This window comes from Phyllobates terribilis, unplaced genomic scaffold (assembly GCF_046119375.1).
Source record: "Phyllobates terribilis strain yellow unplaced genomic scaffold, ASM4611937v1 Scaffold_4__5_contigs__length_816908805, whole genome shotgun sequence".
NCBI classification, from domain to species: Eukaryota; Metazoa; Chordata; class Amphibia; order Anura; family Dendrobatidae; genus Phyllobates; species Phyllobates terribilis.
In genome coordinates this window covers 132,757,938-132,902,116 of record NW_027362764.1, presented here as the reverse complement: position 1 = coordinate 132,902,116, position 144,179 = coordinate 132,757,938, and the positions used below count along the sequence as shown (strand labels likewise).

The 144,179-nt window shown below is 45.4% G+C and overlaps 1 long non-coding RNA gene across 1 annotated transcript; it reads right to left on the bottom strand.

Annotated features, from left to right (window-relative positions):
- Nucleotides 1–38,536: 38,536 nt before the first annotated feature.
- On the bottom strand, nucleotides 38,537–132,228 carry LOC141264243 (uncharacterized). Its single transcript, XR_012319851.1, has 4 exons — nucleotides 132,129–132,228; nucleotides 82,068–82,323; nucleotides 81,717–81,890; nucleotides 38,537–39,071 (listed from the first exon to the last, which is right to left on the bottom strand). It is a non-coding gene; the product is annotated as an uncharacterized lncRNA (long non-coding RNA).
- Between the last annotated feature and the right edge of the window lie 11,951 nt (nucleotides 132,229–144,179).

The following is a 144,179-nucleotide window of genomic DNA, read 5'->3' as shown; positions in this document are numbered from 1 at the left end:
TTACTGTTATGTTCTGCTACCAGAGCTAAGGAAAGAGAGGAGATCTGTCCCTACGATAGAACTCAGCTGAATCCCTATGATGTAACAGGGAACCTGATCCTGCGATCAGACCTGCTAAAGTCCTAAGCTAGTCTGTACGGAGACCTATAGATGTGGGGAAGGAATCCCTACAAGTACTAAGGACTGGGAGGAAAATGGGACACCTCCTAACAGAAATAGTAGCAGACAGACGAACAAACAAAATATATAGAACATAGAGGTCCGTAGACCAAGCAAACTAACAGAGTTAGATACAGAGCACAGGCTAGCTAGAAAGTAGTTATACAATGAAGTCCAGCAAAGCCAGAAGGGCGGAGCAGGATTAAATAGGCCAACAAGGTCATGTGACCAGCAAAGGAAAAAACCTAAGAGCAAGTGTGGCACCCCAGGGGTCTGGTTTCCACAGTAACAGCAGTGTTATGTCTGAGAGCAGGTGGGAGGTCTCTTGGTCAGGAATCCTATGCATGCCACACCTCCTGCCCAGTCCTGGGAGGGGAAGGACTTCCCCTATATAAACCTGGGGCTGAGGCAGGGTTAGAGAAGAAGAGTAGAGAGAAGAAGAGAAGCAGTGATAGGAAAGAAAGATCGGGAGCTCTGTGGGAGTCGTGCTAAGAGGAGATCAGGGCTGGAAGCTGTAGAGCTCGCCCTGATTGAAGATTTCTTACCGGACCCGGAGTCCGAGGCTGTGGGGACTAACTCCTACCCAGCAGCAGAAACCGACCGGCAGGGGATTTCAGGTCCTCTGGCCCAGAAACCCGAAGGCTCGGTCACACGTGTGGGACCAGCACCGCCGTCGTGGAGCGGAAGCTACTAGAAGGCCCCGAGTCACCGGCCATACGGGTGAGCACCACACGGTACACTCAGGGACGTGGGCTACCTTTACCCGCCTCTAGCAAGGTAGCCAGAAGAGTACAATTAGTTGGGGAGGCCTACAACTCCGCCTGGCCAAGGGGGATCCCATCTGCTCAAGGACTGACCAGGCCCCGACCGCTAGCCAGTACTCCGGGAGGGTCTATCTTTGTCACCAGTAAAGACCCTGAACTACACCGTATCGTCTCTGAGTGATTCCTGCTACCCCCATCATCCACGTCGGCTGCCCTGAGGCCATACCCCTCCCGTTGGGGGTTATACCATCCACGCTGCACCATCCTCCCACCGGCCTCAGCGGTTTGCCCTGCAGCGGCAGCTCCATAGCTGCATTCAACGGGTGACGTAGTCGTTCTACATCTACTGCTAATATACCGCCACTTAGTCTGACTCCCTGGGCACGGACCGGGTCACCGCCACGAGACTACTACCCCTATCAGATCCGGCTCCGGGTAGTCCCTGCATGCACAACGCTGCATCACATAGGCCCAGGGCGCGTCAACTTTTGGCGTAGTCGGCAGGATTTCGTGCCCGCAACCACCGGGTACTGCGTGCCTGAAAAAGACTGTTCAAACTTACCAGTGGTGAAGATTCCCGCCATCCGGCGCCATCTTCTGCCTTCTTCCCGCCATCCGTGGAGTTTTCCCGCCGTTGGACGCCATCTTGAAGACGCCGCGCGGGAAGAAGAGGGGCGTGGACTCCGAAAGCGCGCGAGAACTGAAGCCCCGCCTCATGTCCGGACGTTGCGTAAGGTCCTGGAAGGAGCCCAGCAGACGCCGACGTCACAGGAGCACGACGGAAGGTCCTCAACCCTGACGATCCACTGCGGAGCCGCAGCCTACGGAAGAGGATCATCGCAAGGTAGGCCACGGTCCACTAGGGGGGAGGAAGATGTCGGATACGGAGGAGAGCTTCACTGCCTCAACCCCCGCCAGCGCCACCGCTGCTGCAGTCATGCCTTTCACCATGCCCTATATCCCGGGAGCGGCCTGGCTACCCCAGTACTCAGGGGAGTCACATACTCTGCATGACTTTAGAGAAAAGCTGGATAGCCTCTTCCAGGTGTACCCCCTCACAGAAGAGCAAAAAGTGAGCATCTTGGTGGCCCAATTAACTGGGGCAGCCCAAAGGGAGGTAAAGTCCTGGCCACCTGGGGGAAGGACTGTCGCAGGGATACTAACCCGACTGAAGGATACCTTTGATACCCGCACCTCAGCCGAGATCAAGCTTAGATTCTACGGGTGCAAGCAGCGAGCACAAGAGAGTATAAGGGACTATGCACTAAACCTACAAGAGGCCCTGAGAGCCATTAAGCAGACCGACCCTGACGGCGTGGGAGACGAGGACCGGCTGTTGACTGAACAATTTATAGAGGGTTTATATTGCAATGCCCACCGAACCCAGTTGCGGGCAATGGCCTTACAGGACCCTCATCTGGGATTTGCACAGTTCAAGGACAGAGCCATCCGGGTGCTCCGAGAACCGGCACCAGGTGGCGTTGTGACCCACAGACGCCCCACTACCACTTACCACCAAGAGGCGGCGCCCTTGTCGGCAGGGCCTGTGGGAGCTGATGCGCAGGCTTTGAACAATGACCCGGCTCCCGACCTGCACCATCAGGTCCAAGAGCTAGCTAAAAGCGTTGCTGCGCTAACCCGAACTGTGCAGTCTTTACAGGTTTCTACTCCAGGGAAGATCCAGCTGGCATCCGGACCGGAGGACATCCCGTGGCGCCGACCAAGGAGGACCCCACCGGCCAGAGGAAGACCCAGCGACCGATACAACGAGGACGGACAACCTATCTGCCGCCGCTGCAATCAACCCGGACATATGGCAAGGTACTGTCCTTTAAACTGGCACAACCTAGGGTAGAGGGCCAACCCCTAGGAAAAAGATCATCAGGCCCATCAAACTGGCGTGACAAATATGTGGGAGGACGTCCAGTCTTGCCTGTGGTACTGGATGGCATTCCTATGAGTGCCCTACTGGACACCGGGTCACAGGTCACCACCATCCCGTACGTGCTCTTCAAGCAGTACTGGAATGACTCGGATATAACCCGCTACCCTGACGACGACTTGAGTATCATCGCCAGCAATGGTCAGCCCGTGCCACAGATCGGATTTAAAGAGGTGACCATTAAAATCGGTAGAGTCGAGCTGGCAGCCCAGGGACTGATCATTGTGGACATTGATAAGCGCGAGAGTCACCCTAAGATAACTCTAGGAACTAATGTAATTGAAAATTGTCTTGCAGAGGTGATTTTTATTTTACAGCAGGTTGCCAAGAACGCCAGCTCCGGCCAGCAGCGAGTGCTCCAAAAAGAGATCCGGGCACTGATGCGACGGCAACAGGTGGAACTCTCCGGCGGTGAGATTGGTAGCGTGAGAATGTGTGACCCTTTCCCTATTGCCATGCCCCCAAAAAGTGAAATGATGATTTGGTGCCGGGCGGCTATTGGTCTGAGAGGTAGAGATTACCAGGCAATGGTAGAACCAGTTTACTCAGACAGTAGGCCCACCATTTTGACAGCACGGGGGGTGGTCAATGTACGCCATGGGAGGGTGCCCGTTCGCATAACAAATATCGGGAAGAGGGAAGTGTACCTGCCCCGGTATGCCACGCTAGCCAAATTGTATACCATCAATCAGAATTCTATACAGTCCGTAGAACCCTTGCCTCCATCTTCTCCGGAGGAAGGTAACGGCTCTAAACAACAAATGGAGGATTGGTGTCAGCAACTACATTTGGGTACTGACTCCACTCCCTCCCACCAGAAACAGGGAGTCTACCGGGTGGTTCAAGAGTACGAGAGAGTGTTTAGTAAACACCCGTTAGACTTCGGGCGAGTCAAGGGGGTAGAACATCACATCCCCACGGGAAGCCATCCTCCCATAAAAGAGAGGTATCGACCCGTACCCCCTGCACACTACCAACACGCCAAGGGGATGTTTAGAGGCATGAAGGAGGCTGGGGTAATCAGGGAAAGCTGTAGCCCCTGGGCAGCTCCACTAGTCTTGGTCAAAAAGAAAGACAACACCATGAGAATGTGTGTAGATTACCGGAAAATAAACCGTATCACACACAAAGATGCGTACCCCTTACCAAGAATAGAGGAGTCTTTGGCTGCTTTAAAATCTGCTAACTTCTTCTCCACCTTGGATCTCACTAGCGGGTACTGGCAGGTTCCTGTAGCAGAGGCGGATCGGGAAAAGACCGCATTCACCACCCCGATGGGACTTAGTGAGTTTACCTGCATGCCGTTTGGACTCTGCAACGCACCAGGAACCTTCCAGCGATTGATGGAGTGCTGTCTGGGACACCGGAACTTTGAGACGGTCCTGTTATACCTGGACGATGTCATCGTCTACTCCAAAACCTACGAGGACCACCTGAAGCACCTGGCGGAAGTGTTTGAAGCTCTGGCAAGTTACGGCCTAAAGGTGAAACCCTCCAAGTGTCACCTCCTGAAGCCAAAGGTGCAGTACCTGGGACACGTGGTGAGTGCTGACGGAGTGGCTCCCGACCCTGATAAGATCACCGCAATTAAGGAATGGCCAAGCCCCTCCAGTGTAAAGGAAGTGAGGCAGTTCCTCGGGTTGGTAGGCTACTACCGAAGGTTCATACCCGGTTTCACCAAAAAGGCAGCTCCTATGCAGGACCTCCTGATAGGCCAGTCCAGGAAGGCCAAGAACCAGAAGCCGCCCTTCAGATGGGAGAAGTTGGAAGAAGAGTCCTTCCGCCAGCTGAAGATGGCCCTCACGGGGGATGAAATCCTGGCGTACCCTGATTATAGCCAACCCTTTATCCTCTACACCGACGCCAGTAACATCGGGCTAGGAGCCGTACTATCCCAGATCCAGCAGGGGAAAGAACGGGTAATTGCTTACGCCAGCCGAAAACTGCGACCCACCGAAAGAAATCCTGAGAATTACAGCTCATTTAAGCTAGAGTTCCTGGCAGTGGTGTGGGCAGTCACCGAACGCTTTAAGCACTACCTCGCTTCTTCCCGGTTCACCGTGTACACGGATAACAACCCGTTGACACACCTGGACACTGCAAGACTCGGTGCCCTAGAGCAGAGATGGATGGCCCGCTTGTCCAACTATGAGTTTACAATCAAATACCGGGCAGGACGCTCCAATACCAACGCGGACGCCCTGTCCAGGATGCCAAACCTACCGGACGAGGGTGAGGATTCAGAAGATTTGGAAGAGGTCGAACTCCCTGCGTTCCACCGTCATGGGACTATCCAGTATTCCCACCGTGTAAGGGGTAAGCAAGCCGCTACGTTCAACCCCTTACCTCACTACAACTGGGCGGAAACGCAAGACAGTGACCCTGCCGTCCGGCTGGTGAAGGAGATGCTGACTCAGCCAGAAGCTCGCCTTGACCCAGACGCTCCGGAGGAGGCCAAGCAACTGTGGGCAGAGAAGAGTCGACTGTTCCTTTACAAGGGGAAGTTGTGCCGCAGAATGGTTAACTCCCGGACGCATGAACTGATCTGGCAAGTAGTGGTGCCAAGAAGGGACGCAGCTATGGTGATGGAGGCATACCACGACGGGGCTGGGCACTTCGGAAGAAGCTGGAGTTCCTGCTGCGCGGGCGGTTCCATTGGGTAGGCATGAGAGGAACCATCGAGAGGTGGTGCAGAGACTGTGGCCCATGCAACCTAAGAAGGAAGGACCGTGCCAGCCAGAAGACCCCCCTTCAGTCCATCGTCACCCGGCAGCCGTTGGAACTGGTAGCCTTGGATCATGTAAAACTGACCCCAAGCAGAAGTGGCTACGTCTACGCATTAACCATCGTGGATCACTACTCCCGGTTCTTGGTTGTCGTCCCCGTCAAGGACTTAACGGCTCAAACAGCAGCTAGAGCCTTCCAGCAGCACTTCTGCCGTCCACACGGCTACCCAGAGCAGGTGCTGACGGACCAGGGACCTGCCTTTGAAGCAGAGGTCTTCCAAGAGTTCTGTACTCTGTATGGCTGCCGGAAGATCAGGACGACACCCTATCATCCGCAAACTAATGGACTTTGTGAGAAAATGAACCAGGTGGTGATAGATCTTCTAAAAACATTGCCCCTGGAAGAACGCAGTCTGTGGCCTGAGAAGCTGCCCGACCTGGTGGACCTATACAACTACATCCCTGTAGGTTCCACCAACTGTACCCCGGCTTACCTAATGAGGGCAAGACCCGGTAAGCTACCTGTTGACCTGGAGATGGGAGTCCTGACACCCGAGGACACTTCACCGGAAGCAGACTGGGACACAGAGAGGCAGCAGCAGTACCGGAAAGTACAGGAGAGCGTGGAGCGAAGTCTCTGTCTAGCTAGGGAAAGACAAGAGAAAACTTACAACCAGTATGCTCCCGCTGTTCCCTTGGTACCCGGAGAGCAGGTCTTGAAGAGGAAAAGACGGCTCCACAAGTTGGACGACCAGTGGGAGAAGGACCCGTACATCGTACTGCCCTCAAGCCACGACAACCCGAAGGTCTGTACCATCAGTAAAGACGGAGGGGAAACCACAACCATTGTATCCCAGGATCACCTGAAGAAGTGTCCCGAACAGCTACGGAATCCTGAAGAGGAACAAGAAGACCCTCGACCCGTAGAGGAAAGGGAAGATGTGGTTAGTACTGTGCTCGGAGACTTCCCTCGGTCCTGGACTCAAGTCAATGGTGCAGTTGTGGTACCCGTCCTCACGTTCCTCCAACCAGCATCCCAAGTACTCACGGAGCAACCGGTAGAGCTGGAAGAACAGCCGGTCCAGGAGGCAGAAGACTCCACACAAGCAGATCAGGAGGATCAACCCTCTGCTTATAGTGAGCCTGCCATACCCCTAGTGAGCCAAAGAGCCTGTAGACAGCTGCCCAGTTTACCCTTGACAGCTCCTACACCCTGTAGTTCAGGGCCAGACAGTCAGCTCCGTAGGTCTACTAGGGCCACTAAAGGCCAGTTACCCGCACGTTGGAGAATTTGAAGTGTTTAAATTGTTTTATTTGTGGTCACCTGTCTGTTACTTGTAAATAATTATGTGTTTCTAGTTATTTTTAGGAGTCCTTGGTGGATTTACCGGGAATCCTTGTACAATTGGTTGGAGCGTAACTTAGGAATGGACTAAAGACTGTTAAGGACTCGGGGCAGGACAGACCCCTACCTGGTTACGTCTCCCTGTTTTGGTGAAATGGACACCTTGCTTTTCTTCAAAAACTGCACCCGGTTGCGGACACGCCGTGACCATTCTAATATGTTTTTTTTCTATTGTACCGTTTCTGTTTGTATTGGTTATGTTTTTCTAAAATATGTTTAGTCCCGGAGTACTAAATTTCACTAGGGGGGAATGTGGCACCCCAGGGGTCTGGTTTCCACAGTAACAGCAGTGTTATGTCTGAGAGCAGGTGGGAGGTCTCTTGGTCAGGAATCCTATGCATGCCACACCTCCTGCCCAGTCCTGGGAGGGGAAGGACTTCCCCTATATAAACCTGGGGCTGAGGCAGGGTTAGAGAAGAAGAGTAGAGAGAAGAAGAGAAGCAGTGATAGGAAAGAAAGATCGGGAGCTCTGTGGGAGTCGTGCTAAGAGGAGATCAGGGCTGGAAGCTGTAGAGCTCGCCCTGATTGAAGATTTCTTACCGGACCCGGAGTCCGAGGCTGTGGGGACTAACTCCTACCCAGCAGCAGAAACCGACCGGCAGGGGATTTCAGGTCCTCTGGCCCAGAAACCCGAAGGCTCGGTCACACGTGTGGGACCAGCACCGCCGTCGTGGAGCGGAAGCTACTAGAAGGCCCCGAGTCACCGGCCATACGGGTGAGCACCACACGGTACACTCAGGGACGTGGGCTACCTTTACCCGCCTCTAGCAAGGTAGCCAGAAGAGTACAATTAGTTGGGGAGGCCTACAACTCCGCCTGGCCAAGGGGGATCCCATCTGCTCAAGGACTGACCAGGCCCCGACCGCTAGCCAGTACTCCGGGAGGGTCTATCTTTGTCACCAGTAAAGACCCTGAACTACACCGTATCGTCTCTGAGTGATTCCTGCTACCCCCATCATCCACGTCGGCTGCCCTGAGGCCATACCCCTCCCGTTGGGGGTTATAACATCCACGCTGCACCATCCTCCCACCGGCCTCAGCGGTTTGCCCTGCAGCGGCAGCTCCATAGCTGCATTCAACGGGTGGCGTAGTCGTTCTACATCTACTGCTAATATACCGCCACTTAGTCTGACTCCCTGGGCACGGACCGGGTCACCGCCACGAGACTACTACCCCTATTAGATCCGGCTCCGGGTAGTCCCTGCGTGCGCAACGCTGCATCACATAGGCCCAGGGCGCGTCACAAGGTTCTAACAAGTGGTACCCGTCCTGCATTTCCTGCAACCGGCTCAGCAACAACCTACACCAGAGCCGGAAGGTGAAGAAGAGCAAGCAGTTCCAGAGGCAGAAGAGCCTGTACCAGCAGCCCAGGAGAGTCAACCCTCTGCTGACAGTGAGCCTGCCATGCCTGCGGTAAGCCAAAGGACCCGCAGACAGCTACCTGCCCTACCTGTAAGTCCAGCTGGTAGTTGTACCCCTTACGGTAGTGGGGAAAGCCAGGTCGATCCACCACCAGACAGTGGGTTAAGGAGGTCAACCAGGAGCACAAAGGGGTAGATACCCGCTCGCTGGAGAATATAGGGTGCACTAAAATTGTAAATAACCATGTTGCCAAATATTGAAATGTTTGCCAAGTTACCTGCATGATACCGTACGGACTCAAAGGTTATTGACTTTTAATAACCGGGACTTTGTATGGACTGCGTTCGGAGCCTAACCAAGGAATGAACTAAGACTGTGAAGGACTTGGGGTAGGACAGACCCCCACCTGGTTAAGGCTCCTCGTTGTGTTGGTGATATGGACACCCGGTCACAGACCACACTGTGACCTTAAGAACTCAATCTGTGCGTCGTTTGTCTACTAATGTTTTATAGTCATGTATATTATCTTTGTTTACTGTTTAGTCCCGGAGTACTAAATTCTACTAGGGGGGAATGTGTCACCCTGGCCTGGATGCCACAAATATAATAAAGCTGTGTCTGAGAGCAAGGGGGAGGTTCTTTGGTCAGGGGAACATTAGCATGCAATACTTCCTGTCTCAGGCCAGTAGGGGGAGCAGGCTGCCCCTATAAAAGCTGGAACTGGGGGCAGGGTTAGGGAGAACTGGACAACCTGTCTCAGGACTGAGAGGTGTCCCAGAGCAGAGAGGGACAGTTGTATTGCACCCTAAGAGGAAGTGTGGCAGTAGGAGAGCCACAAGCCAGAGACAAGAGGCGAAGTGAGCCTGTTTTGGCAGACAAAGAACTCCATTTTACCAGACTTTGGTGTCTGAGGCTGTGAGGATTCCACGTCCTGCAGCAGATAACCAGTCTGCAGGGGACTGTATGTTCCTTGGCCTAAGAAGCCCGGAGGCTCTGCCACAACAGAAGGGACCAGCAAAGCCGTACCAGGCCGGGAGTAGAAAGGAACCCACATTGCAAACCATGCGGGCGAGAAGACACGGTGAGCTCGGGACCGTGGGCTGTTATCCTACCAGGAGGAGATAGCCAGAAGGAGCGCAGAGAGCACGGTAGGCCTACACCCTCACCCTGACCAGGGCCAATTTCCCAATTGCTCTCAGACATCCAGGTCCCCTCCTAGCTGGGACTGTTTGTGGGTCAGTTCACCTGTTCTAGTAAAGACCCTGGACTGCAACCTGTTGTCTGTGTGCTCCTTGCTCCTCCAGCACTAACGGTACTGGGACGCCCTACACCATCACCCCCATCTTCCATTATACTGCCCTGGGGCCGCACTCTTCCCGTGGGGAGTCACACTATCCCAGCAGCATACATCATCAGCCCCAGCGGTCTACCTGGCAGCGGCGGTCCGCACTGACCGCAATCCACGGGTGGCGTAGTCGGAAACATCAACAGCGTGTCGCAGACTACCAATGGTCTGACCACCCTGAGCCACGGAACCGGGTTGCCACTACTACCCCCATCGTTTCCCGATTGCCCGGCTCCGAGTGCCCCACGGCCCAGGGGGCGAGTCATAATACTTAAAAAAAAAACTCAATTGTTGCAAATCATGTGAATGGAGTTTGCAGAAAGCTTGCCAACTTTTCAATCCCATTCAGGTGTAGGAAACTGATTTTCAGTCACAGAAACAAATCTGCAGAGTGAGAATATACCCTTGGGGGGGAGAGAGCTACTCCTTACTTGCATAGTTGTGCTATTTTTGATAAATGAACCCATGCAAAGTGCGAATGAGGAATAAAAGTGAGGAAAGCTTGTAAGTTGTATTTGTAATATGTTGAGTTGCCAGAAGCTGCTGGGGGAAGCAAACATCACACATCTGTATGAGTGCTGTGCCATGCTGTGAAAGCTGTAACCAATCATTATGGCACAGGGGTGATGCCCGCTGGTGATAGGCTGCCGCCTGGGAAAGGAATCACATATGAATGGATCATATTGAAACACTTCTGTAGCTGGGAGTGCCCAGGATGGTACAAGGACTCAGCTTCTGCTGTTAACCCTATATTTCCCAAGAATAGAACATAGCTTACGCCTTGTCAGAGCATGCAATCCAACAAAGACATGAAAGGGAGTCAGCAACTGGAGAAAACGAATCTCTGATTTACGAACCATGTAAACGCTAAGTACTGTCGTGTGTGTGTGTGTGTGTGTGTGTGTGTGTGTACACTTGAGAGCAGAAGTTTACATACACTATATAAAAAGACACATATGCATGTTTTTCTCAATATCTGACATAAAATCAGAATAAACTTTTCCCGTTTTAGGTCAATTAGGAATACCATCATTTTTAATATTTGCCAAATGCCAGAATAATGAGAGAGAATGTTTTAAGGCATTTTTATTACTTACTGCAAAGTCAAAAGTTTACATACACTAAGATTACTATGCCTTTAAACAGTTCTGGACTGCCCATATGATTATGTCATGTGTTTGGAAGCTTCTGAGCCATTACTCCAAAAGAAACATATAAAAGCCAGATTAATGTTTGCAAATGCACACAGGAACGAAGACCTTAATTTTTGGAGACATGTCCTATGGTCTCATGAAAGTAAAATTTAACTTTTTGGGCATAATGACCATCGTTACGTTTGGAGGAAAAAGGGAGAAGCTTGTAAGTCTAAAAACACCATCCCAACTGTTAAACACGGGGGTGGCAGCATTATGTTGTGGGGTTGTTTTGCTGCAGGAGGGACTGGTGCACTTCACAAAATAGATGGCATTATGAGAAAAGAAGATTATGCGGCAATACTGAAGCAACATCTCAAGACATCAGCCAGGAAGTTAAAGCTTGGGCTGAAATGGGTCTTCCAAATGGACAATGACCCGAAGCATACTGCCAAAATGGTAACAAAATGGCTTAAGGATAACAAAGTCAATGTTTTGGAGTGGCCATCGCAAAGCCCTGGTCTCAGTCCTATTGAAAATTTATGGGCAAAGCTGAAAAGACAGGTGTGAGCAAGGCGACCTACAAACCTGGATCAGTTACACCAGTTTTGTCAGGAGGAATGGGCCCAAACTCCAACCAACTATTGTGAGAAGCTTGTGGAAGGATATCCCAAACGTTTGACCCAAGTCATTCAGTTTACGGGTAATGGTACCAAATACTAATGAAATGTATGTAAACTTTTGACTTTGCAGTAAGTAATAAAAATGCCTTAAAACATTCTCTCTCTCATTCTGGCATTTGGCAAATATTAAAAATTATTGCAATTCTAATTGACCTAATCAAAATCGGACATGTCTCAGATTTTTTACTCAGACCGAGTGGAAAAATCAAACATTTGCACAGCCCTATAGAACATCATAGGTATGAATGCAATCAGTGAAAATCACGGACAGTACTGAAGAAATTTGGTTGTCTGCATGTTGAGCCCTTTCTTGTGAGGTAAAACATTTCCCTGCCTGTTTTTAAACATGTTTTACCTCACAAAAGGAATCATCTGTGATCCCCTGCTGTAATGTCTGTATACTCTTTATCTCCCCTCCCCTGCCCAGGAGATGTGGTATGATCAGACCATGTTCCTGTACGGTCAGACACAGCCATTACACAGTACACAGCAGGGGCACATTTATAAGATTATCTCAGCACAGGAACATTTTATTTAAACACATCCAATTGTGGAACTTATTATTATTCCAAGATCTATTGATTAAAATGTAGCTTGTTTGTGAGAAAACCCCTTTAAGGGGCCCAAAAGGTCTTTTAGCCCATATGAGAAACCAATACTATTAAAGATGTGTGATAGTTGGGGGCCTTGTTGGATATTTTGTATTAGGGACCATGAGCTTCAAGTTTTACCATTGTTCAGTAGCTCTGCACATAACGCAACGGTGACTAGTTTTTGACTAGCAAATTCCCACAGTGTTTAGGTTTAGTACAGGCCACAGCGGTTGTACTGTGATCAGATTGTGAACACACATGGAAGGATAGCTTGCAAATGGAATATGGAAAAAAAAGGATTCCTCTTTCACAGCAAAACCATTTCACCAGGAAAAGAATCTGAATAGGGCAGAAAGTGTGAAAAGCTGTACTATAGAAAGAAGCCTTTGTGGTCGCAGCTGATTATAGGGCTGGAGGCGCCTATAATGCTTGATGTTCTCTATAATGAAAGGGTTGGTGCATCTTTTAATACAGATGTACTCAAAAGCCATATTTAGATATTTTTATCATTTCATTTAGACTCTAAATACATGCCAAAAGTTATATGAGTTGCCAAAAAATCTGAATATTTTAGTTTTTTTTTGCAGGTAGAGCATAGCTTAGGGGAGAAGATAATGTTTGCTGTCTCGTAGAGGCAGAGTAGATTGCACATGATGATGATTTATTGGCAGTGTGTGGCATTCTACGGGCACTTTGTGCAATATCTGAACTGCTTGACTCAGTCTAGAAAGAATTTTGTTTGCTCAGCTTTCCTTGCCATGATATGGGTTATCATTTCAATGTGTAGAACAGAGTGGACATGGGCTCTAACTGTGCAAATTATGGCACTAAAAACATTGTTTGGAACTATGGGTCCACAATATAGCACTATTTGCGAATTATATGGCTCTAGGTTGGCAAAGTATGAGATTATGGGCATTGTATAGCTCTATGTTGGTGAAGTATGGCGCCCTGAACAATGTATTATCCACTTGAGAGTATGGCTTGTTTCTATACATTGTCTGTGCATTGTGCGTAGTAAACGGTAATGTGTGGCACAGTATGGCTCTCTGTGGGCAATGTATTCAATATTTATTCAGGGACTATATGGGAATATAGCAGTATATTTTATATACATTCTGTTACGCACCTGTCTCGGCTTGGCAGGGTTCCACCTCCTTCCCCTATGGCTGCTGCTCTCTGTTGTGCTCCACATCGGTTTTCACAAGTGACCCGACCAGGCATGCCTTCATGACATCATCTCCCTCGGCCTTTTAAGGCACATTTGAACAAACCACTGTGCCAGAACTTTAAACAAGAACAGACTTTATCCAAGTCCTTGGTTCCTGTTGTCTCCTCAAGACTTCTGTGTACTCATCATCATTCCAGCAGGTTAATTCATCCTTTGCCGTCTGCTTCTTGAACTGTTAGGCTACATTCCCACAATGAGCTTTTGGAGAGACTTTGATGTTGCAGATTTTCTGCATCATTTCTGCACCCATTAAGTAAAATAAGTTATTTGCAAAATACGCAATGTAAAAAACTCACCAAAAACTCATTGTGGGAACTAGGCCTTATTGAAGTCTTATTTAACCCACTCCCTGTTGTGAACATCCTGAATTGTTCTTGGAGACTGTTCATATTGCCAATTATATGAGTCCTCATCTTACCACTTGCCTGACGGCCTGCTGTGCGAATGCCCAGGGTCCGTGTGTCCACCCTGACCTGCTCCTTCATGGATCTACTTCCCAGGTGAGCCTAACACACTCTATCGGGGCTTCTCTTTAAAACCCTAAAAAATGAGTTTTGGACATGCCCCCGAGAGCACCTTTTACTATATTAGGCAGACGGTGTAATTTCTTACCTTGACCTCTGTTCTTTCTGTGTCTGTTTTTTTTAGGTGATCACAATAACTTTACAGACTATGCCTTTATGTCCACCTAAAAAAGATGTACACCACAGGGACTGAGGTCAAACAGGGAACAAAGTGGCTCCATTATAGTCAAGAGCTGCATCGGGGCACTTCGGGGGCACATCCAAATCCCATTTTCCAGAGTTTCAGAAGGAACACTCGAAAGAGTCATGAATGTGTGGCCAGAATGTGATGTGAAACAGGGCTTTTTAGGGGCAGCGCTAACATTTAATAACGTTGTGGCCCTCTTTTTATAAGAATCTTGGGTGGTTTGAGCATAAACAGCAATGTGAATGACTTGGACCATCAGAAAAGTCAACTGTGTTGTTTATTGACTACGGAATTTAGCCACTTCTTCTAGTTAATGGGGAAAATGAGCAAATAATCAGCATTATTTACAAAAGTGAAATCAACAATTGAAAGATCAACAAAGCGGGTCAATTTCTGGCCTGAAAATAACAGCAACGTGCTTAGAAGACTACTATATTACATTGTAGATTTTCCATCCAAAACTTTGGATGAAAAATCTGCGAAAAGTAAGTTGTCTGAACATGCGCTAATGCTACGTGTTTTACACTTTTTACATAGAGATTAGTGATGAGCGCAAGTGCTCGTACTCAAGTTTGCCTAGGGTGCTCGGGTATGCACCGAGTATCACGGGTGCTCGAGTGACATTTTTCGAGTTTCCGCGTCCACATGTTTCGTGGTTGTTAGACAGTCACAAAACTTTGGGAATTGCTCGTGTTTGTCAGGCAATCCTTGCATGTTTTGTGACAGTCTAACAGCCGCAAAACAAGACTCGAACATGTCACTCGAGCACCCGCGATACTCGGTGCATACCCGAGCACCCTAGGCAAACTCGAGTCAAGAGCACTTGCACTCATCACTAATAGGGATTTGTATATGGAAAATGGAACCCTTTCGTATACAAAAACTGTGTATATTTTCCATAGAAAACAAGAAAGTTGCAATATGTTATAAAGGGGTGAACCAATGACAGGTCCACATAATGAAATAAATTAAGGATATGTAAAGTTCCATGTAAATCCAAGGCTACAGCAGAACTCATGGGTTTGCAGTTGTAGCTGACATTTTACATAAATAATCTGACCGGTATATTTACCAAGGGTGTGATCTATAGTTCTGACTAGGCTCTAGCTGGGAGGTTAAAAGAAATGTGATCATGGAAAGACGTACATATCAGATATGAGTAAATCTGTTTTCTAACATTCAATTCTTTAGTATTATGTTTATTTTTTTTTTTTTTTACTTTTTCTGTTTTTAGTTCTATTACTGAAAGAACGATGTGGGAAATTAACATGGCAGCCAGAAACCTATAAACACATGTCAAGTGCATAAATTAGCCAGAATTTGACTAGACTCGACAGTCGGCATATGATTGCATTTTCTCTACATATAAATAGTAAGAGCAATTTGAGGCAAATACTTTATATTCCCAGTTCTTGCATCATCTGTATGCAATGTTAGACATCTGGTGTGGATTGGGTGATGATAACATTTTCTGTTCTCATGTCGCAACTGTACTGGGGAAATTTAAAGAAGGTATGTTAGCCATTTTAAGGTAGCTCAAGATGCTAAATAAAAAGGATTCATCAAATCTTTTTTTTTTTCATTTTTTTCTTTAGGAACAACATTGTTCCTGCAAATTTCTTACTAAATCATAAGGAAAAGGACAAGGAGGAAGCAGAGTGTGAATAGATATAAAATATAACTTTTAATATGAATTACATTAAAATACTAGTGTGTAATTATAAAATCAAGTTAATTTCATACATCCAGTTGGATGCATATGGGGTCGATATTAATTTATCAATTCTGACCCTATAAGTCCTGTATGTCACAGCCAGATAAATTATACAAATCCACCACCTATGTCCCTCAAAATTGGAGGTGGGGAATTATATTGTGCTATCCCTTTTAAATGTATGTATCCCTATTAATTCTGCACAAGTAACTAAGAGAAATCATGGTGGGTCACCGCTACACTTAATTAGAATAATAAATCATACAGTGTTCTTTATAAATGACAGTAGATGTGACAGATAAGGTTATATTATGGTACCCCACTGTCACGTATTAATATGGGTCACTCTTATATCACAAGTAGTGTTGAGCATTCCGATACTGAAATATCGGGTATCGGCCGATATTCGCGGTATCGGAATTCCGATACTTAATTCCGATACTATTGCAATATCGTATACCGGAATCGGAAGTTCCCATAATGCAATGAGACATTTTCATTTTATTCAGCCAATGAGGATCCTAAGAAGTGTGGGCACATCCTGTTAGGCATGTAGGCATCTTAACTAATGGCATGGCTGTGATTGGCTGCTGAAATGATGTCATGATGCACTATAAAAGCCACCGCCGCCATTTTGAGCTCACTCTGCTGTGAATTCAGTTAGGGATAGGACGCTGTTGTTCTGAGGGACAGTTTTAGCTACCTATTTGCTCTATACTGCTTTACCCAAGCTACTTTCTAAATCACTGTGCCTTGCAGTGCTAGTGCACAGTTCCCTGTGCTGTTCACCGCTATCTGCAAGGTCTGTGTGTGTGAGTGCAGCTCACCCTGTAGTGTGTGCTTCAGCCAAGTCTGGTTGTAGTGCACTCAGTGTGTGTCACTGCCTCATACATTGTCCTTTTTTGCCAATTCATAATTTTTCCTGATATCTCCTATTAGTGTGGTGGTTCCATCTGTATTCAGCTAAATTGGTTCCAAACACACTATATAGGAGTAGATAGAGAAATTTTTTTCCGTCTTGCAGCACTAGTGCACAGTGCTCTGCATCTGTACTGTTCACCGCTGTCTGCAAGGTCTGGTGTGTGAGTGCAGCTCACCCTGTAGTGTGTGCTTCAACCCCGTCTGGTTGTAGTGCACTCAGTGTGTGTCACTGCCTCATACATTGTCCTTTATTGCCAATTCATAATTTTTCCTGATATCTCCTATTAGTGTGGTGGTTCCATCTGTATTCAGCTAAATTGGTTCCAAACACACTATATAGGAGTAGATAGAGAAATTTTTTTCCGTCTTGCAGCACTAGTGCACAGTGCTCTGCATCTGTACTGTTCACCGCTGTCTGCAAGGTCTGGTGTGTGAGTGCAGCTCACCCTGTAGTGTGTGCTTCAACCACGTCTGGTTGTAGTGCACTCAGTGTGTGTCACTGCCTCATACATTGTCCTTTATTGCCAATTCATAATTTTTCCTGATATCTCCTATTAGTGTGGTGGTTCCATCTGTATTCAGCTAAATTGGTTCCAAACACACTATATAGGAGTAGATAGAGAATTTTTTTTCCGTCTTGCAGCGCTAGTGCACAGTGCTCTGCATCTGTACTGTTCACCGCTGTCTGCAAGGTCTGGTGTGTGAGTGCAGCTCACCCTGTAGTGTGTGCTTCAACCCCGTCTGGTTGTAGTGCACTCAGTGTGTGTCACTGCCTCATACATTGTCCTTTATTGCCAATTCATAATTTTTCCTGATATCTCCTATTAGTGTGGTGGTTCCATCCATATTCAGCTAAATTGATTCCAAACACACTATATAGGAGTAGATAGAGGAGCCTTTCTGCAGCATTGGGCCCTGCAGCCCCAGCCAGATTAGTATTAGCCTATTTTTTGCAGCCTCATCTATTGCATTGTAGGTTACCTTCCTACATTGTAATAGCTACAAAAAGTTTGTGATACTATCGTTATTACATCTTTAGGCACATCCAGTGTCTTTTTGTGACAAAAAAAACCTAAATAAAGTTCACCAAACACTCCACTTTACAGTTGTGTAGGCCACATTAGCTCATATTAAAGTCTAGTCCACACTTTATAAAATTAGTGTTTCTTATACCTGTTAGCAGCTGTTCAGGAATAAGCACACTAAGCCCTTAGTACTTTTCTGCCTATCTTTATCAGTCTACCAAGATGAAGAAGGCAGGGAGTAAGGCATGTGGTCGTGGTCGTGGGCGTGGGCGTGGAGTTTCTGCAGGGAGAGGACGTGAGGATTCTGTGCCTGCAGGGAGAGGACGTGGGGATTCTGTGCCTGCTGCGGGCACCAGTGACTCAGCATCCCCCAGTTTTACCAGGGAACAGTCCTTTATGCGCAGCTTTGTAGGAGCTAGCCGTACCCCACTGCTGCGCGAGGACCAAATTGAAGCCGTTGTCGGATGGATGGCAGCTAACGCATCGACTTCAATTAGTTCCAGATCCTCTCAGGTCCTGAGCACTGAAGAGCACCCATCTGTCTCTTCACCACCTGCCAAATTGCCCAGGCAGTCAGAGAGCCCTGGACAGGAGCCATCTCTACTTCTGTTCTCTGAATCTCTTGGCTTGGAAAGAGGGGGCCAGCCAAGCAGAATTCGAGAATTTGAAGAAGAGGTAGTATGCAGTGATGCGCAACCGTTTTGTCTCTCTGAATCTGAAGAGGCGGGTGGGCCAGTGCCTATGGTCAGCAGCACACCTCAGTACGCATCTGATGATGAGACTCAGGTGCCACTTTCTGGTGCGTACTGTGCTGTCGAGACTACCCAGGAGAAGCAGTTGTTTGAAGAGGGTGGTGTAGATGATGAGGTCCTTGACCCATCATGGCGTGAGGGACAGGAAGGTGGTGGGAGCAGCTCTGAGGAAGAGATTCCCCGAACGGCCCAAAAAGGAGGGAGAGGGAGGGGGCAGACTTGGTTGCCTGTAGCCTCCACTTCGGCACCCATTAGGAGCATGGCTCTTCCAAAATCCAAAGCGGGCGCTCCCAAGACTTGCAGTGCCTGGTCCTTTTTTGACACAGTTGCAGATGACATTTGCTTTGTCAAATGCAAGCTGTGTAATCAGAAGGTGAAAAGAGGGAAAAGTGTCAGCAACCTCAATACCACAAATATGTGGAAACATGTGCGGACCAAGCACGTGGTGGAGTTACACAAACACACTGAAGACCTAGGCCAACCTACAGCGCCACCTACCACCTCTTCAGCTCGTGTTGTAGCCTCTTCCTCCAGCTCACACACAGCTGGTTCGGCTTCCTCACAGGATCGCCATGGAAGAATCTCTGGCACTGTTGTACAGAGACACAGTGTAATTCCACCCACAGCACCACTTTCCCAGTCATCCTCACACTCCCAGGCCAGTCTACAGCCATCGTTAGCACAGGCATGGGAGAAAAGGCGCCCATACTCGGCAAACCACCCCCGAGCACAGGCTCTGAATGCTGGCATTGCTAAACTACTGGCCCTTGAAATGCTATCATTCAGGCTGGTGGAGACTGACACATTCCGTAACTTTATGGCATTGGCAGTCCCACAATACAACGTGCCCAGCCGCTTTTATTTCAGCAGGCAAGCCGTCCCTGCCCTGCAACATCATGTGGAGGGAAAAATTAAACATGCGCTACAAAACGCCGTCAGTAGCAAGGTCCACCTGACCACTGATGCGTGGACCAGTAAGCATGGACAGGGACGATACCTTTCCCTCACTGCCCATTGGGTAAATGTTGTGGAGCCGGGTACAGATCTTGAGAGTGGCGCTGTACGTGTTCTGCCAACTCCAAGGATTGCAGGAATCCAGTCTGTACACATTGACTCCTCCTCATACTCCAGTTCCTCTGAATCAGCGCTGCAGGAGCCGTCACGGTCTACCTCCACATCGACCCGTGAACGGTTACCTGTTATGATGACCGATATGAGCACAGCCGTGGCCAAACGTCAACAGGCCGTATTAAAATTAATTTCTTTGGGGAATCGAAGCCACACAGCGCAGGAGCTCTGGAATGCCATCAAGCAGCAGAGTGACGTGTGGTTTGTGCCAGCGAATCTCCAGCCAGGCATGGTAGTGTGTGACAATGGCTGAAATCTGGTGGCAGCTCTGGGCCTAGGCAACCTCACTCACATCCCATGTCTGGCACATGTGCTCAACTTGGTCGTGCAGAGTTTTTTGAGGGACTATCCGGATCTTGATGCACTGCTTCACAAGGTCCGCATAGAGTGCGCTCACTTGCGGCGTTCCAGCAATGCAAGATCACGCATTGCAGCTCTGCAGCGCCGATTATGTCTTCCGGAACATCGCATCATATGTGACCTACCCACCAGGTGGAATTCAACGTTACATATGTTGGAGAGGTTGTGTGAGCAGCAGGCAGCAGTAATGGAGTACCAGCTGCAGCAGGCGCAAACAAGTCGCAGTGCGCGCCGTTCACACTTCACCACCACTGAGTGGGCCTCTATGAAGGACATTTGCCACGTTTTGCGTGCCTTCGATTATTCCACGCGGATGGCGAGTGCAGATGATGCACTAGTCAGCATGACTATCCCCCTTATCTGCCTGCTTGAAAAAACACTGCAAGCACTAAGGGACGAGGTTTTGGAAGAGGTGGAGGATGAGGAGTCACAAATGCCATCTGCTTCTCTACAGTCTGCGCAACGTGGTTCCTCACAAAGGCCTAGGCAGGGGACACTTTGTGAGGAGGATGAGGAGGAGTCAATGGATGAGGAAGACATCTGTCCAGAGGAGGGAGGTACACAATGCTCTAGTAGTCAGTATCTAGAGCGAGGGTGGGGTGATGCAGAGCAGGCAGAGATCACGCCTCAAGCAGGGGACAGCGTTTCTTGGCCAGTTGGCAGTCTGCAGCACATGGTTGATTTCATGCTGCAGTGCCTCAGAAACGACCGCCGCATCGCCCACATTCTCAACACGGCTGATTATTGGGTGTCCACCCTCCTAGATCCTCGCTACCGGGACAACTTACAAAGCCTCATAACACCATTGAACCGGGAGCGTAAAATGCGGGAGTACCAAGACGCACTGGTGCATTCCATCATGTTCTCCATTCCAACCGAGAGCAGTGCTGCTAGTGCTTTACAAAGCAGCTCAGTGCGTCGAGGCAGTGGAGGAAGCTCTGCACAAAGAGGGAGCAGAAGCAGCGCCTCAGCACAAGGCAAGACCAGTATGGCCGAAATGTGGCAAAGTTTTGTGTCCCCGCCGCCACAAATGTCTACACCATCACAGACAGCTCCAGTCAGCAGGAGGCAACGTTTCCGTCAGATGGTGACAGACTACATGTCTTGCCCTCTTAGTGTACTCCCAGACGGCTCTTCTCCCTTCAAGTTTTGGGTCTGTAAGCTGGATACATGGCCAGAGCTTAGTCAGTATGCACTGGAGGTGCTAGCTTGCCCTGCTGCTAGTGTATTATCGGAACGCGTCTTTAGTGCCGCAGGTGGTGTACTAACAGACCGTCGCATGCGACTATCCTCCGATAACGTTGACCGGCTTACTTTTCTCAAAATGAACAAGGCCTGGATCTCTCATGAATTTGCCAGTCCTCTTCCAGAATAAATAATTGGTTGGCAACAGTATCCAGGTCTCCTGTTCTGTTCATGTTTCTACCACCTGAACTGTAATCCCTGAGCTCCAACACCGCCAGTTGGCGCTCGGAAGTGCCGTCTGCACAGTCAACACTTGCTGCCGTGTTATTGGGGTTCAGTAACGTCAGCTGTTCTCCTGCTGTGCGGACGGCAATTTCTCCTGATTTGTCCACATCCACTGTACTACACATTTTAAAGTTGCTCCAATTACTCCTCTGGCTCCTCTGTTTTCATTCTTATCCCTGGGCTCCAGCACCGCCAGTTGGCGCTCGGAAGTGCTGTCTGCACAGTCAACACTTGCTACCATGTTATTGGGGTTCAGTAACGTCAGCTGTTCCCCTGCTGTGCGGACGGCAATTTCTCCTGCTCTGTCCACATTCTCACTACTACAGATTTTAAAGTTGCTCCAATTACACCTCTGGCTCCTCTGTTTTCAGTATTATCCCTGAGCTCCAACACCGCCAGTTGGCGCACGGAAGTGCCGTCTGCACAGTCAACACTTGCTGCCGTGTTATTGGGGTTCAGTAACGTCAGCTGTTCTCCTGCTGTGCGGACGGCAATTTCTCCTGCTTTGTCCAAATCCACTGTACTACACATTTTAAAGTTGCTCGAATTACACCTCTGGCTCCTCTGTTTTCATTCTTATCCCTGGGCTCCAGCACCGCCAGTTGGCGCTCGGAAGTGCCGTCTGCACAGTCAACACTTGCTGCCGTGTTATTGGGGTTCAGTAACGTCAGCTGTTCTCCTGCTGTGCGGACGGCAATTTCTCCTGCTTTGTCCACATCCACTGTACTACACATTTTAAAGTTGCTCGAATTACACCTCTGGCTCCTCTGTTTTCATTCTTATCCCTGGGCTCCAGCACCGCCAGTTGGCGCTCGGAAGTGCCGTCTGCACAGTCAACACTTGCTACCATGTTATTGGGGTTCAGTAACGTCAGCTGTTCCCCTGCTGTGTTCACGGCAATTTCTCCTGCTCTGTCCATATTCACTGTGCTACTTATTTAAAACTTGCTCCAATTACACCTCTGGCTCCTCCGTTTTTAGTATTTACCCTGGGCTCCAACACCGCCAGTTGGCGCTCGGAAGTGCTGTCTGCACAGTCAACACTTGCTGCCGTGTTATTGGGGTTCAGTAACGTCAGCTGTTCCCCTGCTGTGCGGACGGCAATTTCTCCTGCTCTGTCCACATTCTCACTACTACAGATTTTAAAGTTGCTCCAATTACACCTCTGGCTCCTCTGTTTTCATTCTTATCCCTGGGCTCCAGCACCGCCAGTTGGCGCTCGGAAGTGCTGTCTGCACAGTCAACACTTGCTACCATGTTATTGGGGTTCAGTAACGTCAGCTGTTCCCCTGCTGTGCGGACGGCAATTTCTCCTGCTCTGTCCACATTCTCACTACTACAGATTTTAAAGTTGCTCCAATTACACCTCTGGCTCCTCTGTTTTCATTCTTATCCCTGGGCTCCAGCACCGCCAGTTGGCGCTCGGAAGTGCCGTCTGCACAGTCAACACTTGCTGCCGTGTTATTGGGGTTCAGTAACGTCAGCTGTTCTCCTGCTGTGCGGACGGCAATTTCTCCTGATTTGTCCACATCCACTGTACTACACATTTTAAAGTTGCTCCAATTACTCCTCTGGCTCCTCTGTTTTCATTCTTATCCCTGGGCTCCAGCACCGCCAGTTGGCGCTCGGAAGTGCTGTCTGCACAGTCAACACTTGCTACCATGTTATTGGGGTTCAGTAACGTCAGCTGTTCCCCTGCTGTGCGGACGGCAATTTCTCCTGCTCTGTCCACATTCTCACTACTACAGATTTTAAAGTTGCTCCAATTACACCTCTGGCTCCTCTGTTTTCAGTATTATCCCTGAGCTCCAACACCGCCAGTTGGCGCACGGAAGTGCCGTCTGCACAGTCAACACTTGCTGCCGTGTTATTGGGGTTCAGTAACGTCAGCTGTTCTCCTGCTGTGCGGACGGCAATTTCTCCTGCTTTGTCCAAATCCACTGTACTACACATTTTAAAGTTGCTCGAATTACACCTCTGGCTCCTCTGTTTTCATTCTTATCCCTGGGCTCCAGCACCGCCAGTTGGCGCTCGGAAGTGCCGTCTGCACAGTCAACACTTGCTACCATGTTATTGGGGTTCAGTAATGTCAGCTGTTCCCCTGCTGTGCGGACGGCAATTTCTCCTGCTCTGTCCACATTCTCACTACTACAGATTTTAAAGTTGCTCCAATTACACCTCTGGCTCCTCTGTTTTCAGTATTATCCCTGAGCTCCAACACCGCCAGTTGGCGCACGGAAGTGCCGTCTGCACAGTCAACACTTGCTGCCGTGTTATTGGGGTTCAGTAACGTCAGCTGTTCTCCTGCTGTGCGGACGGCAATTTCTCCTGCTTTGTCCAAATCCACTGTACTACACATTTTAAAGTTGCTCGAATTACACCTCTGGCTCCTCTGTTTTCATTCTTATCCCTGGGCTCCAGCACCGCCAGTTGGCGCTCGGAAGTGCCGTCTGCACAGTCAACACTTGCTGCCGTGTTATTGGGGTTCAGTAACGTCAGCTGTTCTCCTGCTGTGCGGACGGCAATTTCTCCTGCTTTGTCCACATCCACTGTACTACACATTTTAAAGTTGCTCGAATTACACCTCTGGCTCCTCTGTTTTCATTCTTATCCCTGGGCTCCAGCACCGCCAGTTGGCGCTCGGAAGTGCCGTCTGCACAGTCAACACTTGCTACCATGTTATTGGGGTTCAGTAACGTCAGCTGTTCCCCTGCTGTGTTCACGGCAATTTCTCCTGCTCTGTCCATATTCACTGTGCTACTTATTTAAAACTTGCTCCAATTACACCTCTGGCTCCTCCGTTTTTAGTATTTACCCTGGGCTCCAATACCGCTAGTTGCTGCTCAGAAGTGCCGTCTGCACAGTCAACGATTGCTCCAGTGTTATTGGGATTCAGTAACGTCAGCTGATCCCCAGCTGTGTGTCCGGCAAATTCTCCTGCTTTGTCCACATCCACTGTAGTACGGATTTAAAACCTCCTCCAAATACACCTCTGGCTCTTCTGTTTTTAGTATTTACCCTGGGCTCCAGCACCGCCAGCTGGTTCTCGGCAGTTCCATTGGCTCTTGTACCTTCTGCTACCCATCCGGGTTCCAGTACCGTCAGCTGGTTCTCGGCAGTGTCTTTGGCACGGGTACTCCCTCCTGCCCAGCCTGGTTCCAGCACGCCAGCTGTTTCCGGGTAGTGTCAACGTCACTTTGCCTCCAATGCGTTGTCCTGTCGTGTTGCGGTCGGGTTAGCCGACTCTATGGTGCCTGCAGTTTAGGTGACTCCTATGTGGGCTGCGGGATCTGGCAATGAAGGCTGGTTCCATAGTGCCAATAGGACAAGCACCCTCTGTAGGACTGTGGGTTTTGGTAACTGCGGCCGGCTCGCGGCCTTGAACTTTTTTTTTACATGGGTACCTTCTGCTACCCATCCGGGTTCCAGTACCGTCAGCTGGTTCTCGGCAGTGCCTTTGGATTAGGTGCCTCCTTCTCGGTATCCAAGTTCCACCAACGTCTGCTGGTCCTTGGTAGTGCTTTCTGGCACAGGTACCTCCTGCTTAGTAACCGAGTTCCAGTAACATCAGCTGGTCCTCGGTAGTTCCATTGGCTCTTGTACCTTCTGCTACCCATCCGGGTTCCAGTACCGTCAGCTGGTCCTCGGTAGTTCCATTTGCTCTTGTATCTTCTGCTACCCATCCGGGTTCCAGTACCGTCAGCTGGTTCTCGGCAGTGTCTTTGGCACGGGTACTCCCTCCTGCCCAGCCTGGTTCCAGCACGCCAGCTGTTTCCGGGTAGTGTCAACGTCACTTTGCCTCCAATGCGTTGTCCTGTCGTGTTGCGGTCGGGTTAGCCGACTCTATGGTGCCTGCAGTTTAGGTGACTCCTATGTGGGCTGCGGGATCTGGCAATGAAGGCTGGTTCCATAGTGCCAATAGGACAAGCACCCTCTGTAGGACTGTGGGTTTTGGTAACTGCGGCCGGCTCGCGGCCTTGAACTTTTTTTTTACATGGGTACCTTCTGCTACCCATCCGGGTTCCAGTACCGTCAGCTGGTTCTCGGCAGTGCCTTTGGATTAGGTGCCTCCTTCTCGGTATCCAAGTTCCACCAACGTCTGCTGGTCCTTGGTAGTGCTTTCTGGCACAGGTACCTCCTGCTTAGTAACCGAGTTCCAGTAACATCAGCTGGTCCTCGGTAGTTCCATTGGCTCTTGTACCTTCTGCTACCCACCCGGGTTCCAGTAACATCAGCTGGTCCTCGGTAGTTCCATTGGCTCTTGTACCTTCTGCTACCCATCCGGGTTCCAGTACCGTCAGCTGGTTCTCGGCAGTGCCTTTGGATTAGGTGCCTCCTTCTCGGTATCCAAGTTCCACCAACGTCTGCTGGTCCTTGGTAGTGCTTTCTGGCACAGGTACCTCCTGCTTAGTAACCGAGTTCCAGTAACATCAGCTGGTCCTCGGTAGTTCCATTGGCTCTTGTACCTTCTGCTATCCATCCGGGTTCCAGTACCGTCAGCTGGTCCTCGGTAGTTCCTCAGCTTTCTTGTACCTTCTGCTACATTTCCAAGTTCAAGCTTTTTGAAATGGTTCTTGGTAATCACTCTGGATCTCCCTGACGAGGACCCTGAAGACGAGGACCCTGAAGACCAACCCTAAGAAGACGAGGACCCCGAAGACAATGACCCTGAAGACGAGGACCCTGAAGACCACCCCGAAGAAGACGAGGACCCTGAAGACCACCCCGAAGAAGACGAGGACCCTGAAGACCACCCCGAAGAAGACGAGGACCCCGAAGACGAGGACCCAGAAGACCAACCCGAAGAAGACGAGGACCCCGAAGACGAGGACCCCCGAAGACGACGACCCTGAAGACCACCCCGAAGAAGACCAAGAAGATGACCCTGAAGAAGTTGACCAAGAAGACAAAGAAGAGAAGACAAGCACCAAGATACAGAAAAACAAGAGACAGAAAACCAAGAAGCAGAAATACAAGAAGCTGCAGAACAAAAAGCGGAAGAACATTAAGCATAAGACTAAAAATCAGAGCAAAAGATAATATCTAAATTATAAGCAGAAGATGACTAAGCAGTGTATGGGGGTGAGTCCGTTCCTCCTCGTGGTGCCCCTGGAAAAGACCTGCTGCTGCAGGCCAAACTGAACGCGGACAAATCCTGTTGTAAATCTTTTGTGACGGGCAGAACGAAAGGTGTAATGTCCAACCTTTTATAGATAACAACTACAGGAATGCCTGTCACAAATAAGAATATGATGAAGAAGAAGAATATGAAGAAGATGAAGAAGTAGAATATGAAGAATGTAAAAAAAAGAATAATACGAAGAAGGTGAAGAAGAAGAAGGTGAAGAAGAAGTGGATGAAAAAGATGCTGAGGATGATGAAGGAGAAAGTGTGGGAGAAGTAAAAAAGAAGGTGAAGAGCATGGAAGTAGTGAAACATAAATATCTGACAAAATATAAAAATACTTAACATAGTTAATATTTCCGTAACTCAGAACATAATAAAAAAATATTAATTCCTGCTATTCCATTTGACTGGGCTAAACCTCTATGCCTTTATTGTCTCCCCCACCTCCCCCAATACATTCTACATTATTCTTAGTTGTTTTCCTTCATGTAGAAATAACCTACAAGGAAAGAAAGGGTTTATTTTAATTCCGATATTTGTGTCCCATTGACTTGCATTGGTTTCCGGTATCGGAATCGGCGATATCCGATACTTTTTCGGTATCGGTCCGATCCAATCCGATCCGATATTTCCCGATATCGGAAGGTATCGCTCAACACTAATCACAAGTGATCCCACAAATGAGCAAAGCGGAATCCCCACGAGATTAAGCTCAAAGTGTATAGTGGGGGTGTAAAGTCCCCATAATAAACAATATACTACATCCCTGATATTAAGCCCCGCAACGATATGAGGAGCAGACAGTCTGCAGTGAGCAATGGTCTATCGAAGCAGCTATGTGCAAAGCTGCACTGTCACTTCTCAATCTATCGTGTTAGGAGTGGACAAGGTTGTACCAGCGGCAGCTGAAATCGTTGCTGCACGCTCACTCCTAACACCGGCTAGCAGTCTCACACGCTGGCCGCGTACACATGGTATGCACGCGGTCAGTGTAAAGATCAGTGAGACGCTATACTGAATAACTGAGCGGGGACATAGTAGGTAAGTGAGAGGGGGAATACAGGATTGCAGGCTAGCATGTGATTATACAGGACATAAACGTCCCGACGCACGTTTCGCCGGAGGTACCGGCTTTTTCTAGATATACTTTGAGCTTAATCTCATGGGGATTCCGCTTTGCTCATTTGTGGGATCACTTGTGATATAAGAGTGACCCATATTAATACGTGACAGTGGGGTACCATAATATAACCTTATCTGTCACATCTACTGTCATTTATAAAGAACACTGTATGATTTATTATTCTAATTAAGTGTAGCGGTGACCCACCATGATTTCTCTTAGTTACTTGTGCAGAATTAATAGGGATACATACATTTAAAAGGGATAGCACAATATAATTCCCCACCTCCAATTTTGAGGGACATAGGTGGTGGATTTGTATAATTTATCTGGCTGTGACATACAGGACTTATAGGGTCAGAATTGATAAATTAATATCGACCCCATATGCATCCAACTGGATGTATGAAATTAACTTGATTTTATAATTACACACTAGTATTTTAATGTAATTCATATTAAAAGTTATATTTTATATCTATTCACACTCTGCTTCCTCCTTGTCCTTTTCCTTATGATTTATTATCTATTTTGGTGATGTTCACCAGTGTGAATACTGTCCAATTAATCGGACTTTACTGAGTTTTGCAAATTTCTTACGCTTGGTATTGTAGCTGTCCCATCCATGGGAATGAGGTGAGCTGTAAAACCAGATGCAGTTTCGGCAAAAAAGAAAAAAAAAACCATAACACTTTTTCCTAAGGGCTCGTGCAGACGATCGTATTTTCGGTTTGAGCATGATCCGCCAAAACATTGGATCATACTCGGACTAATGTTATTCTATCGGGCCGTGCACATGTCAGAGGAAAAAAAATCACAGCATGCATGATTTGCATCCAATATTAGGATTGCACTCAGCTATGGAAGTCAATGGGTCCATGAAAAACATCGGACTGCACTTGGATGACATCTGAGTGCAGTCCGACTTTCATGCACTGATAGAATGGACATTTCTTTCCCATCTTCTCCTCATCCGAGAAAATTGGATCACACTATGATCACACTGTGATTAAACTCTGATCAGAGTATGATTAGAATAAAAGATCCAATTTTCTCAGATGAGTGAAAATACGGTACTGTGATCTTAGCCTAATGGCAGGTGCAGATAATTATTTTCTTTCCATCCCGGAAAATCAGAGTTTAATTAGAGTTTGATCAGAGTTTGATCAGAGTTTGATCAGAGTGGGATCCGATTTTCTCAGAGGCGGAGAGAAAAAAAGAAAATTTTCCACCTTTATGTCAGTTTGTGAAAATTGCAGTTTGATTTTTTTTCACAGACCCGTAGACATGAATGGGCAAGTGCCATCCGATTGTCACAGGCAAATCATACATGCTTGCGATTGTCAAACGAAAAAAGGAAAAATCGGATAGCCCCATGGAATAACATGGGTACAAGTGCTATCCGTCAAAACCACGGATATCACTCATCTGATTTAAACGGTCATCTGGATGCTGCAGTATAAGGAGTGGGCTCAGCAGATGCACCAACTAGAAACACTGCAGATGACGGCTGTAACATACAGCTGGCACCCACTTGTAAGTGCTGCAGTCGATGCCTTAGTCAATAATCCCTTATATATCATGGAAGTGGTTAGAAAGTGGAGGGCCCCCACTGGGACTTCATATCACACCCTGCAGTGAGATCACGTGTTGCTGACGGCTCTCTGCCATCTCTGTACTCCTACAGGCAGGGCTGCATGGGAGATCACTAAAATGACAATACAAAGCAATACAGAAGTAATACAATATATTCCACCAGCCATCAAATGGTGTCAGATAAAAAAAATGTAGGGAAGCTAAAAAAAATCTGTATAAATATTTTTTTTTCTTTTCAAAATATAAACTCCTTTCCTATACAAAATCTAAAAATTCAAATTACTGCTCTAGTCTTTTCCCATCTGTTAAGTAAAAAAGTGTAAAAAATAAACATATTAGGTATTATCATGTTCATAGAAGTCTGAACTTTTACAAAAAATGTTTATCCCTGAGGGTTAACATTGACAGCATTGTGGTTTTAGGTCATCTCACCTACCAAAATACAATAGAGAGTAATCAAAAAGCCATGAGTCTCCATATACAGTAGCTCTTTCAATAGAAAAATAAAAAAAAAGTTATGGGTCTCATTGACGCGCCCCCTGGGCCAGTGCTGTAGGGGATACCCGGAGCCGGATCTCGATGGGGGTAGTAGTCCTTGTGGCGGTGACCCGGTCCGTGCCCAGGGTGTCAAACTAAGTGGCAGTCTATGGCAACAGATGTTAACTTGATTGTCGACTACGCCACCCGTTGAGTGCGGCTTTGAAGCCGCCGCTGCAGAGCAGTCCACTGAGGCCGGTGGTATATGTGCAGCAGTGATGGTATAACCCACAACGGGAGGGGTATGGCCTCAGGGCAGAAGGTGTAGATGATGGGGGTTGTGAAGATGCAGAAGGGAAGACTCAGAGTCAGGAGATGCAGTTCAGGGCTTTTACTTACTGGTGTTCTTTTGGTCACTCTGGCCTTGAGTGACCACCCGAGCCGTGCTGCGTCCACCAGGTCCTGGACTCGGCCAACCCCCAGACAATTCTGGAGCGTGGTCCTGAGCTCCTTTCTGACTCTCCCTTCCTCTGGCCGTTCCCACCAGGGATCCACTTTTGGCCGGCTCCCTCGGGTCTCTTGGTGGTCAAGCCTCCTCTGGGCTCCCTGACCCTATGCTCGGTGTGCCTTTCTAGTGGATTTGGTGAGGGTCGTGGCAGATCCTGCCCACAACCTCCGGTTCCTGATTAAGGTTCGTTTTGGCCTCTGCCAGCTTGGGTTCCGGTACCCTTGTGCGCCAACCCTTCACCCTTCTGTCCTTATTCTGGGATCTTGGGGTTCCTTCTTGTTTCCTCTCTGGGTCCTTCTGACTCCTCTCTCTCTCTCTCAGCAGGCCTTGCTCTGGAGCTGGGCCCAGCCGGAGCCACAGCTCCCTGTCAGCCCTTCTGGCTGAGCTCCTCTGCTCTTCTCCTCTGCCTGAACTGAACTGAACCCTGATCTGAGATGGTGCCCACCTTATATACTCCCTCTATGTGTGAGCTCAGGTGACCAGCACCCAATGAGCTCCTATCTTTACCCAGACTACTCCCCCTATCTGCCCCTACACTACTGGGATGTTCCACCCCCCTCCCACTCCAGCCAGGGACAGACGCTGTCGTACCTGCACATATACTTGGTGGGAGTACCGTAGTTCTGTCCCCCGGAAATGGGATGTATGTAGTGCATGCAGCCTACTGAGCTCAGTTCCACACTCCATCCTTACCCAGGAGTGGAATACCACACCTCTGGCTTGAGGTGTAATACCCCTGTAGCAGCCGAATCCTCAGGGTGCTACATTCCCCCCTGGTAAATCACAGCACGTCCTCGGGCTGTAAAAGAATAAAAACATCCACAAACATACAATTTTTTTTCAAAAACATCATAAACATATAAAACATTATATATATATATCATCAGCATAAAACTTTTCATATAAAACTTTTCATAGTAAACATTCTTGTTCCTCCGGCCACGGTGCAACTTGTGACCAGGTAAGTGCCACAGTCTCTGGTAGAAAAACAGTTTCCTATAAAACCGGTAGGGGGCACTTTAGGAAGCGCAACTATGTACAAGGGAAGGTATGGCCGCTCTCAGTCCTCGGCCAGTGGGATTAGGGATGGCTGCTCACAGTCCTCAGCCTGTGGGGAGATGGGACACACTGGAACAGTTCACTGGTCCCAACGGGGACTATAATGGTAACAGTTATTGTACCTTCACGGGTAACTATTTACAGTGCTCCTACTGTACTTTAGTAGCGACGTCCTCCAGCTCCTTCCTCCGTGTATTCTTCAGACCCGTCCGGGTCCTCTTGCTCCTCCTGACACCTCAGCTCTTTCTCTGTCAGTCGGTGCACATGAAGGGCATAGGGTCCTTTGGCACATTGGTGCCGGGTGAAGGTGACCTCATCACCCAGGTAAAGATCACGACCTCTGTGTCCCTCCGGTAGGTGGGACTCGACATCTCTTCTGGTCACGAAGACGTCGCCGGGGGTGTGATGATCTCGAATGAAGCCCCAACCGTGCTGCAACTGGAATTTAATTACAGTCCCGGTGGCACGGGGACCGTGGGCTGCACGGGGGTTCCTCCTGGTCCGGCTCTTCTGTTCTGCACTTTTTATTTGCAGCCGCTGCTCGCGGACCTGCCTCTCTCTTCTTTCTCGGTCAAAGGCTTCCAACTGCTGGCGGCAGCACTCTGCACGCTCCGCTGCAGCCGCCCGGGTTTCTTGAGTGAACCCGATGAGGTCTCCTCCTGCGGGGTCCCACTCAAACTGCGCCTCCTCTAACGAGAGCGGGGTCATCTTGACGGGCGCCGGAGCCGGGATCAGGGGCTCATCCAGAGGTCTTTCTTTCCGGAGTCGGGGATGGTGGAACTCCGGTGGCCACACAAAGGGCTGCCCATCCGGGCATGTGTGCTGGGCAAATAGGTCTTCACCCAGGTGTGGCGCTGTGGACGTTGAGGGCGCTGTTTTGGTGGCGGCGCCCGGGTTCACCAGGCCTTGCGACCAGGCTTGGGGTACCCTGAATGTAAAGGGCACCGTGAAGACGGCGGCGCCCGGGGTTACTTGGCCCAGCGACCAGGCCGGTGGCTCAGTGGAGGTAGAGGGCGCTGTTGGTACTGCGGCGCCCGGGGGTACTCGGCCTTGCGACCAGGCCGGTGGCGTCTCCTGCTTGGCCGCGCTCAGGGTTGAGGCGCGTGACGTCACAGGGGGCGTGGTCGCGGCTCCTGCTTGGGGCCTAGTCTGGAGCGGTAGCGGTGCGGCAACGGGTACGATCAGTGGGACTTCGGGCTCTGCGACGGGGAGCGGGGGTAGGCTTACGGTGGCTGGGCTTGGGGTAGTGACGTCCCCTTTACTTGCCTCCGTCTCTTCAGCTCCCTCTGCGGCGTCGTCTCCGGCCTCCGTCCCTTCTGCATCCTCTTCAGGGGCAGGCGTGCTCCTCGTTGCAGGTGGTGTGCTCCGCTGGCGGGTTCCAGCCTGCTGGGCCATCTCTCTGCTCCATGCGGCCAGTACGTCCCGCTGCACTCGGGCCATCCTCTGAGCCAAGCCCTCCAGTGCGGTCCGTGCATGCTCCCGATCTCTGGGGAGCTGCGCCAGGATCTCCACCAGGCCTTCTGGGGTTGTCGCTTGCAACAGGCTCCTGACCACTGGGTCGGTGCTGTCTGCCTCTCCCTCCATCTCCGGGTACGGCTCCTCCAGACTCCTCCAAGCTTCACCCATCTTCTCTCTTTTGTTCTGTCTCCGCCCACATTGAGGGCGGTCCTGGGGCAACTTGGTGATTGTCAGTTCCAGGGGCAGACCCCTCACGCTGATGGACATCTCTAACATCACAGTCTCTGCTGGTGGGGGCGGTTTCCGCTTTTGGCGCCATTCCTTGACCTGGCCCACGATGGGAGGTGGCCTCTTGCCACCCTCCGACACGCCCATAATGGCGTCCGCTCTGCCAGGGCGGGAAATCTTCTGAAATGGCGGGAAAAGACTGCAGATGACGGGCAAATGGCGGGAACCGATCCGAGATGGCGTCCGATGGCGGGGACCCTCCGGAATCGGCGGGAGACTTCTTTTTGAGGTAAATGTGAACTTTTCTTCAGGCACGCAGTACCCGGTGGTTGCGGGCACGTGATCCTGCCGACTACGCCAAAGTTGACGCGCCCCCTGGGCCAGTGCTGTAGGGGATACCCGGAGCCGGATCTCGATGGGGGTAGTAGTCCTTGTGGCGGTGACCCGGTCCGTGCCCAGGGTGTCAAACTAAGTGGCAGTCTATGGCAACAGATGTTAACTTGATTGTCGACTACGCCACCCGTTGAGTGCGGCTTTGAAGCCCCTGCTGCAGAGCAGTCCACTGAGGCCGGTGGTATATGTGCAGCAGTGATGGTATAACCCACAACAGGAGGGGTATGGCCTCAGGGCAGAAGGTGTAGATGATGGGGGTTGTGAAGATGCAGAAGGGAAGACTCAGAGTCAGGAGATGCAGTTCAGGGCTTTTACTTACTGGTGTTCTTTTGGTCACTCTGGCCTTGAGTGACCACCCGAGCCGTGCTGCGTCCACCAGGTCCTGGACTCGGCCAACCCCCAGACAATTCTGGAGCGTGGTCCTGAGCTCCTTTCTGACTCTCCCTTCCTCTGGCCGTTCCCACCAGGGATCCACTTTTGGCCGGCTCCCTCGGGTCTCTTGGTGGTCAAGCCTCCTCTGGGCTCCCTGACCCTATGCTCGGTGTGCCTTTCTAGTGGATTTGGTGAGGGTCGTGGCAGATCCTGCCCACAACCTCCGGTTCCTGGTTAAGGTTCGTTTTGGCCTCTGCCAGCTTGGGTTCCGGTACCCTTGTGCGCCAACCCTTCACCCTTCTGTCCTTATTCTGGGATCTTGGGGTTCCTTCTTGTTTCCTCTCTGGGTCCTTCTGACTCCTCTCTCTCTCTCTCAGCAGGCCTTGCTCTGGAGCTGGGCCCAGCCGGAGCCACAGCTCCCTGTCAGCCCTTCTGGCTGAGCTCCTCTGCTCTTCTCCTCTGCCTGAACTGAACTGAACCCTGATCTGAGATGGTGCCCACCTTATATACTCCCTCTATGTGTGAGCTCAGGTGACCAGCACCCAATGAGCTCCTATCTTTACCCAGACTACTCCCCCTATCTGCCCCTACACTACTGGGATGTTCCACCCCCCTCCCACTCCAGCCAGGGACAGACGCTGTCGTACCTGCACATATACTTGGTGGGAGTACCGTAGTTCTGTCCCCCGGAAATGGGATGTATGTAGTGCATGCAGCCTACTGAGCTCAGTTCCACACTCCATCCTTACCCAGGAGTGGAATACCACACCTCTGGCTTGAGGTGTAATACCCCTGTAGCAGCCGAATCCTCAGGGTGCTACATCATAATCAGGAGACACAAACCAATTATTTTCTTACCTTTTTTTCATTTTAAAAGCATTCTAATCTAGAAAATCTATACATATTCGGTGTTACCATAACTTTACCGACCTGCAGAAAACAAATTACATGGTAACTTTTAATGCACACTGAATGTTGTAAAAAGGAATTGCATTTTTCTCCATCTAGAACTATTGCAGTATATTATTTATTTATTTATTTTAACAGCCTTCGGTTTGATTTTGAGTCATGGCAACTTGATGGACAAGCGATTTGCAGGAAGATCGATCTTGTGCAAGCCCAGATAGGTCCATCAGGGTCTTCTCAGTCGTTATCTTGATACTATCAAGCCAGCGGGTTGCTGGTCTTCCTCTTCACCTTGTGCCTTCTATTCTTCCCACCATGATGTCTTCCAGTGATTGTTCTCTTTGTATGATGTGTTCAAAGTAGGCACGTAGTAGCTTAGTGATCCTTGCTTCGAGAGATATGTCTGGCTTGATTTGTTCGCTCTTCTTGCCATCCATGGAATTGATAACATCCTTCTCCAGCACCACATTTCAAAGGCATCGAATCTTCTTCTGTCTAGGTTTCACATCCCTATGTTGCCACAAAAAAGACCAGACTATGTACGAGTCATGTTTTCATCACCAGTGAAATGCTCCTCCATTTGAAGACCTTGTCCAGTGACTTCATTGTTGATTTGCCCATAGTTATTTTCCTATTGACTTCCAGTGTCGTCGCTGCATCTTGAGTGATCATCGATCTGAGTAGGATAAAGTAGTTTGTTGCCATTCATCTCAAATTTGTCCCGGTCATACCTCGCAATAGTCAATATTTTTGTCTACTTTGTGTTGGGTAGGCAGTATATTTTTCCTTCAATCAAATAGTTGCAGGTTCTAGTTCCCAAGATGGACTAAAAAATTTCAAGAATTGATTAAAAGATGTTTTAAATTGAAAAAAACTTCTTAAAAAAATAATATCTGTTTTAGGAATCGTGGTTCTGTTCTCCCACCTGGGAATGGATCAGGTTCGGTACTACGCTACTCCAGTAGCAGGCGTCGCCATTGTCCTGACCCTGGAGGCGGAGCTACGACGTGTGCAGGGAAACCGTCCCAATCTTATGTGGCATCGCATTCTGGAGGTGTAGGATATGTGAGGACGTGGGACGCCATGTTTCTCACTGATTTCTCTGCCTGGGGAACATGGTATGCTGTGTTCCCCGGTTCCCAGGCAATGCAGGACACTGCTGTGTCTGGCACTAGGCAGTGGTGGGATTATGTCCATTCTACTGTGCAGGCTAGCAGGGAGTTGTTGTCTGGGGATGATTGGGATGTATTCAACATCTGATCATTTGGCGGGCTATTTAATCCTGCTCCCTGCTCAGTCCTTTGCTGTTTAGTACAGATCCTATTTGCTGATGGTGAATGGTGTTAGCAGTAGTGTTGCTATCTCTTCAGGGGTTTTCTCATTTTCTCTTCTGGTTACACTTCCTGGGTTCTTGAAGAGGTTCTTACCTGGTCCTTGTCTAGGCACCGACCACGTCATCAGACGCCGCTGTCCGGCGACACTGGGCCTGGGAAGGGCTCTGCCAAAGTCTGACTCCATTTAGTGGGAGCTGGGTGAACAACGACTCGGCTAGCTGGGCAGCTTGCTCCAAATGCATCTGTGGCTGCGCCTTTGCTGGTTTGGTGCCAGTCTTGTTGGGTCTCTCTGCGTAGCACATAACAATCTGGTTTTCTTTTAACTGATAGTTTTAAAAGTAAATTCAAAGCAAAAGACATCAATATTGTAATCTTGGAGAAAACCCTTAAAAGATACAATTCTAGCAGTGTGAAGTCACTGTAGTAATTGTGAGAACACTCAGAGTATGTAGGAATAAAGGAGGATTTAACAGGTAAGTAATGGTTATTTTTTTGCTTTACATTTACTGCTCTTCCTTAAAATACTGAACAACCCCTTTAAAGAAAACTTATCAGTAGTTCAAAAGTGCTCCCCTGAGTATTCCGCTGCTCCCCTGAGTATTCCGCTGATCCCCTGAGCATTCCGCTGCTCCCCTGAGTATTCCGCTGCTCCCCTGAGTATTCCGTTGCTCCCCTGAGTATTCTGCTGCTCCCCTGAGTATGCCATTGCTCCCTTGAGTATTCTGCTGCTCCCCTGAGTATTCCGTTGCTCCCCTGAGTATTCCACTGCTCCCCTGAGTATTCCCCTGCTCCCCTGAGTATTCTGCTGCTTTCCTGAGTATTCCGTCGCTCCCTTGAGTATTCCGTTGCTCCCTTGAGTATTCCGCTGCTCCCGAGTATTCTGCTGCTCCCCTGAGTATTCCGCTGCTCCCCTGAGTATTCCGCTGCTCCCTTGAGTATTCCGCTGCTCCCGAGTATTCCGCTGCTCCCCTGAGTATTCCGCTACTCCCCTGAGTATTCCGCTGCTCCCCTGAGTATTCCGCTGTTCCCCTGAGTATTCCATTGCTCCCCTGAGTATTCCGCTGCTCCCGAGTATTCTGCTGCTTTCCTGAGTATTCCGTTGCTCCCCTGAGTATTCCGCTGCTCCCCTGAGTATTCCGCTGATCCCCTGAGTATTCCGTTGCTCCCTTGAGTATTCCGCTGCTCCCCTGAGTATTCCACTGCTCCCCTGAGTATTCCGTTGCTCCCTTGAGTATTCCGCTGCTCCCTTGAATATTCCGTTGCTCCCCTGAGTATTCCGCTGCTCCCCTAAGTATTCCATTGCTCCTTTGAGTATTCCGTTGCTCCCCTGAGTATTCCGCTGCTCCCCTGAGTATTCCGCTGCTCCCCTGAGTATTCCGTTGCTCCCTTGAGTATTCCGTTGCTCCCTTGAATATTCCGTTGCTCCCCTGAGTATTCCGCTGCTCCCCTGAGTATTCCATTGCTCCCTTGAGTATTCCCCTGCTCCCCTGAGTATTCCGCTGCTCCCCCTGAGTATTCCGCTGCTCCCCTGAGTATTCCGCTGCTCCCCCTGAGTATTCCGCTGCTCCCCTGAGTATTCCGTTGCTCCCCTGAGTATTCTGCTGCTTTCCTGAGTATTCCGTTGCTCCCCTGAGTATTCTGCTGCTTCCCTGAGTATTCCGCTGCTCCCCTGAGTATTCCGCTGCTCCCCCTGAGTATTCCGCTGCTCCCCTGAGTATTCCGCTGCTCCCCCTGAGTATTCCGCGGCTCCCCTGAGTATTCCGTTGCTCCCCTGAGTATTCTGCTGCTTTCCTGAGTATTCCGTTGCTCCCTTGAGTATTCCGCTGGTCCCTTGAGTATTCTGCTGCTCTCCTGAGTATTTCAGTTTTTGCATTTTTTTTTAAATCTGCCATACAGTTCCAGAGATACAGGCTTTTTTATAGAGTGCTAATTTCTATGGTATTTACAAGTGGGCATGGTTCACAGGACAATAATGCCCAGCAGCCTAAAGACACCCCCCCAGAGAATCCTGTGACACACGCCCCCTTGGAATGATCAATAAAAATAAGCAATAATTAAAAAGGCGCATATCTCTGGGTGGATTTTAAAAGAAAAATACATAAATAAAATACAATACTCAGGGCAGCAAGAGTAAAATAAGAGCAAAAACTAGCCACTTTGGACCAGAAGACAGGTCCACTTTAACACTATGACTACGACTATTGAGTTCTCTAGTATAAAAATAAGTTTCTGGCCCCTACAGAGATTCTTGAAAGGAATTAGCACAGAATGAATTTAAACCAATTTAGATTTACAAATGAAACTAAATTCTGTTTGAGATGTTTTTGTTTTAAGGGTAAAAATGAATTTTAAGTCCCATGTATTTGCTGTGCAAAATATAGAACGGAAAATAATGGGTAAATAAAAACCAAAGTACTTTTATCTGTAAAGAGATAAAGTCCATTAGAAACATTTTATTAGTAAATGGCCATGGATACAATTACCACATACTCATGAAGGTGGAGCTTTCTTTCCTATAATTCAGCTTGTCTGATGTATTCGTTCTGTTAGTAAATAAAGCAGGTTCGGGTTACAATGTATCCTCTCTATGAAACAAGTTATCCAAGCATGTAGAGAATGCTCTGAAAGATTAGGGAATTTCTGTGCTTAGAAACGTCTTCTAATTATTTTTCTGTTCCATCCCTGCTGCAATTATCTGCATGCCTGCTATTGCCCCAGGGCAAAGTCGTCTATTTCTACTGTTTTGTTGGTCAAATGTAGCAGCAGAGTCCCATTGTTTATTACTGAAGCTGTGGCCATGCCCCAGATTTACCCATATATATAAGCTTGTTATAAGAGATGAAGGGGCATTGTTATATAGCCGTCTATCAGCTCCTGGCCCCCGGTCCATTTCTGAGCAGCAGTCGGGCCCCGATGTCTCTGGTGTTCATTATAAAATCCCGTCACACATTATCACTCCTCTTCCCGCTCTTTATGTCTCAGGTATATTTCTGCCTTCTTTGATGCTTTTGCTCGTGGCTGTAAGATGAACCTGATGGTTTTGTTGATCTTGGTAGAGTCTTCGTATCTTTAGAGAGATAGGTTCATATTAAATTATACAGGACAGGGCGGATCATCAATAATGAATGATGAAAGATAACTACATGAAAATAATTGCAAAAAATGTGAAAATGAACATCTCATTATGGAAATTGGTAGGGGCAGAGGACCAAAATTATTTCTGGGGAAGCATGTACGGTTCCTATGTTCTGTTCTCCCTGTAATGGCTCTTTTTAGCCGCTGGTGCTTTCAGTCATTACTTCTGGTATTATTTTATTCCTTGACAATGTGGATTCATTACATATTATTTTTCCAACGAATAGGCCGGGGATGTGAAAATAGAATATTGCTGGCAGGTTTATTGAACAAGAGAGAGATATCTCACTGGTTGACCTGGTATTATTTCCTTTTGTTTATCAAGTGTAAAAACATATTTTGTGACATTGAACAGACAGTGACATCACTCGCAATCTAATTTCCTTACAGACTACGGCCAATTTCTAAGGAAGCAAGTTACAGGGGTTGTCCACTACTTTTCTATTGATGACCTATCCAGTGGATAGGATTTTGATTTTCACTTGAATAGGTTATCAAAATTAGATTGGTGGGGGTTCAACAACGATTGCTGTTATCACCTGCAGACAGGGGCATACATAGAAATCACTGGGCCCCCCTTCTTAACACATATCCCATAAGCAAAAAATATCTGGTATAGTAGGTGGGGTGACAGTGTACAGTCATGGCCAAAAGTTTTGAGAATGACACCAAAATTATATTTTCACATGATCTGCTGGCCTCTGGTTTTTATTAGTGTTTGTCTGATGTTTATATCACATACAGAAATATAATTGCAATCATATTATGAGTACCAATAGGTTATATTGACAGTTAGAATGAGTTAATGCAGCAAGTCAATATTTGCAGTGTTGCCCCTTCTTCTTCAAGACCTCTGTAATTCTCCCTGGCATGCTCTCAATCAACTTTTGGACCAAATCCTGACTGATAGCAGTCCATTCTTGCATAATCAATGCTTGCATTTTGCCAGAATTTGTTGGTTTTTGTTTGTCCACCCGTCTCTTGATGATTGACCACAAGTTCTCAATGGGATTAAGATCTGGGGAGTTTCCAGGCCATGGACCCAAAATCTCTATGTTTTGTTCCATGAGCCATTTAGTTATCACCTTTGCTTTATGGCAAGGTGCTCCATCATGCTTGCTGGAAAAGGCATTGTTGGGCGCCAAGCTGCTCTTGGACGGTTGGGAGAAGTTGCTCTTGGAGGACATTCTGGTACCATTCTTTATTCATGGCTGTGTTTTTAGGTAAGACTGTGAGTGAGCCGATTCCTTTGGCTGAGAAGCAACCCCACACATGAATGGTTTCAGGATGCTTTACAGTTGGCATGAGACAAGACTGGTGGTAGCGCTCACCTCTTCTTCTCCGAATAAGCTGTTTTCCAGATGTCCCAAACAATCGAAAAGGGGATTCACCAGAGAAAATAACTTTGCCCCAGTCCTCAGCAGTCCACTCCCTGTACTTTTTGCAGAATATCAGTCGGTCCCTGATGTTTTTTCTGGAGAGAAGTGGCTTCTTTGCTGCCCTCCTTGAAACCAGCCCTTGCTCAAATAGTCTCCGCCTCACAGTGCGTGCAGAAGCACTCACACCAGCCTGCTGCCATTCCTGAGCAAGCTCGGCACTGCTGGTAGTCCGATCCCGCAGCTGAAACAGTTTTAAGATACGGTCCTGGCGCTTGCTGGTCTTTCTTGGGCGCCCTGGAGCCTTTTTGACAACAATGGAAGCTCTCTCCTTGAAGTTCTTGATGATGCGATAGATTGTTGACTGAGGTGCAATCTTTGTAGCTGCGATACTCTTCCCTGTTAGACCATTTTTGTGCAGTGCAATGATGGCTGCACGTGTTTCTTTAGAGATAACCATGGTTAACTGAAGAGAAACAATGATACCAAGAACCAGCCTCCTTTTAAAGTGTCCAGTGATGTCATTCTTACTTAATCATGACTGATTGATCGCCAGCCCTGTCCTCATCAACACCCACACCTGTGTTAATGGATCAATTACTAAAACTATGTTAGCTGCTCATTTTAAGGCAGGACTGCAATGATGTTGAAATGTGTTTTGGGGGTTAAAGTTCATTTTCTGGGCAAATATTGACTTTGCAAGTACAGTAATTGCTGTTAAGCTGATCACTCTTTGACATTCAGGAGTATATGCAAATTGCCATTACAAAAAATGAAGCAGTAAACTTTGGAAAAATTACTATTTGTCTCATTCTCAATACTTTTGGCCATGACTGTATAGGTGCAGTCACTTTTAAAAGACAGGTAGCAAACATATATTGAACACAGTAATTGTGTCCCTACTGAAACCCCTTAGTGTTTTCACCCACTATAATACCCCTTTCATGACCCCATAAAACATGAGGCACCAAAAATGCCCCCTACACACAAAAATTATCCCCACGTTACTTTCCACAAGCACAGTATGATCCTTGCACAGTGCCCCCCACATATTGTGGTGTCTTTACGTGTCTCATCGCCCGGTCCCGGCTGCCGGCAGCGGTGGAGTGAAGGACCTGCCGACGTCAGCGTCGCGTGACCCATCACATGACTCTGACGTCAGCGCAGGTCCTTCATTCCATCGCGAAGTGCCGGGAAGCAAGGAGGAGCGCAGCGCGGGCTGCCAGAAGGTAAGTATACATTTATTTTTTATTTTATTCTTTTTTTACAGCTTTTTAATGGTACCTGGGTGTGAATGAGATTCTGCTCTCCTCCACACCCGGGTACCATCCGCACATTAGAACGCGCCAATTACGCAAGTACAGATGCAGTCTTGCGGAATTGGCGCGTTCTAATGCAAGTCAATGGCGGTGAAAACGCAGCACTTCCGCAAAATAATTGGTAGTGCTGCATTTTTTTCCGCAATGATAATCCGCAGCGGAAATTTCCGCAGCATGTGCACAGCACTATCATTGGGGGACATGGCAGGCCTTCTACCAAGCATTTTTAAGCGTTTCTGCAGCGTTTTTGCCGCTGCAGAAACGCTTAAAAACCGCATCGTGTGCACACAGCCTCACACACAATATAATGCTGCCACCAGATCATTAACACAATGAAACCCCCCCACAGGCACCAAACACAGTATGATGTCCCTGTATGCTCTGCACACAGTATAATGTTTCCGTAGTTCTCTGACACCCATTATGATGGACCCTGGAAACTCCCATACACAGTATGATGGCCCACCACACAGTATGATGGCCTCTACCCACAGTATGATGTCCCCCACATTATTATGATGGCCCCTGGAATCTCTCACACACCGTATGATGGCCCACCACACAGTATGATGGCCTCTACCCACAGTATGATGTCCCCCACACATTATGATGGCCCCTGGAATCTCCCACACACAGTTTGATGGCCCACCACACAGTATGATGGCCTCTACCCACAGTATGATGACCCCCAAAGCCCACCACACACAGTATAATGCTCCCACAGCCCCACACACAAATTGACACCCAGGTTTCTCCCCCACTGTTGCCTCCTCCCCAAACTATGATGCCCCCACAGTTTCTTTCCCCAAGTATTGACATTATTAAAAAAATAAAAATGACTCAGCCAGCTCCATTCCCCCAATGCGCCTTCTACTTTGGGCTAAGGCTCTGTGAAGCAGGCGTGATTTAGTGGCATCATTGTGTCTGCTGTGTGGAGACAGACGCTCTTTGTTCCACTATTGCATTAACTGTATCTGCATCTTGAGGATGCAGATACCATTGAAGTTGAGATGCCAGGGGAGAGGGGTGTGAGTACTGAGCTCCCTCTAACTCATGGGCTCCATAGAGGCTGTGCGGTCTGCCAGTATTAGGCTGTGTGCCCACGATGCGTTTTTAATGCATTTCTGCAGCGTTTTTGCAGCTGCGGAAACGCATTAAAAACGCATGGTAGAAGGGCAGCAATGTTCCCCAATGATAATCCGCATGTGCTGTGTACATGCTGCGGAAATTTCCGCTGCGGATTATCATTGCGTAAAAAAACGCAGCACTACCAATTATTTTGCAGAAATTCTGCGTTTTTGCCGCCATTGACTTGCATTAGAACGCGCCAATACCGCAAGACTGCATCTGTACTTGCGTAATTGGCACGCTCTAATGTGCGGATGGTACCCGGGTGTAGAGGAGAGGAGAGTCTCATCCACACCCAGGTACCATTAAAAAAGCTGAAAAAAAAGAATAAAATAAAAAATAAATGTATATTTACCTTCTGGCGGCCCGCGGTGCGCTCCTCCTTGCTTCCCGGCACTTCACAGAGGATTGAAGGACCTGCGCTGACGTCAGAGTCATGTGACGGGTCACGCGACGCTGACGTCGGCAGGTCTTTCAATTCACCGTTACTGGCAGCCGGGACCGAGCGGAACAAGCCAGCGCGGGCCATCGGAGGTTAAGTATATATTTATTTTTTTATTTTTAACCACTCTCTCGGTCACACTATATAAATCCATGCAGTTTGCATGGATTTATATAGTGTGACCGAGTTGTCAAGCACTTTCCAAGTGAAGCTAATCGCTTGGAAAGCGCTTGTCAACCCGCATGCGGAAATGTCAGTGAATAACACTCCATTTCCGCATGTCCCTGGCAGGGAAACGCATGTACAATCCGCATGCGTTTTTTTCTGCCAGGGAGATGCAGAAACTCTCAGGAAAAAATCCTGAGCATTTCTGCATCGTGGGCACATAGTCTAAGTGATAAGCCACTGCCTGCGGATCAGCTCCAATCCTTTTCAATAGCAGCTGCCTCCAGAGTTGATAAAAGCAGATCAGCGGAGTGGGGGTGTCAGACTTCCACCAATCTCATTTTGATTACCTGTTCTCAGCATAGGTCATCAATATAAAAGTAGTGGACAATCCCTTTAAAGGGAACCTTACCTTACATGCTGCGCGATCCACGGAAATACTGCAGCGTTTCAAAGTCAAACATACCAGGCTGAAATCATGCAGCCAGTGTCTGATACATGCTGCCCTTCTGTGCCTGTATAGGGAGAGACCCATCAATGGGCAGGGAGAAGCCACTGAGGACTCACCTGACCGAGCAGTCTCCCGGTGGCTATCAGACCGCAGTTCTTTGAAATGCCGCAATGTCTGAAAGTTAAACGTGTGTGGCTGATATCGTACAGTCAGTGTCTGATACATGCTGATCGTGGATCGGGCAGCATGTATCAGCAGTCAGGTTCCATTTAATATTCCACTGTGAAGGAAATACATATATACATAAGCATAACGTGTAATCCACGCAGGTGTCCTTGGATAGAGTCCTTACCCCCAGTCCAGTAATGAACGCTTTACCTCCCAAACACATGTTTTGCATTTTAAATCCCCCCACCCAAAGGAAAAACAAAAACTTTGCCACATGTTACACCACTGCACAGTATAATTTTTATGTACCCCTTTATTTGTCCATATATACACTGGCATGTAAAGCCTGATGAGCAATCTGGAACTAATTTACTAATTTATGTTAGTAAATAAGAATACTACATGTGCCAAGTTATAACGTCCTGGGACCCAGTAGTTCACAGGTCTACAGGACAGGGTAACTCCAAGACATGCAAAAGAAGAATATTATACTGACAGAGATACATCTCTATTAGGGAGTATGTTCTAATGTAAATGATCCAGCTTTTCTTTATTAGGTCATCTTTTGTTCTTTACATATGTACATATATTAAAGGTGCCGCTCTGATAACAGAAGTATAGGCTGTGAGCGTCACAGTATTCCCCGCTTCTTGGTTGAGAACTAGTCGCTGTGGCTTAGACCATAGCAGTATCAAAGGCACAGGATGAAGTCTCGGGAGGGGTAGCGGGAGGTCAAGCACTTCATTATCTGGAAGAACAGAGCATTTCAACACTAAGTTGGTGGTTTAGTCAGTGTTTGCAGACTTCTGGTAGCATTTTGCTGGTCTTGATTCTATAGTCCTTTGTGACACCCCAGGGGTCTGGTTGCCACAGTGATAGAGATATTACGTCTGAGAGCAGGTGGGAGGTCTCTTGGTCAGGGATCCTATGCATGCCACACCTCCTGCCCAGTCCTGGGAGGGGAAGAACTTCCCCTATATAAACCTAGGGCTGAGGCAGGGTTAGGGTGTAGAGAAGAAGTAGAGACAGAGAAGAGAAGCAGATATAGGAAAAGAACATCAGGAGCTCTGTGGGAGCAGTGCTATAAGGAGTCAGGGGCTGGCAGCTGCAGAGCTCGCCCTGACTGAGAAGCTATCACCGGACCCGGAGTCCGAGGCTGTGGGGACTAACTCCTACCCAGCAGCAGAAACCGACCGGCAGGGGATTTCAGGTCCTCTGGCCAAGAAACCCGAAGGCACGGTCACACGCGTGGGACCAGCACCGCCGTCGTGGAGCGGACGCCACTAGAAGGCCCCGAGTCACCGGCCATACGGGTGAGCACCACACGGTACACTCAGGGACGTGGGCTACTTATACCCGCCTCTAGCAAGGTAGCCAGAAGAGTACAGTCAGTTTGGGAGGCCTACAACTCCGCCTGGCCAGGGGAGATCCCATCTACTCAAGGACTGACCAGGTCCCGATCGCTAGCCAGTACTCCGGGAGGGTCTATCTTTATCACCAGTAAAGACCCTGAACTACACCGCATCGTCTCTGAGTGATTCCTGCTACCCCCATCATCCACGTCGGCTGCCCTGAGGCCATACCCCTCCCGTTGGGGGTGATACTATCACGCTGCACAATCCTACCACCGGCCTCAGCGGTCTGCCCTGCAGCGGCAGCTCCTTCGCTGCATTCAACGGGTGGCGTAGTCGTCCAACATCTACCGCTAATACAACGCCACTTAGTCTGATTCCCTGGGCACGGACCGGGTCACCGCCACGAGACTACAACCCTCAACAGATCCGGCTCCGGGTAAGCTCCTGCATGCGCAACGCTGTGCGACACAGGCCCAGGGGTGCGTCACCTTCATCTGGTATGACCTCTTGACCACGCACTTAATACTTGCTTTTTGGCTCCCATTATGTGATGTCTCATTGCTAACCTAATGTATCATTGATCTTGCTGTTTACTCATTTCTGCATCGGTAGTATTACCATGACCACATTTAATATGTGCACAGAACATCAGTAACAGCTCTTTCTGTGCGTTGAGGTTGTCAATGCTTTCGACAGCACAGATACTGTTTACACAGGACGATGTGCTGAAGGGAACGACGATCTTCTAGGCAAACCAAAGGAATATTATTATTATTATGAATGTTTTGCCCAACACTTGAGTGTTTTGCTTATTCATTCGTTGATTGACACCCTGTTTACACTGCACTCCTATAAACGCTCGTTCCCAAAAATTGTGCAATGTAAATGCACCTTTACAATACGCCTGTCCATGAGTGTTAGGGCCCCGTCACACTTAACGACGCTGCAACGATCCCGACAACGATACGACCTGTCAGGGATCGTTGCTGCGTCGCTATGTGGTCGCTGGTGAGCTGTCAAACAGGCAGGCTCACCAACGATCAGGGGAGCAGCGACATCGTGGAAAGAATCTTTCCACGATGTCCTGCTCTAGGTTACCAGCCTGCTGAAACAGGAGCAGGCTGGTAACTATGGTAAACATCGGGTTACTAGGGGCACACGCGCTCCTAGTAACCCGTTGTTTATCATGGTTACCACTCTGCTACGGTGAGCGGGAGGTTACCGCTCACTTTAGCAGGCTCGTAACCATGATAAACAACGGGTTACTAGGTGCGCGTGTGCCCCTAGTAACCCGATGTTTACCATAGTTACCAGCCTGATCGCTGCTCCCGCTGGTCACACACAGCGATGTGTGCTGACCAGCGGGAGAGCAACGACCAAAAAATGGTCCAGGACACTTTGCAGCGATCAGCGACCTCACAGCAGGGGCCTGATCGTTGCAAAGTGTCACACATAGCGACATCGCTGGTGAGGTCGCTGTTGCGTCAACAAAACCGTGACACAGCAGCGATCTCGCTAGCGATCTCGCTATGTGAGACGGGGGCTTTACGCCCGCAGTGATCAGGCCACATTTTTAAAATCTGACCAGTGTCCCTTTATGTGGCAATTAGTGTTGAGCATTCCGATACTGAAATATCGGGTATCGGCCGATATTCGCGGTATCGGAATTCCGATACTTAATTCCGATACTTTTACAATATCGAATACCGGAATCGGAAGTTCCAATAATGCCTGCTCTCTGCAGTGTCTCTGAAGGATGACAAGCTGGATGGCAGCGCTCAGCTGAGATCCAGCCTGTCATCAGAATGCCATCCCGGCGTGGGAGAATTCTCCTGATTGTTTAAAAGCCGGCGGGCGGTAAAAAGCCACCGGCTTTTAAACAATCACACAGCCCCATACTGCTTCCCCGCAGCCTCCCACCCCGATCCTCCGCTCCCCTCGCCACCTCCCATCCCGATCGTAAGTTAGGACCGGGCGGGGAGCGCAGCACCAAGGAGCGGGGAGCGAAGGACCCGGGCGGGGAAGCCGGCAGTGAAAAGACTTCACCGCCGGCTTTCCCGCCGGTTATTTCAAATGAACAGCTGAGGTATCAGGTGATGCCGATCAGCTGTTCATTTGAAGTAGCCGCGGTACCCTCAGAGGGTTCATGTGAGTTCATGCTTGACTGCATGAACTCACATGAACTTTCCCACGGTCGCACAGGTCAGCCTCACCTCCCAGACCCGTCATGATTGGTGTGTGTGGGTGTCTGTGTGATGTGTGCGGGTGTGTGCGGTGTCTGTGCGATGTCTGCGGGTGTGTGTGCGCGGTGTCTGTGCGATGTCTGGGGGTGTGTGCGGGTGTGCGCGGTGTCTGTGCGATGTCTGGGGGTGTGTGCGATGTCTGTGCGGGTGTGTGCGTGCGATGTCTGCGGGTGTGCGCGGTGTCTGTGCGATGTGTGCGGGTGTGTGCGTGCAGGCAGACACAGGCCGATGTGACACTACTACTCCCATCGGCCTATGTCTGTCCCCCGTCCACTCGTGCCAGCAGGATCAGCTCGATGGGAGCAGTAGTTCCCATCAGCCTGATCCTGCTATATAAATTGCCCTACTGTGTCCCCAATAAATGTTAAATACATGTCATTGGAAATTCATGAAATAATTTAAAAAAAATTGATGTGGGGCTTCGTCCTATATTTGTGTCCAGCCAGATACAGCAGGCAGGAACGGGCTGCCCCCAACCACCAGCTGCCTATTTGTACCTGGCCGGACACAACAATATAGGGAAGCCCTTTTTTTCTTAATTATTTCATGAATTTCATGAAATAATTTAAAAAAAAAATACGTGGGGCTTCGCCCTATTTTTGTGTCCAGCCAGGTACAACTAGGCAGCTGGGGGCTGGAATCCTCAGCGCAGGGAGGCCCAAGCTTTCTGGGCCCCACCCGCTGCAAATTGCAGTCCGCAGCCGCCCCGGAAAATGGCGCCTTCATAGAAGCGCCATCTTCTGGCGCTGTACCCAACTCATCCAGGGCCCTGGTGCGGTGGCTCACTGGGTAATAAAGGGGTTAAGGCCAGCTTGGCATTATCAGCTGGCCCTAAGCCCGAAATTCATGGGGTCACGCCAATATCAGACATGACCACCATGAATTTCTAGTAAAGTATTTAAAAAAAACACAACACCCAGAATAAAGTCCTTTAATTGAAATAAAGACACAATTCTTTATTGTTCTAAATTAAACCATACTTACCATCACGCCCATTCCAGCTGAAGCCAACGATCTCCTGCAATAAAAGAAAAATAATAAACCAACCTCATCCTTACCTTCCCATGGATCCCACGACAGCTTCAGCTCTGCTACATCGAGATGACAGGCTGGACCGCAGCAGAACGCTGCCATCCAGCCTGTCATCCCGCAGACACTGAGAAGCGCAGGCATGCTTGCGCTCCTCAGTGTCTCTCTGTGACGGCATAAAGATGAGCCGAGTTCATGTCCAATGAACTCAGCTCACCTCATGCACGTCACTGACAGCGTGGGAAAATTCTCCTGCACTCAGCGCTTCAGCGTGAGAATTCTCCCACGCTGTCAGTGACGTACATGAAGTGAGCTGAGTTCATTGGACATGAGCTCACCTCATGCACGTCACTGACAGCGTGGGGAAATTCTCACGCTGAAGCGCTGAGTGCAGGAGAATTTTCCCACGCTGTCAGTGACGTGCATGAGGTGAGCTGAGTTCATTGGACATGAACTCGTCTCATCTTTATGCCGTCACAGCCAGACACTGCAGAGCGCAAGCATGCCTGCACTTCTCAGTGTCCGCGGGATGACAGGCTGGATGGCAGCGTTCTGCTGCGGTCCAGCCTGTCATCTCAATGTAGCAGAGCTGGAGCCGTCGTGGGAACCATGGAAAGGTAAGGATGAGGTTGCTTTATTATTTTTCTTTTATTGCAGGAGATCGTTGGCTTCAGCTGGAATGGGCGTGATGGTAAGTATGGTTTAATTTAGAACAATAAAGAATTGTGTGTTTATTTCAATTAAAGGACTTTATTCTGGGTGTTTGTTTTTTTTTTTAACTTTCACTATGGGGTTAGTAATGGGGGTGTCTTATAGACGCCTCTCCATTACTAACCTGGGCTTGATGTCAGCTGGCATTATAAGCTGACATCAACCCCAGCCCTATTACCCCACTGCCACCGCTACAGGGCAGTGGGAAGAGCGAGGCTAAGTGCCAGAATTGGCGCATCCTATGGATGCGCCATTTCTGGGGCGGCTGACGGCTGGTGTTTCTAGCCTGGGAGGGGGCCAATATTCATGGCTCCCTTCCTGGGCTATTAATATCAGCCCCCAGCTGTCTGCCTAGCCTTTGCTAGCTATTAAAATAGGGGGGACCCCACGTCATTTTTTTGGGGGGGTCCCCCATTTTAATAGCTAGTAAGGGCTAGGTATTCAGCTGGGGGCTGATATTAGTAGCCTGGGAAGCTCCGTGGGTATTACCCCCTTCCCAGGCTTCAAACATCTGCCCCAGCTGTCTGCTTAACCTCCGCTAGAGACTAAAATTAAGGGGAACCCCACGCCAATTTTTTTTTAAATAAATCCTTTATTTTAACACTAAATGACAAGTACAGTAATCAACACTGTCACTGTACTTCATATATATGTGACTGACATGTTTCTATCTATCTAATCTATGTGTGATCCTCTATTCTTTCTATTCTAAATTGTCGGGTACCGCTGCTGAATTGCCGGCCGGCTTTCTTAAAGAGACGGTGCATGAAAACTCTATTATTTTTTTAAATAAATCCTTTACACTAAATGACAAGTACAGTAAGCAACACTGTCACTGTACTTCATATATATGTGACTGACATGTTTCTATCTATCTAATCTATGTATGATTCTCTATTCTTTCTATTCTAAATTGTCGGGTACAGATGCTGAATTGCCGGCCGGCTTTCTTAAAGAGACGGTGCATGAAAACACTAATATTTTTTTAAATAAATCCTTTACACTAAATGACAAGTACAGTAAGCAACACTGTCACTGTGCTTCTTATATGTGTGACTGACATGTTTCTATCTATCTAATCTATGTGTGAAGCTCTATTCTGTCTGTTATAAATTGTCGGGTACAGATGCTGAATTGCCGGCCGGCTTTTTTAAAGAGATGGTGCATGAAAACACTATTATTTTTTTAAATAAATCCTTTACACTAAATGACAAGTACAGTAAGCAACACTGTCCCTGTACTTCATATATATGTGACTGACATGTTTCTATCTATCTAATCTATGTGTGAAGCTCTATTCTTTCTCTTGTAAATTGTCGGGTACCGGTGTATGCGCTGATGAATTGCCGGCTTTTCGCATAATACATTCTACATTATTCTTAGTTGTTTTACTTCATGTAGAATTAACCTACAAGGAAAGAAAGGGTTTATTTTCATTCCGATATTAGTGTCCCATTGACTTGCATTGGTTTCCGGTATCGGAATCGGCGATATCCGATAATTTTTGAGTATCGGTCCGATCCAATCCGATACGATATTTCCTGATATCGGAAGGTATCGCTCAACACTAGTGGCAATAACTCTGGAATATTTCAATATATCCCAGTGATTTTGAGATTGTTTTTTGTGACACATTATATTGTATGATAGTGGTAAATATGTCGATATGTTTAGCGTTTATTTATAAAAATATCAGAAATTTGAAAATTGCTATTTTTTTTTTTATTTTTTGTCAAAATGTGAATGATTATCCCTTTAATCCAGCTAGTCATACTTCACAAAATAGTTAATAACTAAAATTTCCCTCATGTCTGCTTTATATCAACACCATCTGTAAAATGTTCTTTTGTTTTGTTAGGATTTTAGAAAGTTTAAAAATGTAGCAGCAATTTTTCATTTTTTCAAGGAAATTTACAAAACTTATTCTTTTAGGGACCAATTCAATTTTAAAAAGGGACCTATATGCTGGGAAACCCCTCAAAGTGATACCATTTTAAAACCAGCACCCCTCAACATATACAAAACTGCTGTTGGGTAGTTTATTAACCCTTCAGGTGCTTTTCAGGAATTACCGTATGTACTCGAGTATAAGCAAAGTTTTTCAGCACATTTTTTGTGCTGAAAAAGCCCCCCTCGGCTTTAATCGAGTATATACTTGAGTATATAAAAATTCCGGTGGTGGATAATGGGGGGCGCGGTTGCGGCGGCAGAGGAGCGGGGCACACGCTGTAGCTGCTGCTGCAGCTACCACGTGTGCCTGCTGCTAAAGGAGAATGAATATTCTCTCTTCTCCACTCCCATGGGCGTGGAGAAGAATGAATATTCATTCTCTTTAGTAACGTGCACAGAGGAGCGCTGAGCCGCAGCTCCTGCTGACAGTGCCCGCTACTAAAGAGAATGCATATTCACTCTTCTCCGCACACATAGTCCTGGCCTGGAGAGGAGTGAATATGTCTGCAGCTCACATCAGTTTATGAGAGTGCATGACTGTGATGTCATGTGCTGCTCACATGCTGACATGAGCTGCTGCAGCAGAACAAGACGCAACGTTGGAGCAGAGGTGAGGAAGGAAGGTGAATATAAGTGTTTATTTTTTATGTGTGCAGTGATGGGGCCATACATACCAGGATTGGGGGATGAGGGGGGCCATACATACCAGGATTGGGGGATGAAGAGGCCATGCATACCAGGATTGGGGATAAGGAGGCCACACATACCAGGATTGGAGGATGAGGGGTACCATACATACCAGGATTGAGGGATGAGGAGGCCATGCATACCAGGATTGGGGGATGAGGGGTGCCATACATACCAGGATTGGGGGATGAGGGTTGCCATACATTCCAGGATTGGGGGATGAGGAGGCCATGCATACCAGGTTTGGGGGATGAGGGGTGCCATACAAACCAGGATTGGGAGATCATGAGGCCATGCATACCAGGATTGGGGATGAGGAGGAGGCCATGCATACCAGGATTGGGGGATGAGGAGGCCATGCATACCACGATTGGGGGATGAGGAGACCATGTATGCCAGGATTGGGGGATAAGGAGGCCATGCATACCAGGATTGGGGATGAAGAGGCCATGCATACCAGAATTGGGGGATGAGGAGGCTATGCATACCAGGATTGGGGATGATGGGACCATGCATACCAGGATTGGGATGAGGGGGCCATACACACCAGGATTGGGAATGAGGAGGCCATGCATACCAGAATTGGGTGATGAGGAGGCCATGTATACCAGGATTGGGGATGATGGGGCCATGCATACCAGGATTGGGGATGAGGGAGCCATGCATACCAGGATTGGGGATGAGGGAGCCATGCATACCAGGATTGGGGGGTGAGGGGTTCCATGCATACCAGGATTCGGGATGAAGGGTGCCATGCATACCAGGATTGGGGATGAAGGGTGCCATGCATACCAGGATTGGGGATGAGGGAGCCATGCATACCAGGATTGGGGGGTGAGGGGTTCCATGCATACCAGGATTCGGGATGAAGGGTGCCATGCATACCAGGATTGGGGATGAAGGGTGCCATGCATACCAGGATTGGGGATGAGGGAGCAATGCATACCAGGATGGGGAAATTCACCAGTAGCTGCTACATTTCCCACCCTAGGCTTATACTCGAGTCAATAAGTTTTCCCAGTTTTTTGTGGTAAAATTAGGTACCTCAGCTTATACTCGGGTCGGCTTATACTCGAGTATATACGGTAATGCAAGTTGGAATCTGAGGAATGAAAATGTTAATTTTACCACTTAAATGTTGCTAACGTCTGATCAGGTCCCTATAGCCGGCAGACTCTAAGGCAGTCATTTGGCCATAAATTGCCATGGCAAACATCAGGACTACACAATCATGATATCAGGGTGCAAATGTGGTTAAAGAGGGAGCCCCCACACTTTGTTAACCATCTAGATGCCATAGTCACAATTGACAACAGCATATAAGAGGTTAAATGGCCATGCACCAATCGTGACTGATGCAGCAGGGTGTCAGCTATAGTGGACAGCCGACAGCTGCTGCATCTTCACCCATCTGGGGACGCTATTCACTTATCTCAGGTCAGTAAAAAGATGTATTGCTGGTCACTAAGCTAAGAAGCCTATAATTTTAGTAGGACTGGATAATAATCTAACGTGTATTGGGGCTTTATGGCTCAGCCCTGACAGATACATTTGGGTGAAAGAGGGAGATGACAGTGAAGTCAGGCTGACGCTTTCTCCCTTTTCCCCATTCATGGCACATGGAATGAATCATGTCTGCATGTGTATGAGGAGGTTGTTTGGGGACAACTATTGAATGTGTAAGCCACCTTTATTTGCTAACAGTACAGTGTCTGATACATTATACAGCTGCGAGCGGGAGATATCTTATGTGGAAAATCAGACAGTGAATTATCAGCAATTTACAATTATAGTGGGTACGGAAAGTATTCACACACCTTTAAATTGTTCACTCTTTGTTTCATTGCAGCCATTTGGTAAATTCTAAAAAGTTCATTTTTTTTCTCTTTAATGTACACTCTGCACCCCATCTTGACTGAAAAAAAACAGAAATGTAGAAATTTTTGCAAATTTATTAAAAAAGAAAAACTGAAATATCACATGGTCAGAAGTATTCAGACCCTTTGCTCAGACACTCATATTTAAGTCACGTGCTGTCCATTTCCTTGTGATCCTCCTTGAGATGGTTCTACTCCTTCATTGGAGTCCAGCTGTGTTTAATTAAACTGATTGGACTTGATTTGGAAAGGCACACACCTGTCTATATAAGACCTCACAGCTCACAGTGCATGTCAGACCAAATGAGAATCAAAGGAACTGCCCATAATTGTGGCAAGGCACACATCTGGCCAAGGTTACAAAAGAATTTCTGCATTACTCAAGGTACCTAAGAGCACAGTGGCCTCCATAATCCTTAAATGGAAGAAGTTTGTGACCACCAGAAGTCTTCCTACACCTGGCCGTCCAGCCAAACTGAGCAGTCGTGGGAGAAGAGCCTTTGTGAGAGAGGTAAAGAAGAACCCCAAGATCACTGTGGCTGAGCTCCAGAGATGCAGTAGGGAGATGGGAGAAAGTTCCACAAAGTCAACTATCACTACAGCCCTCCACAAGTCGGGCCTTTATGGCAGAGTGGCCCTACGGAAGCCTCTCCTCAGTGCAAGACATATGAAAGCCCGCATAGAGTTTGCTCATAGGACTCCCAGACTATGAGAAATAAGATTCTCTGGTCTGATGAGACGAAGATAGAACTTTTTGGTGATAATTCTAAGCGATATGTGTGGAGAAAACCAGGCACTGCTCATCACCTGCCCAATACAATCCCAACAGTGAAACATGGTGGTGGCAGCATCATGCTATGGGGGTGTTTTTTAGATGCAGGGACAGGACGACTGGTAGAAATTGAAGGAAACATGAATGCAGCCAAGTACAGAGATATCCTGGATGAAAACCTCTTTCAGGCTATGTGCCCACGATGCAGAAATGCTCCGGATTTTTTCCTGAGCGTTTCTGCATCTCCCTGGCAGAAAAAACGCATGCGGATTGTACATGTGTTTTTCCTGCCAGGGACAAGTGGATGTGAAGAGTTCATCACATGTATTTCCGCATGCGGGTTGTCAAGCGCTTTCCAAGCGATTTTAGCATCACTTGGAAAGTGCTTGACAACTTGGTCACACTGTATAAATCCATGCAAACGGCATGGATTTATATAGTGTGACCGTAAAGAATGTTAAAAAATAAAAAATAAATATCATACTTACCTTCTGATGGCCCCCGGAGTCTTTATTCGATGCGTCGGCTTTCCGGCAGCTCGCGGTACAATGAAGAACCTGCCATCAGATGACTAAATGACGTCAGCGCAGGTCTTTGAGTCCACCGCGATCTGCCGGAAACAAGCGCACCGCGGGCCATCATAAGGTAAATATAATATTTATTTTTTATTTTATTCTTTTTTTCACAGGTTCTATGGTACCCGGGTCCGGAGGAGAGTCTCCTCTTCTCCAGACCCGGGTACCATCCGCACACTGAAACGCATGGAATGCGCATGTACAGATCCAGTGATGCGGATTCCATGCGTTCCAATGCAAGTCAATGGCGGCGAAAACGCAGCACTTAAGCAAAATAATTGGTAGTGCTGCATTTTTTTCCGCAGTGGAAATTTCCGCAGCATGTGCACAGCACATGCGGATTATCATTGGGGAACATGGCAAACCTTCTACCAAGCGTTTATTAAGCATTTCTGCAGTGGAATTGCCGCTGCGGAAACACTTAAAAAACGCATCGTGGGCACACAGCCTCAGAGTGCTCTGGATCTCAGACTTGGCCGAAGATTCACCTTTCAACAAGACAATGACCCTAAGCACACAGCTAAAATAACAAAGGAGTGGCTTCAGAGCATCTCCTACTGTCTCCTTCCCCATTTCTGTAGAATATAAGCCCGCAAGGGCAGGGTCCTCTTTCCTCTGTACCAGTCTATCATTGTTAGTTTGTTTACTTAAGTGATATCTGTATTTGGTATGTAACCCCTTCTTATGCACAGCGCCATGGAATTAATGGTGCTATATAAATTATTAATAATAATAATAATAATAATTCTTGACTGGCCCAGCCAGAGTCCTGACCTAAACCCAATTGAGCATCTCTGGAGAGACCTGAAAATGACTGTTCACCAACGTTCACCATCCAACCTGACGGAACTGGAGCGGATCTGCAAGGAAGAATGGAAGAGGATCCCCAAATCCAGGTGTGAAAAACTTGTTGCATCATTCCCAAGAAGACTCATGGCTGTACTAGCTCAAAATGGTGCTTCTACTCAAAACTGAGCAAAGGGTCTGAATACTTATGACCATGTGATATTTCAGTTTTTCTTTTTTAATAAATTAGCAAAAATTACTAAATTTCTGTTTTTTTCAGTCCAGATGGGGTGCAGAGTGTACTTTAATGAGAAAAAAAATGAACTTTTTAGAATTTACCAAATGGCTGTAATGAAACAAAGAGTGAAAAATGTAAAGGGGTCTGAATACTTTCCATACCCACTGTATGCAAGTATATGGGGAAGGGGGAGCAATAACTGTCGCCCCAGAGAAATTAAAGGGAACATGTCAATATGCCTATATGGCTGTATAGGCACTTGTCTGCCAATAAAAAGTATGCCTTTGTAACACCCCTTTAGGGCTACCGCGGTACACTGGGTGTTATGGGGGGGGTCTCACCTCTCTAGGGCGCAGTGCCTCCACCCAAATCTTGATTGGAGCTCTCTCTCTGGGACTACAGAAGGACGGTTATCTTCTGCCAGGGGCTGATTCGGGAAGCCCCTGCCACAGCTCAGTACACACACAGGGAACAGGAGTAAAACCGTTTAACAGGTTTATTACTATGCAGCAGAATTGAGGTGGGTGTAAAGGAATAACATACAATACAAGTAACAGTGCTCTATAAAAGTCATATACACATCACAATCTACTTCTACTCCGACCCTGCAAATATAACGCAGCAGGTTTTCCCTTTTTGTATTAACTCAGTCCAAACGTTGGGGCCCAGTTGCCGCGGATGTTGGCGCGCAAATTAGAACCGTTGGTGCACTTAGATGAATATTAATGTCAATAGTCTGGGTTGTAGTGTACTCACTGTAAATAGCGCTGGTAGAACCACAAGTCTCAGAAGGGCACTCACTGTGTGTCTCAAACAGTCGGATGGGTCTCTGGACACCAGCTGGGGACAGCAGGATTCAGGCCTTGATACAGTGGGAGTGCCGGCATAACTCTCCGAGTCCTTGATGTAACTTGCTTCAGAGGGTGACAGGACCGCGCTCTCTCCAGCAGCGCGGGTATCTCAGAGGGGGTCGCCACACTCGGCAGTGTAGAGGAATGCAGATCCACACCGCTCCGTCTTTCACAGCAAGCTGCCACGCTCCTTCTCCTCTGAACTTTCACTTTTACTTCCTGCCCAGCTCCCTCCCCCTCCAATCCACTCTCTCTCCTTCTATCCTTCCAGGCTGTGTCATCTGACTGAAACAAGGATCCCTGGGAATTGTAGTCCACTGCAGCTCAGGGGAAAAACGGTTAATGTCTGTAGGTCCCTGTTTAACAGCAGCTGCAAAGCTCTCCTTAGTGGCTGTAAGTTCCAGTATACCGGTAGCTGCCCTGACAGTTCCATGTGCAGGTGTTACACCTTTTTTGTGCCAGTCATGACAAATATAGTATAGAAGTCCTATGCAAATCAGACTAGATGTGCACTGGGGCTGAGTCAGTGCACTTAATGAGGTTGTCTGTCCTTAGAGTACAAGTCTGCAGTCACTCTTGCTGTGAGGATTCTCTGGTGCTGGGAGCGGGCATTGTTGCTCACAATCTAGAGTCCCTATCAGTATGATTTTGGAGTGTGGGAGGAAATCGGAGAACGCGAAGGAAACCCACGCGGAAAAACATACAAACTCCTTGCAGATGTTGTCCTTGGTGGGATTTGAACCCAGAACGCCAGAGCTGCAAGGCTGCAGTGCTAACCACTGAGCCACCGTGCTGCCCTACATGTGACAGCAAGTATGGAATTTGCATTCTTCCTGGTACATTACGACTAGACGTGTCTGGCCTCCCTCACTGTTCTGGCATTGAGTGAGGCTGCCCATGTCTAGTCTGCCCATGTCTACTCACCCACCGCTCCCAGTGCCGGCACCAGAGAATCGGATATAGAATAACTGCAGACTTGTACCCTAAGGCCGGATAACCCCTATAAATTGCTTTTTTCAAATGCATTGTCACACCCCCAGTGCACATCCAGCCTGATTTGCATAAGACTTATTACTAAATTTCTCATGACTCTACAAAAAATATATAATTTATAATGAGAATGGCATGGTAGGCCAATAGCATATTCAAAAATTGGCACGACTGGCACCCATGGGTGTCATGAAGCGCCGAACAATACCAACACCTAATAATCATTAACACACTCAGAGGAGATGGAATTCAACTGGTATGAAATGCACATTTTTTATTTATTTGTTATTTTCCAATAACAATTAGACTAAAAAAAAAAAAGGGTAACAAGACAGATAGATAAATCGGTGTCAGCTAAGACATGCCCTAACCTGACCAATCAAAAATGTAAATAGCAAAGTGCAATGCAGGTAAGGTAAATACTAAGAAGTCCCAATAAAAGCCTATAACTGAGGCAATCAATGCACCATAAGAGGTAAGTGGCTTAAAAAAATAAGGCATAAAAAGGGGTAAACCTTACCAGGGAAGATGTGGGCAAGTGTCATCTGAGAATGGCGGACAGGAAGCGACCCCAACGCACGTTTCGCAAAGTTTGTAACTGCTTTTTCAAGGGGCGTTCTTTATTAGTAACGTATCATTTATTTGATTATATAGCACCTCATTGTACATCTTTATCTATGAAATTCAGTGACATCAATATTTTAATAGCAGCTGCAACAATGTGTGAAGAGTTTTACTGTGGCAATTTTTTTTTTTATCATATATAGTATTTTCTTGTCTTGTAATGTCTGTACCAAGAGGCAAATATTCATGCCCAATATAACAATTAGTGCCTATAAGATAAATATCAAACTCCAAATTCAGGAACAGGTTGGTTACATGTAGACATGTCTGCTAATGGGTATGGTAAACTAGCAGAGCCAGAATCGCGGGAACTGACAGTCCCTTGGGAATGTCTCCATTACTAATATCCACATAACAATGATACTGTATCACCTCCAGATTACATAACGGCTGCATGTAATGGTACATTGCTGAATATTTTCCTGATAAATAAAATCCAAAAGTATAAGAAATTACAAAAGGTTGTAATAAAAAACACTGAATACACAGAAAGTATTGGAGCGTTTCCCTGTTTCACCAAATGAAATTGTATACGGTGATAGTTTTATTCCTGGCAGCGCGGATTTCCTGCCTCAGCTGGTGCTACTTTGTGAGAGGGTATCTCAGGTCATTGCGTTCTGTACAGGGTGTCTCGCTGTCACTGCTCGAAGAACAACGTACATCTCTGACACACGTAAATAAGTCAAATCATTTTCTGTTCTGCAGCACAAAAGAATGTTCAGATGATCAAATCTCTATTGGCAGAGCGTACCAGCCGCTCTCGCTCCGCACGCAGTGTACTGGACGCCTCGGGGAGAAAGGCTGCACTGTGGTGTAATAAATGCTGTTTTCAGAATCAAGGGTTTTTTCATTTATTTATGTACTTGTGTAGAGTAGTAGTGAAATCCCTGCAGCGAAATATATAGCAATATTTATAAATATATTATATTACTTTCAATGACCTATGATCGGTTTACACATATATCTGCATTACCAGGTTTTTTTTCACTCATAGGCAATGGTCACATGAGCATAGATTTCTCATCGGATCAATTATGTTAATCATACTTGGATCAAACTCTGATCCCAGTGTCAGCTTCGTGTGATCCGATTCTCTCGGATGTGAGAATCAGAGCACACTGTAAGGACAAGATGGAGAACAAAATTTCTCCATCTTCTCCATTCTGTAAGCCAGCAGAAATCGGACTGCATTCGGATGTCATCTGAGTGCAGACCAATGATTTCCCCGCATCCATAGACTTGAACGGGTGCGCGCCATCCGATTTGTGCTGCAAATCACAGCATGTTGTGATTTTTTTTTCTCATGCCGAATCGGTATGAGAAAAAAAACGCTGATCAGCCCCATAGAATAACATTGGTCTGAATGTTATATGATGTAACATCAAATAGCATTAGTCTCCTGTGAGTGAGCTCTTAGCAATATATATTTATCAGGGGCGTCACTACAATAGGTGCAGGGGTTGCAATCGCACCCAGGCCCTGGAGCCTAGAGGGCCCAAGAAGTTTCTTTGGCCCATATGAAAAAAACAATTCTATTAAAGATTTGCAATAATTGGGGGCCCCACTGGAGCTTTTGAATTGGGTCCCATGAGCTTCAAGTTACGCCACTGATATTTATGGTAATAAAAGATGCTGTACCCACATGATGCCCTGGGGTTGCAGCTTGTACTGACTGTGACACTCTGCAACAATTATAAGGACGGGAGTTTAACCATCTGTGATGCAACTATTAACAGCAATCTTGGCACTGACAGGAATTCCCTTTGCTTCCTTACGGGGTAACCTTGGGACATCACGGCTGTCCTGAGATAATACCAATGAGGCCATATATGAGACATGCCCTTTCCTCTGCATTTTATGTTTGCAACTAGTAAAGCTTTGCAAATCAATTTTGCAGTGTATTATAATGAGGAAATTAAATTGCAAATTCGAAGTTCCTTGTGGGACAAAAATAAAGTTAGGGCTCGTGCACAAAGCAGTAAAAATCAGATGAGTGCTATCCGTCGTTTTGATGGTAGCACTCCTCCCCATGTTATTCAATGAGGCCGTACACATGTCTGATTTTTGTCTGAGGAAAACAATCACAGCATGAACAATTTGTCTCTGATATTCAGATTGCACTCGGGCATTCAAGTCTATGGCTCCACTGAAAAAAATACTGATTTTCACAGACAGACTGAATGGAGAAGGTGGAGAAACTTTTTTTTTTCTCCACATCAAAGAAAATGAAATCCCACTCTGATCTCACTTTGATCCCACTTTGGTCACCCTCTCATCCCACTCTGATCTCATTCTGATCCCACTCTGATCACCCTCTCATCCCACTCTGATCTCACTCTGATCCCACTCTGATCTCACTCTGATCCCATTCTGATCCCACTTTGATCCCACTCTGATCAGAATCTGATCAGAGTGTGATTAGCATAATCTGACCAGTTTTCTCAGATGAAAGAAAAATGGTCCTGTAACTCTAGCCTTCATTAAATAATTACTAAGAAAAAAAGTACACTGAATAAATGTGATTATTTTCTTATATATGCCAAATGTGTCCAAAAATTTGCATGGTCCAAAATAATCCTTTTAGCATATACGTCTAGGCAAAATACATTAGCAGATTTTTTAAACCTTATTTAAAAGCATAATCTACGCTGTATGGTACCATATATACAGTTACATGTGATGGAGACTATACATCTGCGGTGTATATACTTTGCCATAATACTGATGGACGGTCACCACAAATATAGTCTGAAGGGCCTGCTCTTTCCCCCCAGAAAGAAGACCCAGGCGGGGAGAAGTCTGAGGGGTCTTGCCCCCCATGACTGGTCCACTTAATCACCTACAGCAGATCCCAACTCTAAGTCCAAGTTTGTTTTCTCTGAACGCTGCAGTGCTTCTGCGGAAAGCTTGGATATATGTAATAATGGAGCTTGTTTCTGATCCATGGGCAGCATAAATCGCCTTACAGGTTCCTTTTAAATACTTTTTTCTCTATAAACCGGAATGTCACTTCCGTGGGCTCCTGTATTCTATGTGGCTCCAGTTACTTACAACTAAACTCCAGAAAGTGTTAAAAGGGCTGACAATTCCACTTCATGTTCAGGTATTTGAGTTGTCAGTAATAATCCCCATTTTACGGGATTGATCCATTCCACCGACATCCTTGTTACAGTGAATACTTCACTATGTCAAATATGCTTAAATCTACAGACACGCAGACTGGTGGCAGCTGGGATCCTAGAATATGAATTTGCACCTTTTCCATACTGGGAGTAGTGTGAACAATAAAGCATTGATGTTTTTTTTTATTCATGAAGTGTAATGTAATCTGATGTGTCTCCAGCTTTCCTTCCTGAGGAAGAGGCTGGGTGTGACATGTAGGTGGTAAGTGGAACACTAGAGTTGATTAGGTCACATTAGCATTTAATGATCTCTCTTGGCTCCTGCACAATTGATTATATTGTTCTCTTTCTGATGCTAAGGAAAGCTTCAAACCTGAAACAGGAGGATTCTACCTTACCCAATTACTTTCACACATCGTATTATTTTAGTTGATGGGAAAAGTGTTTTTTTAGATGTTTTAATAGATGGGAAAAAGAATAAGAAAAAGCCATAAACAGTTAAGGCACATTAAAATGTAACGATCGCGGCAGCTAAACAACCGCCGATCAGCTTTCTGTAATGTCAGTCGATTGGCAGCTGTTTAAACAGGACGACCACACTTCTGTATGCACAGGATGATCATTAATGAGATTATTCTGCCTGCAGTTCTCGGCAGCACATCTGTTTACACAGGATGATGTGCTGCCAAGATTGATGATCTTGCTTGGCCACTTAAAATGGACCTTTCATCATGTCAAAAGAAGGCAGTTATTGCTCTTACTTTATTCCCTCTTTATTCCCTGAGAGTTGTTTAGTTTTTGTTTTTTTAAAACCAGAGTTTATGGTTCCAGAGATAGGATTCTTTTTGTGTATTGCGCCCAATATGCTAATTTAAAAAATATTAAAATAGTGGGCACCACCAAAATACAACATGGATCTAACCCAGTGTTTCCCAAACCCCATCCTCAAGCACCCTCCCCCCAGGTCATGTTTTCAGGATCTCCTTAGTATTACACAGGTGATTGAAGTATCATCAAGGCATCAGGAATTCTCTCACCTGTGTAATACTAAGGAGATCCTGAAAACATGACCTGTGGGGGTCTGTGAGGATGGGGTTTGGGAAACACTGATCTAACCTAATGCATACTGAAAAAGCATCAGACAAGACAAGAAAAAAGAAGTATGCATATGCAGGGATCACCAAGATGAAAACAAATCATTTTATTAAACATGCAACAAACCAAACATTAAAAACATTTAAAAAGCCCTAAGGCTACAGAATACAACCCAAAACAACCGGATGGGGCTGAGATGGAACCTCCTTTTGACACAAATATGTACAATAATAATATATAAATATATAGGAGTAGTGTACTAAGCTGATAATATGCCAACAATGATGCAAAGCAGTGGCCAGTATAATGCCCTAGTCTAGATGGAATAATAAAAATAAATAAATAGGCCAATATCTCTGGAACCATACTTTATAAACAGATAACAGAAACTTTGAAGCAGCGGGAATAAAATAAGAACAAAAACTGGCCACTTTTGACCTGAGACAGGTCTTCTTTAAAAACCATCTCTAATGACATACGAGCATTTTGTTTGGTCGTTATCAGATTGCTGGCCTGTTTAGACAGTCCAATAATCGGGCAATCCTAAGAACACTTGTTCCTGATTATCAGCCTGTCTAAAAGGGATTTAAGGGATAATGTACATGGTGTACATATACATGCTGTGGAGGCCAAGTATGTGTACACAAATACATCTAGAGAAGAATATGTCTGTATACATAGAGTCTGATTTAGTTTTTGAATTCATATGGAATACAATAGAAAAAGTTATATGCTTCATTCTTTTTATAAAAAAAATTGACACTCTTGAGCATGGGCTATCGCTGGTATTGCAGCTCAACCTTACGGTTTTCCAGCAAAAGCCATGGTCCATAAACAGCTTACAACATAGCACAGGGATCTCATTGATGAAAGGTATCAGTCAAGAAAAGGGAACAACCCTATAGTTACCTCTATAAACTGCTAACATGGCAGTTTTGATGAAATAACGGCAAATTGGAATATGTCATTTTTATCTCTTTGTATTCCCTGTGATTTACCTGCAGCCAGTCAGCAAAGGGTCTGTGGCGCCCCTGCGGGTTCAGAGTTACTGCATCTCACCCAGAGGTGTCGTATCTCACTCTGAGGTAAGGAAGGAGTACTGCCTGGGACCCTAACACCAGCATCCAACACTACACTACTGCAGGCCGGCAGGAGGGGCAAGATGCGTCGCTCTCCTGCTGAGCCCTGTCCTTGGCTGGAGTGGGGGGAACCAAAATAGGGGGAACCATGTAGTGGGTGTGGGTGGAGGAAGTAGTTCAGGGGAGCTCAGTAAGAAGCGATATTAAAGAGAGGGTGGAACATTCTAGAGGGAGTCAGAATGAGTCTGAGGAGATTGAGTCAGATGAAGAGTTGGGAGCAGGAGCTCTGCAGGAGCTCTGCTCAGGTAAGCACGGGCCTGAGTGAGGAGGCCCAGGAGAAGGAGGGGAGGAAGGAACGGGAGCAGAGAGAAGGCTCCAGGAGTGAAGAAAGGATCCCAGGGGTATGGGTAGTGCTGGAGGCCACCCGTAAGACCGAATCTACCAGGCGGTGGAGGGATCAGGTCGCAGAGGGGACCGGCCCCTAACTAGTGAGAATTGCAGTGTTCAACTAGGTAACCGGAGGGTGCAGCATTTCAGGTGCTGCAGCCAAAAGCCACATCTATCTCACCGAAAAGGTGGCCATAGAGGACCCAGGGGACAGAGAAGACGTCGCCCGACAAGGTCCTCGGTCACTGAATTGGGACACTGGGTGTGAGGTGCAGGGAGACGGCCAGAAGGAACACACAGAAGGGGGTCCCGTTATGTACTCCGGAGGTACCTGAGGGTTGGCTGAACCGCTCCCTGAGTAAGCACAGGACGATGTGGAAGTTATGATCTGCAGTTGTAACCAGGAGCAAAGTGAGAACTGGGAGTAAATCCGGAAGACTGCACCCCACTGTCTCTGTGAATTATTACTGCTGCGCCATCACCCCCTGCACTACACTGCACCACAACCGATACCTCAATATCTACAACATCTATACTGCCCTGGAGCTAAGCTCAGCCTGTGGAGAGCTGAACCAACTCTGCTGCATCAACAATAGCTCCAGAGGACCTGCTCCGCAGCGGCGGCTCCCTTTTGCCACATACCACAGGTGGCGTCACAAACTTTATATAAAAACTATAAATCCCCTGTAAATATCCCTTTTTATTGACCGCCCTGGGTCACCGCCACTGTGACATCTCCTCTAGCAACGACCGGCCCGGCACCGGGTACCCCACGGCCCAGGGGGCGCGTCAGGTCCATGCACTCAAGCATGAGGAATTCTCTGCAGGGAGTCCCAGGTATGTATTAGCATGCAGTGCACAGATCCTTTGCAGACTGACTGCAGGGGATTGACAGGAAGTTTAAGAGCTTATTTAGAGAATGTTTATGAGCTAGTTTTAAAGTTAATTTAATAGTGTGTGTATGCAATGACTATTGTTCTTTCAACAAACTTTGCATAAATTATTAGTACACGCTATATATTCACTCATTGACTTCTAGAAACCACAGCATGGACAGATTTGTTAATGATATGGAGATGATAAAAAATTAAAACAAGTTTTCAAAACATCTCTATTTATTTAGTATGGAGTCTGAGTGTCACGTGCAGAAACAACATGCACTTACACACCTTGGCTGCTATCAATGGTTCTCTGAGAAATGTTCTGCCATGCTGAATGCAGCTGGGTAAATCATCAAGATCCATTGCTGGCAGCTCCCATTGGAATTGCTGACTAATGATGCCCCAGATGTACTCGATGGGAGATAAGACGCTGCAGGCAAAATTAGCACATTTGGGCCACAGTGGCTACTCACAGTAGCACAAGCAACATGTGGCCAGGCATTGCCATGTTGAAAAATGGCCACTCAAAGATTTTGGAAAAATGGCCAAACCACTGGTTCCACATCCAAATTAATATAACGTCAACCTGTTAGTGTACCTGGAATGAAGACTAGAGGGGTCTGACTACTGTACACTATGCCACCCCATACCATAATCCTAGGAGTAGTACTGGTGTGATGTTCCCTTGTGAAAGCATCTTTATGGCATTGCCCATGCGGTCTCCAGACCACTTTCCATAAATCACTGCATCCAAGAGAAAAGTGTGGTACTCATCACTGAAGAGAATAGACCTCCAGTCCAGCCGTCTTACTCTACATCAGAATAGCCTTTGAGAGAGGTGGCATGAGGTCAATGGAACACCTAGAGCTGGAAGTCTGGCTTGTAGCCCGATGTCATGCAAATGACTTTTGATGGTTTTGACTCGCCCCCTGTGCCGTGGGGCACCCCGAACCGGGCTTCGGTGCAATGTTGGGGGTATTAGTGGCAACCCGATCCCGTGGCTCAGGGTGGTCAGACCAAATGCTGTGGCAGTCTATTTGTAGGGTTTTGAATGTCCGACTACGCCACTCGTGGATTGCGGTCAGGGATGACCGCCGCTGCAAGGCAGACCGCTGAGGCTGATGTTGGTATGCAGCACAGGGATAGGATAACTCCCCATGGAAAGAGTGTAGCCTCAGGGCAGTGTAATAGGATGCTGGGGGTGATGGTGCAAGCGGCAATAATAAGGGTTCAGAGTCTGCTTCAAACAGTCCAGGGTCTTTATTGTAGTTAGTACTAATGACCCAACCGGAGTACAGGGTAGGAATGGGCCTGGGTGTCTGAGAGCATTCGGGCGAGCCCCACTGGTCAGGGTGAGTGGGTAGGCCTACCGCTCTCTCTCTGCCCTTGCTGACTATCCCCCTTTTCGTGGTGTGATAGCCCACGTCCCTGAGCTGGCCGTGTACTACGCCCGTATGCCTTGCGACTCGGGCCTTAGGTACCTGTTGCTTCTCCGTGCTGTACCGGTCCCTCTGTGTGGCGGAGCCTCCAGGCTTCTCAGGCCAAGGGACCTGAAATCCCTCGCAGGTCGGTTATCTGCTGCCGGGCTTGCAACCCTGACAGCCTTGGACCCCAGTGTTCGGATGTGTAGTTCTCTCTCAGCCAGGACCGACTCTCGTCGCCTCTGTCCCTGGCTTGCTGTTCCTCCTCTGCCTCCCGGACTCCTCAGCAGCTGCTGACCTGTCCCTTTCTTCTGGGAACCCTTCTGGATGCTTCAGAAGTGGGTCCTGGTCTCTCTAACCCTGCCCTCAGTTCCAGCTTTTATAGGGGCAGCCTGCTCCCCCCTACTGGCCTGGGACAGGAGGTGCTGATGCTAATGGTCCCTGACCAGGGAACCTCCCTCCTGCTCTCAGACACAGCCTTTAATATTTGTGGCATCCAGGCCTGGGGTGACACATTCCCCCCTAGTAAAATTTAGTACTCCGGGACTAAACAAGAAACACAAATACAGGGTAAAAATGCATGACCATAAACACAACAGGGACGGAAATAACAAACAACACCACATATTGAGTTCTTTAGGTCACAGTGTGGTCTGTGACCGGGTGTCCATATCACCAACAAAAGAAGAGGGTCACAGTATGATCCGTGCCCGGGTATCCATTTCACGCAATAAGGCGAAGTTTTTGAGCGATGTGGGGACCTGTCCCTATAAACCCCAAGTTCCTGGCCTTGGGCGTAGCGGCAAGGCTGAGCTACCTACTTTGGACCACAAAGAGGCCACGCCGGACAGGTTTTGCTTCTGTGGCCAACTTCGAAAGAGGGCACCAAGTGCAACTATTTACATCGTAGTTCCGGTTATTCACTGCCCATAACCTGTTAGTCCATTGCATCTAGGAAAACTGGAGAAACATTATTAATAACCAGGGTACAAACATAACACATTAAATATATACATTATACATTTAGATCTTCCAGCGAGCTGGTATTTGACCCCTAGTGCTCCGGGTTGACCTCCGTAGCCCACTGTCTGGTGGTGGTCTAACCTGGGTTCCCCACTAGTATTAAGGGTACAGTTACTAGCTGGGTTTACAGGCAGGGCAGGCAGCTGTCTGCGGGCTCTTTGGCTTACCGCAGGCATGGCAGGCTCACTGTCAGCAGAGGGTTGACTCTCCTGGGCTGCTGGCAAGGGTTCTTCTGCCTCTGGGGCTGCATGTTCTTCTTGTTCTTCCTGCTCTCCTGTAGGCTCTTGCTGGGTAGGCTGAAGGAAGTGTAGGACGGGTACCACTATGGCATCGTTTATTCGAGTCCAGGTGCGGGGGAACTCTCCGAGAACTGTGCGGATCATTTCTTCCTTTTCCTCTGCAGGTTCAAGGTCATCTTGATCTTCACTTGGACTCTGTAGTTGCTCGGGGCACCGTTTTAGGTGGTCTCTGGAGACGGTGCTAGTGGTTTCTCCTCCATCCTTGGTAATCACACATACCTTCGGGTTGTTGTGGTCGGACTGGAGTACTGTGTACGGGTCTCTCTCCCACTGGTCGTCCAGCTTGTGAAGCCTTCTCTTCCGCTTCAGGACCTGCTCACCAGGTTCCAGGGGGCCAGCAGGGGCGTGTTGATTGAAGAGCCTCTCTTGCTTTTCTCTCGCTTGAGCCAGACTCCTCTCCACACTCTCCTGTACCTTCTTGTACTGTAGCCGCCGTTCCGTATCCCAGTCCGCGTCTGGGGAGGTGTCCTCGGGTGTCAGGACTCCCATCTCCAGGTCTATAGGCAGCTTACCTGGTCTTGCTCGCATCAGGTAAGCCGGGGTGCAATTTGTAGCATTCATCGGGATATGGTTGTACAAGTCAATCAGGTCTGGCAGCTTCTCCGGCCACAGGCTGCATGCATTCTTACAGGGGCAACGTTTTGAGGAGATCAATGACGATATTGTTCATTTTCTCACACAGCCCGTTGGTTTGCGGGTGGTACGGCGTTGTCCAGATCTTCTTACAGCCGTAGAGGTTGCAGAACTCCTGGAAGACTTCCGCCTCAAACGCTGGACCTTGATCTGTCAAGACCTGTTCCGGATACCCGTGAGGACGGCAGAAGTGTTGCTGGAAGGCTCTGGCCGCTGTTTGGGCTGTCACGTCTTTAACAGGAACCACCACCAGGAACCGGGAGTAATGGTCCACAATCGTGAGGGCATAGACGTAGCCGGACCGGCTTGGAGCCAACTTCACATGGTCCAGAGCTACTAGCTCAAGAGACTGCCTGGTGACGATGGGCCTCAAGGGTGTCTTCTGGCTGGTACGGTCCTTCCTTCTGAGGTGGCATGGGCCGCAGTCCCTGCTCCACTTCTCTATGGCCCCTCTCATACCGATCCAGTAGAACCGCTCTCTCAGTAGGAACTCCAGTTTCTTCCACCCGAAGTGTCCCACTCTGTCATGGTAGGCCTCCAGGACCATCGTTGCATCTCGCCTTCGGACCACTATCTGCCAGGTCAGCTCGTGCGTCCGGTGGCTGACAAGCCTTCTGCACAGCTTACCCTCGTAGAGGAATAGCCTGCTTTTCTCCTTCCATATCTGCTTGGCTTCCTCTGGAGCATCCGGGCCAGGGCTAGCGTCTGCCTGGGTTAACAGGTCTTTCACCAGGCGTATTGCAGGGTCACTATCTTGCGTTTCAGCCCAGCTGTGGTGGGGTAAGGGGTTAAACATGACAGTGATTAGGTCTTTGTCTCTTACCCGGTGAGAATACTGAGTGGCCCCATACCGGTGGAACGCAGGGAGCTCTACTTCCTCCAGCTCTTCCGGGTCTTCTTCTCCTTCAGGTAGGTGGGGCATTCTTGATAGGGCGTCTGCGTTGGCGTTGGTCCTGCCTGCCCGGTACTTGATTGTGAAGTCATAATTGGATAGCCGGGCCATCCACCGCTGTTCTAGGGCACCTAGTCTTGCATTGTCCAGGTGTGTCAATGGGTTGTTGTCCGTGTACACGGTGAACTTTGCGGAGGCCAGGTAATGCTTAAACCGTTCTGTGACGGCCCACACCACTGCCAAGAATTCTAGCTTGAAGGAGCTGTAATTCTCCGGGTTTCTCTCGGTGGGCCTCAGCTTCCGGCTGGCGTACGCGATCACCCTTTCTCTGCCCTGTTGGTTTTGTGACAGCACGGCTCCCAGCCCCACGTTACTGGCGTCTGTGTGGAGGATAAAAGGCTGGCCATAATCAGGGTAGGCCAGGATCTCATCCCCCGTGAGGGCCTTCTTCAACTGGCGGAAGGACTCCTCTTCCGGCTTGTCCCACTTGAAGGGTGGCTTGTGACTTCTGGATTTTGACTGGCCTATCAGGAGGTCCTGCATTGGAGCTGCCATCTTTGTGAACTCGGGGATGAACCTTCGGTAGTAGCCTACCAACCCGAGGAACTGCCTCACCTCTTTGATGTTAGAGGGGCTTGGCCAGCTCTTGATGGCTGTAACTTTGTCAGGGTCGGGGGCCTCTGCACTCACCACGTGTCCTAGGTACTGGACCTTCGGTTTCAACAGGTGATACTTTGAGGGTTTCACCTTCAGGCCATAGCCTGCCAGGGCTTCGAACACCTCGGCCAGGTGCTTTAGATGGTCCTCGTAAGTCTTCGAATAGACAATCACGTCGTCCAGGTAAAGTAGGACCGTCTCGAAGTTTCGGTCCCCTAGACAGCATTCCATCAGCCTCTGGAAGGTCCCTGGTGCGTTGCAGAGCCCGAAGGGCATACAGTTGAATTCGCTCAATCCCATCGGGGTGGTGAAGGCGGTCTTCTCCTTGTCAGCCTCTGCCACAGGAACCTGCCAGTACCCGCTAGTAAGGTCCAAAGTAGAGAAGAAGTTAGCTGATTTTAGGGCTGCTAAAGACTCCTCTATCCTAGGTAACGGGTACGCGTCTTTATGGGTGATACGATTGATTTGTCTATAGTCCACGCAGATTCTCATGGTACCGTCTTTCTTTTTTACCAGAACCAAGGGGGCTGCCCAGGGGCTACAGCTGTCTCTAATGACCCCGGCTTCTTTCATTTCTCTCAGCATGCCCTTTGCGTTCTGATAATGTGCAGGGGGTACATGTCTGTGTCTCTCTTTTATTGGTGGGTGGCTCCCCGTGGGGATGTGGTGTTCTACCCCTTTCACCCTGCCGAAGTCTAGCGGGTGCTTACTAAAGATTCTCTCGTACTCCTGAACCACCCGGTAGACTCCTTGTTTTTGGTGCGAGGGAGTGGAGTCAGCACCCACGTGGAGTTTCTGGCACCAGTCCTCCTTGTGTTTCTGGGAGCCATTATCCTCCACCGGTGGACAATTTGGCTAGTGTAGCTTACCGGGGCAAGTGTACTTCCCTTTCCCCAATGTTTAAGATCCAGACGGGCACCCTTCCATGGCGGACAACAACCACCCACCGGGCTGTCAAAATGGTGGGCCTGCTGTCTGAGTACACGGGTTCTACCATGGCTTGGTAGTCTCTCCCTCTTAACCCAATTGCAGTCCGACACCAGATCATCATTTCGCTTTTGGGAGGCATGGCAATGGGGAACGGGTCGCTCATCCTCACGCTACCGATCTCACCACCAGACAGTTGTACCTGTTGCCGTCTCCTCAGGGCTCTTATCTCTTTCTGGAGGACCCTCTGTGGGCTGGAGCTCGCATTCATCGCCACCTGCTGCAAAATCACAATTACTTCTGAAAGACAGTTTTCAATCACATTAGTACCCAAGGTTATTTTGGGGTGACTTTCACGACGGTCAATGTCCACAATGATCACTCCCTGTGCCGGCAGTTCAACCTTACCAATCTTGATGGTCATCTCTCTGAACCCCACCTGCGGCACGGGTTGGCCATTGCTGGCGATGATGTTTAAGTCATCATCTGGATAGCGGGTTATGTCAGCGTCACTCCAGTACCTCTTGAAAAGTACGTAGGGGATGGTAGTCACTTGAGACCCGGTGTCCAGCAGTGCACTCATGGGGATATAGTCTAGCACTACGGGTAAGACCGGGCGTCCCCCCACATACTTATCACGCCAATTAGACGGGCCTGATGACCTTATGCCTGGGGGTTGGCCCTCTGCCCCAGGTCGGACCCATTTAAAGTACAGTACCTTGCTATGTGTCCTGGCTGACTGCAACGGCGGCAAATCGGCTGTCCATCCTCAGTGTAACGGTCGGCGGGCCTCCCTCTGAACGACGGGATCCTCCTCTGTCGACGCCATGGGACATCCTCCGGACTGGAAGAAAGCTTGATTGGTCTTGACGGTTCCACCTGCAACGACTGTATGGTCCTGGTCCTGGTCAATGCAGCCACACTCTTTGTTAGCTCTTGGACCTGATGGTGCAGGTTTGCAGGCTGGGATGGATTTAGGGCCTGTGCATCAGCCCCCACAAGGTCTGTGGGGTAGGGCGCTGCCTCCTGGTGGTAAGTAATGTCAGGGCACCGGGGAACTACAGCGCCACTTGGTGCGGGTTCTCGGAGCACCCGGATGGCCCTATCCTTGAACTGCGCAAAAGTCAGATCGGGGTTCTGTAGGGCCATGAGGTGCAGCTGGGTTCAGTGGGCGCTGGACAGCAGACCTTCTATGAACTGGTCAGTCAACAGTTTATCGGTGTCCTGCACGCTGCCAGGGTCAGCTTGTTTAATTGCTCCCAGAGCTTCTTGCAGGTTCAAGGCATAGTCTCTGATACTATCTTGGGCTCGCTGCTTACAGCCATAGAACCGCATTTTGATTTCGGCTGAGGTACGGGTATCAAAGGTACTCCGCAGCCGGGTCAGAATGTCCTTTACAGTCCTTTTCTCTTCATCTGACCATGATTTCACTTCCCGCTGGGCTGCACAGGTTAGCTGCCCCGTCAGAATGCTCACTTTCTGTTCTTCTGTTAGGGGATAAACTTTAAATAAACTGTGCAGTCTTTCCTTAAAGTCAGTTAACGTATGGGATTCCCCTGAGTATTGGGGCAGCCAGGCTGCTCCAGGGATGTAGGGCATGGAGAACGGCATCACCGCTGCTGCAGCCACGCTGATGGTAGAAGGTCCCTCCGTGTCCGTCATCTTCCTCCCCCCTAGTTAACCGTGGCCTACCTTCCGACGATCCTCTTCTGTAGGCCGCGGCTCCGCTGGTGCTGCTCCGGGCGAGGACTTTGCGTCGCGTCCTGGTGACGTCAGCGTCGCTTTCTCTCCTTCCAGGACCTTGCGCAGCGTCGGTGCGTAGGGTGGGGCTTCAGGTCTCGTGCGGTTTGGACGTCCACGTCCCTCTTCTTCCAGCACGGCCTCCCGAAGATGGCGCCCGATGGCGGGAACACGGCTGAGGATGGCGGGAAACGGCTGAAGATGGCGGGAAACGGCTCCGGATGGCGGGAAACCTCTTTTTAAGGTACGTATACAGTCTTTTTCAGGCACGCAATACCCGTTTGAGGTGGGTTGGTCACAATCCTGCTGACTACGCCAAAGCTGACTTGCCCCCTGCGCCGTGGGGCACCCGGAACCGGGCTTCGGTGCCATGTTGGGGGTAGTAGTGGCAACCCGATCCCGTGGCTCAGGGTGGTCAGACCAAATGCTGTGGCAGTCTATTTGTAGGGTTTTGAATGTCCGACTACGCCACCCGTGGATTGCGGTCAGGGATGACCGCCGCAGCAAGGCAGACCGCTGAGGCTGATGTTGGTATGCAGCACAGGGATAGGATAACTCCCCACGGGAAGAGTGTAGCCTCAGGGCAGTGTAATAGGATGCTGGGGGTGATGGTGCAGGCCGCAATAATAAGGGTTCAGAGTCTGCTTCAAACAGTCCAGGGTCTTTATTGTAGTTAGTACTAATGACCCAACAGGTGTACAGGGTAGGAATGGGCCTGGGTGTCTGAGAGCATTCGGGCGAGCCCCGCTGGTCAGGGTGAGTGGGTAGGCCTACCGTTCTCTCTCTGCCCTTGCTGACTATCCCCCTTTTCCCCCTGAGCTGGCCGTGTACTACGCCCGTATGGCTTGCGACTCGGGCCTTAGGTACCTGTTGCTTCTCCGTGCTGTACCGGTCCCTCTGTGTGGCGGAGCCTCCAGGCTTCTCAGGTCAAGGGACCTGAAATCCCTCGCAGGTCGGTTATCTGCTGCCGGGCTTGCAACCCTGACAGCCTTGGACCCCAGTGTCCGGTTGTGTAGTTCTCTCTCAGCCAGGACAGGCTCTCGTCGCCTCTGTCCCTGGCTTGCTGTTCCTCCTCTGTCTCCCGGACTTCTCAGCTGCTGCTGACCTGTCCCTTTCCTCTGGGAACCCTTCTGGATGCTTCAGAAGTGGGTCCTGGTCTCTCTAACCCTGCCCTCAGTTCCAGCTTTTAGAGGGGCAGCCTGCTCCCCCCTAACCTCCCTCCTGCTCTCAGACACAGCCTTTAATATTTGTGGCATCCAGGCCTGGGGTGACACAGTTTGCTTAGACAATGCTTGAGGACCTTAAGCTTCGTATGTAGCCTCCACATTCACTTGCAGTACAGAATGGATCAATCCTGGAACCAGTGGTATGGCCATCTCTCCATAGTGTAACAGGAGCGTTTTTTCAACACACACATGTTGCTTTTGCTTTTGTTAGCAGCCTGCATGTCCTAAACATGCTACCATGGCCTGCAACGTCTCCGGACTTGTCTCCCATCACACACATCTGGAAGTCATTGGTTGGCAATTGCAAAGAGAGCTGTCAGCAGCGGATCTTGATGATTTGCCCAAGTACATTCAGTGTGGTTGAACATTCCTTAGACAACAATTAATAACCTCACTGAGAGCAGCCGAGGTGTGTAAGTATGTGTATTTTGGTATGTTACACTCATGCTCAATACTGAATAAATCAAGAGTTTTTGAAAATTTTGCTTACAATCTTTTCATCATTTGCATAACATAATCATGTAATTTCCATGACTCCATGACTTTTTCTCCTTGGTGTTGCAATTTGAATGTTGAGAGGCGTATATATAAAAAAAGTCTTCAAACCCCTATTAAAATGTTTTTTTTTCATATGAAAAAAATCATGCTAAGGCTGCGTTCACACATTGCGTATTTTTGCGCGCTTTTTTGTGCGCGCTTTTTCAAAATACACAATGTGCCTTGTGTCTGCCAGCAAAGTGAATGGGAAATTCACTTTACCGTTCAGACACTGTGTGATTTTACGCAGCGCGAAAGCGCAGCTGCGTAAAGAATTGACATGTCAATTTTTTAAGCACCGCGGCCTGCGCTTTCTCACATATTGTGCCCATTATAAGCGATGGAATTACGCAGCGGTGTTCACACACTGCATAACTCCAGCGCTTTTTTACGGAGGTGCAGGAGAAACTATGGATACTCACCTATTCGATGGATGGGAGAGGCGTCCGGTCCGATCCCGCCGCTTCCAGCATCTGCCGGTGAACCGATCAGCTGACTGTCAGCTGACCGGCTTGTAAATCAGCTGATCGGTCTAGTCAGTTGATCGGTATACCGACCAATCAGCTGACGTACGAGCCGGTCAGCTGACAGTCAGCTGATCGGTTCACCAGCAGATGCTGGAAGCGGCGGGATGATGCCTCAGTGTCTGTAGGTGCAGGAGATGAGGCTCCACCCACCAGCTCTGGCCTGTAGCTCCAGCAGAGCAGCTGCTCCCAGCATGGCCCCTTCTCCCTGCCTACCCTGTGCTCTCTCTCCCTGCCTCCCCTGTGCTCTCTCTCCCTGCCTCCCCTGTGCTCTCTCTCCCTGCCTCCCCTGTGCTCTCTCTCCCTGCCTACCCTGTGCTCTCTCTCCCTGCCTACCCTGTGCTCTCTCTCTCTCTCTGCCTCCCCTGCTCCGCTCTCCCCCTCCTGCTTTCAGCCCTGCAATTTGCAAGAACACTCTGCAGTCGGGCCCTGGGAGATGGGAGGCTGCATCAGAGAAACGCATCATGTGGAATCATCTGCAGAGAGGGTAAGTCCATGTGTAATGTGTGTGTATATGTGTGTATGCATATGTGTGTACATGTGTGTGTGTGTGTGTGTATATATATATATATATATATATATATGTGTGTGCATATATGCAGTGGTGTACCGCCAATGGCGGCGGGCCACTCCACTGTTATGGGACCCATGAGCCTCACTGCAGCGGGCCCTGCTTCTTCCCGTTAGCACCCGCACTGCACGGCCCAGGGCGAGCAATGATGATGGTGGAGGTAGCGTCAGAAGACGTTTCCATACCCATCATTTTACTCAACGTATGACATCATTACAGGGCACTCGCTGCTATGAGATGTCCGGCGCTTCACACTGCACGCTGAGGAGACCGGAGCATCGGCTGGAGAGGTGAGTACTGGATCTATTTTTTTAAAATCAGTGACCGGTGGCCATAATACAGTATGAGTGTACACTGCAGAAAAAACGCATGCGTAAAAAAACGCAGTGTGTGAATGGAGGTGCTTTTTTTACTTGCGTAAAAAAACGCAGGTAAATACTGCAGGAAAATACGCGCGCATAAAAAAAAAGCAGCAAATACGCAATGTGTGATCGCAGCCTAAGAGTCATTTCAGAACCTTTTATATGTTTAGGTTATGTGCGCACAATCAGGAATTGCTTGCAGAAATTTCTGCAGCGTTTCTGCAAGGTTCTGCACCTCTTGGCATCAAAAACACTGCGAAAATTCTGCGCGTTTTTCATGCATTTTTTTGCATTTACATGCATTTGATGTACCTTTTTTGTCTGCGTATTTGCCATGCGGTTTTTTCCAATGTATTGTGTAGAAAAAATGCAGGCAAATCCGCACAAATAATGGACATGCTGCTTCTTTTTTCGCACATGAAATCCTGTCAGAAAAATTCCTGATCATGTGCACAGATCTTCCAAAATCCCATAGAAAATGCAGGGATAAGGTTTGCAATGTGTTTTTTGGGCCAAATCCGAACGGATTTGCCGCAGCAAAAACGCATAAAAAACGCACTGTGTGCATATACCCTTTATGTCATGCAAAATCTGTACAAATCCATTGACAACCAAACTGATATCATTTTCAGAGGGAAAATAAAAACAACAAAACTAAAATAAGTCTTTGCATAAGTGTGAACACCCTCTTATAATTGAGGATATGGTTGTGTTCAGAAGTAGCCAATCACATTTAAACTCCTGTTAAACAGTAGTCAGTACACAGCTGCCATCATTTACAGTGATTCTGATTAACCCCATATAAAGCTTCGCTGTTCTCAGAGGATTTTTCTGAAATTTTCTTAGTTGCATTTTACAGCAAAAGCCATGGTTAATAAAGAGATTACATCTCAGCAAAGGAATCTCGTTTTTGAAAGTTATCAGTCAGGAGAAGGCTACAACAAACTTTCAAGGCATTAGATATACTATGGAACACTGTCAAGACGGTCATAAGAAGTGGCTTAAACAAAATACAGTTAGTGACCTAGGACTAGATATCCCTCAAAAATTGATGAAAAGACATGGAGAAAATTGATGCAGGAGCCTGCCAAGAGGTTTACAGTAACATTAAAGGAGCTGCATGAATTTCTGGCAAGTACTGGTTGTGTATAAGACCAAGGATGAACTTTTTGGCCATAATTGCAAAAGGCATGTTTGGTGCAAAGCCAACACTGTGCATCACCAAAAGAGCATCATACCCACAGTGAGGCATATTGGAGGCAGCATTATGCTTTGAGGTTGTTTTTTGGCAGCTGGAATTGGAGCTTTAGTCAAGGTGCAGGCAATTATGAACAGTTCCGAATATCAGTCAATTTTACAACAAAACCTTCAGATCTGTGCTATAAAGATGAAGACGAAGAGGAATTTCACCTTTCAGCACGACAGCGACACTAAACATACCTGCAAATTAACAAAATAATGGCTTCAGCAGAAAATTAAAGTTTTGAAATGGCCCAGCGAGAGCCCCAGACCTGAGTCTAATTGAAAATTGCAAGGAAAAGTCGGCAAAGATTGCCAATACTAGATGTGCCATGCTGATAGACTGCCACTCAAAAAGATTAGATGTTGGGTACTTCAATAAAGTATTACTTTAAGGGGATGCATATTTATACAACCACATTATTGAAAATATTTTAGTCTATTTGTCAATTGAATTTTACAGATTATGAGCGACATTAAAGGTGGAAAAAGGTCTTAAATAATCCTTCTTGATCACGATTTTCGTGCATGACAAAAACAGAGGTGTGTATACTTTTTAGACCCACTGTGAATCTTTCTCTCTCTCTGTGTATGTATATATATATATATATATATATATATATATATGTGTATGCACAGTGGTGAGTAAAAGTGTTTGCCCCCTTCCTGATCTCTTATTCTTTTGCATGTTTGTCACACTTAAATGCTTCAGATCACAAAACAAATTTAAATATTAGACAAAGATAATACATGTATACACAACATGCAGTATTTAAATGAAGGTCTTTATTATTAAGGGAAAGAGAAATCCAAACCTACAAGCCCCTGTCTGAATAAGTGATTGCCCCCCCTTAAAACATAAATTAACTGTGGTTTATCACATCTTTCGGAAGCTGGTGAAAACATGGAACAGTGGTGAATCTTCCCAGGAGTGGCTGGCCGACCAAAATTACCACAAGAGCGCAGCGACGACTTAGTCATAAACGACTCCACAACAGCATCCAAAGAACTGCAGGCCTCACTTGCTTCAGTTAAGGTCAGTGTTTAAGACTCCACCATAAGAAAGAGACTGGGCAAAAATGGCATGCATGGCAGAGTTCCAAGATGAAACCACTGCTGAGCAAAAAGAACATAAAGGCTCTTCTCAGTTTTGCCAGAAAACATCTTGATGATCGCCAAGACATTTGGGAGAATACTCTGTGGACTGACTAGACAAAAGTTTAACTTTTTGGAAGGTGTATGTCCCATTACATCTGGCGTAGAAGTAACAAGGCATTTCAGAAAAGGAATATCATACTAACAGTAAAATATGGTGGTGGTAGTGTGATGGTCTGGGGCTGTTTTGCTGCTTCAGGACCTGGAAGATTTTCTGTGGTGAATAGAACCATGAATCCTGCTAACTACCAAAAAATGCCAAAGGAGGATGTCCAGCCATCTATTCTTGACCTCAAGCTGAAGTGCACTTGGGTTATGCAGCAGGACAATGATCCAATACACACCAGCAAGTCCACCTCTGAATGGCTTAAGAAAAACAAAATTAAGACTTTGGAGTGGCCTAGTCAAAGTCCTGACCTTAAACTGATTCATATGCTGTGGCATGACCTTAAAAAGGCGGTTCATGTTCGGAAACCCTCCAATGTGGCTGAATTACAACAATTTTGCAAGGATGAGTGGCTAAAATTCCTCCAGAGCATTGTAAAAGACACATTGCCAGTTATCGCAAACGCTTGATTGCAGTTGTTGCTGCTAAAGGGACCCAACTAGTTATTAGGTTTAGGGGGCAATCACTTTTTCACACAGGGCCCTGTAAGTTTGGATTTCTTTTTCCCTTAATAATAAAGACCTTCATTTAAAAACTGCATTTGTGATTACTTGTGCTATCTTTGTCTAATATTTAAATTTGTTTTGTGAGTGGAAACATTTAAGTGTGACAAACATGCAAAATGATAAGAAATCAGGAAGGGGGCAAACACTTTTTCACACCACGGTAATTTATATATATATATATATATATATATATATATATATATATATATGTATATACACACATAGTATATATTATATAGATATATGGATATGTATATTTATATATACAGTACAGACCAAAAGTTTGGACACACCTTCTCATTTAAAGATTATTCTGTATTTTCATGACTATGAAAATTGTACATTCACACTGAAGGTATCAAAACTATGAATTAACACATGTGGAATTATATACTTAACAAAAAAGTGTGAAACAACTGAAAATATGTCTTATATTCTAGGTTCTTCAAAGTAGCCACCTTTTGCTTTGATGACTGCTTTGCACACTCTTGGCATTCTGTTGATGAGCTTCAAGAGGTAGTCACCGGAAATGGTCTTCCAACAATCTTGAAGGAGTTCCCAGAGATGCTTAGCACTTGTTGGCCCTTTTGCCTTCACTCTGCGGTCCAGCTCACCCCAAACCATCTCGATTGGGTTCAGGTCTGGTGACTGTGGAGGCCAGGTCATCGGGCGTAGCACCCCATCACTCTTCTTCTTGGTCAAATAGCCCTCGCACAGCCTGGAGGTGTGTTTGGGGTCATTGTCCTGTTGAAAAATAAATGATGGTCCAACTAAACGTAAACCGGATGGAATAGCATGCCGCTGCAAGATGCTGTGGTAGCCATGCTGGTTCAGTATGCCTTCAATTTTAGAATAAATCCCCAACAGTATCACCAGCAAAGCACCCCCACACCATCACACCTCCTCCTCCATGCTTCACGGTGGGAACCAGGCATGTAGAGTCCATCCGTTCACCTTTTCTGTGTCGCACAAAGACACGGTGGTTGGAACCAAAGATCTCAAATTTGGACTCATCAGACCAAAGCACAGATTTCCACTGGTCTAATGTCCATTCCTTGTGTTCTTTAGCCCAAAGAAGTCTCTTCTGCTTGTTGCTTGTCCTTAGCAGTGGTTTCCTAGCAGCTATTTTACCATGAAGACCTGCTGCACAAAGTCTCCTCTTAATAGTTGTTGTAGAGATGTGTCTGCTGCTAGAACTCTGTGTGGAATTGACCTGGTCTCTAATCTGAGCTGCTGTTAACCTGCGATTTCTGAGGCTGGTGACTCGTATAAACTTATCCTCAGAAGCAGAGGGGACTCTTGGTCTTCCTTTCCTTTCATGTGAGCCAGTTTCTTTGTAGCGCTTGATGGTTTTTGCAACTGCACTTGGGGACACTTTCAAAGTTTGCCCAATTTTTCAGACTGACTGACCTTAATTTCTTAAAGTAATGATGGCCACTTGTTTTTCTTTACTTAGCTGCTTTTTTCTAGCCATAATACAAATTCTAACAGTCTATTCAGTAGGACTATCAGCTGTGTATCCACCAGACTTCTGCACAACACAACTGATGGTCCCAACCCCATTTATAAGGCAAGAAATCCCACTTATTAAACCTGACAGGGCACACCTGTGAAGTGAAAACCATTTCCGGTGACTACCTCTTGAAGCTCATCAAGAGAATGCCAAGAGTGTGCAAAGCAGTCATCAAAGCAAAAGGTGGCTACTTTGAAGAACCTAGAATATAAGACATATTTTCAGTTGTTTCACACTTTTTTGTTAAGTATATAATTCCACATGTGTTAATTCATAGTTTTGATGCTTTCAGTGTGAATGTACAATTTTCAAACTCATGAAAATACAGAAAAATCTTTAAATGAGAAAGTGTGTCCAAACTTTTGGTCTGTACTGTACCTATATACGGCATGTACATATATTCTGCATATATACAACACTATGCAAAAGTTTTAAGCAGTTGTGGAAAAAATGCTGCAAAGTAGAAATGCTTTAAAAAATAGAGGTGAAATGGTTTCTTTTTTATCACATGGAAAGTGAATGAACAAATGAAAAAACTAAATACATTTTTGGAGTGACCAACCACCCTTTGCCTTCTAAACAGCATCAAATCTTTTAGGTACACTTGCACAAAATCAGCAATTTTGTAGGATTATAGTCAGGTGTATGAGTAACCAATTGTACCAAACTCACTCTCTGCTACAGAGGTGAGGTTGTAGAAGACAGTGTCATGTCACAGGTCATACAACTTGGCAAGACTGAGGACAGCAAGAAAACATCTTAAACCTATGTATAGTGGATAATGGTGTTGACTTTAACCCTATTGCATTGACATTTACATTAATCCAACTTTTGGTATAGAGAATAGACATGCACTGTCTCATGGCTTTTTATGCATTTTTTTACCTTTTCCTCCTGTTTTATTTTTCTATCTTCAATGTTGTTTTTTCTTGTATCCCAACAAGGCTCATCAGACTCCCTGGGGTGATCTTGTATTGGGTTACTACACGCTATTAAGTATCGCTCTGCCCATGGAGCACTTGCCTAGGCTGCTGATTATAGCGCTGGATTACTACAGACCTAAAATGACATAACATTGTGGGAAAGTTTATTTGAAGAGAGTGCTTAAACATTGTTTGTCTGTGTGATTGAACAGTCTATGGAATATCTGCTTATTATCATCAGATAGATTAGTCTGTTGCATTGTGCGGATCCATTTAATTAGTGAATAGATTTCTATTCCCCCATGTCATGTACCTCGATTCCTTAACGGACAATCACCGTAGGATTTCCATAAACTTTGTGAATAGTTGTTGACCAGCCTCAGGGAGAACAGACCTAGTAAGTGTTTATTTCGTGCACTTGCTTTGCAGCTGTTCCTCTTTACAGATATGAATTCTGCAGAACAGCAGAGATTGTCAGGCAGCTGGGCGAGTGCTGCTGCTCCGCAGACACCAGCATCCAGATGTTCATGGCGGAGATGTCTTGCATCACTTGTTTTCTCTGGGGTTCTCTAATAAAAAAAAAACTAAAGAACTGTGATAATTGTCATTTTCTAGTAAAATATTCAGAATAATCCAAACTGCCTCTGCCATATAAAGTCTTATTACAAAAGGCCCATGTCAGTTCTAACAATGGAGTAGACAACACATTTAGATAATAATAATTTTTATTTCTATAGCGCCAACATATTCCGCAGCACTTTACATTTTAAAAGTCAATTTATGAGATATTCATTATTGTAATTTTGTAAGCCCAGTGACGCAAATTATTTGTGAAGGGGAGTTTGGGAAGTAAATACATAAAAACCTATAAAGAAAAAATGTAAAAATGTATATCGGCCTGTCTGTGCCAGTGTTATTTATTCCCTTGGCCTCCATCACACTTCATCCGCTGTTTGGCTGCGTCCTCCAATGTTCACCATGGATGTCTGTTCTAGTCGCCACAGCCTCCTGCTTTCCATAAACCTAAGCAAAACCTTTAACCCCTTCACCCCGGGCCATTTTCCGTTTTTGTGCTTTCGTTTTTTGCTCCCCTTCTTCCCAGAGCCATAACTTTTTTATTTTTTGGTCAATATGGCCATATGAGGTCTTATTTTTTACGGGACAAGTTGTACTTTTGAACACCACCATTTAATTTACCATATTGTGTACTGGAAAACGGGGAATAAAATCCAAGTGCGGTGAAATTGCAAAAAAAAGTGCAATTCCACAGTTGTTTTTTTTTTTTTTCTTACCATGTTCACTAAATGCTAAAACTGACCTGGTATTCTTATTCTCCAGGTCATTACAATTTCGTAGATACCAAACATGTATTAGATTTTTTTTTATTTAAGTGGTGAAAAAAATCCAAAGTTTGTTAAAAAAAAAAAAAAAAAGTCTCCATTTTCCAAGACGCATAGCATCTCCATTTTTCGTGATCTGGGGCCGGGCAAGGGCTTATCTTTTTTGCGCACCCGCTGACATTTTTATTGATACCATTTTGTGGTAGATACGATGTTTTGATTGCCCGTTTTGCATTTTATTGCAATGTTGTGATGACCAAAAAAACATAATTCTGGCGTTTGGATTTTTTTCATTGTTTTATTTTGAATGGGGCAAAAGGGGGGTGATTTAAACTTTTAGATTTTTATTTTTTTATATTTTTAAAAACATTTTTTTTTTACATGCTTCAATAGTCTCCATGGGAGACTAGAAGCTATGATCATCTGATTGCCTGTGTGTAGCTGAAATGCTCATAGCATCCTGGCAATGACAACCACACGGGGTCTCCTGCAGATCCCGGGTTGTTATGCCAAACCATTGGCGATCCGCAGTCATGTGACACGGGCGCCGATGGGCGGTACTAGTGACGTCCTTCCACCGCGGCCATTATAAATGCCGCTGTCAGCCATTGAGCTGTTAGGGGCACATGACAGCTGATCAGGTTAGGGGCACATGACAGCTGATCAGATTAGCTGTCATATGCCCAGAAAGGCTCATCGCCAGAGCCCGCACCAAAGGGAGAGACAAGCCATGTGCCATATATGTACATGTATGACACATGTCGTTAAGGGGTTAAATGATAAAATTCTGGTTTCTTGCAGCCACAAGTATCACATATAACAAGAAATGCATATATATTTATTGGTTTAAGAAGACCTGTCCGTTCATACAAAACCTGTAGAAAAGCATGGCCTCACTTCCCTCATTCTCAACAAGACTGGTATTGGTCCATATACTAGTCTAGTATATTTGGGGACTATTCCAAATTTCTTGCTCTTAATTTGCCATCCAATCGCCTTGATTGAACGTCTCCTCTTCATCAATATTCTGCCAGCACTATAGGAGCTGAAACTTCCCTTTCCTCACTTCCCAGCTTGCATTGTGTCTGCCATTCTTCAACTAATCATTTTAGAGTGGTACACTACTTTATACTGTTCGGTTCTGTTTGGAGCGATCCTCTGGATTATATTTGTTACTGAATGCTATATGTGGTAGATGAAACTTTGTTGTGCTATTAAATTTTGGTTTTGATCTATGTACTAGTCAACAATATCCAGGGACTATCTCAATTTAAATGTTCTGCAACTTGCCATCCCCTCTTCTTCAGTGAATGGTTGGTTTTCATCAGGATGCTGCGAGCACTATAGGAGTTGGAACTTTCTTTTCTACACTTACCAGTTTGCATTGTGCCTGCCATTCTTCAAAGGATCACCTTATGTTGCTGTATTGCTTTATTCTGATTGCCATCTGCATTATATGTGTTACGGTTTATTATATGAGCTAGATGAACCTCTGTTCTATATAAAATTTTGGTTTTGGTCCATATACCAGGCTAGTATAACCAGGGACTATTTCCATTTTCATATTCTAACTTGCCATTCATTCTTCTTGAGTGAGCTAGATAAACCTTTGTTCTGCTATAAAAATTGCTAGCCATGTTGCCCTAATGTTTTCAGTGTGATGTTATTATTTTTATTGTTTTTTGATAGGTTGTGTTTTTTGTAAGTAAAATAAATGAACATTTTAAATAAAACCAATTAGATTATATCTGACCTTTTTGTGTATGTTTTCTTGTGTACATAACCAGAGTATACATAGGTTTTTGAACATATTGATGGGCATCTTGCTTGACAAATAATACACATGTAAGTATAGTTACGTGGCTTCAGGTTTAGTACTAGCTATTAGGGTATGTGCACACGTTACGTATTTTGTGCAGAAACTTCGGCACCATTTCTGCATCTCTTGGCAGGAAAAATGCTATGTAGAATAAGTGCGTTTTTACTGTGGTTTTGATGCATTTTTTACATGAGTTTTTGGTGTCGATTTTTTCCCCACTCGTGAGTATGAAAACTCTGAAAGAATTAACATGCGGTAGATTTAAATCTGCAAGTCACAAATAAGCAACATGTGCATGAGACTTCAGGATTCTCATTCAGTTTACTGGCATCGAGAGACCCTTCAGGTTTTGTGACAAATCTGCATAGAACAAAAAGTGCAATAAATCTGCAATGTGTGCACAGGCCCTTAGACATTCTTCAAGACCTGCCCCAAACTGGGCAAGTATGGCGGCACATAAAATCCCTGCAATCCAGAGACAGAATATATCTAATATGGCATCAAATGTATCAGTACATGCATTTTAGAATGTTTTTCATTTAAAGGTTTAATTATTTGAATATTTTTGTATAATATTATGCATTAAAGAGACAGCAAAACTAATCCTGCAAATTACACCAAATATATTTAAATGATGCACACGGCATGATAAATTTTGTGCAAATCACTGGGCATTTTTCTTTTGTGTCATCTAATTGCTGGCATATACATAGAAGCCAAACAGGTTTTTCTATTGCTTTAATCGTGCACATAAATGTAAAACCTGCTTCCTTGCACAATGCTTCCTTTCCTGTCTGCTACATGTATGTCTTTTGTTGGACACCTAAGTACTGTAGCTACAAAAAAAAAAAAAAAAAGAATTATGATAATGTCTCTTTTACAGTCATTTTTATTCTTTGTATGGAAACATATAACACAGTATAATATACTATAGACATCAAAGATTGTAAGAGAAAATATATCAAACTGATTAAATCTTCCAAAGAAAACGGTTTCATAGCTTGGTGCGCGGCTTTGTTCTCTTCTATTTCATGTTACCTAAAGGACTTTGATCTTACACTTTGCTGGAAGACGATAGTTGTCCTAGGTTAATAGGTAACTATAGAAGCTCATAGTAACAAGTGGTGTCGTGTGCCAAGCTGCTTGGGCAAAGTGGACACCCGTGATTAAAGGACTCTCAGGTGAAAGGCTGCTCCAGTTAATGCACACAGCCTAAGTAACAAAGTAACACCGCAAGTCTCATAACGTTCGCTTATAGTTTTTAGAACTAGAACCTAAGCACTGGCCAATTATGTCATTAATCTTAATAAAAAAATATATATATATTTTATTTTATTCCAGCATCTGGTAGTTAAGAAATTTCGATATTTTAACCTTGATCCTGGTACAGGACTGAGCAATGGCAACTATTTATTAAGAAAAAAATGGCCTATATTTTCTAAGCATTTAATTGGGACTGTCTTGCCAGGTATGTTCAGGCTGGATTATCATTGCAAGCCAAAACCAATTGTGAATTCCTGTGGTTTCATAGAAGTGCAGGTAAAGCACATAAAAATCATCGGCCTTCACCTGCACTTTCTGCAATCAATCTAAACGCACAGTAAGGCTAGGTGCAGACAAGCATATTTTTTGTCATCAGATCGATTATGCAAATGACACTCTGATCTAACTCTGATCAAAGTGTGATCACCATGTGCTCCAATTCTCTCAAATAAGGAGAAGATGGACAAAAATAATTCTCCATCTTCCCCATTCTGTAAGGCCACGGAAATCGGACTGCACTCAGATGTCATCCAAGTACATTCCATGTTTCCCATGCACTCATTGACTCGCATTAGAGTGTGATTTCAATATTGGATCAAACTCAGGCACGTAGAGATTTTTTTCCTCTGTCAGTGTCTGTGCACGGACGCATAGATTAACATTGGTCCAAAAGCGATCTGATGTGTTTTCGGATCGCACTCAGACCGAAAATACGCTTCAGCAATGTGACTATCTAATATTGCAGAATTTTGATAATCCAACACATATAACAGAGAATTAGTAGAATTAAGACCCCCGCTATTATTCTCTGTAAGGGCATAAAGGGTTGGGGGGCTTCCAATTAGTCATATCTGAGCGACACTGCAAAAAACGGGTCGTATTTTGGTTGAGTCAACACACTGTATTACCGTATATTCCTCTTTTCTCCAGCACAGAAATGGCCGCCACAATCATCTGATCACAGATGGGTCCTTGCAAGAGTGAGTGTCAAATAGTTGTCTTGTTACTCATGAATAGTGCACATAGGGATCATCCATGGAAGCAGCTGTGGTCAAGTGTATGCAAGACAGAAAACCACCATATACCAGTGTCTAACATCTCGATTTGGGGAAACATTTTTTTAAAATAATAAAATCACAATCTAATTTTTTGCAAGCTGTATTTTTATATGCAATTTTGACATCATATAAATATTAACTTTTATTATGGGCTCAATGCAGGAAAAAAACAGATCAATTGCACCCTAGTTATTTACTCCATTTACAGATTACTATAAATAATATGTTCAAAGTATTGTGTACACTATTGAGATTATAGTGATACCATGTCTGTTATTACCATTTTGTGATATTTATTTTAAAAAATATATTTAAAAAATGCATTCATCAGAATTGTTGCTGCACTTTATTTTGGTAACTTTTCAGATTCTTCTTTTACCTGTAGTGTACTGGAATAGGCAGACATATCAGTACCTTGTAAATGTTTATGCCTGTAAAGAGGAAAACTATTGAGGTTTTTAGGTTGAGAAAAATCTCTCAAAGGAAACAGTGCAGACTAAGGCTCACTGCTAATGTTTCTGCTTTATGTATTATAAGTTGTGAGTGTGAATCCTGGCAGAACCTAATTAACTACTGAAGGAAGTTGAGAGTAAATTTTGTATATATATATATATATATATATACACACACACACACACACACACACACACACACACACACACACACACACACACACACACACACACACACATAATCAGATGCAGGGTTTCATTAAATGAGAATCTACTTGGGAGACAAGAAAACACAGCAGTGTCCTGTATAATAAAGACATCCCCCCCTATAAGGCTATGTTCACACTAGGCATTTTTTCAGCATTTTTTTTCTGCAGCAAAACCTGATCTCTTGGCAGGAAAGAAGCTGTGTAAAAAACGCAGGTTTTGATACATTTTTGGTGCATTCTGGCTGTGTTTTTCAGGATCCCAAAGTTCTTCTTTGGTTCCACCACAGAAGAATGAACACAAGTCACCAATGCAAGACATACGTGAAACCATATTAACCAGAATTAGAAATGTAACAGTGAGGGAGGTGAACTGTTCAGTAATAGTTTTTCTAAGACACTGGCAGTGCATTGAGTTTGTAGGACACTATTTATTTTCACACTTTGGTCTGCCATTGAGTTGCTCAGAGATTGTTAAATTTCACAACTCCCTGGCCCACAGGTTTTGTTCAATCTCACACCTAGCTCAGCCAATGTTTACACTTTACACATAACTAATTTAATTAAACTCCTAATCCAAACTGCCATCTCAGGTGACCAAGACAAAATGGTAAAATCACAAAAATAAATGAGTTTCACATAATGCTGTACTTTTTTTTTCACTAAAAACGCAGCAAAACCTGATAGCTATGTTCACACTAGGTGTTTTTGCAGAGTTTTTTCACCAGCCATTACTTTCAATGGGTGAAAAACACTGAAAAAACTCTGAAAGAAGTGACATGCTCTATTGTGCAAAAAAAACATGCAAAGCACAAAATACTGACGAGCCAGGAGACTCGCAACACTCATCAGGAGGGCGTTAAACTAGAAGAAGAGGGGATGGGAAGAAAAATGCCGGAAACGAACATGAAACCAGAGAACATACTAATGAAAGATATGAAGTGCCACAAAGAAGGTCCAAGACAAGATACTTGGAAGGGAGGTAAGAAAATTTCTAATACAATCCACAGGGAGAAGATTGGAACAAAACAAAATCGTGTAAACTGCGTGCTAGCAAATGCCAGAAGCCTGACAAACAAGATGGATGAACTGGAAGCAGAAATATCTACAGGTAACTATGACATGGTGGGAATAACCGAGACATGGTTAGATGAAAGCTATGACTGGGCAGTTAACTTACAGGGTTACAGTCTGTTTAGAAGGGATCGAAGAAGTCGGAAAGGGGGTGGAATCTGTCTATATCTAAAGACGTGTCTAAAGCCTACAATACGGGAGGATGTATGGGAGGGAAATGAGGAGGTCGAGTCCTTATGGGTGGAGATACATGGGGCAAAAAACAATAATAAAATTATCATAGGAGTCTGTTATAAGCCACCAAATATAGCAGAAGCCACGGAAAGTCTATTAATGAGACAAATAGACGAAGTAGCAAAAAATAACGAGGTGATTATTATGGGGGACTTCAACTACCCCGATATAGACTGGGAAACCGAAAGCTGTAGATCTCAGAAAGGAAACAGGTTTCTGTCAATTATCAAAGACAATTATTTGTCACAACTTGTGCAGGAACCAACTAGAGGGACGGCCCTTTTAGACTTAATATTAACTAACAGGCCAGACAGAATAACTGAGGTGCAGGTCGGGGGGCACCTGGGAAATAGTGACCACAACATTGTACCATTCCACATGTGCTTCAGTAGGGTGCCCAGCAAAGGAGTCACAAAAACACTGAACTTCAGGAGGGCAAAGTTTGATCAGCTAAGAGATGCCCTTCACCTTGTAGACTGGGATAGTATCTTCAGTAATAGGAGCACGGATAGAAAATGGGAAATTTTCAAAACAGTCCTACATAGTCACTGTAGAAGGTACATACCTTATGGGAATAAAAGGGCTAGGAATAGGAGGAAGCCAATGTGGCTAAATAAGGAAGTCAAGAGGGCAATGAAAAACAAAAAAAGGGCTTTCGGTAAACTTAAACAAGAAGGCAGCGAGGAAGCGCTAATATCTTATAGGGAAAAAAACAAAATCTGTAAGAAACAAATAAGAATAGCAAAAGAGGAGACAGAGAGACTAATTGCCAAGGAAAGTAAAACGAATCCCAAACTGTTCTTTAACTATATAAACAGTAAAAGGATTAAAACTGATGGAGTTGGCCCATTGAAGAATAACCTGGGTAAAATCATAGAGGGCGATGAGTGTAAAGCAAACCTACTCAATAGCTTCTTCTCCACTGTTTTCACAAAAGAAAACAATTTATCGGAGGAAATGCAGAGTGATAAAGTAAACTCTCCGCTAAATATCACCCACCTAACCCAGGAGGAAGTTCAGAAACGCCTAAATAATATCAAAATAGACAAGTCACCAGGCCCAGATGGCATACACCCGCGGGTACTAAAAGAATTAAGTAATGTGATAGACAGGCCGCTGTATCTTATATTCAAGCACTCTTTATGGACAGGGACTGTCCCACTAGACTGGCGCCAAGCAAATGTGGTACCAATATTCAAAAAGGGGTCTAAAAGTGACCCGGGGAACTATAGACCAGTCAGCTTAACGTCTGTTGTGGGTAAATTGTTTGAAGGATTTCTTAGAGATGCTATTGTAGAATATCTTAATGATAATAACTGTCTAACTCCATATCAACATGGATTCATGAGGGATCGCTCCTGCCAAACAAACCTGATCGCCTTCTACGAGGAGGTGAGCTCACAGCTGGACCGGGGAGAGTCAGTGGATGTTGTATACCTTGACTTCTCCAAAGCGTTTGATACCGTGTCACACAAAAGGTTGGTATATAAAATGAGAATGCTTGGTCTGGGGGATAATGTGTGCAAGTGGGTAAATAGCTGGCTGAGTGATAGAAAGCAGAGGGTGGTTATCAATGGAGTAAGCTCAGGGTGTGTCAGGGTTACTAGCGGGGTGCCTCAAGGGTCTGTCTTGGGCCCTATATTATTTAATATATTTATTAATGATCTAGTGGAAGGGTTGCATAGTAAAATAGCAATATTTGCAGATGATACTAAACTTTGTAAAGTAGTTAATACAGATGAGGATAGGGCACAGCTACAGGAGGATTTAGATAAATTGGGGAGTTGGGCCAAAAAATGGCAAATGGGGTTCAATGCCGATAAATGTAAGGTCATGCACATGGGAAAGAAAAACAGCAGTCACCCATACATATTAAATGGGAAACCGTTGGGGAAATCTGACATGGAGAAGGATCTGGGCGTCTTGGTTAACAGCAAATTAAATTGGAGTGCCCAGTGTCAGGCAGCAGCTGCGAAGGCAAATAGAGTCATGGCATGCATCAGAAGAGGAATAGGGGCATATGATGAGAACATTGTTCTTCCTCTGTATAAAGCGCTGGTAAGGCCGCACTTAGAATATTGTGCACAGTTCTGGGCTCCGGTGCTCAGGAAAGACATATTGGAGCTAGAGAGGGTACAAAGGAGGGCGACTAAGGTAATAAAGGGAATGGAGGGACTAGAATACCCAGAGAGGTTGTCAAAATTAGGCCTATTTACGTTGGAAAAGAGAAGGCTTAGGGGAGACCTCATAAACATGTATAAATACATCAGGGGGCAGTACAGAGATCTCTCCCATGACCTGTTTATACCAAGGATGGTGACAAAGACGAGGGGGCACACTATGCGTCTGGAGGAAAGGAGGTTCCTGCACCAGCATAGAAGGGGATTCTTTACGGTCAGAGCCGTGAGACTCTGGAACTCTCTGAGAGAGGAAGTGGTGATGTCCAACTCACTTACTGAGTTCAAGAGAGGCCTGGACGCCTTTCTTGAGAACAATAAAATTACATTTTATGCTTAGTGATAGTTAATTAATCCAGGGATTTAATCTGACTGCCAGATTGGAGTCGGCAAGTGAATTTTTCCTCAATGATGTAAATTGGCCTATACCGCATGTTTTTTTTTTGCCTTCCCCTTGATCAACGCTGCGGAATAGCTGCAGTGCACAAGAAATAGGCTGAATTGGATGGACGCTTGTCTTTTTTCAGCCTTATAAACTATGTAACTATGTATAAACTATGTAACTATGTAACAAAAACCAAGATGTGTGTATGAGATTTCTGAAATCTCATAGACTTTTCTGGTACTGTAAAACGCAGCTAAAAATTTGCATAAAAAAACGCTGAAAAAACGCCTAGTGTGAACATGACCTAAGTCTGCCTCTGAGTAGGTCACTGTTAAGGCTCCTGAACAAGATCATAAAAATTGGACGAGTGTTATCTGTCCTCTTGATGGACAGCACTCGTCCCCATGTTTTTCAATGAGGCAGTGCACATGTCTGATTTTTGATTTCCTTCCTCTGAGGAAAAAAAATCGCCATGCGCACGATTTGCCTCCGATAATCATAATTCATTTGGCCATTGAAGTCTATGGGTCCAATTTTCATTGTCAAACTGAATGAAGAAGATGGAAAAATTTGATCACACTATGGTCAAACTCGGATCAGATCATCATAGTGTGATTGGCATAATCGGACAGATTTTCTCAGATGAGAAAACCTGGTTGTGTGATCCTAGACTTGGGGTAGGTTCACACAACCGAATTCTCCACATCTGAGAAAAACGGTCTGATTATTCTGATCAGACTTTGATCAGAGTGGCATCAGTTTTTCTCGGACTAAGGCTATGTGCCCACGTTGCGGAAATGAAGCAGAAAATTTCTGCTTCATTTCCGCATGTCCTCCGCTTGCGGAAACGCAAAATTAATTGACATGCTGTGGATTTTTGCGCGCATCAAAAACGCTGCGGAAAAATCGGCAGCATGGGCATAGAACTTGCGGATTCCCCTTGGGGACCATGGGGGGCGGATTACCTAGCGTTTCACAAGCGTTAACGCTGCGGAAATTCCTCAGCATATACAGTACAGACCAAAAGTTTGGACACACCTTCTCATTTAAAGATTTTTCTGTATTTTCATGACTCTGACATTTGTACATTCACACTGAAGGCATCAAAACTATGAATTAACACATGTGGACTTATATACTTAGCAAAAAAGTGTGAAACAACTGAAAATATGTCTTATATTCTAGGCTCTTCAAAGTAGCCACCTTTTGCTTTGATGACTGCTTTGCACACTCTTGGCATTCTCTTGATGATCTTCAAGAGGTAGTCACCGGAAATGGTCTTCCAACAATCTTGAAGGAGTTCCCAGAGATGCTTAGCACTTGTTGGTCCTTTTGCCTTCACTCTGCGGTCCAGGGTTCGGGTCTGGTGACTGTGGAGGCCAGGTCATCTGGCGTAGCACCCCATCACTCTCCTTCTTGGTCAAATAGCCCTTACACAGCCTGGAGGTGTGTTTGGGGTCATTGTCCTGTTGAAAAATAAATGATAGTCCAACTAAACGCAAACCGGATGTAATAGCATGCCGCTGCAAGATGCTGTGGTAGCCATGCTGGTTCATTATGCCTTCAATTTTGAATAAGTCCCCAACAGTGTCACCAGCAAAGCACCCCCACACCATCACACCTCCTCCTCCATGCTTCACTGTGGGAACCAGGCATGTAGAGTCCATCCGTTCACCTTTTCTGCGTCGCACAAAGACACGGTGGTTGGAACCAAAGATCTCAAATTTGGACTCATCAGATCAAAGCACAGATTTCCACTGGTCTAATGTCCATTCCTTGTGTTCTTTAGCCCAAACAAGTATCTTCTGCTTGTTGCCTGTCCTTAGCAGTGGTTTCCTAGCAGCTATTTTACCATGAAGGCCTGCTGCACAAAGTCTCCTCTTAACAGTTGTAGCGATGTGTCTGCTGCTAGAACTCTGTGTAGCATTGACCTGGTCTCTAATCTGAGCTGCTGTTAACCTGCAATTTCTGAGGCTGGTGACTCGGATAAACTTATCCTCAGAAGCAGAGGTGACTCTTGGTCTTCCTTTCCTGGGGCGTTCCTCATGTGAGCCAGTTTCTTTGTAGCGCTTGATGGTTTTTGCAACTGTACTTGGGGAACCTTTCAAAGTTTCCTCAATTTTTCAGAATGACAGACCTTCATCTCTTAAAGTAATGATGGCCACTAGATTTTCTTTACTTAGCTGCTTTTTTCTTGCCATAATACAAATTCTAACAGTCTATTCAGTAGGACTATCAGCTGTGTATCCACCATACTTCTGCACAACACAACTGATGGTCCCAACCCCATTTATAAGGCAAGAAATCCCACTTATTAAACCTGACAGGGCACACCTGTGACGTGAAAACCATTTCCGGTGACTACCTCTTGAAGCTCATCAAGAGAATGCCAAGAGTGTGTAAAGCAGTCATCAAAGCAAAAGGTGGCTACTTTGAAGTACCTAGAACATAAGACATATTTTCAGTTGTTTCACACTTTTTTGTTAAGTATATAATTCCACATGTGTTAATTCATAGTTTTGATGCCTTCAGTGTGAATGTACAATTTTCATAGTCATGAAAATACAGAAAAATCTTTAAATGAGAAGGTGTGTCCAAACTTTTGGTCTGTACTGTATGTGGCACCCCAGGTCTGGCCGCCACAGTGGCAACAATGTCATGTCTGAGAGCAGGTGGGAGGTTCCCTGGTTGGGGACAATTAGCATGCAGCACCTCCTGCCTCAGTCCAGGGAGGGGAGAAACCTGCCCTTTATAAACTGGATCTGGGGCGGGGTTAGTGAGACCAGCCAGAGACAAGTTCCAGACAAGTTGCAGATAGGGACAGGTCATCACCAGGCTGAGGAGTCCCTGTAGGCAGAGGAGGAACACAAGGCCAGGAGGGGAGCTAGCAGAGCTCGTCCTGCCTAGAGACGTACAAAGCCGAACACTGGAGTCCGAGGCTGTGAGGGTTATAAGCCCAGCAGCAGAAAACCACCATGCAGGGGACTTCAAGTCCTCTGGCCCAAGGAAGCCCAGAGGCTCAGCCACACGAGAGGGACTACTACTGCCCCGGAGGGGTGAGAAGTACGGAAGGCCCGAGTCGCCAGTCATACGGGTGAGAACAACACGGTACACTCAGAGACGTGGGCTACCACTACACTACAGCGGGATAGCCAAGAAAGAGTGAAGTCAGCACGGTAGGCCTACAAACTCCCCCTGACCAGCGGGATTTCCCAGTTGCTCTCAGACTGACCAGGCCTCCATTGTTAACCAGTATTCCGGACGGGTCCCTTAATACTGCCAACAGTAAAGACCCTGAGTTACATGACAGACTCCGTGTGGTTACTGCTGCTCCCGCGCACCATCACCACCAACATCCCTATTTACTGCCCTGAGGCTATACTCCTCCCTTGGGGAGTTATACTACCCTCTGCTGCACCCACAACACCAGCCTCAGCGGTCTGCCCTGCAGCGGCTTTTCACTCTGACCGCAATTCACGGGTGGCGTAGTCGGACATTCAGCTTATAGACTGCCATTTGGTTTGACCGCCCTGAGCCACGGGACCGGGTCCCCGCCACGCAAGGACTACAGCCCCCAGCATCCACAACGGGTCCGGTTCTGGGTATCCCCACACACATACGGCCCAGGGGGCGCGTCATATCCGCTTGTAAAACGCTACGTGGGCACATACCCATAGAGTGGAAACAAACAAAAAAAACTTTCTCCAACTTCTCCATTCTGTCAGTCCGTGAAAATCGGACCGCACTTGGATGTCATCTGAGTGCAGTCCTATTTTTTTTTACAGACCCCTAGACTTGCGTTGCCGATTTCGATCTGATACTCGGATCAAAACCGGAGATATCTCAGAGTTTTTCAGCTGACCACTCGGTCCGAGGGAAAAATTGGACATGGGCACAGCCCCATAGAATATCATAGGTTCGGGGGCTATCTGTGAAAGTCATGGATAGCACTCGTATGAGAAAATCAGTTTTGTGCACAAATCCTTATACAGTTGAGTTGCTGGGAATACACAAATATCACTACTTCAATACTTTATAAAACAAAACAGCATAGGTCTTAAAGATGTATTAATTGTAAAAAAAAATAATGAAAGTAACCGTCCAAAGGTTCACATCACCTACTTTCATCTGCCTCACAGGGTGCAATGTGCATAGGTGAAACACACCTGTGCTGTAATATACACACCGTCATAAAGAAAATATTCCAAAGCCACAAAAGGGCCACATTTTTGTCCGCTCATCATTACCACTTTGCTTTGTGTCCTATTCCTCCTGTTTGCATGGTCTAATCAGTGTCATACTGCACATTTATACAATTACATCTTTTTTTTTTTTACCTTTTCTTTTATATGCTACATCTGTATACCTGAAAGTATCGAGATTCATACTGTATTATAATTGTTGGGTTCATTCCAAGAAGCAAAGTCAAAATACATATAATTCAAATATATAGCCCACGTGTGTGCACAAAGGGGGAGCGCCAGGGTCCAAATGTGTTCATAAAAGCCTCCAAAATGGTTAAAAAAAGTTAATTTAAGTTGCTGAAAAACGGTCTAATTCTGATGTTCCTTCCTTTGTACATTTTATTCAGTATACAACTGGCTTATGTAGTATTGGCTGCTATTAACAATTTTCCTTTAAGAAATCATGTTTAATGTTTGGGAATGTCTTCTGGCAGATTTCGTCTGTCACCAGCCCCTGTATATGGCTGACAAGTGTGGCTTGACATATAGGATCACATAGGACTAAAGCAGAGAATGGAATGCGCTTATATTTAAGGAATCCCTGGTATTACAAACTTCTTGACGTGGCAGTATAAACCTGAATTGTTAATATGCTGATACTTTCACGGCCACATGTGCTGTACAAGTTCTTGCCCCAGACTTGGGAGAAGTGACAGCTGGAGATTTTGTACATGTCATTCCAATTCCAACATTTTGCATGTAAAACAAGCCAGAAAATGTAAATATTAAGAAAACCATCTTCTGCCATAACGATTGACCAGAAGATTGATGTTAGAAAGGAAGCAAGGAATTTCTATCTTGTGGCAACCATGCTCAAAGTGGTTGTCCACTACTTTTACATTGATGCCCTATCCTTAGGATAGATCATCAATGTGTGATCGGCTGGGGTCCGACACCAGGCACCCTTCCCGATCAGCTGTTATCAGTGCTCATTTGCAGAGCTTGGCCATCTACTTGAAGTGGCCGGCCCTTGGTACTGCACATCCGCCTCCTATTCAATTCATTAGGAGGCGGATGTGCAGTACCCTGCGGCGGCCACTACAAGAAGACGAAGCAGCTCAGCAAGTGAGTACTTCCGGCCAGCGGCCGCCACTTATAGCTGATCGGCGGAGGTGCCGGGTGTCGGACCCCGGCCGATCACACATTGATGATCTATCCTAAGGATAGGGCATCAATGTAAAAGTAGTGGACAACCTCTTTAATATTTCTGGGTAGTCTCACAGTTAATTGTGGATTTGCTCTTTAAGCAGTTCCCTATTACATAATGCAGAAGCTGGAGCTCCATGTCTAAAAGTGGCCGTGGTCTATGTACTGTACAGGGTTACTGAAGCTTCTCAGCTGCCATTTCTCCGTCCAGCTGCTGCACACATACAGATCTGTTATTTTATAAAGGATTTCTGTCAATTCCAACTGACAGTCTAAACCAAGCACATGGCAATGTAGGGGATATAGCTCCTATAGACATCGCATCTTTAGGGTATGTGCACATATTGAGTATTTGCAAAGATTTTTCTGAAGCAAAAAAACAGTGTTAGCAGGAAGAATGCTGCATAAAATATGGGTGTCTTTGATGTGATTTTATTTGCGATATTTTACTAGTCATTTGAATGGGTGAAAAACGCTGTAAAAAGGCTGAAAGGGTTGACACGCTGCAGATTTCAAAAACACTTTGTTCAAATCCACAAGGAAAAATTAAGCAGAATGTGCATGAGATTATAGAAATCGTATTCACTGTAATACGCTGCATTTTTTCAGAGGCAAAAACACAGCGTGTGAACAAGTCCATAAAGGAGTTGCCCACTACTTAGAGAACCCCTTCTCATACCCCATGTTTAACCCCCAAAAAATATAAAGCTTATACTCCTGTCCCGTGCCGGCGCTGTTCCAGCGGTGTCGGCACTCGCTCTCCCGGGCTCTCGTGCGGTTATTATGGCACATGAGTCAGGCACCCAATCAGCACTGGCGTTACTGTCCACTCCTTCGGACATATGAGTAATGAAGAGGAAGTGACAGCTGCAGCTGGGCCTTTTTGATCATGTATACGTCTAAAGGCGGGGAACAGTGATGCCAGCGCTGATTGGGTTCCAGACTCACATGTCATAACAACCGCATGGGAGCCCCGGGACCGCGAGTGCCGACACTGCTGGAATGACATCAGCACGGGAGGAGAGTTTAAGCTTTTTTATTTTATCGAGGCCAGGTTAATCTGTGGTACTCATTGGGGGTCCACCAGAGCAAGAGATCCTGTTCATGAGCAGCTCCAAACTTTTGCTTGTAGAGGACAGGGTATCGTTTTCTCTTCTTGATATGCCTTAAAGCCCAGGATGGCCACAAATTAATTGTGACCAACAGATCACTAGCCACTGGGTGCCAAGCACATCAGGTGTCATTGAGCACTTTCTACTTGATTTGTATCCTGAAGAAGAAGTTGATATTGAAAATCGCAGTTAAGAAGCCTTGTTGACGGACACCTAAATGTGCCATCTTGCAGACCGGACAGACTACAGCCCTGTTGATTATTGATGTAGATGCCACGAGACCGCTGAGCCCCATGATTAGCTGCAGTGGTCATATGCTGTAGACGTGACATCATCGCTGCAGGCACGTCTATAAAGAACAGCGAGGGGTCAGCGGAGTGGCAGCTCTGGAGCTAAAGTAATGTTGATTTTCTTATTTTCAAACATATCAAGCCTTTGGGCTATTTCGCTTTGAAACCAGCCAGTCCCTGTAAGAGCAGTAATCCAGCCCTCAGCATGGCTGCTACAACTGTCTATACTTTAATAGGGGCATTTCACATTCCAATCCGCTAACATGAATCTGCCGCAGCAATGAAGATTGAAATGAGCTTAACTCGTGAAAAAATCTTGTACATTTTTGCACATAATGGAAAACGTCCGGATCACGTCTGCCTTTTACGTTAATTATAATTCAAGGACACGAGCTTACTCCTCTGATACATAGAATTGCTGTGTAAATTGTACCTTTGTGAATTCAGCATAGATCGGAGCTGGCAAACATCCACTTAAGCGCCCTTGATTAATAATAGGTCCAGTTCAGCTTAACATTCTTTGGCTTATTTTCTATTGAAGAGCATAATTTTAGCCTTGAGGAATAGCTGCTGACTCGTCATTATATATTACTATTTATTTCACTGCACGAAACTGCTAATGTCTTAAAGAGAAGATCTTCTTTACTAATGAATAGTGTTTATTTTCTCTTAAATGGGCAATAAAATACATACTGGCATGTTTATAGTGTACGAAGAGTTGGCCGTACAAAGATCATTCCACTTACTTAAATTATTTCTCATTTACGTAATATGCATTCTATTTCAGATGTAGAAAGAATGATCCTATCGAGTAGCCTAGAAGCTGAATAACTGGGCATAGCATACAGTGGTGGCCAAAAGTATTGGCACCCCTGCAATTCTGTCAGATAATACTCAGTTTCTTCCTGAAAATGATTGCAATCACAAATTCTTTGGTATTATTATCTTCATTTAATTTGTCTTCAATGAAAAAACACAAAAAGAATTGTCCTAAAGCCAAATTGGATATAATTCCACACCAAATCTAAAAAAGGGGGTGGACAAAAGTATTGGCACTGTTTAAAAAATCATGTGATGCTTCTCTAATTCGTGTAATTAACAGCACCTGTAACTTACCTGTGGCACCTAACAGGTGCTGGCAATAACTAAATCACACTTGCAGCCAGTTAACATGGATTAAAGTTGACTCAACCTCTGTCCTGTGTCCTTGTGTGTACCACATTGAGCATGGAGAAAAGAAAGAAGACCAAAGAACTGTCTGAGGACTTGAGAAACCTAATTGTGAGGAAGCATGAGCAATCTCAAGGCTACAAGTCCATCTCCAAAGACCTGAATGTTCCTGTGTCTTCCGTGCGCAGTGTCATCAAGAAGTTTAAAGCACATGGCACTGTGGCTAACCTCCCTAGATGTGGACGGAAAAGAAAAATTGACGAGAGATTTCAACGCAAGATTGTGCGGATGGTGGATAAAGAACCTCGACTAACATCCTAACAAGTTCAAGCTGCCCTGCAGTCCGAGCATACAACAGTGTCAACCCGTACTATCCGTCGGCGTCTGAATGAAAAGGGACTGTATGGCAGGATACCCAGGAAGACCCCACTTCTTACCCCGAGACATAAAAAAGCCAGGCTGGAGTTTGCCAAAACTTACATGAGAAAGCCTAAAACGTTTTGGAAGAATGTTCTCTGGTCAGATGAGACAAAAGTAGAGCTTTTTTGGAAAAAGCATCAACATAGAGTGTACAGGAAAAAAAAAGAGGCATTCAAAGAAAAGAACACGGTCCCTACAGTCAAACATGGCGGAGGTTACCTGATGTTTTGGGGTTGCTTTGCTGCCTCTGGCACTGGACTGCTTGACCGTGTGCATTGCATTATGAAGTCTGAAGACTACCAACAAATTTTGCAGCATAATGTAGGGCCCAGTGTGAGAAAGCTGGGTCACCCTCAGAGGTCATGGGTCTTCCAGCAGGACAATGACCCAAAACACACTTCCAAAAGCACTATAAAATGGTTTGAGAGAAAGCACTGGAGACTTCTAAGGTGGCCAGCAATGAGTCCAGACCTGAATCCCATAGATCACCTGTGGAGAGATCTCAAAATGGCAGTTTGGAGAAGGCACCCTTCAAATATCAGGGACCTGGAGCAGTTTGCCAAAGAAGAATGGTCTACAATTCCAGCAGAGCATTGTAAGAAACTCATTGATGGTTACCGGAAGCGGTTGTTCGCAGTTATTTTGGCTAAAGGTTGTGCAACCAAGTATTAGGCTGAGGGTGCCAATACTTTTGTCTGGCCCATTTTTGGAGTTTTGTGTGAAATGATCAATGATTTGATTTTTGCTTCATTCTCTTTTGTGTTTTTTCCTTGCAAGCAAATTAAATGAAGATAATAATACCAAAGAATTTGTGATTGCAGTCATTTTCAGGAAGAAACTGAGTATTATCTGACAGAATTGCAGGGGTGCCAATACTTTTGGCCACCACTGTACATGACATTTTTTTCTGATTGGGTTGAATACTACTGCTACATAAATATACCAGTTTATAGCCAGTATAGTATCAGTTGGGTTCATGCTCGCATCCATGCAAATTGGTCCAATCTTGGACTGCAATGCACGGATTGGCTGCGGGTCTCCCAAACTGAGAGGCTGTCATGCTAAGGTCGGGAAAGCCATGGCCGGTCCGTGCATTAGCGGTCCATCCTTTACTGCAAATTTTGTTATGGAAAGTTCTGCAACTATCCGATTCATCTAAAACAAGCCCATTCAGATGAAGTCTATGTGACATCCAAATGTTTTAATAATCCATATGGACAGGGGCTGCTCTGAAAATCAATTCTTTAAAATGATAATGATACAGAATTTTGATTATCGGCGGTAGATCGATTTCTTGCAATGTAAGAAACACAAGATGACTGTCAATCTTCCTCGGTCTGGGGCTCCATGCAAGGTCTCACCTCATGAGGTAAGGATGATTCTGAGAAAGGTCAGTAATCAACCCAGAACTACACGGGAGGACCTGGTCAATGACCTGAAGGAATCTGGGACCACAGTCTCAAACATTACCGTTAGAAAGACACTACGCCATCATGGATTAAAATCCTGCAGAGCACGCAAGGTCCTCCTGCTCACACCAGCACATGTCCAGGCCTGTTTGAAGTACGCCAATGACCATCTGGATGATCCAGAGGAGGCATGGGAGAAGGTCATGTGGTCAAATGAGACCAAAATAGAACTTTTTGGTATCCACTTCACTCTCCTTGTTTGGAGGAAGAAGAAGGATGAGTACAACCCCAAGAACACTGTCCCAACCGTGAAGCATGGTGGTGAAAACATCATACTTTGGGGGTGCTTTTCTCCAAAGAGGACAGAACGACTGCACCGTATTGAAAGGAAGATGGATGAGGTCATATATTGCGAGATTTGGCCAACAACCCCCTTCCCTCAGTAAGAGCATTGAAGGTGGGTCGTAGCTGGGTCTTCCAGCATGACAATGACCCAAAACACACAACCAGGACAACTAAGGAGTGGGTCCGTAAGAAGCATTTCAAGGTCCTGGAGTGGCTTAGCGAGTCTCTAGACCTGAACCCAATAGAAAATCTTTGGAGGGAGCTGAAAGTCAATGTTGTCCAGTGACAGCCCCGAAACCTGAAAGATCTGGAGAAGATCAGTATGGAGGAGTGGGACAAAATCCCTGCTGCAGTGTGTGCAAACTTGGTCAAGAACTACAGGAAACGTCTGACCTCTGTAATTGCAAACAAAGATTTCTGTACCAAATATTAAGTTCTGTTTTTCTATTGTATCAAATACTTATTTCATGCAATAAAATGCAAATTAATTATGTAAAAATCATACAATTTGATTTTCTAGATTTTTTTTAAGATTCTGTCCCTCACAGTTGAAGTGTACCTATGATAAAAATTACAGACCTCTCCATTCTTTGTAGGTGGGAAAACTTGCAAAATCGGCAGTGTATCAAATACTTATTTTCCATACTGGAGGTTTAAGGAGGCTAGGACAGCTGTCAGGTCCCCTTTGAAGCTATATGGCTGCCAGAGCTCATTTGCCAACATTTACAATTTTTTCAGACACCCTAGGCATGCAGGCTTCAGCATCACAGAATATACTAGATCATCCTGAACCTATAGCAGAAAACTTATTCATATTTTATAATTAAAAATAATTAAAAACATTTCCATAAGAAAAAAAAATCACATTTGATTTAAAAGTAGCAAAAAGTTTTAAAAATTGATTTAAAATATTTGAAATGCTCAGAAAATTCCCGCAGCATGTGGCAGATTCCCAGATCTGCTAACCTCTGCTAAATAGCCGTTTTCTTTTTTTACATGGCAGTGGAAATAGTAGCGCTAATGGTTAAAGTGACTTGAGGAACACGGACGCCCAGACGTAGAGCGCTCGCCTTTGAATGTAGACACAGTTTTGTCTGTAAAGATTACAAACCATGACCGATTATCACCGCCAGACGTCAAACTGGGTTAATCTCTTCTTTTCCTCAGTGATTCTGTAATGAGAAGGCTGCGCCTTTTTTCACCCCGATGTGGCACTCTGTCCTTACAATCTGCTTTAAAAAAAATGTTAATACATAATTCCTTTGTCTACAGCGCAGATCTTGTCCTATAGGTTTTCCACCTCCTTGATTGACATTTCCGTAGGATGCCTTGTTATGTAAAGCAATCCGTAACTTGCAGAGCAGGAGCCGGAAGATGTAACACTTGTGACACAGTGTTAATTATTGACAAGTTTGCTCTTTTCAGAGCTAAGTGCAGATCCACAGTGCATGCCTCAGCTGATCTTTCCACAAAGAGACATTTAAATACCATGTTACCTGCAATACAGGAGTCTCACATCTCACTGCAAAGTAACGCTACATGGTTCCACTTGTTATGATTTTTTTTCAGAGTAGTATGAGTTTTAGAATTTTTGAGTGGTTTTATAATTTGGATATTTTTTGTGATCTGACATCACCAAGCTATGCTCACAAGTAGTCGCAGGGATGTCACTTAAAGCCATCATCGAAATAAAAGGAATGTTATTATGATGCAATGACACGTAGCATATTTGTTGCAGAAATTTCTGCAACTGAAAATTGGTTCCATTCATCCAAAAGGAGTTATTTTGGCAGCAAGCACATGAATTTCTGCAAATCCCGTTCATATGAATGAAACAAATCAGTGAATGGTAAATTTATCCAAAAAGCAGCTTTGTACATGCACTTTTTAATGGTTTCCCCATTAGGCTAAGCTCATACATTGTATTTCATGTGGGTCTATATGTGGATTTCTAAACTAAAATTGACAGCATTTCTGCTTCTAAAATCCATGCATATTTCCCATACATTCAGTCATACCTTTTTTTTTGGTGTGGAAACACACCAAAAATACAACAAAACAATGCCAGGCCAGTGGTTAAACCTCATGATTTAGGGTCCCATTGAAATAAATGGGTAAAGTCCACAACAGAATGATGCATTTCTGCAAAAAGAAATTGGCATGATGTGGATTCAAAAATGACAACAAATGCCAATTTACATGCAAAATCTGCACCAAAAAACAGTATATGTGGATGAGATTAAAGGGGTTGTCTAGTCTAAAATGATAAGTCTGCAGTCACTCTGTATGACTGCAGACTCATGAACCCCCACAGCGCACAGTCCCTGCGCTGGGGGAGTTCATGAGTCTGCAGTGTCATACAGAGTGACTGCAGACTTATCATTTTAGACTAGACAACCCCTTTAATCTAATCCACATATAGATTCACTGTTTTTTGAGCTTGAACGGTAGGGTATGTATGAGTTATACATACTCCCGACCAGAGACAATCTAGTGGGCGCAGCCTTGCTCTATACAAGTGTATGGAGCGAGGTCACACCCACTGGCCGGGAGTATGTATAACTCATATATACCCTCTGGTCCTGGCTCAGAAACCAGCGAATCCTCACAGTGCACAGTGCCTGCGCTGGGGGAATTCATGAGTCTGCAGTCGCACAGAGTGGCTGTAGACTTATAATTTTAGACTGGATAACCCCTTTAACTTAAAACCTATCCACTTTGCTAGTAGTATAAATGCTGCAGGTTGTACATGCAGAAAAACCTCATGTAAAATCCACACCAAATACACAACATGTGAACCCCACCAAGGAGTCAAAACTACTAGGGTTGAGCGAGTATGTTCTGTCCGAGTACGCTCGGGTCGAGATCCGAGTATTTACAGCTGCTCGGTGATCTGGTTAAATCGCTCCCGTGTGCATGATTTGCAACTGTTTGACAGCTTTATTACATGTGAGGAATGTGTAATAAATAGACATTCCTCACATGTATTAAAACTGTCAAACAGTTGCAAATCATGCACACGGGAGCGATTCAACCTTATCACCGAGCAGCTGTAAATACTCGGATCTCGGCCCGAGCGTACTCTGCGAAAGGGTTAATAGAACATACTCGCTCATCACTAAAAACTACGTTAATTCCAGTTGTGAAGCTTTTGTGGGCATAGAGTCACCTCTGGGTCCCACTGCTACATAAGAAGACTCCGCATTATAAATGACAGACTGTTACTTGGGACCTGTGCGCAGGCTTCTTAATAAATTAAGTACATTGCTAGCACCAGAAAATCAGATCTATGCCAAACAGGGGCTACTTTCCAGTGTAAATTATAGTAAATTTGTCAGGCAGCAAATGGCTCTCTCTCCTCCAGTTAAACTCCAGTAATCTATAAGAAAACTGTGGAAGAATCTAAATTATGGTACAAATATGCTGTGCATAACTTTTTTTTTTTGCCAATACAAGTCTATGGGTCCATGTAAAAGACGTGCAGCACACGGATGGCATCTGTGTGACATCCATGTGCTGTACGTGTTTAACATTGCAAAGTATAGGAGAAGCTTTGTCATTTATTTTTCTTTAACCATACCAGAAAAACACTGATGGCACACTTATGACACACTGATACAAAACACTGATGGCACACTGATGGCACACTTATGACACACTGATACAAAACACTGATGGCACACTTATGACACACTGATACAAAACACTGATGCTACCGTTACTGTTTTTTCCAGTACCGGTTTCATATGGACGTATGAAGGGGACCTAAAGAAGTGATCTTTCTTAATCTGCCCTTATAGTACAGCATATGCTATTTATAAAGAGGACTATAGTGTATTGCTGTGTAACGCACGTGGTAGTGGAGCCATTGTGCCGTGGACCAAGTAAAGCCTGGAGGGGTGTCACTAGGCAAACATCTGACCCTTTGCTAGAGCCCTTGGTGGTGTGGTTAGGCTATGTTCACACACCTTGGGTTTTGCAGCATATTTTCAACAGATTTTTATGCAAATTTTCAGCTGCGTTTTGCAGTACCAGCAAAGTCTATGAGAAACCAGAATTCTCAGGTTTTTTCTTGCATATTTTGTGACTTGGTTGTGTTTTTGGAAAATAGAGCATGTCACTTCTTTCAGCGTTTTTGCAGTGTATTTGCAGCGGTTTTTCACCCATAGGAAGTAATGGGTGGTCAAAAAAATGCAGCAAAAAATGCAACAAAAAACGCACCAAAACCTGCATTTTTAACGCAGCTGTTTTCCGGCCAGAGAAAAATTAGCACCAGATTTGCAGCAGATATGCAGCTGAAAAAAACACGTGTGCACATAGCCTTAGACTTAGCTCCAGATGGACGCCAGGTGCTACTCCAGGACAGACCTCGGACACACAGCAGCTAACCCCCAAAGTGCTAGGAAGCTGAAACTGCCAGGAATGAATGGCACAGCAGGCACAGACAGGCTCTGGACAGATACTGGCAGACTCGACTGGTATACAGGTGGACGCGGCTGATATGGGCAGATACGGCTGGTATGCAAGAAGGTAAGGCTGCTGCTGGCAGGTATGGCTGGAATACAGAAAGGGATATGCAGGTGCGGGCAGGTACGGCTAGTATACAGAAAGGGACAGGCAGGTACAGACAAGGGCAGGCTGGTATACAGAAAGTCATGGCAGGTGTGGGCAGGTACAGGTGGTATACAGAAAGGGACCTGAAGTGCAGGCCGAGAGCCGGGGCGGTGAGTGAGTCAGCATCGCTGCCGGGTGAGAGGAAGATGGGAATCACGCAGGGACACCGGTACTACACCCTGCTTGCATTGACATGCTGTTTCTGGGCTGCTAACCATATTGATTCCTTTATCCACTCTAATATAGTTCTTGGAATTCAAACTATATTTCCCATATTTCCTCTAGATTTGTATAGGGGTAGAATCTCATTACGCTGTAATTCCTTACTAATGGCAAGTGATATATCAGTAACTTAAAACTGTTGTCCCCTAAAGAGTTTTAATGTCCCCTATGTAATGTAGCTTCAGCATGTCTTCTCTGCCTCCTTCTTGTGATCAGTTTCTCACTGTTGGCTTTTACAAGCACAAGGCAGAGGAGACAGACTGAATCTGCATTTCAATAGAATATTCTAGGGATTCTGCATACTGCACTCACAAACTCGCAGTCCGAGGTATCAAAGACGCAGTCCGATGGCTGCATGTGGCCCCTGAGACTGCTTCATACTGCCCGCAGGCACCGGATATCACTGTGACAGTCGCGGCCCGGTCCAGGGGCTGCTGATGCCAGTGCTTCGTTTCAGCTGAATGTGCATCCTTGGACACACATTTAATTTAAATGTGTTGCAGCACAGAGACTCTGTTCACTGCAATACCAGTACCAGCCACTGGCCAATTAGAGGCTGGCAGCTGACATTCAATTCAACATCGGTACCCGACAATTTAGAATAGAAAAAATAGAGCATCACACATAGATTAGATACATAGAAACATGTCAGTCACATATATAAGAAGTACAGTGATGGTGTTGATTACTGTACTTGTCATTTAGTGTTAAAATAAAGGATTTATTAAAAAAAAAATTGGCGTGGGGTCCCCTGTAATTTTAGTCTCTAGCGAAGGTTAAGCAGACGGCTGGGGCAGATGTTTACCTAGCCTTTACTAGCTATTAAAATGGGGGACCCCAAAAAAATGACGTGGGTTCCCCCTATTTTAATAGCTAGCAAAGGCTAGGCAGACAGCTGGGGGCTGATATTAATAGCCCAGGAAGGGTGCCATGAATATTGGCCCCCTCTCAGGCTAGAAACACCAGCCATCAGCCGCCCCAGAAATGGCGCATCCATAGGATGCGCCAATTCTGGCACTTGGCCTCGCTCTTCCCACTGCCCTGTAGCGGTGGCAGTGGGGTAATAGGGCTGGGGTTGATGTCAGCTTATAATGTCAGCTTACTAACCCCATAGTCAAAGTTAAAAAAAAACACAACACCCAGAATAAAGTCCTTTAATTGAAATAAACACACAATTCTTTATTGTTCTAAATTAAACCATACTTACCATCACGCCCATTCCAGCTGAAGCCAATGTCTTCTGCAATAAAAGTAAAATAATAAAGCAACCTCATCCTTACCTTTCCATGGTTCCCAGGACAGCTTCAGCTCTGCTACATTCACATGACAGGCTGGATCGCAGCCGAAAGCTGCCATCCAGCTTGCCATGCCCCAGACACTGAGAAGCGCAGGCATGCTTGCGCTCCTCAGTGTCTGGCTGTGACGGCATCCAGATGAGCCGAGTTCATGTCCAATGAACTCAGCTCACCTCATGTACGTCACTGACAGCGTGGGAGAATTCTACTGCGCATGCGGTGAGCATGAGAGAATTCTCCTGCGCATGCAGTGAGCGCAGGAGAATTCTCACACGCTGTCAGTGACGTGCATGAGGTGAGCTCATGTCCAATGAACTCAGCTCACCTCATGCACGTCACTGACAGCGTGGGAAAATTCTCCTGTGCTCAGCGCTTCAGCAGGAGAATTCTCCCACGCTGGGATGGCATTGAGATGACAGGCTGGATCGCAGCTGAACGCTGCCATCCAGCTTTTCATCCTTCAGGGACACTGCAGAGACCAAGTATTGAGTGCAACATTTCGGATTTTAAAAACATTTTTCAAGCTGTTGTTATAAAGTATTCTAATTTACTGAGATAATGACTTGACTTTTGTGTTTTCATTGGCTGTAAGCCATAATCATCAACATTAACAGAAATAAACACTTGAAATAGATCACTCTGTTTGTAATGACTCTATATAATATAGGAGTTTCACTTTTTGTATTGAAAAACTGAAATTAACTTTTTGATGATATTCTAATTTAGTGAGATGCACCTGTATATGCGGCCCATAAACCAAGCTGAGTTTGAGACCCCTGGTTTAGCAGTATAGAAGGTCAGTGTGATTCAAGGGAGCTAATCATTGTATGGACTCACCTGCTAGAGAGCTTCAACCACCACTGTTTTTATCTGTCATTTGTAATCATTACCTTTGTAAACCCAACTGCAATCCCACTATGTCTTGTACATAATCTTACATAAATGTATGCTTGTAAACAGAAGGAATAATGTTTTGTGCAGCATAATTATCTAGATGACTGGACTGAGTTTCTACGCTGACTTAGGCTATGTGCCCACGATGCAGAAATGAAGCAGAAAATTTCTGCAGCATTTCTGCATCTCCCTGGCAGAAAAAACGCATGCAGATTGTGCATGCGTTTTTCCTGCAGAATACATGCGGATCCACATGCGGATTCACATGCGTTTCCGCATGCAGATTGACAAGCGCTTTCCAGGCGATAGCATCACTTGGAAAGTGCTTGACAACTAGGTCACACTGTATAAATCCATGCAAACAGAGAAGCCGCCGGACAGGTGAATATAACTTTATTTGTTATTTTATTCTTTTTTTACAGGTACAATGGTACCCAGGTCTGGAGGAGAGTCTCCTCTCCTCCAGAACTGGGTACCATCCGCACATAGAGACGCATAGAAGCCGCTTGTAAAAATGTACAGTCGCGGTTTCTGTGCGTCTCAATGCAAGTCAATGGCGGGAGTTCCGCTGCACTTCCGCAAAATTAAATGACATGCTGCGGATTTTTGTACGCAGCATGTGCATAGAACATGCGGAATCCCCTTGGGGACCATGGGGTGCGGATTACCTAGCGTTTTACAAGCGTTTCCGCTGCGGAAATTCCGCAGCATAAACGCTTGAAAAACGCTACGTGGGCACCCAGCCTTACTTAGTTTTCATTCTCTTTAATGGACTTGTAGCATTGACTTCCGTTTGTATAAAGCACAGTGCTAACAACTGAAATGTTTCATAGTCCCTATGTAAAACTGACAAAAGAGATAAAAATATTGCTCTTTATACTTAAAAGTAAAGAATTCAGAAATAAAATGGAAAGAAAATTATGTTTTGAGCAATGAGATGATCATGTTACATAAAACCAAAAGAGATAAAGTCAGTGTATACAGACAAAAAGAGAAACTAAAGGCCACAGTAGGCGGCAGGCAGTAATGTATATTCATCTTTGAAAACCAACCGTTAAGTTATATGCAAGGTTATTAATGTTAGTGTGAACAAAGTCTAATAGAAAATGTGATAACCAAAATATCATGAAGTAAAATTCCATTCATTTATTTTACCAATACAAGATGCATTTTTTTGTATAATTATTTTTCAAAGAATATTATCAGAGCAGTGAGAAAATTGGGCAATATTTGCCTAAACGTCCCGATTTACGACACAGGTGGGCTGATGGACGATTGTACAAAAAACAAACAAACAAGCATCACAGACCGAGTTAAATTTTTTGGGCTGTTAGCAGGGGTGGGCAATTAATTCTCCCAATGGGGCCACATAAGAGATCATGACTGTTGTGGAGGGCCGTACCAATAGGCTGAAATTAATTCTGATCAGTATTAATATTAACATATTAAATAATTAATTAAAATACAATTCATTATTCTATATTAATACTAATTGTATCACTTAATATTGAGCAGAATTAAGTATTCTGACATCTCCCTATATGTATGAGTCCATGCTCGGCCCCCCTATATACCGTAAGAGCCCACACATGGCCCTCTACATACAGTATGAACCCCCACATAGACCCCTGTATACAGTGTGGGCACCCACATAGCCCCTCTATATATAGTATGAGCACCCACATAGACCCCTGTATACAGTGTGGGCACCCACATAGCCCCTCTATTTACAGTATGAGGCACCCACATAACCCCCTATATACAGTATGAGCCCCCACATAGCCCCCTATAACAGTATTAGCCCCCACAAAGCCTCTTCATATACAATATAAGCCCCCAAATAGCCTCCTAAATACAGTATGAGCCTGCTTTATATATGCAAACATCCCATAAACATGAAAAAACACACCCCATACTCAGCTAGCTCCCATTAACCCTGCGTTCTGCTCCTGTCTCCGTTGCACTGACTTTCTGCATGGCAGACGCGATGTAATGACCTCATCCCATCATCTGTCTGTCGCACGTGCTGATTGGTGGAAAAAGGAGTCGGTGGCTCACACACAGAATTGGTCAGTGAAAAAAAAAAATCACTTATCTGATTGGTCCGAGTGCAGCACTTGAACCAAAAACTATGGTCATATGAGCAAGCGCACAGATGGAGACTATCACTCCTGTTTTCAATCTGCTTCAGCACTACACCATAATCAGATTAAGCCTTTTTCTATCCCTATGTAGAATGGGCTGTGCGCTCTGACTGCCTATCCCTACACTATACAAGCATAAAATGCCGCTGCTTGGCGAGCCCTCATCTCTTATACTGGCTGTGGCCACCCTCCCTGAAAGGGTGAGCTAAACCATTTAATGTGATAGCCGCAGGGCATTATCGGGAAGCCTGCTTGGCCGTACCCGATGCCATTAGCCCACTCACTAAGTCTTCAGCTTTGTGTGAAATGGTGGCGAGCATTTTTTTTGTTTTATATGATTCTCCGCGGATCAATCCCTTCATCTTTAATCCTAAGGAATACATTATAAGCCGATAGGGTCTATTTATGATTATTTGGATCCATCAGAAAATGTTATAAATGGAAGCCATGATACTATTGTGAGCAAAGCCTAATATAGAACGTAATAACCAAAAGATCACGCAGTAACATTTTATCAGGGTATGTACACACTGAGTAAACACCAGGTGGATAAATACAAGGCAGGACTTTGGTTATTAGCTGCCGATTTGCAGCTTGCATTGCTCCAGGAATGTGTGCAAATTAGCTTCATTTAATGGGGATAATCCGCTACCACTACCCTTCCTGGTTTTCAGGCTGAATCTACCCTGAAACTATTCAGTAAGTGATAAGTAACTTACTAAGGCTATGTTCACACATCATGGTTTTTCAGCGTTTTGATGCCTTTTTTATGCAAATTTTCAGCTGTGTTTTACAGTACCAGCAAACTCTATGAGATTCCAGAAATCTCATGCACGCATCACGTTTTTTTTGTTCAGGATTTTGTGCTTTGCATGTTTTTTTGCAAAATAGAGAATATCACTTCTTTGGCTGTGTGCCCACGATGCGTTTTTCAAGCGTTTACGCTGCGGAATTTCCGCAGCGTAAACGCTTGGGAAACGCTTGGTAAACCTTCCCGCATGGTCTCCTATGCAATTCCGCACTTTCAATGCCCATGCTGCGTATTTTTCCGCAGCGTTCATGCTGCGCTCAAAAATACGCTGCATGTCCATTAATTTTGCGGACACGCAGCGTAATCACCGCCATTGACTTGCATTAGAACGCGCCAATTCCGCAAGACTGCATCTGCTCTCCTTCAGACCTGGGTACCATAGAATCTGTAAAAAAAAAGAATTTAAAATAAAAAATAAAGTTTATACTCACCTTCCGATGTCCTCCCGGTGTTTTGTCCACGCCGTCCGGTCTCTTGCAATGTTCGCGCTGTTGTGAAGGACCTGCCATGACGTCACTGAGTCATGTGACCCATCACATGACTCAATGACGTCACCGCAGGTCCTTCACACCACCGCAAGCAATGCAAGAGACCGGACACAGCAGAGATGACAACGGAAGGTGAGTAGAATCTTTTTTTTTTTTTTTTTTTTACCATTCTTATTCTTTTTTATAACTATTACTTGGTCACACTATATAAATCCATGCCGGTTGCATGGATTTATATAGTGTGACCAACTTGTCAAGCACTTTTCCAAGTAACGCTCAAAATCGTTGGAAAACTGCTTGAAAAAACGCATGTAAAACCGCTTTTCTCTGGCAGAAAAAACGCATGTAAATCTGCATGCGTTTTTTTCTGCCAGAGAGAGGCAAAAACGCTCTGCATCAAATCTGTTACGTGGGCACATAGCCTTTCAGCATTTTTTCTCCCATAGGAAGTAATGGATGGTGAAAAAAACGCTGAAAAAACGCACCAAAAACGCAGGTGTCAGGTTTTTCAGCGTTTTTTCAATGTTTTTTGTGCCAAAACCACAAAGATTTTTTTTCTCTGAACATGTACATGCATAAAAGAGACAAAAGGACAGTGAAAAAAAAGCACCAAAAAAGCAAGAAAAATCCTGACCAACCTCCTGGCAAGAGATCAGGTTTTGCTGCAGAAAAAACCCTGAAAAAACCATGATGTGTGAGCATAGCCAAAAGCTGCTTTGGGAGCCGCATCAGAAAAAAACATGGCTGTCGGAATGGCGATATATTTACTCATTGAAAACAACGACATTACACATCTTTTTTTTTGCAGAAAATTCACATTTTCAGTGCACTGGACCGAGATCATTGTGTATTTCCATGCAGCTGTCACGCTCGTCGGGTCGGGAGAGCTACCGGACAGTCCGTGCACTGCGTTCTGCGAAGCCGCTCGCTGCAGCGGCTCATTCTCCTTGGCTTACAGCAGGATTTCAGTGGGGGACACTTAGGACAGGTGAGTATAACGATTTTATTATTTTATTCTTATTTTTACACAGGTGGTCACTGCGGGAGCAGACACTGCTACCCTCATCACTGTCCCTGCTGGTGCTGATTGCAGCACCGGCAGGGAACCATGATGAGGGCATTGTTCAGCACTGGTGCTTGGGAACAACGCTAACTGTACCGCCGATTCCCAAGCGCTGGTACGTGTCACACGTATGGCATCCGTGTGCGGCACGTGTTTACGTGGACCCATTGAGTTGAATGGGTCAGTGTGATCCGTACTGTCGTCCAAGAAAGGAGATGTCTCTGTGTGGAGCACATGGACACACAGTCCGTGAAAACACACTGATATGTGCAAAGACCCATTCATTTGAATGGGTCTACGTGTGTCAGTGTCTCTGGTACGTGTGGAAACTGTCACCACATGTACTGGAGATACTGACGTGTGAAAGAGCCCTTAGGATAAGTCATCAATATCTGACTGGAGAGGGTGCGACAGCCGGCACACCCGCCGATCATCGCAGCGATGGCTGCTGGAAGTGCTCAGTTGCAGAGCAGCACTGCACCGCTGTTTTAACAGTATAGTGGCCGCATCCAGGTACTGCACATCCGCAACTATTGATTCACATAAGGCCTCTTTCACAAGTCAGTGTCTCCAGTATGTGTGGTGACAGTTTTCACACGTACTGGAGACACACAAGTAGATATGTTTTTTCACCTGATAAACTATGTAACTACAGTGGTGTGAAAAAGTGTTTGCCGCCTACCTGATTTCTTATTCTTTTTCATGTTTGTCACACTTAAATGTTTCTGATCACAAAACAAATTTAAATATTAGACAAAGATAACATAAGTAAACAATGAGTTTTTAAGTGGTCTTTATTATTAAGGGAAAAAGAAATCCAAACCAACAGGGCCCTGTGTGAAAAAGTGATTGACCCCTTCCCCCCTTAAGACATAAATTAACTGTAGTTTATCACATCTTTGGGAAGCTGAGTACAATTTACCTATTCACACACAGGCCTGATTACTGCCACACCTGTTCTCAATCAAGTAATCACTTAAATAGGACCTGCCTGGCAAAGTGAAGTAGACCAAAATATACTCAAAAGCTAGACATCATGCTGTGATCCAAAGGAAGTCTGGAACAAATGAGAAACAAAGTAATTGATATCTATCATTCTGGAAGAGGTTATAAAGGCATTTCTAAAGCTTTGGGACTCCAATGAACCACAGTGAGAGCCATTATCTACAAATGGCGAAAACATGGAACAGTGGTGAACCTTCCCAGGATTGACCGGCCGACCAAAATTACTCCAAGAGCGCAGCGATGACTCATCCAAGAGGTCACAAAAGACCCCACAACAGCATCCAAAGAACTGCAGGCCTCACTTGCCTCGGTTAAGGTCAGTGTTCATGACTCCACCATAAGAAAGAGACTGAGCAAAAATGGCATGCATAGCAGAGTTCCAAGACGAAAACCAATGCTGAGCAAAAAGAACATAAAGGCTCATCTCAGTTTTGCCAGAAAACATCTTGATGATCGCCAATACTTTTTGGAGAATACTCTGTGGCCTGACGAGACAAAAGTTGAACTTTTTCAAAGATAAATGTCCCACTACATCTGGCTTAGAAGATACAGTGTGAAGGCTGGTGGGATGTAATGGCAGCTCACACTCATCCTGTAAGCATGTGTAGTTGTAACGAGACACCTGGCCAGCTTCAAACAAAGGAGTTACACCCCCACCAGCCAGCTGGTGAGCTACTACAGGAAGACCATCTGTGGATCCAAGCCATGCGGTCTCCCTTTGTTTCAGACAGCTATAATTTCAGATTGAGTTATGGAAATACTATATGTCCTAGCCATACATCGAATAAAATTCCGAAATCCCCAGGACATGGTGAATGTCTACCTGGGTCTTGACCCAGTCTAGCACATAAAGATAAGGAGATACATAGCATAGCTATTCGGAAATCCATAGGACCACTATGTTTAGTCTCCACATGTAGCAGGGGCCTGGCTGGATCCGATGACAACCAGGACCGCCTCCCTAGGACCGACCATTAAGGAGTTATGATCCAGCTGAAGTTTTGGAGTTATTATCTGCCAGGGACACAGGGAGGGGATTCAGGTTCAGCCCAGGGAGCAGGAGGGGAGTGACCCAGAGGGGTTAAATGCTCCTGCAGATCTTGGTCTAGTGATTTTTCTCTGGGAGGTGTAAGGTAGTGCTATTCATCACGCTGGGGGTACTCGCTTCACCGGGTCAATTAAAGCAAAGCACACGTGCAACGTTTTCCGGTAATATGTAGTCCAGCAGTTTATTACACATCATAAACTGCACATAACATAGCCCATCTCAGTGGCTCGCAGGAATGTTACACGTGTATCCTAGAGCCTTCTCAGTGGCAGCTAAGCCCGCTTGGCTTCAAATACAGACTTCAGCAAGGTACAGCAACAATATTCACTTATAGCGCCGATTTACCTTTTGCCGGGTCTCAGCTGCTTCTATCAGCTCGGGTCTGCCACAGCTGTGGCTTAAGGTTTCCCAGACGTAGTCTCCAAGCCACGTGCCTTCCAAGGCTACTGGTATCTCAACCGCAAGGATTCAGCCTCTGCCTTCCAGGCTAGTGGAGTCCCACACAGAGACCAGGCCTCTCGCCTTCCAAAGCTACTGGCATCTCTAACACAGGAATCCAGCCTCTACCTTCCAGGCTTCACCAGGCCTCTCTCTCTCTGTGTCTCAAAACCACCAGCATTTATATATCCTTCTGTGCACACAGGACCTGTGATGATGTCACAGTCATGTGAGCAGTCACCTGAGGGGGTGGTAAATGGTCAGCCAGAAAACACCCCCTGGACATTTTAGCAATGCAGCAAGCCGCTGCATTACATATCCCCCCCTCTGTTCAAACTTGTGGGGTTGAACACATAGCATACACAATCACATTATAACCCACGGTTCACACAGAGACCATGTACTTGACAATTGCGCTGCTCAGCCCCTGGAACATTAGTCATCAACCTTATCCTATTCCTTAGGGACCTACCATCTGTGACTTAACTTCGTCAAGTCACATTTCCAAGTCGTCACCTTGTCAGACCTCCCCCGCTCCCAGCGGTCAGTCGTAACCTTGTCAGACCTTCCCCGCTCCCAGCAGTCAATACAGCAGTGTGACTTACTTGCCCTTGTATCTAAGGTCAGGTCTGAATTCGTGCTGTCCCGTACTCTATTGGGTTGTTTGTATGGACCTCTCAGACCTGAGTTACTGGAGGTCTCATTACCTATAAACCCACGCCCACTATCCTCAGGACATTCAGTAAGTGATAAATAACTTACTAAGGCTATGTTCACACATCATGGTTTCTCAGTGTTTTTGATGCCTTTTTTTATGCAAATTTTCAGCTGCGTTTTACAGTACCAGCAAAGTCTATGAGATTCCAGAAATCTCATGCACTCATCATGGTTTTTTTGTTCAGGATTTTGTCCTTTGCATGTTTTTTTGCACAATAAAGAATATCACTTCTTTCAGCATTTTTTCACCCATAGGAAGTAATGGATGGTGAAAAAAACGCTGAAAAAACGCACCAAAAACACAGGTGTCAGGTTTTTCAGCGTTTTTTCAATGTTTTTTTGTGCCAAAACCACAAAGATTTTTTTTTCCGCTGAACATGTACATGCATAAAAGAGACAAAAGGACAGTGAAAAAAAAGCACCAAAAAGGCAAGAAAAATCCTGACCAACCTCCTGGCAAGAGATCAGGTTTTGCAGCAGAAAAACCCCCTGAAAAAAAACATGATGTGTGAGCATAGCCTAAAGCTGCTTTGGGAGCCGCATCAGAAAAAAACATGGCTGTCGGAATGGCGATATATTTACTCATTGAAAACAATCAGACACATTTTATGAACGACATTGCACATCTATTTTTTGCAGAAAATTCACATTTTCAGTGCACCAGACCGAGATCATTGTGTATTTCCATGCAGCTGTCACGCTCGTCTGGTCGGGAGAGCTGCCGGACAGTCCGTGCACTGCGTTCTGATCTCGTTCCAATTTATATGACCGTCTGACTGCACTCTTAGGCCAGTTTCACATGTCCGTATATCACTGGTACCAGAAAAACCGGTACCGGAGACATCCATGTCCCGTGTCTCTGTGTGTCCGAGTGTGTCACATGTGTGGCAACCGTGTGTCACCAGTGTGCCACATCAGGATCACATGCACCGGCGCCTGGGAATCAGCGGTACAGTTAGCGCTGTTCCCAAGTGCCATGGCTGAACGCTGCCCTCATCATGGTTCCTGCCGGCACTGCGATCAGCACCAGCAGGGACAGTGATGAGGGTAGTAGTGTCTGCTCCCTCAGTGTCCACTTGTGTAAAAATAAGAATAAAATAATAAAATCCTTATACTCATTTGTCCTAGGTGCCCCCTGCTTTAATCCATGCGATCGATCAGCAGAGGAACCGGGGAGAATGAAGCACTGCAGCGAGCGGCCCTGGACCTCTGCTGAGCTCAGTAAGCGGTGTCCTGTCACTCACTGAGCGCAGCAGCTCATTCTCCTCAGCTTACAGCAGGATTACAGTGGGGGACACTTAGGACAGGTGAGTATAAGGATTTTATTATTTTATTCTTATTTTTACACAGGTGGACACTGCGGGAGCAGACACTGCTACCCTCATCACTGTCCCTGATGGTGCTGATCGCAGTGCCGGCAGGGAACCATGATGAGGGCATTGTTCAGCACTGGCGCTTGGGAACAACGCTAACTGTACCGCTGATTCCCAAGCGCTGGTATGTGTCACACGTATGGCATCCGTGTGCGGCACGTGTTTACGTGGACCCATTGAGTTGAATGGGTCAGTGTGATCCGTACTGTCGTCCAAGAAAGGAGATGTCTCTGTGTGGAGCACATGGACACACAGTCCGTGAAAACACACTGATATGTGCAAAGACGCATTCATTTGAATGGGTCTATGTGTGTCAGTGTCTCCGGTACGTGTGGAAACTGTCACCACATGTACTGGAGATACTGACGTGTGAAAGAGCCCTTAGGATAAGTCATCAATATCTGACTGGAGAGGGTGCGACAGCCGGCACACCCGCCGATCATCGTAGCGATGGCAGCTGGAAGTGCTCAGTTGCAGAGCAGCACTGCACCGCTGTTTTAACAGTATAGTGGCCGCATCCAGGTACTGCACATCCGCAACTATTGATTCACATAAGGCCTCTTTCACACGTCAGTGTCCCCAGTATAAGTGGTGACAGTTTTCACACGTACTGGAGACACACAAGTAGACCCATTCAAATAAATGGGTCTGCGCACATGTCAGTGTGTTTCCACGGACCGTGTGTCCGTGGGCAAAACACGCTGACATGTCTATTTTTTTCATGCTGCACAAGCTGCAAAACGTCCCAAACTGATGACAGACGGATGACATCCGTGTGTCATCAGTGTGACACGTACCGGCACCTGGGAATCAGTGTACAGTTCACGCTGTTCCCAAGCGCCGGGTGCTCAAGGCATCTGTCATCCTTGTCCCCTGCTTGTGCTGTGATCAGCACCAGCAAGGGACAATGTTGACAGTTGTATTCTGCCCCCGCTGTGTCCAGCAAGTGTAAAAATAAGAATAAATTAAAAAACACTTATACTCACCTGTCCGATAAACTGTCCCACGCTGGAATCCATCTGACCAACATTTCTGCATCAGCGTCTGCAGTGGCTTAAGTTGACCACACACACTGAGGAGCAGAGGAGAATGACTCTTTGCAGCGAGCGAGCCCCTGACCTGTGCTGAGCTCAGTGAGCGGTGTCCTGTCAGTGAGCTCAGCGCAGTTCAGTGGCTCCTCTGCTCCTTAGCATGTGTGGTCACCTTAAGGTAGGTGAATATAATGATTATTTTACTTTATTTTTATTTTTACAGGTTTTGAAAACATCAGGAGCAGAATACTACTCTCAACATTAACCCCCGCTGGCGCTGATCGCAGAGCAAGCAGAGGACAATTATAAGATACCTTCAGCACCCAGTGCCTGGGAACAGTGCGAACTGTACTGCTGATTCCCAGGCGCCGGTATGTGTGATACTGATGCGGCACATGTATGCCACACAGGCACACACAGACATGGATATTTCCAGTACTGTTTTTTCCAGTATCGGAAATATCAGGACGTCTGAAACAGGCCTAAGAGATAGAAATGCAGTACCTGGCCGCCACCACTATACTGATGACAAAGCTCTGCTGTGTAGCTCCGCAAATGAGCACTTCCGGCCCTCAGCAGCGCCGGGAACAATTATTGACCACTGGGTGTGCCAGGTGTCACACCGCCACCGACCAGATATTGATGATCTATCATGAAGATAGGCCATTAATGTAAAAGTCACAGACAACCCGTTTAATACTTAAAATAAAATATAGAAATCCTGCAAAATATCAAGGATTTATATTTAGATCTGATGGGGTTAAAACAATTCTATCTACATTTTTTATTATATGCACCTGTGGTTTCCCTAGACAGTCCCTGGCTGTATATGCTGCATCCTTTTCCCACCAGTAGAGGTAGCAGTCCCAGTGTGAACAAGTTGGAAATCATTCCAAAGTACCGTAAATGTCTTGTGTTCCCACTGAGAGTTGTAGCAAATAATCTGTTGGTGATGCTGACAATCTGGGCAATATATCGGTGTCTAACTAGTTTTGATGGAGACATTTGTCATCTAGTCTCATATTAACTTTTACGATGACATTTATACAATAATTCAGCACAAACATCATCAGAAATCCTCTGCAGCCCCATCACTTCTTAGGAGACATAATTAAATATTTTTTGCAATTTCCACACCCTCTTTCCCTTTTGCTTCTCTTGCTCTCTCTCTCTCTCTGCAGGCTGCCCTCTGCCCCAGGGCTGTTCATCTGCAAAGCTTTTGAAGCAAGATTCATCTTGTTGCTTGTGTCAATAGAGGCATTGTTTAAACTCTATCTTCTGTCATCTTCTGTTCAGAATCCCCCAAAATTCTAGTTAGAAGCACAGCAGGATCCTGTCACACCTCTCTACTATAAATCCTGCAGAACTTCCTGGCTATTTCCAGAAAGACTGTTATGTTGTTTGCCATCAGGGAGCAGAATAGTCAGACTGGCTTCGGGAAAACTGCAGAAACTGTTCAAGGGATTTCTGAAACTGAAAAAATAAACTTTTTTTTTTTTTTTTTTTAAGAGCGTCACTCACTGTCTTTTAGCTTTGTCTGCTACTTAGCTCAAACCATAAGGGTATGTGCACTGTGGAACTTGCCTAAACAGTGTACCTAAAACAACAAGTGCTCACATCAGTAATTTTTTTCTCGTATGCAAAAAACAGGACTATTTTCATCAATGTTTAGGATCAGACCTTCTCTATCTAAAGGTCCCCTACACATTAGATTAAAGAGGTATTCCCATCTCCAAGATCATATCTCAATATTTAGTATAGGTGTAATAATATTAGTATTAGCAAATACCTCCAATTAGAAATTTAGTATAGTTCTTCAGATTTGCCATGTCGCTTACCTCATGTAGGGCATTGCAGTAGCTTAGGTATCCATGAAAAAATTGGATGCCATATGGAGCCTCAGTAAAATATCCGATTTTTAGGGTATGTGCCCACGTAGCGTTTTACAAGCGTATATGCTGCAGAATTTCCGCAGCGTAAACGCTTGTGAAACGCTTGTTAATCCGCCCCCCATGGTCCCCAATGAGAATCCGCAATTTCAATGCCCATGCTGCGGATTTTTCCGTAGCGCTTATGCTGCGCTCAAAAATCCGCAGCATGTCCATTAATTTTGCGGACACGCATGCGGAATTGCCTTGTCAATGCAATAAAAAACAATTCCGCATGTCCCAAGCGCATCATGAACGCGCAAAAAACGCTTGCCAAATTCCGCAAGCGTTTTTCCGGGAGAGGACATGCGGAAACGAAGCAGAAATTTTCTGCTTTATTTCTGCAACGTGGGCACATACCCTTACGGATACTTTGCAATTCTGTAACATAGCAAACTGTAAATGGTCCTGTAAGTGATTAATATCTACAAAGAAAAAAAACGGATTACATGCAGATGACAAGTAAAAAAAGGAAAATCAACCTACTTTTCTGGATGAAAATCGGACAGATTTTTAATACGCTCATGTGACCTTAGCCTTAGGGTATGTTGCACACAGTGTCACTTAGACACCAGTGTACGCACAAAAATTTTTAAGCAGAAAATGCTTCAGGAAAACACCAGCAGTGTTTTTTTCTGAAGCATGTTCTTTGTCTCTTTGTGGCATCTTTTTTAAAAAAAAAAATTATATGTAAAAAATTTCACTTGGAAGCCGAGAGAAGAAAGGTCAGGTCAGTCCTTTTAGACACTTCTCAGCCTTTGAAGTCACGAGTGATTAAAAAGACGGAACATAGGCACAAATCGTTTTAACATTGTTATGAATATGTTCATTATTTTTAATATTTATTGAGCACTTTTTCAGAAATTCGCCTGGAAAAGATGCCCTGTGCACATACTCTTAGCTTGAACACTAGCCTTGCTGCTGCCTATAATAATGCCCCATAAAAATGAAAATTAGAGTAAAGGATTAGCCCAAGTAGCGTGAAAATGTCTAATCTTGCCAGATTTTACCCTTGATTGCTCTGGTCACACTTCCAAACTACTCACAGTTATCCCCTGTAGACGATACTGACAATAAGTAATTCCCTGAACAACATCTACACAGTAATGTCCTTGCCCATGATGAACATCGCATTCATTGCTGTGCCTACAGAGTTTGCTTTATAATAAAACAGATTTACCTTTTATACTCTCCCATGCTGTGCCCTCCTCTATTGTCAGTAGCCAGTAAACTAAAACAGTCTAGAAGTAGCTGCTATATCTATTTTAGTTTTCTTGCAAAATTTAATTTAAGAAAGAGACTGGGCAAAAATGGCATGCATGGCAGAGCTCCAAGACGAAAACCACTACTGAGCAAAAAGAACATAAAGGCTCATCTCAGTTTTGCCAGAAAACATCTTGATGATCGCCAATACTTTTTGGAGAATACTCTGTGGCCTGACGAGACAAAAGTTGAACTTTTTCAAAGATAAATGTCCCATTACATCTGGCTTAGAAGATACAGTGTGAAGGCTGGTGGGATGTAATGGCAGCTCACAATCATCCTGTAAGCATGTGTAGTTGTAACGAGACACCTGGCCTGCTTCAAACAAAGGAGTTACACCCCCACCAGCAAGCTGGTGAGCTACTACAGGAAGACCATCTGTGGATCCAAGCCATGCGGTCTCCATTTGTTTCAGACAGCTATAATTTCAGATTAAGTTATGGAAATACTATATGTCCTAGCCATACATCGAATATAATTCCGAAATCCCCAGGACATGGTGAATGTCCGCCTGGGTCTCGATCCAGTCGAGCACATAGAGATAAGGAGATACATAGCATAGCTATTCGGAAATCCATAGGACCACTATGTTTAGTCTCCACGTGTAGCAGGGGCCTGGCTGGATCCGATGACAACCAGGACCACCTCCCTAGGACCGACCATTAAGGAGTTATGATCCAGCTGAAATTTTGGAGTTATTATCTGCCAGGGACACAGGGAGGGGATTCAGGTTCAGCTCAGGGAGCAGGAGGGGAGTGACCCAGAGGGGTTAAATGCTCCTGCAGATCTTGGTCTAGTGATTTTTCTCTGGGAGGTCACGATGACATATTGTGTGGGATGTCATACAACAGAAGGAACCACAAGCCTCCCCTGTGGCAACCCCTCCCCCGCAAGCCAGGCCTTTCATCTGACTGGTAACTGACTCTTAATATCTGCATACTTTTGTACCACTACTATTGTGTTTTTGACGCGCCCCCTGGGCCAGTGTTTTTTGGGGGATACCCGGAGCCGGGTCAGATGGGGGTTGTAGTCTCCGAGTGGCGGTGACCCGGTCCGTGCCCAGGGTGTCAAGCTCAGTGTGTGGCAGTCCTTATAGATGTTACTAGATGTTCTTTTATGTCGACTACGCCACCCGTTGATTTGCGGTCAATACGGCCGCCGCTGCAGCAGGGTCCGCTGAGGCTGGTGGTGCTTGTGCAGCTCTGGTAGTATAACCCCCAACGGGAGGGGTATAGCCTCAGGGGGTCAGGTGTAGAGGATGGTGGTAGTGGTGGTGCAGTGTGGATGTTAAGAAGACTCCGAGCCGGGCTGTGCAGTTCAGGGTTTTTACTTACTGCTGTTCTTGTGGTCACTCTGGCCTTAAGTGACCGCCCGAGCCGTGCTGCGTCCACCAGGTCTTGGACTCGGCCAACCCCCAGGTGATTCTGGAGCGTGGTCCTGAGCTCCCTTTCTGACTTGTCCTTCTCTCTGGCCCTCCCCACCAGGGATCCACCTAAGTCCGGCTCCCTCGGGCCTCTTGTTGGTAAACCCTTGTCTCTGGGTTCCCTGACCCTATTCTTGGTTTGCCTTCCGGGTGGATTTAGTGGGTGGTCGTGGCAGATCCTGCCCACGACCTCCGGTCTCTGGCTAAGGTGTGCTGTAGCCTCCACCAGCTTGGGATCCGGTACCCTGTTGCCAACTCTTCACCCTCTGATCTAATTTTGGGTTCTTGGAGTTCCCTCTTCTCCCCCTTCTGGGTCCTTCTTTCTCCTCTCTCTCTGCTTCTCAGGCTCTCTCAGACTGACCAAACCTCTACAAAAGACTGACGTCTCACAGACTGACCCTGATCTAAGATGGTTCCCACCTTATATACTCCCTCTATGTGTGAGCTCAGGTGACCAGCACCCAATGAGCTCCTAGCTTTACCCAGGCTGCTCCCCCTATCTGCCCCTACACTACTGGGACGTTCCACCCCCCTCCCACTCCAGCCAGGAACAGACACTGTCGTACCTGCACATTTCTCTAGTGGGAGTACCATCGGTCTGTCCCTCGGAAATGGGATGTGTGTAGTGCATGCAGCTAACTGAGCTCAGTTCCACACTCCATCCTTACCCGGGAGTGGAATATCACACCTCTGGTGTTAGAACCTTGCTGTTAGGTTTTTTTTCCTTTGCTGGTCACATGACCTTGTTGGCCTATTTAATCCTGCTCCGCCCTTCTGGCTTTGCTGGACTTCATTGTATATCTACTTTCTAGCTAGCCTGTGCTCTGTATCTAACTCTGTTAGTTTGCTTGGTCTACGGACCTCTATGTTCTATCTATTTTGTTTGTTCGTCTGTCTGCTACTATTTCTGTTAGGAGGTGTCCCATATTCCTCCCAGTCCTTAGTACTTGTAGGGATTCCCTCCTCACATCTATAGGTCTCCGTACAGACTAGATTAGGACTTTAGCAGGTCTGATCGCAGGATCAGGTTCCCTGTTACATCGTAGGGATTCAGCTGAGTCTTATAGTAGGGACAGATCTCCTCTCTTTCCTTAGCTTTGGTAGCAGAACATAACAGTAAGTCCAGCCTGCAAATTCTCTAAGGAAAGATTTTTTTTTTTTTGTTCCATCATGGTGTCGGTTCAGGATTTGCCTAAACACCTGCAGGGACTCTCTCTGGAAGTGGCCGAGCTCCGTCAGCACGTGAGTAACTGTCCTGGAGCATATTTCTTGGAGCCTAAGGTATGTTTGCCGGATTTATTTTTTGGTGAACATCGAGAATTATTTTCATTTAAAAATGCTTGCTTATTGTATTTTCGTTTGAGACCCAAGTCCTCTGGGGATGAATCCCAGCGCGTAGGGTTCATAATGTCACTTTTGCGCAAAGAGCCTCAGGAGTGGGCCTTTTCTTTGCAACCTAGTGATACATGCTTCAGATCAGTGGATAGTTTTTTTTCTGCTTTAGGATTATTATATGATGATCCTGACCGTGTGGCATCAGCTGAGACTGAGTTGAGACGTTTAAAACAAGGATCAGGTAATGTCGAAAAATATTGTACTCATTTTCGTCGTTGGTCCACTCAAACAGGGTGGAACGATTCTGCTCTGAAAAGTCTATTTCTTGCTGGGCTCAGTGAAAGGGTTAAAGACCTGCTAATTGCTTATCCTACACCTGAGGGTTTGCAACAGGCTATGCAATTAGCTATACGGGTGGATAGAAGACTGCGTGCTAGGGTTAATGAGAGCAAATCCTCTGCTATGTCAGTTTCTGGTTATGATAATGTGTGTACTAACAGTGGTGAACCGATGGAGATTGGATCGGTGGCACCTCGCTCTCAAGAAAAAGACCGTCGTTTTTCAGAAGGCTTGTGTTTCTATTGCGGAAAATCTGGTCATTTGATTAAAGGCTGTGAGCTTCGTATGAAGAAAGAAAAAAAAAATGGTCAGTCACGCCCGTATTGCCTGTTTAAATTCCAAGGGTATATTTTTAGCTGCTTCCACGATTGCTCAGGAAAAATTAATGGAATTTCGGGTGTTTGTTGATTGCGGGTCTACACTGAATGTAATTGATGGGGGATTCGTGGAAAAACTCAATTTAAAACCTGAACCTTTATCATCCTCCATTGCTGTGGTTTCTGTGGATGGCTCCCCTTTGAAGAATATTACTCTCAAGGTCAGTGAATTTCCTCTCACTATTAATGGTGTTCACCATGAGAAATTGGATTTGGTAGTGTTGAATAACTTGCCTTCTCCAGTAATATTGGGTTTGCCCTGGTTAAAATTTCACAATCCTGTACTGGATTGGTCTACCAGTGAAATTAAATCCTGGAGCCATAAATGTTATGACAAGTGTTGTAACGGGCGTATTGCAGCTTTGGATAGGGGAGAATTGCCTGTTCCTATTCAGGATTTTTGGAGAGTTTTTTCTGAGAAGGAATCGCAGGTTTTGCCTCCCCATAGAGACTATGATTGTTCTATTGAATTTGTCCCTGGAGCGACTCTTCCTAAAAGTCGTTTATTTAACCTTACCATTCCTGAGAGGAAGGCTTTGGAGGAATACATACAGACAAGTTTGGCCGCCGGTCACATTAGGCCCTCTAAGTCTCCTGTGGCGGTTGGATTTTTTTTTGTAAAAAAAAAGGACGGCGGTTTACGTCCTTGTCTGGATTTTCGTGAGATTAACAAAATTACGGTACGCAATCCTTACCCACTGCCATTGATTCCTGATCTGTTTAACCAGTTATTGGGGGCCAAGTGGTTCTCTAAAATTGACCTTAAGGGGGCATACAATCTGTTGCGCATGAAGGAGGGTGATGAATGGAAGACTGCTTTTAACACTCCTGTGGGTCATTTTGAGAATCTGGTTATGCCTTTTGGTCTTACTAATGCTCCTGCATTTTTTCAGAATCTGATTAATGACATCCTTAGACCTTTGATCGGTAAAAATGTGGTTGTGTATTTGGATGACATTTTGATTTATTCGCCAGATCTGGAGTCTCATTGGCGGAGCGTGCGTGAGGTATTACAGTTATTAATGGACAATTCGCTTTTTGCTAAGCTGGAGAAATGTGAGTTCGCTGTACAGAGAATTAGTTTTTTGGGCTACATTATCTCCAGCAAAGGTTTTGAGATGGATCCGGTTAAGGTTCAGGCTGTGCAGGAATGGCCTAGGCCTATTGGTTTGAAATCGATACAGAGGTTTTTGGGTTTCGCCAATTACTACAGAAAATTCATAAAAAATTTTTCTAGTATTGTCAAACCTCTGACTGATCTCACCAGGAAAGGTGCTGATGCGGTTCAGTGGTCTTCTGAGGCCATTGAAGCTTTTGTGTATCTCAAGGAGAGGTTCACCTCTGCTCCCATCCTTATGCAGCCTGATGTTACTAGGCCGTTTTTGGTTGAGGTTGATGCTTCCTCTGTGGGGGTTGGCGCAGTATTGTCTCAGGATAACGGGGATGGATTACATCCCTGTGCCTTTTTTTCAAAAAAATTTTCGGAGACTGAACTGAATTACGATATTGGTAATCGGGAATTATTGGCTATTAAACTCGCATTTGAACACTGGCGCCACTTCTTGGAAGGTGCGGAATTTCCCGTTCAGGTTCTTACGGATCATAAAAATCTGATATATCTTGATGCTGCCAAGCGCCTGAATGCCCGTCAGGCTAGGTGGGCACTGTTTTTCTCGCGGTTTAATTTCTCCGTTACTTACATCCCTGGTACTAAGAATGTTAAGGCGGATGCCTTGTCTCGCAGTTTTTCTCCCATAGTCGGTGCTGAGAAAGAGGAAAACATTTTACAAGAAGGTGTTGTGATAGCTGCTTTAGACTCCGTTTTGGAAGATGAGATTCTTAAAGCACAGGAGAATGCCCCATCTAACACTCCTCATGGGAGGTTGTTTGTGCCTGGGACCTTTAGGAGAGATTTGTTTGTTGAGTGTCACGAATCTCGGTTGGCAGGTCATCCCGGAATCTCTGAGACCAAGAGACTGGTGGGTCGCAGTTTTTGGTGGCCTGGATGGCAGAAGGAAGTCATTAAGTGGGTGCGCCAATGTACTATATGTGCTAGATCTAAGTCCTCACATACTCCTGCTGCGGGGTTGCTTTGTCCTTTGGAGGTCCCCAGTGCTCCTTGGACACATTTGGCTATGGACTTTATAACTGACCTTCCCTCCTCTGAGGGTTTTACTGTCATCTGGGTGGTCGTGGACCGTTTTAGCAAGATGTGTCACTTGGTTCCCTTCGTCAAACTGCCCTGCGCTAAAACTCTCGCTAAGGCCTTTGTCAAGGAAATTGTCAGACTTCATGGCGTTCCTACTGACATTGTTTCTGATAGGGGTCCTCAGTTCGTGGCTCGTTTTTGGCGTGCCTTTTGTGACAGGTTGGGAATTCATTTGTCGTTTTCGTCCGGATATCATCCTGAATCTAATGGCCAGACAGAAAGGAAAAACCAGGATGTTGAGCAGTTCTTGCGTTGTTTTGTGGCAGACAATCAAGAGGGGTGGTCTGAGTTTCTGCCACTTGCCGAATTTGCTCTGAACAATCATACATCTTCTTCTGCTGGTTGTTCGCCTTTTTTTTGTTGTTCTGGGAGACATCCGTCGTTTGGGTCGTTCTCCAAGTTGGGATCTGCCGTGCCTGAGGAGGAGAATTTTTCCGGTGATTTGGAAAGAGTTTGGACGGATGTGCGTGGTAATCTTCAGGAGGCCAACAGAAAATCTAAAGACTACTTTGATAGGAAACGACAGGAGGTTTTGCTCGCTGTTGGTGACATGGTTTGGTTGTCCTCTAGGAATCTGCGGTTGAGGATTCCTTCTAAGAAATTGGGTCCCAAGTTTGTAGGGCCCTTTAAGGTGCTTCAGGTTGTCAACCAATCTGCTGTTAGGTTGGAGGTTCCTACCTCCTGGAGAATTAATCCGGTCTTTCATGTCTCTCTGTTAAAAAAAAGCTGTTGTGTCGGATGGTGACGCCTCTGCCTCTGTTCCTCCGGTGGTGGAGGACGGGGAATATGAAATTTCTCGCATCCTTGACTCTAGACGGTATAGAGGTAGTTTGCAGTATCTTGTGGCCTGGAAAGGTTTCGGACCCGAGGATAACTCTTGGGTGAGGTCAGATGATGTTTCCGCGTCCAGACTTATCAGAGCGTTTCACAGGAGATTTCCTGATAAGCCTGGTCCTAGGGGATCCGGAGGATCCTCTTAGAAGGGGGGGTACTGTTAGAACCTTGCTGTTAGGTTTTTTTTCCTTTGCTGGTCACATGACCTTGTTGGCCTATTTAATCCTGCTCCGCCCTTCTGGCTTTGCTGGACTTCATTGTATATCTACTTTCTAGCTAGCCTGTGCTCTGTATCTAACTCTGTTAGTTTGCTTGGTCTACGGACCTCTATGTTCTATCTATTTTGTTTGTTCGTCTGTCTGCTACTATTTCTGTTAGGAGGTGTCCCATATTCCTCCCAGTCCTTAGTACTTGTAGGGATTCCCTCCTCACATCTATAGGTCTCCGTACAGACTAGATTAGGACTTTAGCAGGTCTGATCGCAGGATCAGGTTCCCTGTTACATCGTAGGGATTCAGCTGAGTCTTATAGTAGGGACAGATCTCCTCTCTTTCCTTAGCTTTGGTAGCAGAACATAACATCTGGGTTGAGGTGCAATACCCCTGTAGCAGCCGAATCCTCAGGGTGCTACATTTTCATCTCTGACCATTATATATGTATAACCCTTGTGTATATAGTGTATTGTCAAGTGTTCCCTTAAGGCGATTAAATATATAATTTAACCTTGGGATGCTCTTTTATCTCAATCCACACGTCCATTTGGCTAATTCTCATACTACCGGGGCTGGTTTCTGGCCCAATATAATTCCCGTTAACGGACCGGGGCTTGTATCAAATAGGAACTGATGGTAGCTCTACCAAGCTGATAAAGTTCTGTTTTTACTTTGGCCAGTGAAGAGGGCCTCTCAACCTGTCAGGCGTGAGAGCAAGTGTGGTGCCATGTCAGTGAATGAGTGGGTCACCTCTTCTCACTCTTGGTACCTTCCTGAATCTGTGCGGACAGCGGGTGTCCATGTTAAACTGTAACAATCTGACCTTACGTGTCCTCAAGGGGTGCATAACGTCACGTTGATGCAAAGTACTTACCCATATCACGTGATCTGTCTGACGTAATAGTGACGTCTGGTGGGTGGCGAGGTGGGAATTCTTCACATACTGCATTTCAGAAGAGGAACATCATACCAACAGTAAAATATGGTGGTGGTAGTATGATGGTTTGGGGCTGTTTTGCGGCTTCAGGACCTGGAAGACTTGCTGTGGTAAATGGAACCATGAATTCTGCTGTCTACCAAAAAATCCTGAAGGAGAATGTCCGGCCATCTGTTCGTGACCTCAAGCTGATGCACACTTGGGTTATGCAGCAGGATAATGATCCAAAACACACCAGCAAGTCCACCTCTGAATGGCTAAAGAAAAACAAAATTAAGACATTGGAGTGGCCTTGTCAAAATCCTGACCTTAATCCGATTGAGATGCTGTGGCATGACCTTTAAAAAGGAGTTCATGCTCGGAAACCCTCCAATGTGGTTAAATTACAACAATTTTGCAAAGATGAGTGGGCTAAAATACATCCAGAGCATTGTAAAAGACTCATGGCCTGTTATCGCAAATGCTTGATTCTAGTTGTTGCTGCTAAGGGTGGCCCAACCAGTTATTAGGTTTAGGGGGCAATCACTTTTTCACACAGGGCCCTGAAAGTTTGGATTTCTTTTTCCCTTAATAATAAAGACCTTCATTTAAAAACTGCATTTTGTGTTATCTTTGTCTAATATTTAAATTTGTTTTGTGATCTGAAACATTTACATGTGACAAACATGCAAAAGAATAAGTAGTCAAGAAGGGAGCAAAAACTTTTTCACATCACTGTATGTACCCATATCTAATTATATAGGAGAAGGAAGTAGCAAGTGTGATCTACTACTGATATTCTTATTGGAACTGTATCCATGACAATATTAATTTTTACTGTGGGCCTAAGAATTAACAGGCAAATAATTGCTAACTACCTGTCTCTTCTGGATGTCTGAAGACTCCGCACTCAATGATATCAAGTAGAAGTGGTGACATTTTTTATTCCTGCAATCCAAAAACATGAAGTACCGGTACATTAACGCTTCGGCCCTGATTCCGAACGTTCATCAGAATGGTGCGGATTGTTGTGAGAACCATGTATGTATGGTAAAGGTGACTGCCATCGTTAGCTGGATGGTGCTATGATGTGGTTCCCACAGCAATCAGCTCCATTCTGATCAAGGTCTAGAATCAGGGCCGAAACGTTAATGTACTTTCTAAAACATTTTACAGTTTCTACTGCATACCATTGAGTGGCAAGTATTGATACATCTATGTCATGGTATGGAACCCTACTCGGGCACAATCTCATCTATGGAGTGATATATACCATCATCTACTTGCCTGTTCTGGCCAGCACAGATCTCTGTCACTGACCGCTCCTGCCGGCGATTTTGTGGCTTCAACTGACGTCAGAACAACAGAGCAGCGGCTTCTCTTATGCTCTGCTCTGTTGATGAGATGTGACTTCTGATGTCATTCTGACTGACAGCTGACTCCCCACCATATAACTGCGGGGAGCCGGCTGTCAATCAGCATGACATAGGCAGTCATGCCCCATCGATAGAGCAGCCCGGAAGAAGAAGAACTTCTCTGTTGATGTGCTGCAGCTGAATCGCGGGCAGGAGCGGTCAATGACCGCTCTCAGCTGGCGCTGGGTACAACAGGCATTTAGTTGCCTCTGTTAGTTTTTTGGTTCATAGTAAAAAAATAATTTAGTCCTGGATAACCTTTTTAAGAGGTTTTCTACAGAAGACAACCCTTCTCTACAAATGGCAGTAGCGCTATCTCCTTGAAACACCTGTCAATCTGTAGGTCTAAAGTAGGTGACCCCCTCTCTTATTATATGCCCTAATACACTTATTCCTCCTCTCCTGAACAGTAACTTGAAGGAGCCTGTTCAGTTTAAAAGGGCTTCACATTTTTTGTAGCAGCTCTACTTTTTAAGATAATGTACTGTTGCCCACATATGAATTTGGGATTTTTTCCTATATTCACATCTCATTAACTAGAGCTGATGGAAGAAAAATAAGGGCAGATTTAGAATCAGCGACAAAAACTGACCATTAGATAGACATTATTTAATGCTTAATTTCCCCTATGGCGGAAACATTTCTGCCAGTTTTCTCCACAGATACCTGTTGATCACAGTGGATCACCTTCTGATATAGTTATTGTCTGTACCCATAAGATAAGACATACCAGTACATCATATGTCGGAAAGGGGTAAAACCTAAAATGATTGATTAATTTTTTCCCCGATGTGAAACATTAGCCTTACAATTTTTGTTCATTTGATATTCTTTACCTTAAAGACTGGATTTGTCTTTTCTGTGTTGGCTGTCTGGATTATAAAGCTGTATCTCTACCAGACTATCTTATCACATACATATTGCTAAGCATTTTCTGAACTGTGCTGGAAAAAATCAAACATTAACTAGAAAATGGCAAGAAGTCAACTTTTCTTTAGAGAAAGATTTAATGCATGAGGTCCAACGAGTGCCAATGTTATATGTGTGAACAGTCCTAAAACCATTGTTGTAGGCAACATTATCAGCCTTTCAATCAGTACACTTTCAATTACTGTAATTATATTAATATTCAAAGAGGTTTCTTCAATGGCTGTTCAAATGTTATTACCATATTGCCCTTTCGCCATTTCATACAACACTACGCACCTCTGTGGATAGTTCACATATTCTGCACACTCAACAGAGCCTGGACAACCTCTGACAATTACGTTTTTTGCTATAATCATCTAGATGAGTAGTAAACTTTTTGTTCAGGGTAAATGCAGACAATAGATCACTACAAAAAGTCTTGTTAGATATATTAAACATGGCATCAGCATGTGGAAAGATTAATAGCTTTAACTGCCTAATATGGTGCCATATGTAAGTAGCAGAGTCAAGGCATCTCTCTATAAAGCCAGAAGAGCTTTGTAGCTTTGTGTATCTGTTTAGTCTTTATTAACACTGTAAAGGGGTTCCTCTATAACCTAGATCAGGTTTTAGTGCTGCTAGTATCCAAGTAATCAGCTGTAATCTGATAAAACCCAGCAGTTCAATTTACATACAGCCTGTACTATTTAGCCTATAGCCTCATCCGCCTGAGGACACCGGTAAGCGAAACATGTCAGGGAGGTTATGAGGGGCATTTTTAAAATGCACGTGTTACTGACTTTCATCAGTTAAAGTGAATTAAAGGGTATTGCCAATATCACAATGTGGTCTTATAATAATGTACGTATTTATTTATACAAATATAACCCATGTTTAAATTTGCCCCATTTTGCACAAAACAATCCCCTCTGGATGACCCTCAGCCTGTATTCTTCAGTTGCCATTGGAACCATCCTGTAGTTTCTGGGGCCCTGGTCGATCCTGCACAGTGCAGTCTCTTTTTAAGCTGTCACCCTGTCAGCCTGTGCTGTGCTGTGTCTATAATAGAGCTTCTACTGTGAGGGATGATGTCACAGATAGATGCGGAGCATCATTTATTACAATGCAGAGCTCATACCAGGAAGCAGAGATGTGGCTGCAGGAAGCAATCTACTGCAGGATGGAGCTGTACATACAGGGGACAGAAAGGAGAGCTATACTGCAGGATGGGCTGCATACAAGGAGATAAAGGAGAGATATACTGCAGTTTGGGGACCTGTGTACAGGGGCTGAGATTAGTTGAGATGTGATTATTGCTTGCTGCTGAGAGTGCAGTCATGTGAAACTGCAAATGCCACTTTATTGATGCATATAACAGAGGATTATCTGCTATATGCATACATAGAGCAGCATTTGCAGTTTCTAATGATCTTTCCGCAGCAGGTGAGAAACACAACTCTGCACTGCTGTATTAGAGGAGTGGGCTCTAGTCAGCGAAGCATATAAAACCAAACATGCAGCTATACTAATGTAGATGACAAAAGATAAAATCATACTATACAGTAGCAGATAAGTGCACAGAACCAAATGACATCTACACCTAGATTACCTTGATGTTAACTCAGAGGGGGGGGGTATGTGAGTAGCACACAGGAGAGGCACATGGGGTCTGCAGCACTGAAAGGAAGCAAGTGCTGCTGGCAAACGTCTTAGCAAATAAGGATAGGTGGCAATGATCAGGAATAGTAGCGTTTTGGACACAGCGTATTTTCGCTTCTTCCAAAACGCTGCATTCTTCATTGCAAGCACAGTGGATGGGATTTATAGAAATCCCGTGCCCACTGTGCTTCTTTTAATGCTGCGTAAACTCACCCTCAGTATTTACGAGCCTCAGCATGTTAATTTGTGTGTTTTTTCCACAATAGAATGTCATTAGATGCGGTAAATTCGCATATTACCTAAACACAAGTGCGCAATTGGAACGCAGCGTTTTGGACGCAGTAAAAATACGCTGTGTCCAATATGCTACTATTCCTGATTGGGGGCATGTACCCGAAGACTAGGACCACCTGTTCTATGTGAAGCTGGATGAGCCATGGGACAGAGATGAAAAAAGACACAAGGGCACAAGAAAGAAACTTTATGTTGGGCTTAGTCTGTATATTAACAATACATATGCATTTACTTTGCTTTGTGAAAAATAATGTGATTCTGGGAATAACCCTTTAGGACGCATTACTGTCACGGACTGCAGCAGTTTCAGTATACATGATTATTGACATACAATTACTCACAAGGCCAGCAAATACACATGGCCACTAGTGCAGAATACAATGAATTGTGAGTTACATTAAGTGCTGGCAGTATTCATATAGCTGATGAGTCCATATTGTGGTTTTAATCATTGTGAAGTACATATTATAGAACACACTACAATACACTAGATTATTAATAGGGATAAATAAAGTTTTATTTACAGTCTTGAGCCAAGGGATATTTGCCTATGGCAATTTGCAAGTAGTAGAGATTTCATCTTATGTCTACTTGGTCAGGGAAATAAATGGTGTAATACAATTTACATACAATTTACATACAGAACCAATAAGGCCACGTTCACACATACAATATTTGGTCAGTTTTTTACATCAGTATTTGTAAGCCAAAACCAGGATTGGAACAATCACAGCAAAAGTATAATAGAAACACGTCACGTTTCTGCATTCATCACTCACGCCTGGGTTTAGCATAGAAATACTTACCAAATACTGAACGTGTGAACGTTGCCTTACAAGGAATAGAATTACACAGTTCTTATTGAAACATATGTCCTCCAGATCTTGAAATTCTTTCAGTAGACACTGCCTTTTCTAGCTAAAAAAAAGAGTATTTATTTAGGAACACACCTCCATTAAAATAAAAAAAATCTCTAATACGGCATTTTAAAATGCATCTTCTAATATAAGATAATGTGTGCATTTACTAATAAGGGTTAGGTCAGTACACCAGCATTTTTGCCTGTATACAGCAGTGCAGCATAAGCTTTTATTAAAGAATAACGTAGAGGCTCTTGTACATGCCAAGTGTATACCTGTTTCAGTTGATGTGCCACTTTGGATTGACTAACATGTTTATTCCTTTTGTCTCCCTGAAATGGCGCTGCTAAATTTCCCATAATACCTCTGGCTTTGTAGAATGAGCAAAGTTTCATCACAATGCGCATGCTTTATTCTAATAGCAACTGTCCACTGAGAAATCAGAAACTCAATTCTATATGTTGTAACTTTAAACTGACTCCACCGCCTTCTGCTTGTAATAAGTTTTTCTCCATCAGCTCTTACAAGCAAAAGGCAGGGGAGACAGACTAAAGTGCATCTCATAGGATACACAAGAGAGTCAGCACATTGCACTAACAGTTTATTCAAGGAAGTTGTATTACTTTGCAGCTAATTATTGTATACACTCTGTGTAAAGCAGATATTATATCTTCAGATGCATGGGAGGACATCCAGAAAAACAAACAGGGTTTAGCTAAATGGAGAAGGGTTAAAGAGCTGCCTGGAGGTATTTCATAGTTGATAATGTCAACCTAAAATTCACTGACCTTCTGCCTTATCAAGAGAGCGATTATTGGACTTGTGACCAGACTGAAGATCACATGACCTAGCTGTACAAAATGTATGAATGCAACGGAGCTGAGGTGAAACAGATTACCAGTATACACAGCCAGAATACGGCTGATGAGTTAGCATTAGAGTTTCAAAAAGCTGATTGAATACTGCTTTAAATGAAGGAAATGTTCTGTATAAGACATAATAGTACACTTAAAGGGAATGTGTCATCGGAATATAACCTATTGTTTAAATCTAATTTTTTTGCAATTTTTTTTAAATCACAATTTTTATGAAAATAAATATAAGAAATCTTGCAATCTTAACATTGTGGCTTTTAAAGACTTTAACTTTCTGTTGTTTCAGGAAATTCACATGTACTTTAGCCACAATGATGAGACTCAAATTTTATCTTTTGTATTGAAGCATCTAGTGAGCATGTGTATGTGTAAAGAAGGGAAGCAAAGTCAGCTGCCTCTGAGGATAAGGAAGCTGCTGTGTAACCTACCGGAAAAGTCAGGAAGTTAAAGTCTAAAACAGCCCCAGTAGCAAGATTTTGATTTTTAATAAAGATCTTTAAATGAAAGGAAAAAAACTTGCCAAAAAGAATAATAATAATAATAATAATAATAAATAACACAAAAACCTGATTTAAATAATGTCATTTACTGATATAAGCTTCACATTAAGAAAGTTTTCCGGAATTAGAATAACATAATACCTCACTGTATATATCTTCTGTTCCCAGCAACACAAAATCATCCACCCTTTTGTAAGACACAAGTTTAAATGAATGTTAAGAATATAATTAGTCAGCATCACGGATGGGGAAATTTAAAGTTCTGAATGAAAGTGATCTGGCAGTGGCAGCAAATGACTAGAAGTTAGCGAATTCAGCTTCTCATAACTGTATGTGTGGGTTTAATAAATTCCCCGAGTATGTGTGCCCAGATCTTTGGGGACATATTGTACTTGTGTCTAATTTGTGTTTATACTCAGATCTGGCTCCTAAATTAAACTTCATAATCAGCACTCATGGAAAGTAATACGCAGCTGCAGGTTGCAACAGGTGCCGCTAAAAACAATTAGTCATTAGGGTGTGTAGATATCTGAAGTACCTCCAGTGATCTCATAGGACTTCTGCAAGACTATAATTAAACAGGGGATGTACAGTACAAAACAAATACACACTTATTCCCAGTACATTCATGAGGAACACTTCAATAAAAAAAACCTGATTATTTATCGATAGCTTTTAGTTTTGTAGTTTAACTCTGTGTGTTTATATGTATGCATGTATGTTTCTTTTTTTCACTTAAACCTTTAGGAAGGCAATCAACATTTCATGTTCTTCAGTGTTATTATTACTGATATAATTATATACTAGTTCTCTATTAATGTGCAAACTACACTTTAAATAGACATTGTGTAATGCATAATTTCTCCTGCACTGGTGCGACACTGAGTTGCTGGGTTCCCTTTCAGACTATAGATGATCAATAGGGTCTTCAGGGCACCATTCTTACAACTCGAGATTGTCCAAAGGTGTACCCCCGGGCAAACTGTCAGCAACTAGTGCAGCTTCCTGAACACTAACAACGTGTAATATACACACTGTTGGGATCCGGCTCTTCTAGCTGGTTGGAGCAATTTTCTAATTCGCAAATTCGCGCCCATTGACTTGCATTGAATTACAGCAAACCCGCAGGTATAATGTGTATACTTGCAGATTTGCTGCGTTTCAATTAAAGCCAATGGCCGCAAATTTGCGACGGAAACGCGGTGCGGGTGGTATCCAGGTTGGAGAGGAGGACTACAACTCCTCTCATCTGATCGGCGCTCCCGCTGATAACAGTGGGAGAAGCGTGGCTGGGAGGAGCAGTAGCCTTCCCAGCCAAGCCGGCTACCACGCGGTGTAAAAAAAAATAAAAAATAAAGTAAAAATCAAAAAAAACTTTAATGCTTACCTGTCCAGTGTCCCCCAGTGTCCTCCTGGTCCCCGGCGGCGATCCGATGCTCCCGGCGGCCAGCGGTATACTGCAGGGAGCAGTGTACTGAGCTGCCAGGACCTGCGGTGACGTCAGCGGTCAGCTGATTGGTCACGTGACCGATCAGCTGATTGCTCACGTGACTTCACCATGGGAACCTTTCGAAGAAAGTTCCCAGGGTGATGGCGGCGAGAGCTCACCGGGGCTCATCAGCTGATCTTCAGCTGATGAACCCCAGTGACCTCCTGCACAGCAATGTATACTAATAGGAGTGATTTTACACTCCTGTCAGTATACATTGTTGTCTTCTACAGCAGTGACATCAGTGATGGCTGATGTCACAGCTGTAGAAGTGACACGGATCATCGCGGCACACTCTTTGGCGGTGATCGTGGACTACGTAGTTGACGACGGACAGGTGAGGGATATGGTTGTTTGTTTTTTTACATTTTTTTCAGAAGAGCGATGGCTTCACGGACAGGTACAATAATTTTTTTTAAAACTGTGTGTTTTTTATGTCATTAAAATACTTTATTCTGGCCGTGTTTATATTGAAAAGGCAGCGACCATTTTACTATGCAGTTAGCAATGGGGGCATCTTATAGACGCCCTCCATTACTAACCTGGGCTTCACGTCAGCCGCCAATACAAGGCTGATGTGAACCCCAACCCCATTACCAAACTCACCACCGCTACAGGGCAGTCTGAAGAAAGGAGGCTAAGCATCAGATTTGGCGCATCTTATGGATGCGCCATTTCTGGGACTGCTGAGGTGTTATATTCATAGCCGCGGAGGGGGCTAGTATCCATGGCCCCTTCCCTGGCTATTAATATCAGCCTGCAGCTGTCTAGTTTAGCCTTTTCTGGTTAAATTTTATAGGGGGACCCCACGTCAATTTTTTTTCTTGGGTCCCTCTGTATTCTAGTCAGTAAAGGCTAAACAAACAGCTGTGGGCTGATATTAATAGCCAGGGAACATTGTTGGCTAATGGCCCCTTCCCTGGCTACTAATATCAGACCCCAGTGGTCGACTTTCCCTCTGCTGGTTATAAAAATAACACGGAAGCCCATGCCATTTTTTTTTCATTTTAGGCTCTGTGCCCACGATCCGGATGTAGCAGCGCTTTGGACGTATATTTTTTGCAACGTCCAAAATGTTGCATTCTATTGAACACAGGTAAATCCATGTGTTCACTGAACCATGCGGATTTACCGCATTCAATACATTTTAGTGGTCAAATTTCTGTGGCACAGACTAGCTACTCCACAAGAGAATTTGACATGCTGCAGTCCTGAAAGACGCACCGCATGTAAGTGTCCACAGGTGATTCGCAGCCTATGATGCACGCATAGTGGACATGGGATTTCTAGAGATCCCATCCACTTTACCGTAACATCTGGACGCTGTGGGTTTGACACTGTATAAACACGCAGCGTCAAACCTGCAGCGGCTCCTGATCGTGGCCACGTACCCAAACTCACCCACAGCGTGTCAATTTCTGTAGCGAACACGCTAGTTTCCGCAGCAGATTTTGACTGACTGAAGTCTCATTATATGTGGTAGATTCACATGTACTGACAACAAAAGTGCGGCATTGAAACACCGCGTTTTGGACGCAACAAAAATATGCTGTGTCCAAAGTGCTGCTGAGTGCTGATTGGGGGGACGTAGTGTATGTAGTTTACTGAGCACAATCCTGCTAACAGGTGCGCTTTAAAGAAGTGACATAACACAGAACATGTGCACAGCAATGTGGTTTTGACATCGTTGTGCATTCTTTCCATTTTATAGGGCTCTTTTTCAGGCGGATTCTGGGCAAAATCCACCTGAAAAAAGACTTTGTGTGCACATACCCTTAAAGTAGAAACCTAGGAGTAGTTTTTCATTGCTTTTTGCCCTTCATAAAACCATAAAGTAATAATTATTTCAGGAGTTAAAGGGGTTGTCCAGGCATCTAATATTGATAATATCCGATCAGTGGCTGTCTGACACCCAGCACCCCATTGATCAGCTGTTATTAGTACCTCTGGCAGAACTGAGCCGCACAACTATGTTCACTGTGTAGCATCTGCTGCTGGGTACTGCAGATCAGCTCCTATTCTAGCAGGAGAATTCTACAGTTCACAGTATACATTTGGAATAGAAAGAAAATATCTAGATATAAACTATATCCACAGACTTACATGTATGTGTTTGTCATTTTTACATATTGAGACTTTTTTACTGTATTGAAATACGTGACTTTCAGAACTTTGTGGAAAAAAAACAACCGCTCAGAAAAGTATACAGTATGTTTAGATCCCTTTGATATAGCCTGAATGTCAGTTGTGTATGTTTTTGATCCATACACAGTTGTTGTACTGCTGCATTTGTTTTTTATTATTTTTTTATTGATTACATATGAAAAAAGTGGTGGTGTGAACCTAGCTTTACAGACAGGTAAGATGTCATGAAGACGCATAACTAAAATGATTCAGACATGTGATTAATCTAGTGAATTCCGACATTCCCATGAACCTATGTTCCCAGACACAGCTGTGGAATGTGAAAAAGAGTGATGTCTCCCACACCAGGCAGGAAGTGCGGTGAAAGGAGCGCTGCTGTGTGTAGTTTAGTAGTGGGGTCAGGCCAGAAGCGTAGTGTTTGTGGCGGATGTTGTCCATTCATGACATCGGCATGACCTTGGAGATCTAAGGTCAACACAAGCAGCAGACGGGAGCACAGTCTGCTCCTGAAATGTGAGTTATCTAAACATCAATTAAGAGAAAAAGACTGCTGCTCACAGATAATTGGGTCATAGAGAACATGGCAACTCACAGGTGCTTCCTACATTTCCATTAGAGAACAATGGCTGAGCGCTGTGATGGATCATTCCATAAAAATCACAATCTTTACATAAAGTTCATATATTCTGCAGGAGTTTACAATTTAGAACATAGATTAGAGTTGAGCAAAATGATTTGCAAGACCTTGGTTCAGCAACCACATTGGTACTCCGTGGTACTCTGTGGATAGGAGTACTGCAAACTTCCTACCTGGCTGGCATCCTGGGTGCCTTTTCTGATTAGTAGACCCTGAAACATCATGATACAGTGCAATGTACATCATGACTATACACATTACGCCATCATGACGTGGTGCATCGATCGCACTGTGACATCATGATGTTGTGTTCACTACTAATCAGATGAGGCATCACGGATACCAGGAGGTAGCAGGAAGCTCACAGTGCTCTGGTCCAGCTGCCATACACTACCAGTGTAGCCACTCACTCAGGGTCTTGGAAATCATTTCAATGAACTCCAATGTACATGTGATCAAACATTCAAAATTAAAAAATTAAAGCTTACAATCTATGATAAAATATTGGGAAATTGCATGAGCCAGTCACTCAGTATTTGTGTATGATATAAAGTAGATGAGAGGGCAAGGAGTGTAGGGGACAGCGTTGAAAACAAAGATTAGGAATAGTGTGACGATAAGAATTAATCGAATTGTCTGAAAAGGTTTATTCTAGAGAACTGGTGCAGCACGACAAAAGTCTTGGAAATAGAAATGTCATGGATAAAAGTGCATGTTAGATCAAAGTCATTATTTCTAGGGATACAGCAAAAGACAGAATTATAAATTTGGCACAACTTGGCACGTATATTAGATAGTTTGCTCTTTCTTATGTCACCTCAAAGGGGCTGATCAGGTTTGGATTGAAAGTCTACAGTCACTCTGTGACTGCAAACCTCTGAGTCCTAACGGCGTGCACGCCAGATGCTATCAGGATTCTCTGAGACCGGGGATCATGTGACTGTAAATATGCAAATTGAATACTTCTGGCCACATTCCGACTAGACATGCTCATCCTTCCTTAATGCGTGTTCATTGAGAGAAGACAAGCACGTCTAGTAGGGACAGGACCGTAAATATGCAAATTGCATACATACGGTCACTTGACCGCTTGCTCTCACTGGCAACACCAAAAAATGTGCCACATAGAGTGAATGCAGACTTTCACCTGAGCCTGGGCAATTCTTTTAAACATATCTCTTTAGACTGTTCCAAACTGTTGTGCAAAATCCAAAAAGTGTCTAAAACACAAAATTAATATAACATACCCAATATACGTCAGTCACCACAACAGTCAGTGATAGTAAGGAGAGGATACATCCCAGTCTGGAATAAGCAATAAGTACACAGACTAATGGGGGACCTTGGTAGCTTTGGAACGAGAGTAGCAGGTGGATAGGTAATGTGAGTATTTGTTTGTTTTTTATATAACAGCATTTTTATTGTATTTCTTTTAATTCACTGGCTGGACAACCCATTTAAAATAGTCTCAGAATCATACCAATATACTGAATTTTCAATGTATGTCAGCAATAATAATTATTATTATTTCTACGTGGCACCAATATACATAAAAACATGTAAACATTCAAAATGATAAGTAATGAAAAGAAACTAAAATTAATAAAACTATTAAACAAAGGAAGAAAACTCCCTGCCTGTAAGAATTTATAAGAGGATACACAGTGAGTGACACAGGAGGGACAAAGTGCAAAGTCTGAGCAGAAGACCAGACTTGTGTGTATATTGGGAAATATAGATAAGGGTGCACGAACCAGTCACCCAGCCAATATCTATGCCAGCCATTAGTGATGCGTGCAGAGTTATGCAATAATGGTAGCTCTCAACAGTGATATCTGTGACTGGGTCAGGCAATGTGGAAGCCGTAGGGTTAACTAGAGCATGAAAGTTAACTAAAAAAGTTAAATACGAGAAGAAAAAAAATACTCTTCCCTTCAGTTTGCTGCAACATGTAAATCCAACTTTATAAAGGAGTAGTTAAATTGTTGGTTACACTTGCTAAAGTTAAATTTTCGATTTCACCCTGAAGTTGCCATATTCAGCTTTTAAAATTTGTTTTTTCAACTCTTCTTTTTTGTTAGTTTGGCGTTAACATGAAAACTGCCTCACAGTCAGGCTGATCTAGTTGTCCATAGCAACCAATCAGAGCTCAGCTTTCACTTTACCTCAGCAGCATCAGTGCTGAAAGCTGCAGTCTGGTTGCTATAGGCAACCAGGTCAATCTTACTGTGAGGCAATTCTGATAAATGAGGCCCCAGTTACTTCTGCAACAACAGTTGCTACAAATAGAGACATTAGAGCGACTTATCAGGTTGCCCCACTGTAGCGACTATATGATTGCTGTCCCTTTAAGAGTGACTCTTTGGGCACTGTCGCTTTAATTCTTTAAGACTCTTTGGGCAAAAACTGTGGTTTTGGATTCAACACACAGACACCTATTTACTTCTTTATTTCTATAGATCCTAAATTCAGGGGGCCAAATCTCATGAAGTGTGTGTGGGGAGGGGGGGGATTTTGAGTTTTAATGTTCGTAGTACGAGGGTCAGTCAATAAGTAATGCCTCCTATTTTTTTTCTCCTTTTAATTGGCAAGAAATTCAAATGCAATTACATAGGTTGAAAACCACAACATTAACGATTAATTTGTCACTTTTCAATATAATCTCCATCCATTTCCACAGTCTTGGTCCACCGTTTAACAAGGGCATGTATTCCAGCATGGTAAAAAGCATTCTTGGGACCCACCGTGCACAAACTTTTCTGTATCCCAGTTGTCCAATAATTTTCATCACACTGCCTTTACTGAGGCAGATAATGCCACACAATTCATCTGCAGTCACCCGCCGGTCACCACGAATGATGTCATCGACTCGCTGAATGTTGCTTGGAGTCACTGCAGTTACTGGCCTGCCACTCCGCATTTTGTCAGCCAACGGTGATGGCCCTTCAGCTGTGTTACAGCGACGAACCCATCGTCTAACAGTACTGACATCCACTGTTGCATCACCGTACACATTTTTCAGTCTCTCATGAATTCAAATGGGCGTCTCACCTTCTGCATGCAAGAATTCAATCACAGAACGGTGTCTAATACGAACATCGATGTCAGACATTCTGCAAACGGATACAGTCCTGCCACCCGTTGGTGCAGGAAGTTGCAATTGAGGTGGATTGGAGAAGAAGGTTTGAGGAATTGTGCCAAATTCGAATATTTAACATAACTACCTTATTTAAGGAGAAAAAAATAGGAGGCATTACTGACCCTCGTATTTTTAGTCTGGTGTCAAAAATGGGCCTTGCAAAAATGTCACTCAAATCGGTACAAATGAGCTTTTTCCATCTGAACACTTTATAAAGTATCAATTTAACCGATGCACAGTACTGTACAACAGTTTTAGGCGAGTGTGAAAAAAATGCTGCACAGTAAGAAAGCTTTCGAAAATGGAAGTTTTAATAGTTTATTTTTATCAATTAACAAAATGCAAAGTGAATGAACAAAAGAGAAAATTAATTCAAATTA